Source organism: Cavia porcellus, unplaced genomic scaffold, assembly GCF_034190915.1.
Source record: "Cavia porcellus strain 051 isolate PalLab524CR breed Dunkin Hartley unplaced genomic scaffold, mCavPor4.1 scaffold_8, whole genome shotgun sequence".
Classification (NCBI taxonomy): Eukaryota; Metazoa; Chordata; class Mammalia; order Rodentia; family Caviidae; genus Cavia; species Cavia porcellus.
The window spans coordinates 46,596,864-46,741,042 of NW_026947491.1; the positions used below are offsets into that span (position 1 = coordinate 46,596,864).

The 144,179-nt window shown below is 33.2% G+C and overlaps 6 protein-coding genes and 3 pseudogenes across 6 annotated transcripts; 7 read left to right on the forward strand and 2 right to left on the reverse strand.

Annotated features, from left to right (window-relative positions):
• The first annotated feature begins 6,798 nt into the window (after nt 1–6,798).
• On the forward strand, nt 6,799–7,761 carry LOC100719902 (olfactory receptor 10A7). Its single transcript, XM_003476007.1, has one exon. The coding sequence runs from the start codon at nt 6,799–6,801 to the stop codon at nt 7,759–7,761; it is 963 nt and encodes a 320-aa protein (XP_003476055.1).
• Nucleotides 7,762–22,251: 14,490 nt separating this feature from the next.
• Nucleotides 22,252–23,199, forward strand: LOC100719627 (olfactory receptor 2AP1-like). Its single transcript, XM_003476006.1, has one exon. It carries the CDS (start codon nt 22,252–22,254, stop codon nt 23,197–23,199), a length of 948 nt encoding a protein of 315 aa, XP_003476054.1.
• A 19,489-nt stretch (nt 23,200–42,688) lies between these two features.
• On the reverse strand, nt 42,689–52,349 carry LOC134477461 (olfactory receptor 6C74-like; annotated as a pseudogene).
• Nucleotides 52,350–59,933: 7,584 nt separating this feature from the next.
• LOC106028954 (olfactory receptor 10A5-like) lies at nt 59,934–60,870 on the forward strand (annotated as a pseudogene).
• A 7,535-nt stretch (nt 60,871–68,405) lies between these two features.
• Nucleotides 68,406–69,368, forward strand: LOC100719069 (olfactory receptor 10A5-like). The gene has a single exon (XM_003476005.2). The coding sequence runs from the start codon at nt 68,406–68,408 to the stop codon at nt 69,366–69,368; it is 963 nt and encodes a 320-aa protein (XP_003476053.2).
• Nucleotides 69,369–79,900: 10,532 nt separating this feature from the next.
• LOC100723849 (olfactory receptor 6C74) lies at nt 79,901–80,863 on the forward strand. The gene has a single exon (XM_005006528.2). The coding sequence runs from the start codon at nt 79,925–79,927 to the stop codon at nt 80,861–80,863; it is 939 nt and encodes a 312-aa protein (XP_005006585.3). The 5' UTR covers nt 79,901–79,924.
• Nucleotides 80,864–98,537: 17,674 nt separating this feature from the next.
• LOC100718518 (olfactory receptor 6C6-like) lies at nt 98,538–102,446 on the forward strand. The gene is made up of 2 exons (XM_063255576.1): nt 98,538–98,552; nt 101,376–102,446. The coding sequence occupies exons 1-2, from the start codon at nt 98,538–98,540 to the stop codon at nt 102,444–102,446; spliced, it is 1,086 nt and encodes a 361-aa protein (XP_063111646.1).
• Nucleotides 102,447–107,223: 4,777 nt separating this feature from the next.
• LOC106028953 (olfactory receptor 6C6-like) lies at nt 107,224–111,299 on the reverse strand (annotated as a pseudogene).
• A 21,256-nt stretch (nt 111,300–132,555) lies between these two features.
• On the forward strand, nt 132,556–133,494 carry LOC100723570 (olfactory receptor 6C3-like). Its single transcript, XM_003476230.1, has one exon. The coding sequence runs from the start codon at nt 132,556–132,558 to the stop codon at nt 133,492–133,494; it is 939 nt and encodes a 312-aa protein (XP_003476278.1).
• The last annotated feature ends 10,685 nt before the right edge of the window (nt 133,495–144,179 follow it).

The window sequence follows — 144,179 nt, forward strand, 5'->3', positions numbered from 1 at the left end:
GAACGTTTTGGTCCCTGTTTTCTTACAATGTCCCCTTGACTTGGCAAGAGTCTTGTAAACATGAAAGGGACGTTTTAGGAGCATGATGCTAAATATCCTAGCTATTCTCAGGGATGAAGTGTGCCCGAAGGCAGGACACCCTTAACACACTGCAACAAAGAACCATGCAAGTGATGTTTTTCTAAAATTTCCAAATAAGTTTAGAAATTGTCAAATTTCTTTGATGTGTTTTTTGTAGTAAAATATTAACATTCCCCCCTCCCCCAAAAAAAGATCTGCTAGGTTTTTCAGATTTAATGTTCACCTGTAATCAGTTTGTTTATTTTTCAATCTGGGTTAGAAAACAGAGGACAACTTTAAGAGAAAAAAAATAAAAAGAAATACAATTGAGTGCGTCCTGTCTTAGTTAGTTCTTCTCTCACTGTTGGGATAAAATATCTGACACCCTAAATTAAGGAAGCAAAATTTTATTTAGCTCCCATTTTGTGGAGGTTTCAGTTTATATTCAGCTTTTTCTAAGGCAGTGTGGCATGGCACAGGGGCAACACTTCAAGGCAGCAGAAGACAGAAAAAGCAGCAAGATCAAAAGGGGGAAAGAACAAATCTATTTTTCTCCCTGATATTGTAAGCAGGTTGCCCATCTCCCTGGGTTGGTGTAGTATACCATCCCAGTGTACTCCTCTTGCACAGAATGAGGATGTTTACAAAAGGAAGACCTTGGCTCCCTGCTGAGTCCTTGAGTTAAACTTTTCAAGTTGACGCAACATATTAACCACGACATAGGATATTTAAGAGTAAGCAGTAAAGTGGGGCATGGTGTTGTGTGCCTTTATTCCCAGCATTTATGAAAATCATAGCTGAAGCAGGAGAATTGCCATGAGTTTGAGGCTTATCAATGTTATATAGTGAGTTCAAGGCCTGCCTGAACTACATGGTGAGATCCTGCCTCAAACAACAACAAAAACAAAAATAAAAATGAAAATAAAAACAAAAATAAAAAGTGACTAGCAAAAGTCCTTTGAAGCTGTTTTAGACTTGTTTTTGATTTGAGTATCTCAAGAAATTTGGTAAGAAAATAGGCCAGGTAAGTTTGAGGAGTATCAATAACAACAGACTCTAGGTACCCTGGCACTCTCTCATCATTGTGTAATTTGCTTGATTGTGAATGGTCTTGAAAAAAAGGGAAAGATTTGAGACAAAAGGGTCTTAGTGTCAATTTTCAAAGATACAGAAAGACAGTATTTAGGAAGGATTAACTGTGTCTTAACATTTCCCAGAAGTTGTTTAAATCATAGCTTTCAGCTATCTTTTGATTTCTAGCTTCATTTAGGCCACCGATGACCACATGAATAAAACATTTTTGAGGCAATATGAAAACATGAACTGGATCGAGATTACTTTAAGCAGAATTTAAAAAAAGATCTAGTATCAATACTGGCCATAAAGAGAGAAAATATAATTATTTAAAGAAAAGGAAGAAGAGCAAATTTATTTTTGTCATTCACTATGAATTAAAGATGGAGAACTATAAGACTTCAATATCTGTTGTGAAGGAGCAATGTAAAATAAAATCCCCACCCCATTTTGGAATCATTAATAGTATAATATTGATTTTAATTTTAATTCTGCATTAAAATATTAAAACTGTATCTCACAGTTTTAAATAAAGATGTCTTATTAATACCTTGTGCTTCAATCCCCGATTTCAAAAGCAAAACCAAACAAACAAGTTAAAAAACCCCAAATCCTTACAGGATCATTTTTCACAATGAATTTCTAAAACTTATAAGAAAAATAGCACAAAAATATATATAGTGTTTTTAATACTACTTTAAAAGAAGTAGTCCAGCAAATCTTTTCCTCCAGTGATTTGACTTCTAAAAAGTAATTTTGATGTTAGCAAAGAAAAGGAGGTTATTAAAAAATACATCTTCTAGTTTAAATAACACATATTATTTTACATACCTTTCTAATTTACATACTTCTAGTGTTTACATACTACTTTTGGACTTATTTGCGTTTGCCATTGGCAAATTGTTGCTATTTTCTGAATTCATTCCTATATTTACATTCTGAAACTCAAATCTTTGGATCAAATTCTTGAGCAAAGTAAGATCTCATTTTGATTTTTTTATGAAGCAAATAGTTGCCTCTCACTGACATCTCCTCACCCTTTATTTCTTCAAAATGAGTATCATCTAATGACAAATAGTAACATTGTAATCTCTGAGGTTGAGGTCTGTATCTTAGCATTATCTAGCAGTTTGTAATTGCATCAAAATACTTTTAGGAAAAGAATCACTTGCTTCCTTTTCAGGAACATGTACATATAGGGGAAAATGATAACAGTACAGCTAACTATTATGTCAGAAGTGCAACTATCAATGCACTTTCCTCTATATTTACAATGATTGTGTATATGACTCATTTAGAAACAGATAATATATAAGTAACTCCACAGATATTCTACCTCATCTTCTGACAGAAAGATGTTCCTGACTTTTTAGTTGAGGTCATGTAGACCTTTTATTTAAATATTTTGAAAACAAAACAAAAAAAGTGAACCATTGAGGAGTGTACCATTTTTAATTGACTTTAAAAATCCAATATTACAATGATATTTTAAAAAAATTTTTTCACCTATTATTCTACTATTACTTTGTTTACTGAGAAAATAATGGTAAAGAAATTTTTCATTAAATTCCACAGATATATGAAGCTTTCTCTATTTCTTTTCTAGAAGAAAAGTGAAATCTAGCTTTTGTCATGGCTCTTTGTTCATGCAAAGGTGAATCTTAAACTTCTAGGGCCTTTTCAAGAAGTTTTCTCCCCAAAGATTTCATTAGAAATTTTTTGAATCATTTTTCATGTGCTAATTTGTGACTGTTTTATCTTTATTTGAAAGATTTAGCTCTGCAACAGTATAGTTATAAAAAATTGAAGGAAGTTAATTTTACGGGTTTGTTACTTCTCTAAAATACAATTACTTAGAATTCTAAGTTAAAAATTCCAAATACTTGAAAAGAAAGCAACACTTTTACTTCTTTGTGATAATGTTATATCAGACATTATAAGATGTAAGTGATGTGAAACAATATACAAATCCTGGTATCATCACTGTTTTCTTCAAAAGTAAAATAATTTAAGACATAATAAAACCACAAAATGCATGCCAATTCTTAGTTTTATTTGGTGTATTTAGTAATTTCAAAGTCAAATTTGTGTTTAAAATAACAGAAATTAAAATACAAAATTGTGTTTAAAATAACAGAACAATTTTAAGTGAAGCACAAATAAAATTTACAAAAAATGTAAGCTTTGGGTTAAATATCTAGTTCAAGTGTGGAGTTCTTGCCTAGCATGTGTAAGATCCTGACTTTGATCCCCAGTAACAAAAATTCATGTAAATTTTTAAGTGCATGCCACAAATTTTTTCATTATTTTTGAATCAGAATATTCTCACAAAGTGTCAAAATATTAAGAGAAATTAAAACATATCCTGCATACACAGTATCAACATATAGTTGTAATCTCAAGACACTCAGTGTATCCAATAACTCCACAATGTAGTATAGTGTAGTATAAAATACATATTAAACTTGTGAGTCATAGAAAATACAGACAAGTCCATGAATATTCTGTATTCCCTTATGAAATTAAAAGTTGTTTAATTAACTGTAGTCCTTTCTAATAACTTAGGGATCATTTCCCCAAGGCTAGTCACATTTTTAAATATTACAAAAATATCAACTACTTAGTGCCAACCCAAAGCTATTTGCTTTGCTTTGAAATGTTAAACTATTAATAAATTTAAATGTCAATGTTTCTTAGAAAGTAAAACATATCTTTATAAAAATCATCAAGGTCCTAATAAAAGAATTATGAGGTTTCATTTGGTAAGGCATAATCCAGGTACCTCTTTATGATTTATTTTGCTTCTTAAACATTTTGATCTATCTTTGTTTCTCTGTATTATAAAAGTACTCAAAGAAAAAGAATAAATTTTTTTAAATATAAAAAGGAAAAATTCTAAGCATCACTAAAATCAAGCAAGATAATGATGCCCTTTTGTTGTCTGAGAAGCTGTAGAAAGCTGAAAAATGTATTATTAAATAATAGTTTTGTTTTTAAGAAATACTATCAATTATAACCACATAAAGCCTTTTCAATTCAGATACTTGATTATTTACTCAGTTACATCTGGAGGTGCTACAAGTGCTGTTCCAATTAAAGAAATTTATGGACTATCAGCTTTATATTGTATCCCAAATACATCATTAATTAATTCATCATTAATCATCATTTATTAATCCATTAATCACTTTTATGACAATATACATAGTAGTAAGAGGTCTTACTAGTATGGTCAAAGGTAGGTTACTTAATGGAACATGAAAAACTTAGCCTCATTAGCACCTAGCCAAGTAAATTAGTGTTGTTAATTAAGTGATAACTTTTGGCTTAATAAAATATGAAATAAGTAAAAGAGCACATCCTTTAGAGCTATGCAGTGAGGACTCAATAACAGCATGTTAAGAAAAGATACCAGTCTAAATCTATGGTGGGGATTGCAATGTCATCATGAGGAACTGTCTTGCTTAGAGGACAGATGCAGTACGAACTATGCAATTTTTAGTTTACAGAAAAATTTAATGGGACATTTTGAGGGACATCCTGCATGTTATAAAATCCACTTTTTCCAAATTTCTACTTTACCTGTCTGAGCAAGGTAAAATATTTTTATTGTTACTTATGAAAGATTCTAGAAAGTGACATTTTTGTATAGCATTGTTCATATTTCACATGGACATTGTACTGCAGATTGTCACTTTAGTATCGCTTTCTTCATCAGAATTCTGAGAGGTAGTGGTGGTTGAGGCAGTTTATGATATTATTGTAAATGTGCTCTAAAATCTTGACACTTCACTAATTCTCTCATTTTGTTTTCAAGACAGATGATGAAATATTAGAGTTATGCAAGAGAATTGCTCTGACATGGTGGTGAGCATTACAAAGCTTTTTGTAAGTTTGCTAAATATTCCAGGAATGCTGATGCTGTTGCTGCTAATGCTGATGAAAGCAGTTTTGGCAATGTTGGTGAGAACATAAAATGATTACAATCCCTGTGTCATTTGTTACTTATGTTGTCGTGAGACTTTGAGGGGTGAAGACAGCTTAGGATCACTAGAAAGTCTTCTTTCCTTATGCTATTGAGGATAATAATTTGGAAGCTTACAGTTTACTGTACAAAGTAAGGAGATGAGATTTTCCCAAATTAAATATTTTAAAAATAGAATTAAAATTCTTTAAATGAATCACTTGTTCCAGAATGAATTTATATGAGATTTTCTCCATATTTGAAGAGGGGAAATTGACTTTAAATATTTTGACTCTAAGGTGTTTTTCTGGATTAAATAGAAAAACACATTATACAAAATTGTAATATTTACATAGCCTCATATTTTTAAAAATCGTTCAGCTCAAATATGAAATATCATTATGAATCTCTCCCTCCCCCCCTCCTTCCTCTCTCCCACCCTTCTATTTCTTTTACGAGCCTCCCTGCTTTTTTCTTCCCTTCTTTCTTCCCTTTGATCTTTCCTTTTTTCCTTCCTTCCCAGTAATAATGATTAAATCCTGGTGCTTTTACATGCTAGGCAAATGCTCTACACTGGGCATATTTTATTATTTTATTTTTCTTTTTTCTTCTGTGACATGGACTTGCTGTTTTCCCCAGGATGGGCTCCAATGAGTGAATCTCCTGTCTTAGCCTTCCAATTAGCTTGGAGTACAGGTATTTGACACCATATATGATTAAGAGCTTTTTTTCTGACACATGTTCTTGCAAGTGCTATGTTTAATATGTTCTTGTTAAGAAAAGTATTTACAGTAAATCATTCTACTGTTGGGAAAAGTAAAATACAGTGTTTGCATTCATAATAGTCAAATTAGTACTTTTATCCAATAAGTAGCAAGTTATATACTACCATTGAAAAGTGTCTGGGTCACCTTTTTTGCCATGTAATTTTGGAGGAGATGCACAGTCATGTGTAAAACTATTCAATGAATGGAAGCTAAAGTAAGAATTGGGAGGATCACTTTACTATTGCAAGTTACATTTGTTCAGATCTTTTAAAAAACCCATCTTAAGCAATATGACTATATGTGCCTAATAAAAATGGTGACCAATGAAATCAAATCACTTGTAAGAAAAATACAAAAACTCATAAATTAGAAGACCCAATAAGTGCTACAGATGAGCACTAAAATCATGTTTATTATGTTTACCATTTCTTTCTGTCTTTTGCTTTCTCTATTTCTCACTTGCGTGTGTGTGCATGCGTGTAAATGTGTGTGTGCATGGATGTATGTATGTGTGTTGGATGGACAAAATGGTGTCAATACAAACATGATTTATGTAATCAAAGATTAGAAAATCAAACTAGTTTACTACTTATCTTCATCAAATCCCAAAATAATTTTTAAAATTAGTATATATCAAATCACATGTGTTAAACCTTTCTCTTCCAAAATAACGTCTCTTTGTAAGAACATGAGCTGAATACTATAACTAATGAAAGAAAAACTGAAATTAGGTGAGGAACAATTAGTAAGAGTCATTCAAAATATATCTTTATCTTATTTTAAGCACTCTGCTTAAAAAACAGAAGTGTTAACAACTGAGAACAGAAGTGTGCCTTATGCTTTACAGGTTTTATTGTTGAAGATTATGCCAATATTTATATAATAACTTTTCACCAACATACCTTGATTCTTAGAAAGAAGCTTATCTAAAATATGATTTGTGAAAATCATACAAGAGTCACTGAATTTATTCTCCTTGGTTTTACCAACAACACTGAGATGCAAGTTTCCCTCTTCATTTTATTCTTGGCCATCTACACAGTCACTTTGTTGGGTAATTTTCTTATTGTCACGGTTACCAGTGTGGATTCTGCCCTTCAAACACCCATGTACTTCTTTCTCCGAAACCTATCACTCCTTGAAGTTTGTTTCACTTTGGTCATGGTGCCAAAAATGCTGGTAGATCTAGTGTCACCAAGGAAAGTCATCTCTTTTTTGGGCTGTGGTACCCAGATGTACTTTTTTTTCTTCTTTGGCAGCTCTGAATGTTTTCTTCTCTCTATGATGGCTTATGATCGCTTTGTGGCCATCTGTAACCCTCTTCGTTATTCAGTCATAATGAACAGGTCCCTGTGCTTATGGATGGTCATAAGCTCTTGGATGTCTGGTGTTCCTGTGTCTATGCTACAGACAGCTTGGATGATGGCTCTTCCGTTTTGTGGATTAAATGCTGTAGACCATTTTTTTTGTGATGGTCCTCCAGTCTTGAAACTAGTCACTGAAGACACAACTATGTATGAAATGCAAGCTCTTGCCTCCACACTACTATTTATCATGTTTCCCTTTTCCCTTATTTTGGTTTCTTATACCCGCATTGTTATAACAATTCTGAGGATGCCATCTGCTACTGGTCGCCAGAAGGCATTTTCTACTTGTTCATCACATCTCATCGTGGTATCCCTCTTCTATGGAACGGCAAGCCTAACCTATTTACGACCCAAGTCCAATCAGTCTTCTGAGAGCAAGAAAATAGTGTCTTTGTCTTATACTGTCATCACACCTATGTTAAACCCCATCATCTACAGCCTAAGGAACAATGAGGTGAAAGGAGCAGTCAAGAGAACAATCACTCGTGGTCTCGCAGAAGTGAGATGTGTTTTCAATCCTATGTTGTAGTGTTTCTAAACAATGTACAGAGCCCAGTGACAAAGTTTAAAAAGAAGAAATGAAAGAATTGCTTTAATTCCATCAGTGTCACTGTAGTGGGTGCATTCTACTCTACCATTCAGAGTTCTAGCAAAAAAGATGATGCTCTCAACTTTGAGTAATTGAGAAAAAACTTTATGAGAGCATATTTAAAAAATTACGAGCAGAATTATAGAGTTGCCTCTCAGGCCATGCATTGGAAATTCCATACTTATTGACCTGAAAGGGCAGGGAGGACTGTTACCTATATAGATGTACAATTAAATACAACTTACAATGTGGATCAATACTGACAAATCTGTTGTAATTTGAAATATAAGTGGAGAATGCACTCAGTATCCCAACCTACTGAACACCATAGCTTAATGCTATAGTACATTATTGAGTATTGGTTGTTTACTTTGGTGATCATGTGGCTGACTTGAAGTTGCAAATCATTAAACTGCCTAGCATCACAAAAGGGTATGTATGGTCCAGTGCTAGGAGGATTGAAGACAAAATTTAAAATATGAAGTATAATGTGCACTGAATGTGTCACTTTTGCACTATTTAGGTATCATGAAGTCAAACAACCTTCCTAAATTGAAGAAGAAAATCACCCAACAGGAAGTCTGATTTTTACTGGGAAAAGGCAGCTTTTTAAGCCGTATAGTATTTTGCCTTTCTAAAATATGTTCTTGACTTCTGTTATAGACCAAATAAAATCTGAGATGGATATGAGTATGTTCCTTAATGCATATATATAAAGGTTAGTCTTTAAGGAAACAGCAGGATAGAAGAGGGAAGAAAAATCACGAAGGGTAAATGTAAATACACACCAAAATCTTCTACATATTCTGCAACAGTTGCAGAGATGACTCTTTTAATGTGTTAGAAATGACTTTTAAAAAGTGTATTAAAATACAAGCATTATAGATGTCACTGTGTTTGACAGCAGATCTCTTAAATTTATACTGTGTGATTAAAATATTTGGTACTTATCTTACTGAAATTTTCTTGCTTTCATCTGCTACGTTTCTCAATTTTAATTCCTTCCAAAAGCTTCTATTTTCTCCCAAACTTCTACTTGAACATTTAAAATCTGGCTTCTAATCTTAAATTTTCATCTATCTTGTGAACCTGTGGGATATATTCTTGCAGCACACTGGAATTAAATTAGAACTCAGCATAGAGACATCTGAATATTCTGCTTAATATATGTTTTAAACTGAATATACACTTATTTTATTTAAGGAGAAAAAGAAAAAAAACAGAAAAAGGGTACAAGTTATACAGAATTTCAGAAAAAATAAACAGTAGGAAATCACTAGTTAATAGATTACATATTGTTAATCTTAGAAATAGTTGTTCAAGTTACAAAATTAAAGCATACAAGGTGGACTTTCAAACAATGAGACTGGAAACAGTTTTGTTCAATGATCCAATAAAACTCAGTAATATGGTTATCTATCTTATACACTTAAATATATATGCAGTTATATTCTTTAGAGCACTTTCTATTCTTTTCTTTTGTACAATGACAATTACACATTTTGGGTTTTATTATTCCCACAGTTCTTATTACTTTTTTTTTGAAGAGAGTAAAACCAAATTGTGACATAACAGAACAGAGTCAGTCAAATCAAAAGGATGGACATAATACATAATGTAAAAACAAAATATAGGTGATCAACAATGGTTACCATACTGCCTCTTGCTATCTTAAAAAAGAATTGCCTATATCATCAGTTATAATAAAATTGAACAAAACAGTAAAGAATAAAACCAAAACATTGGAGATATTACAGGACTTTAAAAGAAGATAATAATCAACCAGAATGGGCATCATAATGAATCTTATTGTCTTTACAGTTGTTGCCTGTACATTCGAACTTGGTACTATCAAGCAAAGCAGAACAGAGGAAAATCAGTCAAAACAAGATGGTGAGGGTGATATAGGGCTTCAAATCAAGTTAATAGGAAATCAAAGTGGGTTACTATAATGTATCCTGCTATTTTTTTATTTTTCCCTTAATTAAAAAGATAAAAATAAAAGAATAAATAATTAAAAACAAGGAGACTGAGATAAAAGAGGGCATAACAACAAAACAGCACAGGTCAAAGCATAACCATTTAAGCAAAATAGTGTTTCACCACAAGATATCCTGACATAAAAATAGTTACCATAGTGTCTCTTTCCTTGAAATCTTTGAGTATAACTTCATATACTGTAGCACCAAACATATCAAGACAATGTAAAACCATCAAGTGAATGACAGTATTACAGGGTATTTAGAACCAACTATCAGAACATGAACAATGGTTTCTGTATAATCTCCTTGTCTATAAAAGTTTTTGCTTATATTATCACATATAATAAAATACAATAAGATACAACATGTTAAGACTGATAGAGACAGAAGAGTAAAAGCTGATGGGACTTCAAAGCAAGATGATACTATATCAGTACTAGCTATTATGATGTCTTGTTTTCTCCAAAATAGCTGTTCCTATTATCCGATCTTTTTTCCTCTTTTCTGTTGAGCTCTTTTTCTGTCATTTGTTGTCAGTTTGTCTTCTTCATTTCTCTTTCTGCTCCATTCATTGTGGCCTCTCTGCCACTGTTTCTGAAGTCTTGGTATTTTCCTTTTTTAGAATATCCTGCAGTATTCTCTGTAGAGTTAAATTGGTGGTTGCAAATTCCCCTAGTTCCTCTTTATCCTGGAAGCACCTTGTTTTTCCATCAATTTCTAGGGACAGTTGTGCAGGATATATCAATCTTGGCTGGAGGTTATTATCTTTCAAAGCTTGAATTATTTCCCTCAAGCTCTTCGTCATTTGATGATTTGTGCTGAGAAGTCTGCTGTAATTCTGGTTGGTGTTCCCTTGTAAGTGATCTGTTTCTTGTCTCTGACAGCTTTTAGTATTCTGTTCTTATACTGGATTTCTGGAATTTTGATTATTATATGCCTGGCTGTAGCTCTGTTTGGGTTGTAGGTGGCTGGGGTCCTGTGTGCTTCATACATCTGAGTATCTTTACCTTTTGCTCAATTAGGGAAATTCTCTTGGATTATTTCTGTGAATAGCTTTTGTAGTCCATTTGTTTGTGTCCCTACTTCTTCTTTTATGTTCTTAATTCTTAAGTTATAGATCCTCTTATCATCTTCTAGCCTTTGTATTATTGCTGTTTGTTTTCTTGTTATTTTTAAGAAGTTTTTCATTTCATGCTCCATCTTACAAATCTGCCCTCCAATTCAGATAATCTATCCTTAGTTTCTTTCAAGCTGTTATGCCAGCTTTTGATAGAGTTTTTGGTTTCCTGGTAATCTCTTTGAACCTGCTTCACGTATTCTATGTTTTCTCAATTTTCTCCATCAAACAATTTTCCCCTTTTTTTCTGTTCTTTCATTCCACCATCTGTTTTTTCTTGGGCGGTGCTTAGCATTTCTCTAACTATTCTGCTTATGTCTTACTTCAGGTCATTAATAACTTCACTTTTGAACTCGTCTATGAGGCTCTGGAGATAGCGCTTTATGTCTATTGATGCCGTGTCTGATATTGCATGTTTTCTGTCTTCCTTTGTGTTTCCCTTTCCTGGATCAGTGTTCTTAGAATTGGTGACTGAGGACCCTTTCTTGTTGCTTCCTCTTCCCATACTTTTTGTTCCTTCCATACAAGTGAATGTAGGAGTCCCAATTTTTTTCTCTTTTTCAGTTACAGTTTGTTTGAATTGTGCTGGCTAGGTGTTCAGGAGCCCAATGCAGTGTACTAGGGAGACACAGACCTGGGCAGCCTCTGCTGGGCCCGCCCCTCCAGGTCAACTTACTGAAGGCTTCACTGCTAGGGTGCACCTCCAGGCACTCGGACCTGGTTTGGGCTAGCCTACTGGGTCTTAGTCAGTGGTGTCATGCAGGCCGGGTACTCCCCACCAATCCCGCTTGAGAGTGGAATATGCGACTAATGTCACAGCAGCGCCCTGTTTCAGCAAGTCTGCCCAGTCCCAGTATGTCCTTTGCTCTAGCCTCCTACTCTATGAAAGGGTCCCCGTTCTGCTCACTCACCTCAAGTTGATGTAGGGCTCCCTACTAGTCCCACTCTCAACTCCGTTTGTAGATTCCCACTCTCAGAGCTTTCGCGCATCTCTCTCCCTGCCCTGCAGATTTGGATGCAGCAGCGGCAGCAGGAATTTCTAATCCCGGCTTCCAGTGATGTGGGTTCTAGCTTCCACAAAGATTTTATCTGTTCCTCTTATAGCTCCAGGATTGGATTTCCAGTTGGTTTCTCCTAGCTTAGTTCATTCCTGGGTCAGCAGGGTGTATCTCCCCGTGCTTAGGACTCCTCATACCGCACCATTCTTGGATTGTAAGTGGGGTATCTCAGAGAGCCTCCATAGCTGCTGCTATCTATCTGCTATGTTCTTCTGGAAGCCTGAATATGCACTTTTATATACACAAAATTTGGTCCATTCTTGCTGATGAAAATGAAAGGAGAAAATCAATATATTATGCAGAATAAGACAGAAATAAGTATCACATTCCGTCATTCATGGAAACAAATCAGCCTATCTTATAAAAGAATACAAGGAATACTGAGTACAAGAAGAGAACACAAGTGGGGAGAAAGTCATACTTAGGAGGAATCACTGCTAGTTTTTTTTTTTTTTTTTTAGCACAGTAAGGTACCTATTGGACAAAACAGTCTATAATGTATTTCAAAATGAGTGGAAGAGTGCAAAATTCTCAAAGCATGGAAGCATGTTTGAAGAAATGGAAATGTCTATTACCTCAGTTTTTTTATTGTACATTGTATGCAGATATTGAATTACTGTACTTTACCACAAATTCAAAAATAGTAAAAACAGAAAACAATAATATATAAATAAAAAATGAAATCTTAAACTCCAAAATATGAATTAGCTAGAATTTGAATTAAAACTTACAAAGAACATATCAAAACTTGTGTGTAACTATAAATAGTCGATAAAAGGAAGTGTTTGTGACACTAAGAGATTGCATTAAACAAAAATCATCAAACAATAACCTAGAAATCAGATTAGTAAAACAAACAAAACCTACAGTGACCAAAAGAAAAGAAACCCAATACTGAGAGAAGAAATATATTTACATAGTAAAAATAGAGAATAACAAAAATGATTAGAGTCAAAATGAACAAAATTGATAGATTTCTGAACAGATTAATCAGAAAAAATAGGAGAAACCACATCTGTGTGCATCATGAATAAGAAAGGAGATGACAATGTAGATTATTTGGTTTTCAGATGTTTAAAGAATACAAATTGTATTACCATTCCCATCCTGGGCACAATACTTGACACCCAAAATTTAAAGACAGCTGCTTTAATTTGGTTCATGGTCTTAGGGAATTCATTTTACAGTGTGCAAAAACAGCATGGAGGAAGGACATGGTAGAACAAAGTAATTAGTTGATGGCAGCTAGACAAACAGCTCCAGAGAGAAATGGGTGAAGGATCACATGTAGTATTCAAAGACACAACTCTGTGATGTACCTAGAGGTATCCAGAAGCCTGCTTTGCTAACTGAGTTAGGTGTTTCTTAATCCAATGAAGTTGACGTATCAGAATTGTTAGTCCCAATCCACTCATTGTCAACTTCAAATGCAAACACATCGTAAACTGTACTTAATCTCCAAAGACAGTAGCCAGTTCATAATTCCAGCTAATGTAACAAAACTACCCTATAGACAATTGGAAATACAATAATCCTTTCTCCAAAGTTGCAACTGTCCCACCATTTTTCAAAAGTCCAAGTATTTTCTGAGACTCAAAACAAACTCTGAGCTGTGAACCTTTGGAAATAACTCACATAATTCAAAGACAGAATATTATAGGGTAAAATGTGCTACTCCAAAAAGGAGGAATAGAGCACTAGAGGGCTAGAAAACTATTGAACTAAAGAAGGACTGAAAAAACCACCAGGGAAACCTTAATTCCTAAAATTTTTATGTCTGGCATCCAGGGCACATCTCCAGGGAGCTCTCAGTTCCAGAAGGAAGCCATCTTGAACTTCCCAGGGTCTCCACCACACCTTTCATTTCATTCCTACAGCTTCATGCACTACTGTCATAGGGACTCTTTGCCTGGACTCTCAGACCTGCTTTTGAAATCTGCATTAAATCCTTTCTGACCCCACAACTCATGCATTCTGCCAGTAAATTCAGCATCATGTGGGGCTGGGGATTTAGCTCAGCGGCATAAGTGCCTGCCTTGGAGGGAAGGCAGTCGTGAGATCGATCCCCAGTACCAATAATAAGGAAAAAGACAAAAACAAAACAAAACAAAACAAAACCAGCATCATGTGAATGACAACAAAGCTGGTTGCTAGCTTATGTTATAGTTAATTCTTCTTGGGTAATGGGACCAGTAGCCTCTGAATGCCTGGATAGCTGAGCATGGTGAAATGAAACACAGGGAACTAATTTCCCAGTAGGCCCTTTTAGATAAGTCATCCAAGGAACTCTGTCCTCAAAGGAAAAGTCTAAATTTCTGCATCCTTGACCTGGAATGGGTATGTTGGTCTGATTCCTGAGATGTCCTCAAGTCATCTTTTTCCTGTAAAAAGCACATGTGTTCTTCCTACTGGTGGTAACCAGTCACCTCCATTGGTCCCTACTTTACACATAATTTCTTATGGGACAAAATTTAATTTTAATTTCTTCAAAAATTTCTTCTTTGCTTTTGTTCTTGATTTGTATCACAAATCTGGCTAAAATCTGCCAACATTAGTATGTCACAACCTGAATATTGAGCTGTCTTGAAATTTCATCTGTCAGGTTAACTACTCTGTTTGCCTTAATTTTAGCTCTCTGAAAAGTCTTGAGACATGGGAAAATGTAGAAGAATTTCTGTTAGAGGATAACACATACAGCCTCTAGCCTCCATGCTAGTGGGGTCCTTGATCCCAGCTGAAGCCTCCTGATCCAGGCTTTTGGTCTCTACATTACTATTAGCATTATGGTCTTCTCAGTTTTGACTTCCATATACAAACCTTGCAAATTCTATCAAACTAGTCCAGTGGTTTCTAAGACACATGATTAGGTAGAGTTATGGCAATGACTCCATTTGTTTGGTTCTAATTTTCTATACTAGTTTTTTGTTGCTAGACACAACACCTGATATACACAATTTAAAGGAGGAGAGACTTAATTTAGCTTATGGTTTCAGGGAATTTAGTTTATGGTTGTTTGGCTGCAAGGAAGAGACCACCTAGTGGAGGTCATGAAGGGAAGGAGAACTGTGCCAGAGATAAATGGGACAAGGACCATATATAGTACCCAAGGCTATGCCTCTATTTTATACTCAGAAACGATGTTTACTAATCTGTTGGATATTTCCTAATGATGAAATTGACATATCAGTACTATAGGTGAAGTAAGGATTTTTAATGACTTAATTCCATCAAATAAAACAATTTAATTCTTATCTTCTTTCCTCCCTGCCTTTCTTCTCTCCTTATCTTTCTTCTCCCTTTCTTCCATGTTTTTTTTTTTTTTTTGGAGAAAAGTCTTGCTATATAGATACAGGAAAGCTTTGCATTCACTATGTAGCACATGCTGTCCTGGGACTCTGTGGTCCTGCTGCCTCAGTCTTTCAGAGTACTGGGGTCACAGGCTATGCACTACTATGACTGGCTCTGAAATTGTTTCTTGAAACCTATAAATAAGCAGGGCTCACTTAAGGAGAAATACACGACATGAAATAAACATGAACAACCATATATAGATAGATTATATTACTATGTAAATACTTGCCTAATTTTCATCTTGCATGGCTTCAGTGATGAATGCTACTATATGACTTAAGAAGAAATAACCCAAATTTACAATTGCCAACTTGTTCTAAAGGCTGTTTCCCTAATACTAAAAACAAAAGAAAACATTGTCAGAGATGAAAATTGGAGTGAAATATTCCTCATAAGCATAAATGAAAAATTATTCAAAACTATTAACTCATCAAACCAACAATGTATAAAAATACATGTTATTATCAGATTAGGTTCAACTTAGTGATGCATACTTACCTTACAATGGGAAATTTAATAATGCAACTCATCATATTACCAGAATAACAAAGAAAATTTTGTTCATCTTCATAGATCCAATAAAGCATTTTAAGAAACAAAAAAAATATTTCTAAAACTAAAATATTTTTCCAGAGGTTACAGCTGTTCATCTGAGTCTATCACCTGATTTACTGGAAGCTTATCTTATGCCTGCAGAGCATGGCTCCCCTTCTATGAAGGGGAACTATTGCAAGTTGTATACCAGCCTTTTTTTTTAACCTTTACTGGGGCTTGAACCCAAGGTCTTCATACAAATCTATGTCCTCAAGCTTTGTCTTGCTGTGTTGTGTTATTAGAAGAATATTTCTAATTAAAAACTCTCAGTAGAATATAAGCAGAAGGAAGTGTTTTCAAAAGGATCAACAGCACAATGCTAAAACACATGTGGAATGAGAGGTTATGGTTGAGGCAGAGGGTGAAGAACACTGTGGCATCAAGGCACACTTTTCCTGACCCTGTGAGAAGACTGAATGCAATAAGAAGTGATTATATTACACAGAAAAAAAAGTAAGAAAAACCCCGAGAACCAACAAAGAAGTGTTGGTAAATCTAAACAGCACAGCAACTAATAGGGAAAATGCACAGAAAAAAACTGTTAAGCATGTGTGTTGCATGTCTATAGTTCCAGCACTGTAGGAGGCAGAGGCAGTGAAATTGCAATTTTGAACACAGATAGGTTAAGGCAGAAATTTAGCCAAATTCTGCCTTGAAATTCAAAAACAACACAACCAACACAACACAACACAACAAAGCAAGACAAAGTTTGAGGACATAGACTTGTATAAAGACCTTGGGTTCAAGCCCCAGTAATGATAAAAAACAGAAACAAAAACAAAAACATACAGGCTGGTAAACAACTTGTAATAGCTCCCCTTCATAGAAGGAGAGCCATGCTCTGCAGACAGAAAATAACTACAGTAGAACCAGGTTGTAGACTCAGATGGACAGCTCCAACCTCTGGAAAAATCCATGGTCCACACAAGCTTTGGAATCATTTGGGGAATTTGGCCAGACAGCATCTTGCCCTGCATAGCAAACCTGCTCTAGGGCAAAAAATTCAGTACAATACCATGCAGTTTCTTTAGAGAACAGTGACCGGGGGATGTTTTCAGAGGATTCTGTAATTAAGGATGGAACTGCTAGAAGAGCAAGTTTTGAAGCAGTCAATAATTGGGATGGCATGTACTCTCCATCACACTGACCATCCTCAAATGGTCTTGTAAGCCAGTAGTAACTGGAGAAAACTTCCAACACATTAAAAGGAAAACATAGATGACTTAAATTTAACAGAGCTTGATATGGCAGAACAAAAGTTTTACTAATTAGCTAGCATTCGGTGCCAAAAGCTGTTCAGAACGCTCCACACTCCAGTGTATGCAGATATATTTATACCTGAGGAAATAGAGATGACACACAGAAATAACTTGGTTTGCTGCTGTGCAGTCTTTGCCTCACTTGGATATACTTTTGCAGCACTAAGTGGCTGAAAGTTTTGCTGCTATGATTGGCTGAGACTGACTGCCTGTTATAAGAGTACACTGTTACGTTAAGCTGAAATTTATTTATTCATTGAGTTTGGTACAGTTATATGCTGAGGCAATTTTAGGCCAAAAAATTCAATTCAACAGCAGGAAATATAGAGGTGTTAAGTTGGTGGTTAATTCAGGTGACCCATGAGTAGTAAGATAAAGAATGAATGGAAAAAAGTGAATAAGCCAAATAGTGGCTGTTGATAAATTCTATGGGACCAGAGAAAGTAAGCAAGGACTGGTAAAGGACAAAACCTGTGTATCTGCTTGAACACAGGGCTGCCTTATTTTTTTTATCTCGAATTTAATGAAGGATTTTTTGGGGTCAGAAAGCCAGACATTTCTGAACATCTGAAAGTACACAAATTCTGACTTTGCCTTTTTTAAAATCTATGTCTCTTGACATAAGGAACTAGAAAGGGATCAATGGATGAGGAAGGGACATTCATCCTTCTGGGACAAGCTCGAGTGACTCCACACAGGCTTCACCTCCCAACATCATGTTTAGCTGTAGACTCACCAGTGGACTAATGCACTGATGAGTATCACACCCCCATGACCCAGTCAGCTCTCTAAAGCCCCGCCTATGAGCCCATGAGTCTTTGTGGGTGGGCATCTGGATATATACCCTAACACTACTAAACTGAAAATCTTACTTAGATTTTACCTGGTCTTCCACTAGGGTCTATTTTCTGACCTAGGATTCCATATTACATTTAGTCATTTAGTCAACCCAACATATATGAGTTTATCATATATGTATGTTTAGGTAGACAATGTTCTACCAAGTTGACACAATTAGAGTTTAAAGTAGTAAACTAATTCTTGTGCTTTTTTACTTCCCAGCCTTGCTTCTGATCGATCGTGTTCTATTAATATTCCTTCTAAATGCCATATAGAACAATGGTTCATAAATTGTTAGGTAGTTTTTAAAGCTTTGAGATCCACTATATGAATAACTTAGTCTTTTCCAATCTATTCTTCAGTGTTCCTTTACTTATACTTTGTGTGTTTGACAGTTCTGAAGAACATTGATCACTTGTTTTGCAGAATGTCCTTCAGTTTGGGTCAAGCTCGTATTATTTCTAAGTGCTTTCCAACAAAGAGTTCAACATGACAATAACACTTATTATTGAGCATTTAAGTTCTGATTATTTGGTTAAGTTTTCCACACTGTAAAGTCACTATTCTGTTTGTAACTGTAACTGCCTAATAAAGTGATATGGGATACATGGATTATTTTTTTCTCAGATTATTTTATAATGTCCCAATAAAATATTTGACAATTCCTTATATTAATACTACCATATATTAACTGCCAGGAAAGACTGTATTTTTGCAAAGCTTATATATACTTTTATTCACACAGAAATTAATAATTATTCAAAGCTTAAAGCAGACAAAGATGTATGGAATTTTATTTGTGACAATGTTTATTAAGTAAATAGAGTAAACAAGTTCATATACTCTTCTTATGTATGTATATCTTATAGTTTGCTTGAGCTTTTCACCTCTCATGACCCAGGGACCATTTCCCATTGCGTCCTGAATCTTTATATTCTTCGATTCAGTCACCTAACTTGGAACTAAGAACTGATTTACAAGACTAAGACAGGAGAAGGTGGGTGTTTGCTGCATTTTTGAGGGATGCACAGTTTATCATGTTTTACCTTTCAGCATTGTTCACATAACTGCACATACATTCTTTTTATAAATTTTTTGCTGATTTATACAAATGTAGATAAAAATCCAACATGTACAATTTTATCACATATGTGTGTGTAGGTAGAAAATGCGTACACAATTAGAGTTTAAAGTGGTAATATAATTCATACTGTTTTCTGTGCTTTTAAAATTCATTTTCTTCCTATGGATTGTGTTCTATTAATATTTCTTTTAATATAGAGCACAATTTCATGAATTGATAGACATTTTTTAAAGCTTTGAGATCCACTATATGAGACAGAGGCTAAATATGAGGGTTACTTAACTCATTCTAGGAATGATTTTACTTCGGGACAAATGTTTGTAATTAAATATATCTGAGATTGGTGATTTTTTTCCATGTCCATTTAGTCACAATTAAAATTTATATTTTGAAAATTTTTAATCAGTGTCCTGGCAATAAAGCTTTGGAAGGTAATTATTCTTTATTAAGTAAATTGGACCAAGATTTTATTATTTTATTATATACAGATAATATTAATTTATCTAAATATATATCACCTGTCTTTACTGTAAAGGGCTGTAGTTTAATATGCTAAAATGTGTTTGATATAGACTTTTGTTATATAAAAATCATTTTATTTAATAGACAATTTACTAATATAAAATGCTGTTTTGCTTTCATTTTTGACCCTCATTAATATGTTCATTTAGTAAAATAATCATTTATAAAGTTTATGTTTTTTCAAAAAGGAACAATTTAAATTACGGAAATTTCAAGATGTTAATGTTTAGTGAATGCAATTTCTTGATTAATTATTTTGTAAATCAAAATTTTAAATCTTAACTAAATATTTAGAAATTCCAAATAGAAAATCAAATTGATCTCTTCAAATTATCTGAGACACTCTAGTTATTATCGTGAGTAAACATAATCATTACTGATTAGCTGCATTTCCATGCTTTACCTAAATTTTAGGACTGTTATAATTTAATGAAATATATTATAGGGCAATTGATAACAATATTTCTCTCAATATGAATGTTTTTGCAAGTTCTTTTTTCGCTGCTGGTGCATAATTTTTAATTACCTACATTAATTTTTCTATGCTTTTTACAAAATAAGCAAGATAATACATTCAGACATAAATATTTATCATTTTAATTAACAATTAAATTTGTATTACAGGTCAAGTAACAAATTATTTGTTAATATTGCAGAATTTTTAATGTAATGTTATATAACTGTTTGGTGTATTAAAGTTTTAAAATATTAATATATTTGATTCTTTCAACCAACTTGTGATTTTTTAAAAGAAGAGATTATTTTCTAGTAAAGCACAAATTATTCATATCACAATACTGAAAACATAGAAATTTTCCAGGTATAGTTCTACTAGGTTATACACATTTCTCTAACTTGGCAAGAACTTTGTCTGTATTAAATATTAACCTTGACAAAGCTGAAACATGTGTGACTATTATCATTATGTATTATCAGAATATATCAAGGGCTGGGGATTTAGCTCAGCAGCATAAGCACCTGCCTAGAAAGCGTGAGATCATAAGTTTGATTCCCGGTACCACCCCAGGAAAAAAAATATATGTATGTAATGAAACTATAGTTAATATGAAAAAATATTCACAAATTTTTGAGTAGGAAAAAGCAGTCTCTTAATATATCTTCATGTTGATGGTCAAAAATTTTAAAAAGAAAGTCGTGAAGAACTATATGTATAAATAGTTTTTTAGCTGAATAAGAACTCAATAACATTCAATATAATAGGGTTATTTAGTTTTACAAAGTCAGAGTATATTTTGCATTGAAATATTTACCTACCTACACAATTTTCTTACCTTTATAAAAGATAGCAAGTAGCCAGGTGTGTACTATGTATTTCGAATCACAGAATTTGGGAGGTGGGCTGAAGCAGGAAGAACAGGTGTTCAAGGCTAGTCAGCACTCCATAAGGATTACCTGTCTCAAAAATGTAGATAGGAATGTAAACCTATTCCTTTTTTCATTTTTATTTTTGTTAGTACCTGTTTTCAAGGAATAATAATCATGTTCATTGTGAGGAGTTGGTACATGTATGTAACACACTTTAATTTCTTTTCAAGCTTTTCTTCTTTTCTCTTTCTCTCTTGGTCTCCTTCCTTTTTGCAAAAGATATATCTTCCCATTTCATATTATTTATTTTTTATTTTTCTCCAGTTTATATCTTGGATTCTTCATGTAAGAGAAATCATGAAATATTTACATTTGTGTGTGTGACTCATTTCACAATAGGCGTGTACCTAGAAGCTGATTCTGGCGGCTAATTGGTTTATTTTGAATTGAAAAATAAAACATGCATATATGATATAACTAAAAAAATAATTTGACTTTATGACCCAGTATTATATTTTCGTACATATTTATAAAGATGTAGAAACATTTATTGTGTTAGAGAAAATTGTACGGGAAGCTGAATTTGAATTGACTTTTTAAGAAACTATACTGTATTGGTGGACAGATCATGTGTACAAAAAGGCATCAAAATCAGGGAGATTATTTTGATTCAGTATTTTACTAATGACTAACTAACCCTGTACAGAATGGCTATGTCTTTTATTGTCATTGCCAAAGCTCAGAAGCTATAGTTAATGTGAATATTGAACATGTGGTCAAGATTTACAGAAAACTCTATGAAAACTGAGTTGCAGTAGGTTCACAAAGTAATCATCATTCAAAATGACCAAATGAAAATATGCAAAAAAAAATTTACAAAGCAACAGAAGAAAATGACAAAGTTCAATCTTTTTCTTACAAGTTATACCTCAGGTTATATATTTTATTAAATAGCAAACAGATAACTTTGCTTTAGACTTGTCTACACATATGTAGCAACAGGTAACAATTTAGAGAAAACCAGAATAGAGTGAATAAAAAATGGTAAAAATATTGATACAATTTAGAAGTAATTAAAACTGTCTCTAAGAAACAGGACTTCTTAAAATTTATGAAATTCAGTAGTTCAAGGTGTTAATTTGTTCTTTGTAATTCATTTCCAAAGTAAAGTGTAGAAGAATGTTATTTTAATCATTTTCAGTCCATGTTTTTACATTTCAATAAAATAATTGGAACCTTCAGTTTTATTCAATCTTCATTGTTGCTATTCTCTACCTTAACACTTCCGAAGTTAACAATGGAAAACCAAACGACAGTGACAGAGTTCATTCTTCTCGGATTAACAAACGATGTCAAGCTTCAAGTTGTGCTTTTTCTTTTCCTGGTGCTGACTTACATCCTAAGTGTCACAGGAAACATGACCATCATCATTCTGACGCTGGTGGATTATCGCCTCCAGACTCCTATGTATTTCTTCCTCCGAAATTTTGCTGTTTTGGAAGTATCTTTTACATCTGTATTTGTTCCCAAAATGTTAGTCAATATGAGAACTGGAGACAAGACTATCTCTTTTGCCAGTTGCTTCACTCAGTACTTCTTTGCAATCTTGCTAGGAGCAACTGAATTTTACCTTTTAGCAGTGATGTCCTATGATCGTTATGTTGCTATTTGCAGACCCCTGCATTACACAACTAGAATAAGCAGGAGACTTTGCATTCAGCTTGTGCTGTGTTCCTGGTTCTCTGGCTTTGTAGTTGTCATTGTGCCATATGTGATGACGCTCCGGCTGCCTTTCTGTGCATCCAACATTATCAATCATTATTGTTGTGACTATACTATATTGTTGCATTTATCTTGCTCGGACACACATCTCATAGAAGTGATTCAGTTTGTTCTTGCTGCAGTGACCCTCATCTTTACTCTTTTCTTGGTGATTCTTTCCTATACCTACATTATCAAGACCATTCTGAGAATCCCCTCTGTTCAAGAGAGAAAAAAAGCTTTTTCTACGTGTTCCTCTCATATGATTGTGGTCTCACTTTCTTATGGAAGCTGTATCTTTATGTACATAAATCCTTCTGCGAAGGATGCAGCAACTTTTAATAAAAGGGTAGCTATTTTAAATACCTCCGTTGCTCCTCTGTTGAACCCATTTATCTATACTTTAAGGAACAAGCAAGTGAAAGTAGTCCTTAAAGATATGATAAACAAGATCACAATTTTTAAAAAAAGTGACACTATTTGAGGATCATTATTAAAATAACAAGTCTTCAGAAGGCTATAGTTAGACATTATTATAATGTAAATATATTTACTATATTACATAGTTAATATTCCTACTTGTATGCTGATACAGTGAAACAATTTATGTAATTAAGGCAATTTTTCATGTTTCTGCTCTCAAAATTCTAAATCTCTCTGTAACTATGTTTGTTTTCTCTAATATTTTGCTATTTTTCCTTGGTCAGTCTTTTCTTTAAAAAATCGTAAAATTAGAATTTTATTTTATTTTATTTTATTTTACTATCTTTTTGAGACAGGGTGTTGTTATGCAGTGCAGGCTGGCCTTGAGTTTACTTTGTAGCCATGCTTGCCTCAAACTCGCAATTATTCTCTTGCCTTAGCCTCAAGTGCTGGGATTATAGGTGTGCACCACCACAGTTGGCTTCTAAAATTAGAATTTATAATATGAATTTTAATAATGTTTTTGAAACTGAATTAAAATAATTTTATCCGTTGTCATATGGCATTTGATTTCTATAGTTGTAATTTAATTAAAATTATGTGGCAAAGGAACTTTCTTATCTTGTTAATAATAGCTTAAGTAATATATTGAATTGATAACAAATTTGTTATTTTCAAATTTAAAATTTAGCTGAAAATTTAGTACTTTCATAATATTTATTTAATAAGTGAGCATACTAAGTGTGTAAGGAAATTCTAAAAGTAGGGAAATCTGATATGTTCATTATAATATTGATAAGAATGTTAAACACTTCATTAGAGATGATGGAATGATTTGAATTCAAGATAATCTGAACTATGTTTTCCTAGAAAACTGCGCAATTTAGTGTTGTGCATCATCATTGTTCTAGTTCTTATTTAATGGGATTATGAAATAAAGTCATATTAGTATTATTCATGGTGTATTCATGGTGAAATAATTTAATGTTCTTAAATCATACTCCTTTGAAATTCTTTTCTCTTTGTTAAATCATCAGTGTTTATAATCAGATATTATTGAGCAGAAATTCTATCACAAATAAAAACTACTATTTTCTGAACACTTTTATCTATATTAATATTTTAGAATTAATGAATCAGATTTTAAAATGTGAATACTCTAAATATTTCTATTCCAGCCTATTGAGCACTTATATGAAGATACTAGAGATGAGTACTACAGAGGTTACTAGCTTTTTCTAAAGTGAATATTTAAGAAATGCCAAGTTTTCAGTCATGAAATCTTTATATTTCCTTTGATTAATAATGGGATAATTAATATGTAGCAGGGTTAGTAAAAGTATGTTGGTAGAACTGTAGAAAAGAAAATTGGATTAAATTGTTCAATTTGAGGCTTTCTCTATACAGAGCCATAATTATGCAAAAATTCACCTGAATACATAACATATAACTATTACTGAGTCATTTTGTTTATGATTTAGTCAACTGAGCCCTTGATTATGGCATTAGTTTGGATCATTCCTATATCATTTACCCCCCTGGGGCATTCTAATATGGAATGTCTAGGAGTGTCCTAACCTGATCTATATATGGGATTTTTCAGCCAGAATTAACAGCTACATGTGGTCCAGACCCAGGTCTACTCTGTTTAGTACCCATTTGATTAAACAAGGGGCTATAGAGTGGTAGCCATGTGCAGCCTGGGAGGAAACGCAACTAGCAAATTTGCTATTGCTATGTGGCAGTGGCAGCTTTGTGGGGCCTGGAGGAGAAACAAGAAGCCAGTTGGCCCTTCCCATGAACTAGCCAGCATGGGCTGGGAGACAGGACACTCCGCACCCTCCAGACAGCAGCCAGCTGAGTCAGAGGCTGAGGTGATAGCAACTGAGATTTAAAAACAACTTAATGCTAATATTGTTTGACTGACTTTTTAGTCTTACAGTCAGTCTGAGCATCTATTTAGAGGATAACAATATGCAATATAGCAATTGTGGGGAATTTCCTTCTGTCTTGTTTTTGAAATCAAATATTGCTCTCACTGTTTTGCTCTGTTTTATTGATTTGTTTTCTTCACATTTTGTTTTGACTGATTTTAATGTTACTTTTAAAAAATTGTTTTATGTCTGATGGTATGGGCAACTATCTTGAATATAACAAGAGGCATTATGGTAGCCATTGTTGATTTCCTATTACCTGTTCTGAAGTTGTTTCACTTCCACTGTTTTACTTTGATCGGCTTTATTCTGTTTTATTTTGTTTGGTTATTCTTTTAAAAACCAATCCAAACCAAACCAACAGCAACAACAGCAAAAAAAAAAAAAAAAAAAAAAAAGGAGGTCTATCAGCAATGGCCCTGCCAAGCTGAATAACAATGGAGTTAGCCAGGAATTCCAATTATACATATGAGTGTACCAACTCTGGAAATTTTGGTGACCTTTGTTTGGCTCGTCTGTCTAGTCTCTCTCAGGCCTTAGCTAAGTTGTCCTGACCTGTTCACATAGAAACAACATTCTTCTCCTAGGGGAGCACAAAGTCCTAATTGTTCCATAAAGAGGAGGTTTAGTCCTCTTCTGTTTTGGAGAACAATTTACGCTAAAGAATTAACCTGATCATGCAACTATTGTACAGCTGACAGATTTTTCTCAAAAGCTTGTGATGTACTTTAGAATCCTGGAAGTCTTGAACAGGGAGTAGGATTGGTGACTTGTTTTGTGGGTGGCCTGACTGGCGGACAAGGAGCTGTAGTGCCCCCCTCCCGCTCCAGGTGAATACTTTGAGGAATATTAACAAATGACAAGTTTCGGTTAGAATCGTATCTGGGTTAATCCATTTAAGAAGGCCTTATTGGCAAAGAAGTCAACTCCTGTTTGGAGTTTGAGTGTGAGGGAGGGTTAGGTTGCTTGGAATACCTGGGTATTATTCATTGGTTGTTTTACCTACACAAGTATCATTATTATCTATTAAGATGAAAAAATTGTCCACAAGGTTAGTGGGTCTCTCAGGGAAGGCCAGCCTCTCAAAAAAGGATGATTGTGCCCAAATACTGAGCCAAGAGTCTTGGGCCAAGTCTGGTCTAGTGTGGTTTAATATGGATGTGGTCCCTCCCACTTAGGTTGGAGGGATTTGTCCTTCCAACCCTTAGCCAGAACCTGATCTGGCTTAAAAGAGTGCACAGGAGTACAGGAATAGGATGGCATTCCAAAACAGGCTTTTGAAGTTCTTCAAGGGTTTGATTGAGAGCCTTTATCTGCCAATGGAGGTCATATGACCCACCCTCTAGCAGTCCTTCCAATACAGGAACAAATGGGGGAGGCTTCCCATCAAAATTTCAAAAGGAGTGAGATCACTTTTGTGTGGTGTGCATTGAGAATGGAAGAGGGCCACAGTCATCCATGTGACTCCAGTGTCTTGGCAGAGCTTGGTCACAGTGGTTTTGAGGTTGTGATTTTGTCTTTCTATCTGGCCAGGGCTCTGAGGCTGACAGGCTGTGTAGAGCTTCCATTTTAGCCCCGAAGCTGAGGTTAATCCCTGGACTGTTTTACCCAGGAATGCTGGTTCATTATCTGACCCAGGGGTCATGGGAAGCCCATACTAGGGGACAATTAGCTCCAAGAGGGTAGTGGTCACCTCTCTAGAGGTCTCAGTTTTAGTGGAGAGCGCCTTCCCTCAGTCTGAATAAGTACAGATCAGAACCAACAAATAATTCCTGTTTCCCATGGTCTGCTGGATCTTGGTGAAATCAACCTCGAAGTCTTCCAACAGGGTGGTTTCTATTCTTTGAACACCAGACTGGCAATGTGGCTGCTGTGCAGGATTGTGGCAGCCAGAAGTTCTGCACATTCAACCTCCAAGGAACATAGTTTCCAAAGTCTAGGAACCTAAACATACCACTGGAACAATTCCACCATGGCAGTATATCCCAAGTGTGTCTGGGCATGCAGGTCATTAATCAGATATTGTCCTAAGGCTGCAAGGCGGAATATAGTCCCTGCTGGCATCCTTAGACAACCATTGTGGTCTGTGGCACCCTCTGATTTGGCCCATTTGAATTCAGTCTGGAATAAGTGAGGGTTTTGAGTATGGTGCCAAGAACATTTTTTGAATTTGAGGATGTCCAAGTGGGCTGCCTGCTAGATCCACAGTGCAGTTGCCTCAAGTGAATCACCCCTCTAGTGGCTAGGACAATGTATAACAGCCACATTCTTGGGCAGCCACATTGCCTGTAGTAATCTTAAAATCTCTTGGGAAATTTTAATATCTTTTCGTCCTGCAATCAGAAGTCTCTTTTCCTTATAAACAACTTTGGGCACTCATTTTTAAAACATTTCTTTCCTTTGAAATAGGTGTATTGTTCTGGATCTAGAGGAAAATGATGTGATCATGATCTGGACCCTTCATTTAAAAAAATATTTTAAAGAGATTAAGACAAAAGAGGACATATCAAAGCACATCAGATCAGAACAATGCAAGCAACACAACATTTTACCACAAGACAACCCATAATTAACAGTAACTACCATAGTGTCTCTTTCTTTGAAATAATTGAGCATAGCTTCATATACGATAGTATCAAGCATAAGAAAACAGTATAAAACCATTTAAGAGAATGAAAGCATTACAGGGCTTTCAGAAGCAAATAGCAGAGAACAAACAATGGCTACTGTATTATCTCATTTTCCATAGAAAATTTGTTTATATTATCACACATAATAATATCCAATAAGATATAACAGGATAGAACCAAAGGCAATAGAAAAACAAAAGCATAGTAGGACTTCAGAGTAAGATGATACTAAATCAGCTCTGGCTCTTCTAATGTCTCCTTTTCTTTAAAATAGCTATTTATACTATCACAGATAATAAAATCAAACAAACTAGGATAAAACCATTCCAACTAATGAATGCAGACATTATAGGGCTTCAGAGCAATGTAATGGGGAATCATGATTACTATAAACTCTTATGTACTCTTACCATTTTTACACTAGGAAGACTATTCGTTATTTATACATGTGAGTTTTATTTATTTGGCTTATGAGTATGGTCTCAAATTGTGTCGATTTCTTTATAAATATCTCAATGTGATCATTTTTAGTACTCCACTGTTTAAAAATACCACAGCTTTTCTATCCATTCTTCAGTCGATGGACACTTGGGTTGTTTCCAAGATCTGGCTGTTACAAATTGTGCTGCTATGAACATGGGTGTACATATATTACTGTGGTATGATGTTTTCAGTTCTTCTGGGACTATGCATAGAAGTGGAATAGCTGGAACAAATGTGACTTCCAATCCCAGCTTTTGAGAAATCTCCAGACTGACCTCCACAGTGGCTGCACCAGTCTACACTTCCACCAACAATGCAGGAGAGTTCCTTTTTCCCCACAGTCTCTCCAGTATTTGTTGTTGGTAGTTTTCTTGATCCTGGCCATTCTTACAGGAGTGAGATGGACTCAGTGTGGTTTTAATTTGCATTTCTCTAATGAGTAATGATGCTGAACATTTTTTCACATATTTATTTGCCATTTGTATTTCTTCATCTGAGAACTGTGTATTCATCTCAGATGCCCATTTTTGGATTGGTTCTTTGAATTTCGAGGGTCTGATTTTTTTTTTAACTCTTTATATGTTTTAGACAAGAAGTCCTTTGGCTGAGGGACAATTCATTAAGATTTTTTTCCCCAGTTTGTGGGTTTTCTTTTCACTATGATGGCATTTTCTTTTGACAGGCAGAAACTTTTTAATAAGACATAATCCCAGCTATTGATTCTGGGAAGTATTTCCTGTGTGGTTTGATTCCTGTTCATGAACTCTGTACCTACTCCTATGTCTTCAAGATTTTTACCTAATTTGTCTTCCAACAGATTTACTGTTTCTATTTTAATACTCAGATCTTTGATCCATTTAGATTTTAGTTTAGTATATGGTGATAGGCATGGGTCTAGTTTTAGTTTTTGGCATGTGGAGAGCCAGTTTTCCCAGCACCATTTATTAAAGAGACCGTTGTTCTTTCAGTGAACAAACATGTTTGGTCCCTTTATCAAAGACAAAGTGGTTGAGTGTGTTGGTAGTTGTGGTTGTATCTTCTAATGTATTCCATTGATCTTCGGCTCTATTTTTATTCCAGTACCATGTTGATTTTGTTACACTTGCTTTGTAGTATAACTTTAAGTCAAGGATTGTGATGCCTCCTGTCTTGCGTTTGCTGCTTAGAATTGCTTTTGCTTTTCTAGGTCTCCTTTGGCTCCAGATGAATTTTAGAATTGATTTCTCTAGATCTATGAGGTATATTGATGGTATTTTCATTGGGATTGCATTGAATCTGTATAACAGTGTTGGGAGAATGGTCATTTTTACAATATTTATTCTTCCTATCCATAAGCAAGATATGTCTTTCCATTTTCTGAGATACTCTTCAATTTCTTTTTTCACGGTACTATAATTTTTCTCTGTGTAGATCTTTTACTTCTTTTGTTAGATTAATTCCTAAGTATTTCATTTTTTTGGATGTTTGTGTGAAGGGTGTGGCTTCTTTTATTTCTTTCTCAGTGATTTTGTTGTTAGTGTATAGAAATGCTATTGATTTTTGAGTATTGATTTTGTATCCAGCTATATTGCTGAATTTATTTATTATATCTAGGAGTGTTTCAATGGAGTTTTGGGGGTCTTCTATGTAGAGTTTCATGTCATCTACAAATAGTGACAATTTAACTTCCTCTTTTCCTATCTTTACCCCTTTTATTTCTCTCTCTTGTCTTATTGCTCTGGCTAGTATTTCCAGTACTATGTTAAATAGGAGCGCGGATAAGGGACATCCTTTTCTTGTGCCTGATTTTAAGGGAAGGGCCTTCAGTTTTTGGCCATTTAATATGATGCTGGCTGTAGGTTTGTCATATATGGCCTGTACCATATTGAGGTAAAAGACCATCTATCAATTTTCTGTAAGGTTCTTATCATGAATGAGTGTTGGACCTTATCAAAAGCTTTTTCTGCTTCTATAGAGATGATCATGTGATTCTTACTTTTGGCTTTATTGATATGGTGGACTACAATTATTGATTTAGGTATGTTGACTCATCCTTGCATGCCTGGGATGAATCCCACTTGGTCATGGTATAATCTTCTTGATGATTTGCTGCATTCTATTTGCCAATATCTTATTGAGGATTTTTGCACCTGGTTTCACTAGGGAGATTGGCCTGGAGTTCTGCTTTTTAGTTGGGTCTTTCTCAGGTTTTGGTACTAGAGTAATATTTGCTTCCAGGAATGACCTAGGAAGAATTGCTTCCCTCTTGATTTCATGGAAGAGTTTGAGGAGTGTCAGCAGTAAGTCTTCTTTGTATTTCTTGAGTATTCATCATTAACCTTATTGATCCCAGGTTTAGTAGCCTCTCAGAAAGCGGCCACCAAAAAGTTAGTGTGTTATTTTTTTGCTCCTTTTTTCCTTCTTTATTTTTGGTAGCTTCCTCCCTGTTGTAATACACTTTTTGGGTGACTTCTATCAATTGTGACATATTCGTGCCTGCAAACCTTTTAAACTTCTGCAGAAGTTAGAAAGTAGTTTATGCCAAATGTCAGGTGTGACTGGTTGACAAAAGCCATGCTGACGTTCTGGGCATTCTAAGGGGGTCAAAAGCAGTGTAAATTCCATAATCCTTCAGAAGGCTGTGGGACTCTCTGTCTGTCCCTGAAACACTTTCACTAACATATTTAGATTTGTGGTTTTTGGGCTGTGACAATCAGCCCATAATATAAATCTCAGTGGGGGGCTTCCAGCAAATACATACCATTGGCAGTATTGGGGCCCCAAATTGGGGCTTTTCTAGGCAAGTTCTCTTTTATGGTTTCCTGTTTATCCTATCTTGTGGCCACAGTTTCTTTCCTAATACTATCTTCATCTGCTTTCCAAATACAATCTGCTACTTCAGAGGTAAAAAGGGTTAACAGCAGTTGTTGACATTCATCTCAAGTGCTGAGGTGAGTCCAGAAAACTGACTCAGGAAGAGTACTTAAGGCATGGGGATGTTGAGAAAAAAGTGAGTTTGGGAACTTCCAGTTGTACAAGTTACTTGTGCTAAAAGACACACAGATTGTAATGAATCGGGCTTGTTATCTCTCCCTTGCCATTGGCATTTGGCATAAGGGGAAGAGTGGTGCTGGATTCACAGTCATTGAATCCCCAGAGGTGGAGACTGGCCCTGCCTCCAGAGACAACTGCCAGGGTGCACCATGGGTTTCTGGGTAGGGTGGAGGAGGGGCCACAGGCAGTGTGGCAGTTGCTAATGGATCATCTTCCAACAGGGCTAACAGTAGAACTGTTGGTTTCCCTCTTGGGGCCTCCACCTTCAGGAGGAGGATTCCTTGGGGTACCCACAGGCACATACCCTAATCCGTAGAGTAAGGGCTTGCACCACCTGTAACCAGGAGTCAATACAAGGGAACTGGTCTGGGTACCCTGGCTTGTGAGTCACAACATTTCATACCTTTGTGGTTGCCTAGAGTCCAAGGTTGCCTCCAGCACCCTTCGGGTCCTGAAGGAGGGCCATTCTAGTTCACAGAATGTTTGCAACTTCCCTGGTTTCATTGTTAACCTGTCAAAGTTCTTAATCATACGTTCTAACACATTGAGCTTAGAAGGTGTAGTCCCCATGTCCGCAACCCCATACTAGATTTTAGAACATATATCTCCTACTTCAGTCATTCCCACTGCAGTTCACAAGAAGTCCAAACAAAAGTCACACTCAGCAAATTGGAGACAGCTGTGACACCAGTAATGGTCTCTGCCAATTGATGGATATGGGGTCTCTGGTTGTGTTTATGATGAAAATGTCCAGGAAGAGTGGGTAGAAGGCTTATGCTCATGATTACAAAAGTGGTCAGGATGGTGGAGATAGATAACATATAATCATGAGGACATGAACAAACAGAAAAATGACAAAGAACAGACTCACCAAACACACTCCTGGTTTGAATTGATTCACCCCCAATCATCAAATTTGATCAACAGACTGCTGGAACACTTTGGAGCTCCAATTATTCCCTAATTCTTCACATAGTCAAGACAAATGACCACCACTTTCAGAGGTCAAGGCCTGAAATTTCACCAGTTTCAAAGTCCTGGTAAACAAGTCCTTGAACCAAAAAGGGAAACCAAATCTTACCTTGGGTGGTTGGGCAGACTTGATTGTCCTGTCTTGTGGCAGCTGATCCCACCTTTTTAACCCAGCCTCGGGAACTCAGCTGGGGTGCTTTTAGTTGCCTGGGGTCTCGGGTGTAAGGTCAGGTCCAATGCCTCCTCGTCTGGGGGTGTTCTGTGAGGATATTGCTGGGTCTTCAAAATGTTACAGCAGAGAGTGAATGAGATGGTTGATAGCATCCCACGAAGTAATCAAATGTTGACCCTGAGGAGCAACTGAGTTAGGTTTATACACAGTTTTAGTTCACAGAAGAAACAGACTATATTGTTTCACATGCTTGTAATCTAACTGGTACAGAGGATATTTTTCATCAGGGTGGCGGAGAGGGTGTAACCAATCATCTTACAACACCTCAAGTGAAGCAAATGTAAGGTTTCAAAGTTTGGCCAGTGAGGCTATTTTTGCAAGAAACAATTGTGAGAACCAGATCTTACATCCTGTTTATAGCTAAAATGTCTGCTGAGACCTAGGGTAGCATTATTCTGGCTCATTTTTATATCATCGTCTGAAGGATATATTCATGATGTCACTGATGAAAGCTAGTGTAGCTCAAATATTCAGGACCTTAAGCCTTCATGCAGAATGTCAATTGAGAAGCAACCCACACTGACACAGAACAATTCCTTAAGGAAACCAGTCATTTAGTCATTTGATAGCAAGTTGACTATATTGGATTCCTAACACCCCATATGAGGCATAGATAGATATAGATTGTTAGAATAAATACTCTAAGCATGAATTTTGTCTCTAGAACTTCAATTATCAATGCTCTCTGAGGTCTTACAGGGTGGCTGCTCCACTGGTGTAGTATCTAATACATCCTGCATTAGACCAGCACCTATTCTCATGTAGGAGATGTTGTATTAAGCATACGACTGTAAAAGCTACTATACTACTAAACAGTTTTCACAATCAGAAAACCTAATAATGCAGTGAAATGGCCAATTATGGAACAACTAAGGAGCCAGAGGTGACACCATGAATAAATGAGGTATCATCCTTCAGAGAGTAGTAGTCACCGAAGTTAATGTCCACTACTATGCTATGGTATAGTATGGTATAATGTGGTACATATAACACATGGTTGTGACAAACAGCCCTCCCTCCCAAAACCAAAGATGTAGAAGGATGAATAGTTACTTAATATCATTTCTAGTGGTCTTCTTGGATAATTAGCACTTTGTACCTAACTGTGCCCTGTGAGTAGTCAGGCCTTGGGCCCATGGAAAATCATTATAGTATGGAAAATAGAAAGAATCTCACTGAACTTTATATTATAGCTGTTGTAAATCTGATGGCCCTTGGTAAGTGATCAATCAGTAAGAAAATAGTAGTCATCTGAGAAGAGGTAGTTGTACTTGGTGATTCAAAATGAATGAACTTCCTGGGTTTTTTTAATAGTTTGGGGACGCATAGTTACTCAACCACCCAGATTTCATGATATTCCTCTTCTCAATTTTGACAATAAGTGGACAAATGTAGTAGTCCTGGTCTGAGAAGTGAATGACACTCGGAGTGAAATATCTCATCTAGTAAGTCAACTAGACCAGAAGAAATGAGGGGCATTTGGAAAAGTAGTATAACTTAGTCAAGCAGGCCTGTCACAGCAAAGTATTCCAGATCTTGTGAATTAAATAAGAAATATTTATTTTCTCATACTTCCAGAGACTGTGAAGTGCAATCAACATCAGTGTACAGTGAAGCCTTACTCCTGGTTTTCTCTTTTTTTCTTTATGTCCACATTGCCTTTCCTTGAGAGGGCAGAGGGGGACTAGGACTTCTTTTTTTGAAAAGAGTATGAATTTCATCATGAAAGCCCCACTCTCATGAACTAATTCAATCTAATTAGAACTCCAGAAGGCACTCTTCTCATCTGAAAAAAAAAAAAACCCAAAAAACAAAAAAATCCCACAGCACAACAGAGATTAATAGTTCAACATACACATTTGAGAGCTGGACACAAACAACCGTTTGATAGCACTACAGCATGCATATGATATTGAACTCCAGTTTTCAGATCAACTGCAATAGATGGGGTTATAATTTCTTACTTTTACATTCCCTAGGAAAATAGGCCCTGAAACCCTGAAATAGTTGCCTTATGTCTTATTATGTGAATCAAATGGATCTAACTGATGCAGTAGACTGCTGTACAGTGAGTGTTGTGCTACTGAGAACACAGGTGCATACTTTGGATGTGAAGCTTTTAATTGCTACAATTTACATCTCCCCCATCTGGGGAGAAGGCTGTATCCAAAAATTGATTGGGGTATCATGGCTTTGCTTAGCCACATGTCTCTCCTTGGAAAATATGTTCAGGGATATTGCACTTCCAGCTTTTTCAGTAAAATAAAAGTGAGAGGTTTGTTGCAAATGTATCTCAATGTTTCCACACCCAGACCTGCTTTTATTTACTCTTGCACAGCTGTTGATCCTGAAATAGTACTCCAATAAATAATCCTTCTGCAAAACTATTTATCAGAATGGATATACCAAGGAACATAAAGCTCTTGGAATGTGAATAAATTTTTCTAGATTACTTACTAACTTTTAATTTAATGCATATGTAGAAAAATATATATTCAGGGAATAATTATTATGACCTTGTATAGGTTACTTTTCTCTCATTATTGAGGCAAAATATCCAGTCCCCAAAGCGAAAGAAGGAAAGATTTATTTAGCTCACAGTTTGTGGAGGTTTCAGTCTGTAATCAAGTGACTTCAAGGCAGAGTGGCTTGGCACAGGGGTAACAGTTTAAGATGGCAGAACAAACAACAAGAGGAAAAAGGGAGAGAGCAAATCTGTTTTTCTCTATTATATAGTATGCAGGCTATCTGCCCATACCATCTCTGTGTCCTCCTCTTGTACAAACTCAGGATGTTTTCAAAGTGAGAACTGGGGTTGCCTGTTGAGTCACTTAGTTAAGCTTTTAAACTTCTCCATTCTCAAGTTGACACAACGTATCAACTGTTAGAGACTTAATGGGTAATCATTTAGTATTTTGTGTTTCTGAAAGGGTTTATTTCTGAAAACATTGTTATTGTATGCAAAGTTATGTACTGTAAGATAAATATAAGAGATAATATCAGTTTTAAACGCTCAAAATCTATTGAATTACAGAATAATATGCAATAATAATAAACATTGTGGACCATCATTAAGATTTAATTTATTTTTAAAATTATTATTATTAATTTAAAGATGCTACCTTCAGAGACTGGTGCTATATGAATTTCAACTTGCCATTCATTTCTCCATACTTTATAGTCTTGAAATAAGACATGAGCAAACAAAAATTTAAATATTTGTTCTTATTAATCTATGATTTTTTTTTTTGAACTGGGTATTGAATTCACGACCTTGCGCTTGCCAGGCAGGCGCTTGTTGTACTAAGGGCCGGGGACAATTACAAAGTTTCTTTGGTATGCTGCTTTTTTGACAAAGCAGTCATTACTATATATATATATATATATATATATATATATATATATATAATATATATTACTGTGAAATCATAATCACCAAAATTACATATTCCTTGCAAAGAGAAATAAAATGAACAGACAAAATTATTTCATTTTAAGTGGACCCTGACTTTGTTTATTGACCCTGAGATTTGGAATCAGATGGAAAACAGGCTAATTGTATATATGTGAATTCGTAACACACAGAAGATAAGTACATCTTTACAGAATCTAGCCAATACAATTTGCGTTCTTATAGTATCAGGAAAGGTAAGCCAGTGGAAGGAAGAGACTTAGGCATGTGATTATGTAATAATATTTAGAAGTATTTCATCATTTAAGAAATGCACACACACACACACACACACACATTTCAACGTTCAACCTGTGAACTATCAGCTCTAGAGATCTCTGAAAGGAGATATAAGGATACACAAAAGTAGGGAACCTCTGATAAAGAAATCAAATAGTTTTGGAATAAAGATAGAAGTTTGCCACTATATTATCTTTGGAATTCTGAGTGTGTGTTAATAATCTTAGAATGGGTTTTAAGCAAAATAACATGAATAGCTTTCAAATAAATAAAGATCATTATTTTCAGTAGCTATATACCACTATTCCACTGGGTGAATACTGTATACTGTAAGTTATTTAATAAATCATATTGTTCAATAGTTGCATAATAAGTTATAACACATAAAATATATATAAATATGTGGGTTAATGGTGTATTTAAGAAAAAAACACTGTCATTGTAGGAGTTTGTTAATGAACCTAGTTATTATTCATAAACTAACACAGGGGAAAATTTAAAAAATGGGAAGACATACCTTCTTATTTCTTAAGGTGCTAATGTAAGAAGAGCACGTCTGCATTTTAAACCTAAGGTAAGACACGTAAAATTTGTGGATGTGGAATATTTGATGAGAGGACAAAAATCCTCCTAGGGCACACATTTTTTAAGTAGAAGTATTTGTCTTTAGAGTTTCTATAAACATTAAGGAAAGACTTAATACATAAGTAATAGAGTAGTGTACATTTCCTAACATTTCAGTTTTGTTGCTTATAACATTTTCTTCTATTAGGGACAAGAAAAGTGTGGAAAACCACTAAGGATTGACAGAAACAGGGATGAATAGTGAGAGAACACTTATTGAATACGCTCCTTTATACTGTTAGCATAAACAATCCAACCTGAAATCCAGGTTGTTTCAAGTACTTGTTTCTTAAAGTATAAATGAAAGAGTTCAAAAGTGGAACAACAGAAGTATCAAGTACTACAAAACTGCCTTCACTGAGCCTATCCTCTGTTTGACTGAGGGTTTAACGAACAAAAAGATGCTGCTGCCACAGGAGAGGCTGAGGACAATCATATGAGGAGAACATATGGGAAAAGCCTTTTTTTGTTACTTAGTAATTGAAAGAGGCAAATAAATGACCAGAGTTTATTTTATAAGAATACATGTTTAAGAGAGCTCTGTCATCAGTCATGACTTAATCACATCTCTAAATGACTCACATCCTAATTCTATCACCTTTGAGGTTATAATATCAATGTATGTGACTTGTTGACAAATATTTAGGAGGCTATATAATACATTGAAAGACTGGATCACGTGCTAAACAAAAGAATCTAGACAGAAATCTTATGCTTTCACAAAAATTAACCTAAAATGATCCCTTAAATCCCACAGATCTAAGTACAAAATACTGAAACTTACAGAAAAAAATGTAGCTGTTCTTAGTAAAGGTGACTTTTAAAAAATATGGTACCAATGACAATAAATAAAAGTGGAAAAGTTAAACTTCAAAAATATTAACAATATTTTCTGAATGGCACTGCCAAGAGAATAGAAAAACAACCCAGAGGTTTAGAAAAAATATTTGCAATAGACATATTTATAGATAACTTTTTGTCTAAAATATATGAAAACCCTTAATATTCAATAGTAAGAGCACAGAAAATCCAATTGAAAAAAGACTAAATATGTAAACAAACACCTTACTAAAGAAGATATGCAAGTGATTTATAAGCTTATGAAAGTTCCAAACATAGTGACAATTTAAATTAAAATAACCCTACGATACCATTATACAATTATAAGAATAATGAATTGAAAATATTGATAACACCAAATGCCCGTGAACATGTGCAGCAGTAAGAATTCTCATTAATAGCTGGTAAAAATGAACAATGATCAAGCTATTTTGAAAGAAAATGTGGTGATCACTTTCAAAATGAAAAAAATTTACTAGGAAAAGCAAACCATATAAAAAATAGCCAAGTCTCATCCAATTGTAGAAATTTCACCCAGCAATAGGCTGAAGACAATCAAAATATGTTCAAATAAAGTGACACAAGAATGTAGCCAATGATAATATTTCTGCATGACATTTGTATTTCTTTGGTATTTCTTTATTTGCTTGCAAGTTGTCTACTATCATCACTAAGTTTTGAGTTATGCTAAGTAAAGGATTTTATTTAATACCATTATTAAGATTTCAAAAAGTTACTGACATGTGCTTAGAAATCTATAAATGTATATGAAATGAATCTGTTACTTTATCTCAATTTCATTCTGTTCTATTTTCTTTAGGTTTGGACTATTCAGCATATCATGTGGCCTTAGTCACTTAAAGGGATCAAAAGTCTTCGAAAAGTCTTGATAGCTTAATTTCTCAAATAACTTGTGTATGATTATAAAAATAGCTAAAGATAACAATAAAAAATAGCATCAACTAACCCCCTAAAATTCTTACTTATACCAATTGTTCAAATATGCTAATGTGAAAGACACGTCTAAATGTTTGGTTAAGGAAATAAATTTCTTTTTTTGTTTTAAAGAGAAAATATAAAAATAACAATGAAACAGTTTTAAAACAGGGTAGTAGGGCAGTTACAATAATTAATACACTGCATATGGTTTTCTTTGTGACAGTTATTCAGAGTACCAGATATAGGGGTGATATCTTGTTCAAACAATATTAGCACAAGCTTTGTTTTCAATGAACTAAGAGAAACAAGCTATATAACTATATTGTGTATTCATATGTTTTTCTTTTTTCATTTTATCCTTTCTCTTTTCCCACATCATAGTTTGTCTTTTCTTTTGAATAGCTTCTTCCCAATTCACAACATTTATTGTACATTTTGAATCTTATTTACTTATTTAGTTTATCCCACTAGTGAGACAATATGCTGTTTACACAAATTGGTCTGATTTATTTCATTTATGAATATGGTCTTGAGTTGCATCCATTTACCTATAAAAACCTTAAGTATAACCTTGTCTATGTTTGAATAATAGTTGATTATCTAAAAAAATCCACATTTTTATCCATTCCTTGGCTGGGTTGTTTCCAAGATTTAGCTACTATTAAATAGGCTGCTATTACATGGGTGCATGTATATCGTTGTGGTATGATGTTTTAATTCTTCTTGGAAGACATCCGAACGTGAATATCTGGGTCAAATGGGACCTCTAATGCTAGTATTTGAAGGAAAATCCACACTGATTTCCACAGTGGTTGTACTGGTCTATACTCCCACCAACAGTGGAGAAGGGTTCCTTTATCCCCATAGCCCTGCTATCATCTCATCATTTGTTATCAATTGATTTTTTGGTGACCGCCATCCTTTCTGCTGTGAGTTAAAATCTCAGTGTTATTTTAATTTGCATTTCTTGAATGACTAATGGTGTTGAACATTTCTTTATGTATTTATTTGCCTTTTGTATTTCTTTGTTTTTTAAAAAAATATTTTTATTTTAAAGAGATTAAAAAAACATAGCCAGCCAAATCAGAACAGAATAATGTAAGCAACAGTGGACTTCACAACAAGACAGCTGGAAATCAACAGTGGTTACCATAATATCTCTTGTTTTCTTTGAAATAGTTGACCATACATTCAAGTACAATAATATTAAACATACTAAAATAGTATAAAACCATTCAAAAGAATGAAAGCATTACAGAACCTCAAAACCAGACCACCAGGAAATGAACAATGGTACTACAGTATCCTATTTCCTCAAAAAAGTTGCCCACACCATCACACATAATAAAATCAAATAAAACACAAAAGACAAAAGAGAAGAACAAAAGCATAATAGGACTTCAAAACAAGATGACAGGAAATCAGCAATAGCTACCATAATGTCTCATTTTCTTCAAAATAGATATTCATATCATCACATGTAATAAAATCAAACAAAAGGAAGCAGAATAAAACCAATTAAATGGATAAAACATTATAAGACTTCAAACAATGGGAAATCTTGTTGGAAAGGCTATCTTAGAGAAGTCTGAGGACAACAAAGTAAAGTAGCTATAATGCACTCTACAGTCCCAAAAAACTCAAATATTTTATGTATATTAAGAATGTTATATCTCATAAGTAACACTTAAAGTCTAGAAATATTTCTCTAGTATTTTCCTCCTCTTAAAGGCCTAATTTATGAAAGTATATTTACTGTATTTGGAGTGAGGAGGCACAGTAAAAAAAAATATAAGAAAGTCAGTGTCTACTTTTTGAGAGCTCCAAATCTATTGAATTAAGAACAAAATGCACTAGCCATCGTTGGTCATGGTCTGGGTTTAAAGTGAGTTTTTGTTATCATTATTATTACCTAAAGATGATACCTTGTTCAGAGACAGGTATGTGAATTTCATCTTGCTATTTATCATCACTTAATACCTTACAGACTTGAAAACTTAGCTATAAATACAAATAGGCCAACAAGAAGTTTAAACATTTTTGTCATTAACCTTAGAAACACCACTTTAGCAATCATCTTAAATTTTTTTGACAAACTCTACTTTTCCTAAACAAGAGCAGTGCAACTAATACATTTCAATATCATTTTTAGTTGGTTATCCAGTCAGAAACCTAAAATAGACACTGTGTTTACATGTGAAGAGAAGTTTAAATAAATTTAGTTTTGAGAAAATCCTTACTTTGCTTATTGACCCTGAGATTTGAAAGCAATATCAAGTGAAAGACAGGTCAAATTTATTTATATGAGTAACTAACACAGAGAAAATTCTTCCAGTGATAAAGATAACGTCATGGACACTAGCCAATAATATTAGTGTTCTTATGTCTTTAAGAAATGTAAGTGAAACAAAGAAGACAGCAAAAAGAAATCATATACTTCATATTAGATTTTAATGCAACACCATTTCTGTTTGTTGTAATTCCAAGGTGAGCCATTTCGAATGTGTATAAGTAGAATGATTACTAAGAGAACAAAAGGGCCTTTGTTGCCTGAAGTTTTAGTCTTAAAGTGTTTGTCTTTATGTGTCTTTAAAGTGTTCCCATAACCATTAAGGAAAAACTTACTAGACAAGCAAAATAGGGACAAGTTTTCTAATATTTCTATTTTACTGTTTAAAAGTTTTCTTTTTTCTAACAAGAAACGTCTGGAAGGACATCAGTGACTGACAATTGTAGGGAGAGGTACAAGAAGAGATTTATTAGATAATAATAGTTAGATTCATCTAAGTTAGTGTTAACAATCCAACCTGAAATGCAGGACTGCTAGCTTTTTCTGTGTTTGATTAGAAGAAATTAAATTAAATCTTTGGTACACCTACTCCCTATTTAATTATTGGCACTACTTTTCTGGGTTCAGAGCCAGAAAAAAATGCTCTACTTAATGATTATCTTGAAGACCCAAATTTATATTTATAGCTCCAGTTATGACAGAAATATCCTTATGAACACAGAAATGTATTAAATTTAGTTTTCTTTCCTTTTCTTTTGTTTCTCTTTCTACCCACTTTGCTCACTTCCTTCCCTCCTCCATTCATCCCTCTTTGCTTACTTCTTTTCTTCCTTCCTTTATTTCTGAATGGAATCTGGTCAAACGCTCAAGTGAACTTTATTGGTTACCCTCTTATTACTAATACTTAATGCATATAAATATACTGTATTAGCTGACTTTTGCTATAAATACTTTTTTCTTTAAACTGGATCACATAATTCTAGAGATAAGGGTTTATGTAGTCAATTTTGCTAATATTGTTTTTCACAGATATGCTTACTACAGCCAATAGCATAATTAAATTCACATTTAATATTTCATTTTTATCTAATAGTTAATTTGGACCTTTAAGTTATCTTTAAAATAGGTAAAAACTTAGCTGTTATAATACAGATAAATACTCGAAGGAAAATAGTCAGTTCTAATATTAAGAGCAGTAGATTAAGAATGAAAATATGCCGGGTTTGGTGGTTCACACCTGTAATCCCAGCACTCGAGAGGCTGAGGCAGGAGGATCATTGTGAGTTCAAGACCATCCTGGGGTACAAAGTGAGCTCAAGGCCAGCCTGAACTGCATAGTGAGACCCTGTCTCAAAAAGACAAAGAAAAAAACAAGAATGAAAATATTTCTTTGGGTTGCTTTTTATTATTAATCAAAATTTTTATATAAGCTTATACACATATATGATTTAACATTTACTTTCCTATAAAATATAACACAAATATACTATATGAAATTCTTATTACACTACCTTTACACAAGTTACTACTAAATTCTCATAATAAGGAGCAGCAGTGGTGTTTTATTTACAGCTTAGATTTTTAAATATTTTTGAAATGAGCAAGACATAATTAAGCTAGAGAAAAATGGAAATCTCAGACATTACATTGTTGTTTTAAACTAATAAAGATATCATGGAAAAACTAATGTGATTAAAAGGGCTAAACATGTATAAATACCTGACAACTTCAAATAACTGATACATAATGTTAATAAAAAAATGCAAAAGAAAGCTTAAATATTCTGACCCTTCAGAAAAAGGAAAAGCACAAATAACATTAAATATTAGTATACTAGGAAAATGGAATCCAGCCATTTTTCCTTATAAAGCTCATTTTGATTCTACTTCTTATGTAATGACAAAACTCTTTGTAGCATGTTCTTAAATGCTTGTTTCACCTGCTGGTTCCTTAAGATATAAATGAAAGGGTTCAAAAGTGGAGCAGTGAAGTATTGAGCACTGAAATTCCCTTCATTAAGCTATCCTCTGTTTAGCTAAGGGCTTAATGTACATAAAGATGCAGCTGCCATAGGAGATGGAGAGGACAATCACATGAGAAGAACATGTGGAAAAGCCCCTTTTGTCTGGTTGGCAGGAAATATCTTTAAAATTGTTAGGGTAATTTGTGTGTAAGACAAAACCACCAGTGCCAAAGTGACCAAGAGAGTCACCAAAGCTAAGATGAAACTCATCATTTCTAACAATTGTGTATCTGTGCAGGAGATTTGTAGTATAAGAGCAGTATCACAGTAGAAATGATCAATAATATTGGAGTCACAGAAATCTAGGCTGAGGCCTAAGATAAGTCCTGGAAAAATGATAAGGAAACCAGCAATCCAAGAGCTAAGGACCAGCTTCGTACAAATGTTTGAACTCATAATGGTTGTGTAATGCAGAGGTTTATAGATAGCAACATAGTGATCATAGGATATTACAGACAGCAAATAAAATTTAGATACACCCAAAAGGAAGGCAAAAAATAATTGAACTGCACAAAGTTATAAGAAACAGTTTTGTCACCAGTTGCCGTGCTGACAAGCAGCTTGGGGAATGCAGACTCCTGTATAAAAACTTTCTAAGAAAGAAAAAATTTCAAAGAAAGAAGTACATGGGAGTCTTGAGATGAAAATCCAGCAGAGGGTAATAATAGGTTGCGTGAGATACTTAGCAAGTAGATGAAAAGCAAGAAGATAAACAGGACAGTCTTCCACTGTGGGTCCTCTGTTGATCCTACTAAGATAAACACTATCACTTTTTTATGGTTTTTTCATTGCTACTTATTGATCTCCTGCTCCAGTTAAATGTTGAGAAAAATATTATCCAAATGGTAAAACGTGAAAGTAACTATATTAGAATATTATAATTGTCAAAAGTCATACATAATTGGGTAAATTTTAAAATTATTTTTTCTAAGATGAACTCCAGAAAAATCAATTACTACTCATGATTTGGGAAAAGTATTTTCAGTATTTCAAATGTGGAAAAATAAAAAAAATATATACATGAACTTTATATTGTGATTTGTTACTTTTATGGTGAATAAACAAAGAACCTGAATATGAAATAGATTTCTATTTTTTCGTACATAAGAGCTAAAATATCATGTTTACCCTTAGTCTAACTAATTATATTTTACATGCTACTGCTTTAAGTAGCTAATTTTTAGTACAAGAAAAAAAATGGTATGTAAATGTTGATCTAACACATTCAGTCTTTACTAAATTTTTTTCAAGGAGTGCCTTCTTCTGATCTCTATTTCTTCAATTTTTTTGCTACTTTTAACTTTTACCATTTATTGCAATGTAAATCTTTCTTGCCACAAAATAAGCCTGATTTAAACAGAGTTAACCATTGTGGTGTTCTTGCTCACTATGTTCTGAAAATAGAAAGAGGATATTAAGGCAAATGTCAAAATAAACCAATGTAGAAATCAGAGAGAAGTAAAATAAATAGGGAAGAAGAGAAGAAATATAAAAGAACTAGTAAAGAAGTAAAACAGAAGGGAAAGATGACAGTGGAAAACTTACCATTTGGTGATTTTTTTTAGATATAAGAATGACAGTTAATTGGTTCTTTGCTTCTTTAACAATGTACAGACCGAGTTATACAGGAACTACAATTTTTATTTATTTAGGAAAAAGCAAAACAAAAGTTTTTCTGTGGTGATCATCTACTTGACAAGTGTTTAGCTACTTGGAGTTTATACCAAGTGTCCTGAAATAGAATAGTCAAAAATTTGTCTCATTATTTGTCTCATTAAATGAAATCCCACAGAAGTCCTTAGTATAAACAGCTTCATGTCATGAGAGAAATTTTCTCCTTTGGTGAGTTCATCATCAGTTACCACTTTGATGACAATTATCAATAGCTAGTATTTATTAGACAATCTTTAGAGACGGGCCTATGGAGGATACTTTGATATACCAAGGAAATCTAAAACAATATACTTGAATATTGTGGCTCACAGGTATAGTTAGGAGATTACATACATGTCTGAGTATAGTAAGCGAAGCTTTTTTTAAATGTTGTGGAAGACTAGGAAAAAAGTCTGTTGATATTTTTGTTATTACTGTTCTTGGTTTCCTTCTAAAGTTGGGAATTGAAATCTGTAACTTTTTTGACAAGCAAGTGCTCTACCAAGGAGTTATAACCTCAGATCAGAAAAAAGATGTTTTTATAGTGATTAGGACATTTGAGGCAAATTTATAAGGGAGGATGTTAAAAATGAATATGCTCTGGCTATTGTGAATTGTGAGGTAATAATAATGGAGATAGATTCTATAGAATCACACCCTTTTTCTCTTTTTCTACCATACAACATTAAGTTGTAGTATGAATAGCAAGCCTTTTGTTTGTGTTTACATTTACATTCAAAATATGTTTCCCTATTTTCAAAAATCATGAGCAGATTTTTTGACACTTAACAAATTAGACAAGTTCAAGTCTTCTATCATTAAAATATAATAACATTAGATTAATCGGAGCAATAAGATAAGTACTTTTACAGTTTTAAATGATTCATTTTCATTAAAATGTATATATCAATGTGAAAAATATAATTTATACATTGTTATGCTTAAAAGTATACCATTACACAACCATACATAAATATATGCATACATATAAATCCCTATCTATCTACCTATTAATATGCAATATTCAGGCAAATGATTATGTTGATGTTCACTGTCATTAAGTTTTTTGCCACAGGACAAAATACTCAGATTAGTTTTGCTTTTTCAATAATCACATTGAAATGTGTAATATGTGTATATATCTTAACAATGAGGAATTTTATAATTTTAGATATAATTGGCAGTTGAGACTACTAAAATTTATCTTTATTCTTCATTTGCAATATACTTTTTAGTTAAAACAGAACAGAATTAAATTTAATTACTACATATCCCATCAGTTAAAATGGTTAGTTTACATTTACAATGTCTTCTACACAGTGTGATAATCTCTTCACAGAATTAAGAACTAAAAGTACACTTTCCTTAAGATCTTTAGTCTCCTTAGTAGACCCACAACAGTTAAAATGTAGATAAACTATTTATGGTTCCCTTTAGATATATTTTAAGTGGATTTCCTATAAAATATCATAGTACAGCAAACGATCAGGTACTCCTTTTAACTTCATTTGTTCATTTGCTTATTAATCAATTAGCTCCTTCTGGAGTTTTATGTTTTTGTGATGTTTTTATAATGAGCTAAGCACAATTCTACCTCCCAAGCACATAGCTGCACTCAAGATATGTGAATGAACGTGAAACCGAGAACATAAAGTGTTATGAAACAGGTTCGGAGCAGATCTGAAGGACTTCCATTTTTGAAACCAATATTCAAACATCCTGGAAGTCAAGAACAAATAGAAACACTCATCAGAAAACAGGCCAAAAGGAAAACATTCCTCCTGCCTCAAATCTGGAAAGATGAATTCATTGAGAGAGATGTCATCTCTTTACCTGGTGCGGCAGCTACTGAAGCTAGAGACTGGTCAAGATACTTCCATGAAAGTGGTGGGGATTTAGCTCAGTGGCATAAGTGTTTGCTTGGCAAATGCGAGGATATGAATTCAGTACCCCAAAAAAGAAAAAAAAAAAAAAACACTTCTGTAACAACTTGGTTGAACTGCTATGGATTGAGTGTGGAGTAAATGATATGAGAGTGAGACACAATTTTGTGCACAGTGTTTACAGGGCACACTTTAGTAGTTTTTCTTTTAGACTCTCACCCAGTTCTCAAGATGAAAAGTCAAATAATACTGCATCCCTTTATCCTCTAATGCAATGACAATCCAGAGGATGAGACTTCAGTGTATGAGGAGGTGTGCCTCCTCCTAAGGAAGGGTATTTCTCAGACTCAATCCTCTAACTTCTTGGATTCACTTAAAAGAAGTGAAAATCTATACTGCTGGAGAAAGATTTGTGATACAGCAACCATAAAGTAATTGGCTTTCTGAAGACTGAAATTTAATAATAATTTTAAAAATGCTTTACCCACTGTCATAATTACATTTTACTCATCACTGAGACCAAATACCTGAGGCCCAAAGTTGGGAAAGGAAAGGTTTAGTTTTTAAAGTTTTTGGAGGTTTCACTCAGTTGGCTCCAAGGCAGGGTAGCATGGCAGGGCTGCAGTTCATGGAAGCTGCAAGCAGTAAGCAGAAACCGGCAAGAGAGCGACATACCTTCTTCCTGCGATTACATTGTATGCTAGCTCCACTCCTAGGTGGGTGTAGCACTGACAACATCAATCCAAGCTCTAGACAATGAACCAATCACAAATGCACAATTCAAATGAATGAGGCCTGGCTGGGGGCCACCCACATAAACCATGACATTCCACCCCTAGACCCCAGGATTTATGTACATCTTTTATACAAAGACATTTAGTTCATCTCCAAGAGTTGCCAAAGTCCTAACAATTTCGGCATTGATGAAAAGTCCAACTCCCAAGTCTCCTCCAAGAGCTATGGCAAACTCTTAACTGTAAACCCTGTACAAATGAAACAAGCTTAAACATTTCTGAAATGCAAAGGCACAAAATAAACATTACCATTCCAAAAAGTTACAAATGGAGGAATATAAAGCATTGGAAACAAAGCAAGTCCAACATCCAGCAGGGTGAACGTTAAGTCCTAGAGTTTTACACTCAGCATTTGAATCAGTCTGGTTACAAGCTCCAAAAGGCTTGGGTGATTCCACCCCAATGGCACTTTCAGGGATTTCAGCTCCTGCAGCTTCTCTTAAACCTGATCTGCTCTCTTTTTGCAACTTTCCTTGGATGATCCATGTTCCTGGCTTTTCCAAACTTCTGGGGTCTCCAATGCACCTTTGGCTTCACCCTTACATCTTTACAAATTGCCCTCTCAGGGGCACACTGCTTGGCCTCCCAGGCCCTTTGCAATCTAGGTGGAAGCCATCTTACCCTCAGAATTTGTGCATTTTCCTTGCACCTAAAATCAGCGCCATGTGGATGCTGCCAAGGTTTGCTATCATCTGGAGCAGTAGTCAGACTTTTCTGTCTCTTGGCTGTAGGGGTCAATTGCCTGGATCATTGGCTTCTGCGAACCTGATTGTGAAGTAAAGCTTCTCTATGTTGCCGCCATTCTGGAACCTCATGTGACTTCCATCGCCATTCTGGAGCATGGTGCTCTGTAGGTTTCTCCTCTGAGCAAATTCTTTCACTTTTGCAGTTTTGAGGCTACAAAGCATGGGGACTGCTTCCTGGGATGTCCTGGAGCCATCTTTGTTATCGCTCTGTTTCTTCTCAGCAATCAAAGTCTCAACATTGTCTTTACAATCCACAGCTTTACTGGAGTTTTCCTTCTGGCCAGACTCAGACCATTGCAAATTATCCTGCTGGGCTCTTTGCTCTTGTTTTGCTGGCTAAAAGTCCCCAACAATAGCCATGCCACAACCTCAACATTCTACTGCTGTGAAATTTCCTTTGCCAGATTAATCAGTCCATTGCTCTTGGTCTCAGTCTCAGGCAAAGCTTTTGGGCATGAGCAAAATGCAGACAAACTTTCTGCCAACCCATCACACACATCATGGGGAGTCCAACAACCAGCAGAAACTCCCCAAGCCTGGTCTTTACTATCAGGCTTTCTCTCAGCCTTCTGGTCTCCTGAGCTCTAAAGGAACTCTCTTTTACAGAACAGCCTAAGCTGCTCCAGCTTTATGCATCTGGGAAATATGTCTAAGCCTTTCCAAACTCTGCCTACAAGCCATTTCCAGTGCCTCTCAAAAAAAAAAAATTGTCAGGTATAGTCACAGCAACAAACTCACTGTGTGCCTCGGTACCAAATTCTGTGTTAGTTACTTTTTACTCATCGCAGAGACCAAATATCTGATGCCCAAAGTCGGGAAAGGGAAAAGTTTATTTCCCACAGTTTTTGGAGTTTTCAGTCCACACTCAGTTGGCTCCAAGGCAGGGTGGCATGATGGGGACTGAGTTCATGGTGGCTGCAAACAGCAAGCAGAAACCTGCAAGAGTGACACACCTTCTTCCTGCCATTACATTGTATGTGGCTCCACCCCTAGGTGGGTGTAGCACTGATATCATCAACCAAGCTCTAGACCATGAAACAATCACAAATGCACAATGCAAACACATGAGGCCTGGGGGCCATCAACATAAACCATGACACCCATCCTGTAACTATGTCAGATCAGGACTCTAGAATAATAAATTAGTTACAGGTGGAAGAGTAATATTAAGCTAGTTTATTTCAAGAGGCATACCAAAATAAACACGAGTTCCACAAGGAAACCATAAAAGAGAACCTAGAAGAGTTTGAAAATGCTATAACATATAGCTGCAGAGAATATTAAGGGAAGACAACTCCTAGACAGTTTACCATAAAGCCTGACCTTAAAGATGTATTTTTTTTTTTTTTTTACTTAATACATCACTTCCAACTTTCAACAAAGCTTTACAGTGTAGGCTGAAAACAAGGAAACACATAGCCTTAAGAAGAGAAACAAGCATTAAAATCAGAAATCTGAGATTATATAGATTTTAGGATTGGATAATATGTTAGCAAGAAAGAATAAAAAGCAAATGCTAAAAACGCATAAAAGAAATGAAGAATGCTTTTGTTGTACACATTAGTGGACAACTTGTAGCCATGGATAGATTCATCATGCTTCCATTACTGACCCTGAGGTCTTCCCGGCTAATTGAGTTTCACCTTCTTAGTTAACAGGTTTTAGATCTTTATATGAGAGTTTTCCCTATTTAATTAGAACTATACTGACTCCCAGTTCATCAACCCAAAATAGACACCACATTTACTATTATTTATGGATTTTCTATTCATTGTTGATCATATATCTATATATAGTTTACAAAGATATATGTAGTATATATTATATATATCTTAAAAAACCTAAAAATCTGTTCTTTGTTTCTTCTCCTCTACCACCAACATTCCAATGAAAGTCTGATTCTCTCATTAGGTTTGTTTCAAACTCTCAATTGAGCTTCTTGCTCTTTTCCTTCTAGTCTATATTATCCTAGACAGAAAGATGTTTTCACTAGGCTCAGATAATGCTTTGTGTAAATTCTTATAGAATCTTGGAGACCACAGTGAAAACTCCAAATATTAAGATTTCAGCTTTCAAATAATGTAAGATAGATTTCCTAGTCCTCTCTCCATTGTCCTTTAGGAAACACTACTCTTTTTTATTCGACTTGTTGGAAATGACAAGATTTCCCTCTCTTTGAAGATTTTGTGTCAAGTATATCTTCTTCTAGAATAAAACCTTCCTCTTCTCCAATGGTCAATCCTGTCATATCAACAAAACAATGACTACTAAAAGAATAATAACCATAATTATTAATATTTTCGGGATTGTTACAATAAGCCTTTTGTCTTTTTTTTTTTGTACTGGGGATCAAACTCAGAACCTCACGTGTGCCAGGCAGGCACATATGCCACTTAGCTAAATCTCTGGCACCTTTTGTTTTCTGTTTACTTTAGTAAAAATGTCACTGGGTGTCAAAAAGTTTTTTTAATCTCTCTCATTGTATACTCTCTTCCTGAGATTGGTAGTGAAATGATCAAAGAGTTCTGAACTCAGATATTTTCTTTTTCCTTCCCCAAAATTACCTTAAATAAAAACAAAGGGATACAATTTATAAATCACTAACAAAAATACAAGTACAAAAGAATAAAAAATTGGAAATTAGAAGAAAGTTGCAATAGAGTTGTCAGAGAAATAACAGCAGAAAATTGAACTGAGAATAATGGAAGAAACAAGCCTATGATCTATGTGAAAGCACACAGATGGTCAAGAATGGTAAGCAGCAAGCAGGTTTATAGCTGATGAGGGTTTGAGACAAAGTTGATAAATTAATGAACTAGTCTGACTGTTTTATATTTGGGGAATAATTATTTCTCTTTCCTGAAACTATTCCTTTTCTATCCCAGTATAATACTGGAGAGATTCTATAATCACACAGAGTAAATAGATCATCATTTAGAAATGTTGTGAAGGAGGAAGGTCCTCACTGTGAGCTAGGGAATTAAATGTATATCTTGTGAATGCTTGAAATCACATATCCGTTCACCACTGAGATCTATAACATTAACTGGCTTTAGTCTTTTACTTACAAGGCAAAAAAATGATGATTTTTTGGAGAATTCTGGTAATCCAAGATTAAATACTGTAGGTCAGGCGAATAACTCTAAAATATAGTACATTATCTCAAAATCACTTTGAATTTCATGAAGGCCTTCAAAAACAATTTCCTTCTTCACATTTAAATAAAAACTGGCATTGAAGAAAGCTAGTCACCAGTAAAGGAGATCAGATTAAGTAAGTTAAGAAAAGAAATTTAAGAGATATCAGTGTAGTACAATAGTATCTTCAGACATACAAGAACTTTATATGACTTGCATGACATGATAAGAAGTCATGAAAAGAACATAGAGTAAATAAGATGTTTTGAATTTTTTGTGTTTATTAGATACAAATTTATATAATTAGTTTGAATATAAATATACTACATTGTAGAATAATAAAAAAGACTTAAAGAATGTTAAAAAATAGAATCTTTCAGAGATTCAATATATGAAAACTAAAATTTTCAGTGTCAGTAAACAAGAAATAGAACATAGTCCTTTCAAAATAACTCAAGAATACTTAGTTAATTAAATTTAATATTAAGTAGAACTATAAGCCTATACCTAATAAGAAAATGAGATAACAAAATGAAAGAAAAGTTATGCTAATTGGCATCGAAGTTATAAAATTATCTTTTTTCATAATGACTTAAATGTTTATAAATGGCTATCCAAAATAATCAACCACCATCAGAACAGCAAAATCCACCCCTGAATTAATAAATAATGTTATCAAGTTTGCAGAATAAAAAGTTACTATATAAAGGTGAATCATTTTCTTATATAACAGCAACAATAAATTGATGTTTGAAATTAAACATAAAACTACTTAGGTTAACATTAGTAACATCTAAAATGAAATATTTTGGTACATATACTACAAAACAAGCATAAAAATATTTATATATTTTTTCTTTTAACTTTTTATCGGTACCGAAGATCGAACACACAACTGCCTGCTTGCAAGGCAGGTGCTTATGCTGCTGAGCTAAATCCCCAGCCCCACATAAAAATATTTATGAAAAATATTATAGAACTCTAGAAAGAATTGAAATTGAAACTAATAAGTGAAATAACATTTCATTTTCATGAATGAGAATATCATCAACACTTTGTTCTTTCTCAGTTTATGACCAGACTCACTAAATTCCTAATGAAAGTCCCAGAAAGTTATTTCACAAATATTGAAGAACTGTTCCTAAAGCTTACACAGAGATTCAGTTTACATACAGATGCAAATGATCACAAGTAATAAAACACTGAGGAAAAGTTAAGTTGTAATTTTACTACTGAATACTGTTAATTTTATTTTATTCAAATTTATTTTGTATCTATTTTTACGCTTAACTTTCCCAGCACGTCATGTTGCCTTAGTCATTTTAAGGGGTAAAAAGTTTTTCACAGAACTATTTCACATCCCAAAACATTCCCTGAATATTTGATTATAGAAACAAAAAAGTCTGACAAATCAAAAATCATTTGAACTAACTCCAAATAATTAATTTACATAAAATATTTTGAGTATACAAGTATGAAAGTCTTCTAAGCATTAAAATATGAAAATGACTTTATTATTCCATTCCACTTGCAAGAATAAGGAAATTTATAATATCTGCTTGAGAAACTATTTCTGATTAATATTCATGATAATTCATTATACACACAAGGAAAGACACACAAAAAGCAGTCTAGTGGTGAGGAATTCTTCCTGTGTTTGGGAATGACTATTTTTTCCTTCATTTCTGAAGAAGAATTTTACTGGGTTGAGGAAGAGCTTTACTCTCAGTTGGCAGGTTTTCCCCTTTCAGGACATTGAGCATTTCATCTCATTCTCTTCTGAACTGTAAGATTTCTAGGATACATGTACTGTTAGTCTAATGGAGATTCCCTTACATACAACCTGACACGTTCTGTCTTAGGAATTCTCCCTTTGCTTTGGACTATTGACTGCTTTGGCTTTATTATGTTTTTGAGGTATTTTTTGGATTAATCTGTTTGTGGTATTGTGAGCTTCCTAAATCTTGTACACCACATCTATTTTAAGATTCAATGATTTTTCAATCATTATTTCACTAAATTGCTGTTTTTTAAATCTTTTTCTATCTCTCCTTTCTGAACTCACATAATGTATGTTTGCTATAATGTTGTATATGTAGTGTCTGATTTTTTCCTTGCTTATTTTTGAGACTTGTCACACCTAGAAATCCTCTTTCCTGTTTGATGGAATATGTTAATGAAGCCTTCAGTTAGTTTTTCATTGGATTTAAAATTTCATCTAATTTTGCATTGAAAAGAATTTTGTTTGGTTCTTTCTTATATCTTTGTTGACTATCTCATTTATACACTAAATTGTTTTCATTTAATTAACATATCTATTTGTATTTTCTTGAACATTGCTGAATTTCCTTAGGATCATTATTTTGAATTGTTTTTCAGAAGCTTTACAAGTTTGTCTCACCCTGAGGTCTAGTTCTGATGAATTATTATGCTTCTGTGGAGGTATCATGGTTCATTACTTCTAAATGCTCTCATTTGGTGTAACTGACACCTCTTCCAATTTTATGGGTTAGACTTTATAAGACAAGACATTTTCATTTAAGTGGGATGTAGGGTGTCAGATTGATATGTACTTTGCTTTTAAGTGACAACAGATATGTAGCCTCTGTGAGATTACTTTAAATTCAATTAGCAACAATAGTGTCTATAAGTGCTTGAATACCCAAGATTACAAGTGTTCATGGAGGTAGTACTGTAACTTTGCATTTGACATAGGATTTTAAAGTGTCACTCTCAGGTCCTGTGAAGTCAAGTACTGTTGATGCTGGTGCTTCTGACAGTAGCATCTGAGATCCTAGAGCATCAGAGCCTACAGTAGCTAATCCACAGTCTTATCACAGTAATTATTTTGTTGCAGTGACAGTCGGAGTCTTAAAGCTGGAAGATGCAGAAAGAATGAACTCTAGGTCTCTTAAAGTAAGCATAAGTATCATGAGGATTATATTATAAGAATATTTTAAACAATAACAGGGTTTATATATTGTTCAATGACAGTAAGTACTTTAGAATAACTACAAGGGTAAATGACATAAAGAACTAACAATTTTTGTCAAAATACTTTCAGTTTATCCTTGGAACATTAATGCCATTTTTATTTAAAAATTATAATTTGAAAAATGTTCTGTAATAAGCTAACAAAACTAAAAAACTCCTTTTATTTCACTGTAATTATTATATTGTTTCAGTATCATTTATGAAAAATGGATATAAACAACACAATTGACAATTAAAAAGGTGTAGAAATTAAAAGGGAGTTTCATAATCCTTATTTTTTCAGTAAACTAAGCAACTTCAGTACAGTGGTAATTTAAAACTTTTAAAAAAATTTCCATTGGGATTACTTATCTCAAAATTAAATAAGGAAAATCTCTAAATTCTCCCAGATAAAATGTATTTGATTTGTCTTCCCTTGCATATGTACTAATTAAATGACTACCGTATTTGGAAGGTAACATTAGTAATAGTAGGGTGAAAAATCAAATTAGAATGGTGTACTCCTTAACCATACAGCAGGCTTTGGTTTTGTTTTCAAAAGCTTAGACAGAAGATTTATATAATGTCAAACAGAAGGCCACAGAAATCATCCTGTTTGAAGATGCTTGAAAAACTTTGGTGGGGCTATTTCTCATTATCCATTGTAAAAATGAGTAACGCACGTGTTCACTCATGTGCATTTGCACACACACACACACACACACACACACACACACACACACACATGAGACTTATCTCTTCTGAGTTGTTCAGCTTCTGATGAAGAAATTCCTAATACTGAGTTGTAATATTCATTCAATATCACCTTGTGTATAGTTCTTGTCAAATACTTTAGTTCTGAATTTTTAAGTTATTATGATTTTGGATTTACTCTGCAAAAGCATCAGTAATTCTTTTCCTGCAGATGTATTTATTCCTGTTAACTGATAAGTACAGTACTAAAAGTAGAACTGAAAGTCAAATAGACACAGACTCACATCTCAAAAAAGATTATATTGTCATAATTCTCATTTAAGAAAATTCATTTTGAAGAAAAAATCGTGCAGAAATGTCAGCCAATGAGACTGTTCAGTGTCTCATGAAAAAAGTCAAAGTGTGATTTTACTTTAGTTCAGGGTTTGATTTACGGAGTCGAATGAGAATTAGCCCAGAGGATTTTAACACTTCAGATATGGCAAACACAAATAAAATCCATCTGGAGTTGGAAAGCAAACACTAACTATGATTGAACACTAAAAGTGTGCAAAATGCCATTTGTGTAATTTGAACTTGGAGATACGTGTTTTTAAGAACCTGATTATCTTCCTCTAGTCACCAAAAATTTATTATACCAGTGAAATCATTTGGAGAATTAAAGAAACACTTAGAATACATTTTTAAGACAAAGATTTTAAAAATTGCATTTATTCCTTAGGTATTTTCATACAGGTTTTGTAAATTTGCATTGAGCATTCTCTGTAGAGCTGAATTGGTGATTGCAAATTCCCCTAGTTCCTCTTTATCCTGGAAGCACATTGTTTCTCCATTAATTTCTAGGGACAGTTGTGCAGGATATATCAATCTTGCCTGGAGGTTATTATCTTTCAAAGCTTGAATTATTTTGCCCCATGCTTTTCGTGATTTGATGGTTTGTGCTGAGAAGTCTGCTGTAATTCTAATGGGTGTTCCCTTGTAAATGATCTGTTTCTTGTCTCTGATGGCTTTTAATATTCTATTCTTATATTGGATTTCTGGAATTTTGCTTATTATATGCCTGTGTGTAGCTCTGTTTGGGTTGTAGGTGGCTGGGGTCCTGTATGCTTCATACATCTGAGTATCTTTACTTTTTGCTAAATTAGGGAAATTCTCCTGGATTATTTCTGTGAATAGCTTTTGTAGTTCATTTGTTTGTGTCTCTACCTCTTCTTTTATGTTCTTAATTCTTAAGTTATAGATCCTCTTATCATCTTCTAGCCTTTGTATTATTGCTGTTTGTTTCCTTGTTATTTTTAAGAAGTTTTGAATACTGCAGGACATTCTAAAAGAGAAAAATAACAAGATCCCAAAGACAGTAACAGAGAGGCCACAATGAATGGAGCAGAAAGCAAAATGAAGAAGACAAACTGACAACCAATGACAGAAAAAGAGCTCAACAGAAATGAGGCAGAGAAGGTTGGACATAATTTCTAATATAGATGGCCTAGATACCCTAAATTCTGGGAAAAAATAGAGAATAACAGGTAGAGTGGATCAAGAGATAAGGTCCACCAAGACTCTTTATAGGAAATATAATTAGACTGAAGAAGGTTATATGGACCAAAATCAAACATGAGAAAATAGAACTCAATGTGATAGGGAACCAGAGAATAATAAGGGCAACTAGACCAGTATATATGGATAGGTTGAACAGACAGGTTTTAAGACATAGCTAACAGTGTATCAGGAGTTAAAAACCACTATTACTCACACCACTCTGATTGGCTGAAACTTGTTCTGTCCTAGTTTGTATACAAGCATTGTATCTGAGGGGCATGGACGGCTATCCATAGCATAGGGGACCTCTTTAATTCACTATTAACTCAATCAGGATCCATGTATGACTTATACTGTTATATCATGACTGATCTTAGTTAAATATGACTTGTTTGATTGCTGCTTATTATTGACAGATTTTATTCAAAACCTGTAAGGTTGATGGCAACAAGTTGAGGAGTACAGACAATTATACTGAAAATGACAATGATTCACTAAAATATCCATTCTGATTTGATTACTACCTGTTTTTGTAGCTCTATGCTATCTATAAAATTGTATTTCTGTTAATTCTGTTATGTACTGATATGCTCAATTATACTTTATCTGATGATATAGCCAATCCTGTTGATGATAACCAGAAACAGCACAGTGACCAGTGCTGACAGAACTCCTTATACAGCAGATATATGTCTTTTTAGTTTTATATGTTGATAGGAAAAGTTTAGTTCTGCCTTGTTTTGTTATGTTTTCCCCTCTCACATAGAAAGGATACATGTTAACACCAAGCTTACATAAAACCTACAAGCAGTTTATGAGCACTGAACTAATGACACATGATGAAATGAACAAAAATTTTGAAAGAAAGAAAGTGGCACTGCAGTACCCAATCCTGATTCTGGAGTGTTATGATGTGAAATCCAGCAATATTATTAATCTCTATTCAGAAGAATTTTAATCTCTGTTAGGTCTCAACATAAATGAAGATATGGATAAATGCATACATGTCTAAGAATAGGATTGATAGCTATAATACTTAATTTAGTTGGATAGTTGAACAGAACTGTTTGCAGTCTCCCTGGTTGAAATCCCATTTATATGTTCCACTTGTGTACCTTGAACAACTATTTATAGGGGGACAATATGTATACATCAGCTAATGATTTATTACTGTCTACTTCTTTTTTTTTGAAAGTATGTACTATTTCTGCCCATTTCTGTCTTGTCTTTCTTTAAATAAAAAAAATTTGCATTGAGTAGTAATTTTATGAGAATAGTGTACATCTTTTTAAAAATATCACAAAATTTTGTCTTCTTGAGACAATGTTTCTGTCTCTTTGACAGAAAAGGTAACCACTCAATATATAAGTCGTATGCATTTTGTTTTTTAATATACTTGTAAATAATAAATTCTAATCAAAATTTGGGAGAGACAGATAAATACAGAAGAATCTGCAAAAATAGCATAAATGCCTGTTATGTCCATTCAGTTTCATGATAATATGCAATAAATCATCATTTCTTTCATTTTTGGCAAGTTGTATTTTTCTCACAGGAAATTTATAAGGACAATTAAATAACTGCCCTTTACCTTAGATCAAAAGAAGACCTTGAGATTCATAGATGTGGTCTTTTGACTTTTTTAAGTAACTCACTTCTAGTCACATTCTCATTTCATTTTTTATTCTTATAATCCTTTGATTTAAAATTTATATTAAAATACAGAGTACAGGGAAGTTTCAGCACAGAAGCCTAATAGTTTTTGTTGTTTTGTTTCTATTGGCAGATTTTCTGGGTTAATCTTTTTCTATAAAAAACACACGAGAAAAGATTGTTACTATTTATCTTCCAGAAATACCTTTTTGGAGAAGGTTAGCAAAGTGCCACAAATCCTACATGATGTTATTTGATTGCTGCAATGTGTCAGGGGATCCTGCTGTTAAGTAATGCACGTTTTCTTCTTTATGTTCCAAGTGTGGTACCTTCATCTGAGTGGGGCTGACATGAGCACTTAGCTCTGTTCCAGAAAACATAAGACAGACCTGCATCTTGAGGCACAATGAGAAGCACAAGAACGCATTAGTTTTTTGCTAAGAATTTTTAGAATGGAAAACAGTATATGTCACTCTAATATTTTAGTTGTATATAGGAAGTGAAGAGGCATAAAGTAATTTAGCACAATAGCTTTACCGCTGATCTCTGTACTGCCACTGTGACTTCTCAATCTTTGTAAGAGTGAGATTACCTTTTAATGTTGCAGTAGGAAAATAATATTGTATTAAAGATCAATATCATTGAAAATTAGCAAGTTATTCATTTCTTGAGAACAATATATTAAAACTATTATTTTACAAATTATTTACTTATTTGGAAATCTGGAGTTTTTCATATCATGCTTACTTTTCATATTGTTAACAATTGAATCACAATTAATGAAATGAGTATAACCTGTGATGTTTACAGAGAATACAATGTATGCTGTACTGTGTCTACTGATATGAGAAAGACCAGAATGATTACTGTCAATGAAGAAGCTTAGAAATTCATGAACATTCATGAAGTTTCATTGTATAATAGTTCCCATTAACTTGAAGTTTTAGGCACTTTATAAAATTTGAGGTGATGTAACTGAAAGTAATATATTTCTAAAGATATATAAAAATGAAAACCAAACTGCAGATAAACCTTCATTTACTCATGTTGTTTTGCAACACATTCCTCTTGAGATAAAATTGCATAATTAAGGTCTCGAGAGGATATGATCCCCTAAGTATACAATAGTAATAAAGGTATGGTGGTTTCCATAATTTTACTGTAATTTGGAACTGTGACAAGTCTAAAAATTCCAAAAAAGAAAAGAAATATCAATTTATAGTTCTAGGTATGTTTTCCTGCCCATAATTTCTTGTAAAATACATTAAGTTGAGGAAAGAAGATATTGCTAAATTTTGATTTCCTTGGATTTTAGTTTCCTGATCATTAGCTTTTTATTTTATTTTATTTATTTTGGTTTTTTTGGTTTTGATTTCAAGGCAAGATCTCACTATGTAGTACCTGATGGTATTGAACTCACTTATTTAGCCCAGGTTGGCCCCAAACTCATGATGATTCTCCTGCCTCAGCCTCCCACGTGCTGGGATTACAGGCATGTGTTACTATGCCTGGAAGATCATTGTCTTTTTATTTAAATAAAAATAGGTAAAATTATGAATGTATATTTATATATGAGATAGGAAATATGCTCCTTTTCAAACTCTTAAAAGAAAGCTGTACAATTTAGATGACCAAGATATAAAATCTTCATATTTTACATTTTACACTCAGGTTTTATTTGACTTTTCACAACTATGTCTTCATACGACACTTCCACACAGACATAATATTTATAAAATGAAAATAAAAATTGTCATATGACATTAAAGAAATTGTTCTCTACATTTCAGTGAAAAGAGCATAACATCTTCAATTCAAAATAAGGAAAGAATATGCATCAACTATATCTAGGTGATGATTTATAAAGATGTAACAGGAATTCACGTGTTTACATTTGTCATGTTAGACTGCTTTTAAGAAAGCCTCTTTGCTGACATTTGACACATTGTTGTTAGAGAATTGAATTCCTAAGTAATACCTACTTTCTCTGTTCACAGATGTATGAGCCCACTATGAATGGAAACCAGTCTCTTTGTACTACAATAACATTTGTAGCTTTGTCTTCTTTAGCAGAGTTACAAATTGTACTCTTCATCATTTTCTTAATGATGTACTTATTTACTGTGGGAGGAAATGTCACCATCATCTGTCTGATCTGGGTCACCCCTTCCCTGCATACTCCTATGTATCTCTTCCTGGTAAACCTCTCTTTTCTGGAGATGTGTTACATCACCAGTGTGGTGCCTCAGATGCTGGAGCACCTGCTGGTGAAGAACAAGACCATAAGTCTGGGGGCCTGTGCAGCCCAAATGTATGCATTTGCCATCTTGGGACTGACGAATGCTGCCTGCTAGCAACAATGGCTTATGATCACTTTGTAGCTATTTGTTACCCACTGAATTATACAATCTGGATGAGCCCTGCTGTCTGTTTGAAATTAGCTGCAGCATCTTGGATTACTGGGATGACAATGGAAGCGACTCAGATCAGCTGGACTTTCAGTCTGCCAATTCTGTGGCACAGGAATTATTGAGCACTTCTTTTGTGACATCATGCCTATAGTGAAACTGGCGTGTATTGATACTTCCAAATATGAGGTGGTGATTTTTTTTCTTTCTTTGATCATTCTTATGAGTCCTTGTCTCTTCATTTTGTGCTCCTATCTGCGTATCTTTGTGACTGTCTTCAGGATCCCTTCAGCAGCTGGTCGACATACAGCTTTCTCCACATGTTCCTCTCATATCCTGGTTGTTTCTCTGTTCTATGGCACATCTTTGTTCACTTATATCCAACCCAAGAATTCACACACTCCAGACACAGACAAGGCCACTGCACTCATGTTTACATTGGTCACACCTGCTCTGAATCCTGTCATTTACACTTTGAGAAACAAAGAAGGAAGCCTTTCACAAGGTAATGCATAGGACCGGTCTTAGACAAATGAAGTAATCTAGCTCTAGTCACTGAAAATTTTACTGTTGTGTAGAAAGGTTACTCGAGACTTCATGACCCTTCTACAGTATATATTGTTACTGATACTTTTATAGTCTAGGAACAAGAAGACACTTGGTTGTCTTTATTCTTTTCCAATGCATTAACAAAGAGGACTGAGCAGTAGGATGATCCAATTGTTTAATTATTCATTCACTCCATTATATTTCTTGAATCTTCTACGTAGTAGCTACCATGTGTTTTCTCCACCAGTGAAAATATTATGAAGGTCAGTAGGTTTCATACAATTTTTGAGTACAACAAAATATGTTTTAGAGTAGAGAAAAATGTATAGTAAATAATAATTTTATCATCAAATATTGCCTTGGAATATTTAAGTTTTTAATTGGATTATACTTACTTAATTATTCCATGTTCCATATACTTTAATAATTACACACATGCAATAATCAGTAGTTTGTATGAAGTATGTATTTTATGACTCAATTTTTAGTATGTGAGTTTTAAACCCTGTGAGGGTTCTTATTTATGCAAAATTCAGTCCTCCATTTGGTTTTATTCATCTATTTTTGTTTTCTTATACAAAACATATTTTAGAGACCTTTCTTCTTTGTGATGTTCACTCATTACTGCTATTGTTAACACTTGATAAGTGTATTGGTTTGAATACAATTTTCTTGGCACTGCTCATATATTCCAGCTCATTACCAATGTTTTTTTTTATTCATTGACTAATAAAGAAAAGACAAAGATTTCTATAATGGATAAACTCTGTAACTTTTAAAAGAATGTTGTTTTTGTAACATTAGAGAAGAGTAAGACATAGAATTTAATCATTCCGTGATGTTCAACAGAAATCAGTTGACAGAAATTTTTGTCATCCTAATGTTTCTACCAAGCACACAAATCTTAATGAAAGTTAAATTAATTTAATTGGAAGGGAATCAGCAGTGGGAAAATACTTCAAGCAAGCAAATAAAACCAGAAAGAGGCAATATTGATGTTGAGTGTCAGAACTTGCTACCCAATTTAACCTTGGAGAAATCATGTGAAACATATTTCAAAAATGTACTTTCCTTAGGTTCAGTTAACTGGAGAATATGTACACCTGTTTTCACAAAGCATTGCAGAAACCTTAATTAGGAGTATTTTAATACAGACACCACTGTTCTGCTGCTGACTGCTGCTGACGTGCCCTCAGGATCTAGAAATGCCCCCAGGAAAACTGATTATCTATTGGCAGCTGGAAAACATGTATTGAATCTTGAAATAAGATTGAAGGGGTTTAGGAGGTGACAACGTCTGTAAAATTTACAAATTTTTGTACAGAAGTCATTTTTTATACATATACCTATTATATTAAACAAGGATGAATTGTTGGTTCTACATGATAATAATTGTGTTGCATGTAGCACAATCATCATGCCTACTTCATTCTTTTCCTCTATTCTTATCTGTCTGTATTTGGGCAGTAGAAGAGCAATTCTGATAGGATACACATAGAGGTATATATATCACGGATATATTTTACAGGAGAAAGGATAAACCATAGCAATACTATCTTCATGAAGTTCAACTTTCCATTCATCTGATGACTTTATGTTTCTGAAACATTATCTTTCTTAGAATAACCTTCACAAATAAAAATGTAACAATGTAAAAAAATTTCCTTTACAATAAACATAAATGAGATTTTAAAATTCCTGTATGAAATTCTGTTCAAAAGACCCTTACCCTTTTAATGTAGTCTAAAACAATGCAATAATTGAATTGGAGCAATTATTTTTGGGTAATGTTTATATGTTGTGATTAAATGTTTCAAGAAATATAGAGAATGAGTAAGTACACACTCAGATATTGAATAGTTACACAAAATAGATATTTGTTTGACTTTGTAACAAGGTTTGATGAAAATCATTGCCATTTCAGCTGTGTTGTGATATTCACTTGCAGTCTGAAACTGAGTTTTCTTTTCTTTTTTTTTGGAAGGGAATTAAGGCAATAGAATGCAACAAAATAGTGAAAACAATATTGAATTTCAAAAACAAGAAAGAAGGAAATCCCCCACAGTTGCTATATTGCACATTTTTAGTCTCTAAACAGATGTATAGACTACTGGCCCCAGGCCTGCAAAGTTAATCAATCAATATAAGCATTAAGTTGTTTTTGTACCTCAGTTGCTATCATCCCTGTCTGTGTTCCTCTGAGTCAGCAGGTTGCCTACAGAATGTTTGTGTGTGTGTGTGTGTGTGTGTGTGTTTGTGTGTGTTCTTGTTCAGCAGCTTATGTGCTGGCTGGCTCACAGGATGAGCTGGCTGACTTGGTTCTTTTCCCTGCCCGATGGTTGTTGCTGGCTCCTGGGAAAGACAGGATGATTTCTTCTCAAATTGAGTTTTCTTAAGGAGTTTATTGTATTTCTAGAAATCTTGGGTTTACTTCTCACCATAATTTATGCTTTTGCATATTGTATACTCTTATACTAAAAAATTAACTATTTAAAATATTATTGAGAAGTGAGCTAAATTTTCTGCAAATAGATGCAATACATATTTTAGATATGAAATCTTGAGAATTAGCTTTTGTTATTTATTTAATTATAATGTTATTTCATGGCAAGTTTTCTCAATATTCTTACCTGTTTTCAAGAAAATCAAATAATGAAATATTTTAGGTCAATGTAAATTGAAGAAATTAAGTTAAATAACTAAGATTGACTCTACACTTGAGAATGTCATTAAATTGATACCCATAGCATTATTTACTGGTTACAGAAAAAGATTACAGAATTTTGTCTGTGTATATAAGCTTACGTATTTTCTCAGCCTTTGATATTGTTATACAAACATTTTCTCTTTTTTATTTTTAAATTGTGATAGAATTTTTGCCCATTTTCTGTTCTTTTATATATTGAAATGCAGCATTCTTCAATAAAATTATTCAATTCAAATTACCATTCAGGTCCTAACCTTAGGAGAGTGAGACTCAGAAGTGGAAATGTTAATAAAATAACAACCACAGAACATATATTTGGAAATTTTAATTTCAGAGAGTAAAGTACACATCATTATATCAAAACTCAAAAGTATATCCACTTCTTATGACTGAACAATATGAATGTGTGCTCTTTCCTGCTGGGAAGACGTGAGCATCTCAGTTTCACACAGGGTCGACTCATGCTTTTACTAAGAAAATGTTTTAAAATATTCTCAGTCTCCAATGCCTGTTGAATTCTAGAAATATGATCGAAATCCACAAAAACAAAAAAAAAAAAGATTTTTACCAAACTCATGTTGCATTTTCTTGCTTTGACTTCAAAACAAAGGTTTAAACATGTAGTGAGAAGCTGTGCATTGGTTTAGAGGACTTTGATGAAGTTCCAAAAAAGCCAACATTAAAAAAATACTCTAAGATATATGGAATAAGAAGGTATGTTTAGATATGGTATTTAAGAGTAAATTTTATCATCAATGAGACGATTTCTAGTAGATGGTTAATTCTTTGAAAATTGTCTGCCACTCATCTCTGATTTTTTTTTTGTTATTGTACCAGGAATTGAACTCAGGACCTTGCTAGCCAAGCAGAGCTATGCTCCTAAGCTATATGCCCACCTCATTTCTGATTTTAAGTGTCATAAATACCTAGTAGGCTTTGCCTCTATAAACTACCATAAGAGTAAATTTGATAGCATATTTTGTGGAGCTACTGTTTTAAATTTGTGACAGTTATACTGTGGACTTTATCACTCATTAAACAAATTCAGATAGGGACAAATTCAGATGCTGAAGGAAAAAAAAATATTTTAAGTAGTGGTTACCTTAGGGAAAAAAAGAAAAATTGGAGAGGTTGATAAAAGAGTCTGTAGTATATTATAGTTTTACACTACACAGGAGATAACAATAACGTAATATATTTTTAAGAAAACTAGAAGAGAAAGTTTTGAGTGCCTTTGCCACTAAGAAATGATAAGTATTTGAGGAGATAAATATATTTAATGATAGTTAATCTATGAATGTGTATGTATCAAACATCACACGGCACCTCATAAATATGTAAATCTTATCTTTTTATTTATCAAATGTACAAAAAAGGAGAAAATAAATTCTAAAGAAGTCTACAAGTAAACCACTAACAATTAGACTTACTAAAAAAGGTAGAAAATCATACCAGGTATCTACATATCCTCACCTGTTTATGAGGCAAACCCATGGGAGGTATTTTACTCATTGAAATTTTAAGTCTTCAAAGAGACTTTATGGGATTACTGGAAGACATTACATTATATTGAAGGTATGTTAAGGGGTAATTTTAAAAAAGATTTTGATGCCTATAAAACATCTTATTGTCTCACTAGTGTGAGAAGCTAAACAGGTAAATATGATCTAAAATGTACAATAGATACTGTGAGTTTGGGAGCAATGGCTCAAAAGAAAAGAGAAACTGTGATGCAGGAACAGAGAAAGCAAAAAAGGAAAAAGAAAAGAAAAAAAAATATATATATACACTCAATATAGTTACAATAGTTATAGAGTTAGTTTCTTTTAGTTCACTGAAAAGAAAGATTTGTGCTAATATTGTTTGGAAAACATTTCATGCCTATATCTTGTAATCTGAGTAACTACTATGAAGATAATAATACAATGTATTGATTATTGTTACTCCCCTATAGGCTTGTTTTGAAACTCTGGTTATTTTTATTTTTTCCTCTTTAAAATAAAAATAAAAAAAATGAAACTGTAATTCCCCATGCTTTCTGAAATATATAACCTGTGTCCAATTTAAGCTCTATCATAGCAGTGATGTTTCAAATGACCTTATGTTTAAGCAGAGCTTGGCTTATATAAGTCAGAGTTTGGGGGCAAATGTGAACATACAGACTAGGACAATTTTTCATACCTAAAAATTACTAAGAATTTGAGGTTCATCAGAGGAGACTTTAAAGCAGAGTTGTAAAGTAATGGAGTGGCCTGTATGTGGAAAAATATTGTACACGTAGGTAAAAATGTAGTGAATATATTTTAAATCTATCTGAGGAGAACTACAAAATTTTGGTGAAGAAAATCAAAAGACAACTAAATACACAGAGAGCTATACCATGTTCACATTTATAAAGATTCAATATTTTCACATTGTCAGTTCTTCCCATGTTAATCTATAAATTAACTTGATCTAGATTCAACAAGACTCAAATCACATCATTTTCATGATGTAGACAAGCTAATTATTAACATGTACCCAATAAAATCTTGACAGAGAAAAAAGTTGGAAGATTTATATAATTCTATCAGAAGACTTATTATCAAGGCATAGTAACCAATTCAATGAATTACTGGAGAAAGAATAGAGAATATCTCGATGGGATGAAATGGAATAGAAAGATCATTAGTATACAGTTTGTACATATACCAAAACATTGCATGCCATTCCATAAATATGTGTAACATCCACATTAGTATAAGCAGCTGGTCTTTGACAGAAGCTAAATGTTTATAGCTAAGTGCCTTGGGAGCTGGATTTTGATTGGAAGATGTGGGTTACTGGAGACATAACCTGGAAGGGAATAAATGTGTCTCCAGTTTCTCTTCTCATTTTCTTCTTCCTGGCCACAATGAATTTAGCAGTTTTCCTGCACCCACGGCTTTCCATCATACCATTTCTGTCTTGGGGCCAACCAACGTGAACTGTAATTGTGAGCCAAAATGAGCCTATTCTCCCTTTGTTATAGGTGTTGGGTATTTTGGCACAGTGACTAAAACAGTGGTTGATGTCTAAGTAAAAAATAATTTTTACAGTAAAGATATATTGCTATCAATTCCCCTAAAGATACTTGCCCTCACTTTGAACAGAGTTATCACATTGTTTGTGCCACTTTCTGAAACAAGTCTGGAAGTTCTAATTTGAAAATGTCTTTAATAAGAGCTATAAAAATTTCAGTGATTCCTGCAGCTGAGTACCATCCAACAAAAATGTGGGATAATGAAATTTTATGATGCATCCTTATCCTCATGCACTTTGTTCAGTATATCTGGAAACCACAGATTTCTGGCTATTCCTTAAAGTCAAAATGATCATAACACGTACGTGTTTGTATTGATTTAGGATACTGAGGCAGCCACAAAAGACCAACTAAAGATGTGTAGGAAAGTGTACTTCAAAACTACTTCAGAAAGTGGACAAAACAATGTTATAAGTGTGTTTGAAATGAAAGGCAGTGTTTTAAATATGATTAACTACAATGTTTCATTTATTATAATTTTTTAATTTAAGCATTCATTACAGTTTTAGATCATACTTCACATTTTAACTAGCTGTATTAGAAATACAATATTTTCCTGATCATTCATATTGCTTTATAACAATTGAGTCATAAGTAATGAATAAAGAAAATGCCATCTGTGAGGTTTATAGAGAATACTTTGAGTCCTATACTATACTCAGTTACAATTTCTTACAAGGAAACAGATGATCACTAAATGACTTTTAAAAAGATTACTATGGCAAATATCCATAAAATTTAATAATATTTCAGTTGTAAAATAGGCACAATTATAATCTTATCAGAAATTAAGTGAAGTAACTGATAGCACTGGATTATCTTTGAAAATGCATTCAAAAGACAAAATTGAAATTGCACATTAAACACACATTGTTGTTGTTTTTGATATATTCCTCTTGAGACTAGCATAATTAAGTGATATCATTGATGTAATCCCTGTTGACTCTAAAAGGAATAAAAGCACTGTGCTTTCTGTCATTATGCCATAATTTGAAGATGTAGCAAGTCCAGAAGTTCAAAAAGAAAAAGTGAGTTTACTTGTGGTTCTAAGTATGTCCTCATTATGTGGCGTTCCTATAATATTGCATAAATGCTGCAGAAAAGAGATTCTGTTTCTTTTAGTTTTCTAAAGATTAGCTGCCTAATCATTGGCTTGTTATGGTCACACAAAAATGAGTAAAAAATTTTTTGTAAAGTTATAGATAATAGCTGGTAATATATTCCATTTTAGGAACTTTAGTATGCATAGAAGTTTGCAGAATTAAGATTAGAATATAGCACTTTTATATTCTTTGCTATATTTATGTTTTACATCACTCCTTTATCTTATCATGTCTTCATAACTAAATAACAGCTTATATAATTAATTTATAGTAAGATATAAGAATAATGAGAATCCAGAACTTAGAAGTCTATTTTCCTACAAATTTCTGTAGGAATCTACAATTATTTAAAAGGGGGAGAAAAGTTTCACGAATTTTAATTGGGTATTTATTATGAAAATGTAATAGAGAAATTCAGTTGTCTAGGTTTCATCTCAAACCTTTGGTTTTAGGAATTTTTTTTTTTTTTTTTTTTTTTTTTTGGTACCTGGAATTAAACTCATGACCCTGTGCTACCCAGGCAGGGACTCACGCCACTGTGCTAAACCCCTGGCTCCAAACAACTGCTTTTAGAAAAGCTCTTTTTCTGAAGATTGATAACTGACTTACATGACTGAATTCATAAGCACTATCCACCTTCAGTGTTATCTTTGCAGATGGCTAACTTTGTGCCCATGATGAGTGGAAACAAGTCTCTTTGCACTAAATTCACATTTGTGGCTTTTTCTTCTTTAGCTGACTTACAAATTGTACTCTTCATCATTTTCTTAATAATGTACTTATTTACTGTGGGAGGAAACATCACAATCATCTGTCTGATCTGGGTCACCCCTTCCTTGCACACTCCTATGTATTTCTTCCTGATGAACCTTTCCTTTCTGGAGATGTGCTACATCACCAGTGTAGTGCCTCAGATGCTGGTGCACCTGCTAGTGGAGAACAAGACCATAAGTCTGGCGGCCTGTGCAGCACAGATGTACATATTTGCCATCTTGGGACTGACAGAATGCTGCCTTCTAGCAGCCATGGCTTATGATCGCTTTGTAGCTATTTGTTACCCATTGCATTATACTCTCCGGATGAGCCCTCCTGTCTGTTTGAAATTGGCTGCAGCATCTTGGATCACTGGGATGGTGGTAGAATCATCACAGATCAGATGGATCTTCAGTCTGCCTTTTTGTGGAACAGGAAAGATTGAGCACTTCTTTTGTGACATCATGCCTGTAGTTAAACTGGCTTGTGTGGATACTTCCCACCATGAGATTGTGATTTTTGTTGTTTCTGTCCTCTTTATTATGAGTCCTTGTTTTCTCATTCTGTGCTCCTACATACGCATTGTCTTAGCAATACTAAGAATCCCTTCAGCAGCTGGCAGACACAAAGCTTTCTCTACATGTTCCTCTCACGTCCTTGTTGTTTCTCTGTTCTATGGCACAGCCTTGTTTACTTATCTCCAACCCAAGAATGCACACACTCCAGACACAGACAAGGCCACTGCACTCATGTTTACGTTGGTCACACCTGCTCTGAATCCTGTCATTTATACTTTGAGAAACAAAGAGGTGAAGGAAGCCTTTCGCAAGGTAATGCATAGGGACTGTCTTAGACAAATGCACTGATCTAGTGCTTGGTACTAAAAATTTTACCCCTGTGCAGAGAGGTTATCCAAGGTTTTATGACTCTACCAGTGTATACTTTCATTGATAGCTTTATACCCTAGGAACCAGAGAACATTTGTGTTTCTTTCCTCTTTTTCGATTATGAAAAAATGAATTATGGAGTAGGATGATTCAACTTACTCATTCATTCAAATTCATTCAAATATATTTCCTGAATATCCTAAGTAGTAGCTGTCATTTTCTTCTTTTGCAGTGGAGATATTATGAAGTTTTGTATGTTTCATACCATTTTATGAAGAAAACAAAATAGTCTTCTTGAGAAATGAAACAAGAAAAAAAGAACATTAAGAAATTCTTTTGCAGTATTAAATGTAGAATTTAACTTCTTAAGTAGATTATATTCCCTTCATTATTCTGTCCTACATATACTTTACTATTCATACATCCAAAATAATCAATATTTTGTAAACAGCAATGAGTGATGTACATGTTTGCTTAATTTATAATATTTGAATTGTAAATCTATTATAGATATAGTTTATCCACACTAAACTAGTAACTTTGCTTATATTCATTTATATTTTGCTGTTATTTTCTACAAATAATGATTAAGAGAAAATTTTCCTCATATCACTGGTATTACACTTGTTGTGAACCCTCTTTAGGTATAGTGGTTTCAATATAAATTTCTTTTGGCAATGCCCATGTTTTCAGCTCATTAGTGATATCATTTTTATTCTTTTAATATAATGAAAAAGACTTCCATAAGAGATGAACTCAGTTATTTAAATAAACGTTGTTTTTGTTTGTTACTCTTATTTTTTATTCAATACTATTCTTTTAACAACTACTATATAAGACAGGTAGTAAGTTAGATATTAGAAATATAATGTTTTGTATGACAAATTTGGGCTAGATTTCATGAAGATTTGAGCTCAATTGGGAGAAATATTAAATATATTAACAACAAAAGCAGAAAATATTCATTTTTTTTAAGGTGACTACTAGAAATGGCCTTTGGTAGGACTGAATGTCCTACTGCCGTGGCACTGGATCTTGAAATGAAAATGTGTGGCACTGGATCTTGAAATGAAACGTTAAAGGAGTTAGGAGGTGATGGTCAGTAAATTCTATCAGTTTTCCAAATAGAACTTAATTGTTGTATGTGTTATATTAAAAGAGGATGCAGTATAGATATGTATCATAAAAACTGGGTTAAAATGAAGATAATCGTTATACTTCTATAATTATTTTCTCTTCATTTGCTACCTTTAAGGAGTACAAGGATGGTTCTGAAAGGATAGAGCAAGAGCTGTGCAACATACACAAGAAGAGACAAATTGTATCTTATCAATATTGTTATATTAAAGTTCAACTTTCTACTCAACTACTGACTTATTTATATTTTTGAAATTATTACATTTCTTAGAGTAACCTGCACAAATATACATGTAATGTCATACAAGACTGTCCTTGATAATGTTAACATGTTCACATTGAATGTGACTATGTGAATTACTTTTGCAAAATTATGAAACCAGAGTGTGTTGTGATATTCATCTGAAATCACAAATTAATTTTCTTTAATGGATTACTATATGTCTAGCAATTGTGAATCTACTTTTAGATACAATTTAGGATTCTACATGCCCTATCTTCTTACTGCATCTCCATTTATCATAGCAGAACATTATATCATATTGTCTCTTTCTGACTTTGAGATGTAATGAACTTAATGAATCCCTCTCATACACACAAAGACCCCCACGCAGAGCCATACCCACACAATCACAGTGGGCTAACATTTGCCAGTCATCATCGGGTGTCTGATGTATATAGTTTGCTTTCACTTGCAAACACTTTCTGCTCTGCAAAACCTAATAGAGGACTTATCTGAAATATATCACTTAAAGAGCAACAAAGAAAAAAAACATATGATCGTATCAGAAAGACTTTTGACAAAATCTGACACCCTTTCATAACAACAATTTTTAAAAGTAGGTGTAGAAGACCTTTACCTAAAGCTGATGAAAGTTGTGCATGACAAAACAATGACCAATATCAAATTACATGAGAAAAATTGAAAACATTTCCCGTAAAATCAGGAACAAATTAAGGATACCTACTATCATCATTCCTGTTAAACACAGTACTTGAAACGTTATATAGGGCAATCAGGCAAAACAAATAAGTAAAAAGGATAGGCATAGGAAAGGAAGAAATAAAATTATCATTATTTGAAGATGACATGATATTCTCCATAAATTTTTAGAACTTCCATAAAAAACTCTTAGAATAACCAATTTCAACAGTGTAACAACAATTAAAATACAGAATCAGTAGCAGTAATGTACACCATTAATGAACTCAATGAGAAAAAATTAGAAGGATAATACCAGTTATAATAGTACCAAGAAAATTAAATATATAAGTATTATCCTTGCCAAGGAAAAGAAAGAATTATATTAAGAAAATTACAGTATTCTGAAAAAGGAGATTGAAGAAACATCAGACATTGAAAAATGTCTCCTCTTCCTGGATAGTCAGAATCAGTGTTTTCAAAATGGCCATACTTGTAAAATTGATCTATAGATTCTATAGTATCTCAATCAAAATACCAATATTCCTCACAGAACTAAAGAAAGCAATCTTAAAATTCATATGACCCCATAGAAGGTCCAGAATATCAAAAGCAATCCTGCTAAGCAGGACAAAAAGGGAGGCATCAAAGTACCTGACTTGAGGTTGTGCTACAAAGCTGCAGTGATTAAAAATGGCACAACATTGGCCCCAAAACAGACATGAAAAAACAAAACAAAATAGAGGATTAGAAACATACCTAGACACATTCGGCTATTTGATTTTTGTCAGAGTGGCCAGGAACATATGCTGGAGGAAAGATAACCTATTCAACAACTGCTGTTGGACAAATTGGCAATTTGCAGGAGACTGAATCTTGACCCATACGTCTCATAGTGTACTAAACCAAAATCAAAGGGATCAAAGATCTAAACGTTTAAGCAGAACCAATGAACTAAAATACAAAACAGGTGAAACACTTTAAGTCATGGGTCTAGGCAACAACTTTCTTAACAGAATTTCAATTGACAAGAAATAGCAGTGAGAATCAACAAATGTGATTATATTAAAGTTAAAAGCTTCTGCACAAAAATAGTCAAATGAAAACCTACAAATGGGTAAAATTTTTGCCACTTATTCTTCAGAGAGAGAGAGAGAGAGAGACAGAGAGAGAGAGACAGAGAGAGAGAGAAAGAGAGATCTAATATCTAGAATATACAAATAACTAAGATAATTAGCACTCAAAATAAAACACCCAAATGAATAAATGAACAAGTGAAATAATCATCCACTTCTCAGAAGAACTACAACAGCCAATAAATATATGAAAAAAATGTTGAACATCTCTGGCCACTAGATAAATGCAAATTTAAAAAATGTTAATATTTTATGTTACACAAGAAACAATGGCCATCATCAAGAAATCAAGGAATAACAAATGCTCATATGCTATGGTGAGAATGCAACCTTCCTGGATTGTTGGTGGGGATGTAAACTATTACAACCATTGTGGAAACTAGTGTGGTTATTTCACAAAGAGCTAGAGTTAGAAATTTCATTTGAGCTAGCTATTTTGTTTCTATTCATCTTCCGCAAACAACTAAATACATATAACAATGATACATGCGTATCAATGTATAACAGCACAACTCATAATGACTAAATCCTAAAAGCAGCCTGCATACCTATCAACAGATGAATAGATAAAGAAATGTGGTATATATACCTAATAGAATACTACTTTGTTATAAAGAGAAGGATGAGTTCAAGACATTTGTAGGAAAGTGAACAACTTTGAAAAATACAATGTTAAGTGAAATAAATCAGATACACAAATTTAATATTACATGGTATGCTCATTTGCACAAGGCAAAGTACAAATAAAGAGCAAAGTAGAAGATTCATAGGAGGAGATGAGACCGATTTTGTGCAAATAGGAAGGCAGCTGGGTGAGTGAAGGCAAAGGGAGAGGGAAGAGGAAGTGGAAACAAAAAGGTTTAAGTTTTGTCATTTACATGTCCCAAATTCCTACCATGGATGTAAACATTATATGTCATAGCATGAACTACAAGTAATGATAACAATTAGAATGATTATGTGGTAAAGTGACTTAGAAATGAATGGAGGGAAGTAGGTGAAAAAGAGAAGTGAATTAAAAAGCAGTCTATGGGGGTCTGGGGATTTAGCTCAGTGGCATAAGCACCTGCCTTGCAAGCAGGCGGTTGTGAGTTCGATCCCCAGTACTGATAAAAATGAAAAAGACAAAAAACAAAAAACAAAAAAAAAAACAATCTATGTTATATAAAGGCACTTAAAATGACTATAACTCCATATACTGCAAGCATGTACTTAAAATAAATATATTTCTGGAGACAAATATGTCTAACATAATTTGAATGTTGTGCAATGTATACAATTATCAAAACATCATACATATATATTCTGACAGAAACATAATAAATTTACTGAAATAATACTTTGGGAAGGAGTAATTAAATTACTTTGCTTATACACAATTACTTAGAGTGAAAATGAGCCATTTTCTGGGTAATGGGCACTCCATTTTTCTAAGGTGGGAAAAGGAACCTAAAAATTTGGCTACTGATTCTGAAGTTAAACTTAATGGATTATTAGTTTATTATTTTATCTCAAAGTTATTTTCCAATACTTTCAGAGTTACATGAGTTCAATTTATTCATTTTTAGTGTTATTTTATTATGTTTTTTGTTTCACTCTGTTTTGGTTCTGGCAATATTTGCCATAGGACACAGAACCTCAAGTATGCTAGTTAACTGGTCTACCATTGAGATACAATCCAAGCTCCTTTGTGCTGGTTATCATATTGAAAGTTAGGAAGATCTATATTGAAAGATTTTTCTATACAGATGAAATCTTTCATTAGGTGTTTAAAAAATAGTTCATCATTACCTTCTGTTTTAGTGGTGGTGAACCTGTAGAAGTGACAATGATAATAACAGCTGGCTGCAGCACGTGTGCCACAGGTTCACTTCTGCTACTTTATTTCATCCAAACTTGCTCCATGTTCACTGTCCAGGCTTCCCCCTGCTCCAGACTCAGTCTGTGATGTTGTTTTATTTTGTATTTCATCTTGTTCAGAATTTAAAAAAAAAAATTGCTCCCGCTTCCAAAGAGTTCACATTTTTTCTTAAATACATATATATCTAATTCCTATTTGGTATTAAATATATTCTTGATCTTAACTATCTAGAAATGAATAATAACAATGGACAGGTCTGCCATGAGGCAGCACAGAATTTCATAAGAGAAGCCCATAAAACTTTTAAAAAGGTAAGAAATAATGTGTAGAAACAAATACTGATTGAGAAGAGAGGCTGGGGATTTAGTTCAGCAGCATAAGCGCCTGCCTTGCAAGCAGGCAGTTGTGAGTTGGATCCCCAGTACCAATAAAAAGGAAAAAGACAAAAAAAAAAAAAAAAAAAAAAAAGAAAGAAAGAAAGAAAGAAAGAAGAAATACTGATTGAGAATAAAAAAGTTTGAGAGAAAGATTGTGAGGAATAGAAGTGTTTCTTCAAATATAGGTTCCTTAAAATGACTTTTAATATAGGAACTGGAATTTGAGGGGGAAATGAGGGTGAAGATCAGGCGAGAAGTAAAATATTACAGGATGGAAATAAAGTTACAGTGGACAACATGGCAAGTAAGGGAAAAAATGGAAACAAGGAAATTGGGATAGGTAGTTAGGAACTATACCGTCTGTTTTGCTGATTACTCAGAATCCCTATTTCAAATAAGTTTTACGAAACAAATGGAAAGGTAGAAAAGTTATTTCCAGACCTACAAACAGATTCTTTCATATAATTCTATATCCTGTAGTTTTCTTCACTTGCCAATGACTGAATCTATATTCAAAATGGCAGAACAATTAATTAGGCAGAGGCTTCAAGTGACTAAATGGAGTAAGGCCATCTTTCCTACCATCCATAAAACAAATAAAAATTACTGCCATTCATGTTGCATATTTCACTTTAAACTTTATGGAGATAATTTTCTACATTGTTAAAACTGGCAAAATTAGTTTTTCTTACTGAAATAAAGAGTGGTGGGAGCAGGAGCAGGGATTCTGGGTTGTTGGTAAGTTAATGATTCTTATCACTAGTTCTGTTCTTGTAGGTCTGTTTGGTTTGTGAAAAAAAAGGGGGGGGCTGCTTAGTCTTGACAATTGCATGTTCTGTATATTTGACTTCAGTTGACTATTTTTAATTGTCTCGTGTATTGTGACAGTGATTTTAAAGCATCTTTTATAGCTGCTATTGTTTATGTACCTAACAGTGTATAGAAAAAGAAATGTACTTGAAATGTACTTTATATCTATAATAAAGATTTTTCTACTTGTTAGATGTAAACACATAGAAAATAGATATAAACACATTTGAGTTTAATATGTCTGTCTAGAGAATCTCAATATAGGTCTAACTTTCAGTCATTAGAACCTAAAGCTAATGAAGATCCTTAGCTTTAATTGAATCTAACTTTCTATTTTATTTGTCAATGAGAACATATCTTGGCTTTCTAGATCTAAATTTGATTTAGTCTCATAATTGCCCATTTAAGATGGCTTTCAGAGAATTAATCAAATAAGTAAAAGCAAACACTTTTTTGAATCAATATGGATTAGAATTTTGGTAACAGTCATGGATTTTCACACTATAGATTAGTGGATTTTATGTTTCTTTTTAAAAAATACACTTTCCATGCACTTGTAAGCTGAGTTAGGTTTTGTTAAAACCCACTTTGCAATTTACAATACAAAACCATGTCAAAAAGTAGATTTTGTACTGTTTTTAAAAATGAGCTTATTAATTATAAAGTTTTCTCCATTAAATAGATAATTGTAATATATTTAAAAATCCCAGTACAGTGTTTTCCAGGGTAAAGTTTTCCTCTCTAAATTTCATTCTGTGGGGTAATCCTCTTGGGACTAGTGGCACAGACTACAAAAAGGAGTATAGTTCTTGCAGTCTTTGAAACTACAAAACAAGCTATTGTATTTCTCAGAAAGAAATCTCCACACCTTGCAGATTTAGGAAATGAAATATAAAATATTTTTATTCAAAACCAAGGAACATATCCTGAAAACTTAATATTATATAAAGTGGAGAACACTGTCTCTTTAAAACAAATTATGAAAAATGAAATCAGATTCTTGTCATGATAAAATATTTGAACTTATACACCCTGAGTGTATATTGCTGATGCTAATCTAGTACTTTTGAATGACAACTTAGACATATGGGTTAAAGCAACATAACGTATGGGATATGAAACTGAGATATTGCCTCTGTCCGGAACCTTGATAGAAGAAGATAATTCAGAAATGAAGGTTTGGAACAACTGTATATTTATTTTAATCATACTAACTCTGTTGCATGAAATTAGAGGAAAAAGGATTCTTTTGTAAAATCATGATATTGTGGGGCATCAAAGTAAAGCTGTTTTTGGTTTAGAAAACAAACATTAATCTTTTTTATAATAGAGAATCACTTGTATGGGAATTTGAAACCTTTTATTTTGTAAAAATCAAGTCTGAGTAGACATTCTTCTCAGCATACAACTTTTATTAAATGAATGTATGTTTAATTCTGATAATTATAATTGCCTGTGCCTCTAATATATTTAATATTTGTGAATATTATGAAATACGAAACTGAAAAATTGGATTTTTCCTGAACTTGATTGAATTCTTGCAATTTTTATTATAAAACTTTTATTAAATGAATGCAGTTTTCATCTTGATAACTATAATTGCCTCCAATGCCTCTAATGCATATGATTCTTGTGAATATTTTGAAATATGAAACTGAAAACATGGATTTGTTCTAAACTGAGTTTCTGTAATACTTATTGCTATATTTAATTAAATATAATTTCAAAACTTCATACAAAAGTCTATTTTCATATTTTAATTAAGAAGAAACTTCATTAAAGAGACTTAACCACACTAATACATTATCTAATCAGCTACAGATGCTTTTGGGGCTATAATGGTGATGAGAAACTTATATATGATTATTTTACTGTCAACCAGCATGCTTTTTTATTACAGGGTTAAGAAACAAACTAATGTTGTCAGGTATTATAAGAAGAATTTTATTTTGTAATTTAAATGTATGCTAAAGAGTAAAGAATCTACTGATTTTATCCTTACACTTTACATAACTCATCTTTTGTCAGTTGAGGTTTTCATATGCTTATTCATTTTAATTGGTTTTTTTTTTTTTTTTTTTTTTTTTTTTTTTTTTTTGGTTCCGTGGATAGACCTCACCACCTTGTGCTTGCCAGGAGACACTTACAGTACTAAGCTAAATTTCCAGTCCCTTAACTGGTTTTAAAAATGACTTTTACTCTTTTCCTTTTAGTACATGTGTAGTGAGTACATTTGTTGTGGGGAGTTTGTATATGTACATAACACATGTTAATTCGTATTTTTGTCCCATTCCCCTCTCATTCTCTCTGCTCCTTCCAAGTCTTCTGTCCTTTCCCATTTGTAAAAACTTGTGTTTCCATGTTTATCTTCAGATCTTTTTAAAGAGTTCTCTCTCTTCTCTGCCTTCATCTCTTGATCTCCTTCCCACTTGTAAAATGTCCCCTATTATCTGTATTTTATTTTGCACATATGCCTTTTGACTAATATGGACTGTAACGTTGAACATTAAAAATTTCCCTAATGAGTTAGTCATATTTGAATAACCAAAATAAGGGATACAGACAATATTAGTAAAATGATCAACTGACAAAGAGAAAGAAAAAAAAAAAAGAGGTCAGAAAATGTTAGGAAAACAATCTTAGTAATCTTGCAATCATTTATAGTCATTCAAGATGTTTTTGCAATTTATAACACCATAGGTGGAATATATAAAGTGTAATCAATTTCAAGTTAACATATTATCCAATAACAAATTATCCATAACATATTATCCATAACCAGTTAACATATGATCCAATATTCTTTTTAGGGTAAATACTCTTGTTCTTCAGCAAACAATAGTATCCTATTGAGCTACTCATGGCCTGTAAGTCAAACAGACCTGTGATCTATAAGAAGACAAAAAAGGATGAAAAAGTACTAAAAGTTAACATAATTGTTACATGTTATATTATATACTAGAAAGAAAATTGATGGGGGATGTAAATAAGACAAAAGAGGCTACCATGGCAAACCGAGAAACATATATTTTCTTACTATGCTTGACATTTTGTTTCATAAATCCTTCCTCTGTCACTGCAAATATTCAGTAAACCACACTATTATTATTAAAAATGAATAATACATTGGGATATGTTTTATAAGTGCTTTGATGTATATCAGAGACAAGAGGGCAATCACTATATGAGCATAAATAGAATTATGATTTTTCAAAAGCTATTAATAAATGTGTAAAAAGAGTATTTATTTTTCTTCATGTTTTATTAGTACATTTGTACTGCATAATTTTTGCATTCCTTGTGGAAAATTGGCACATGTACATGATATACCTTAATTCCTTTTTGAAATCCTCTTCCTCTTTCTTCTTTCCTTCCCTCATCCCTCTTTTGATCTTCTTCCTTTTTTTGTATATGTGCAATACATAATGTTTACATTCTTTGTGTGGATTTGGTACTTGTATTAATTTTAATTCCTTTTTCATGCCCATCTCCCTGCTCTCCTCCATCTCTTGATCCTCATCCTATTGGAGAAAGATTTACTTCTCTACTTATTTAATGCCTTATATTTTGCTCTTTATATTTTGGGTTTTCATATAAGTGAAATCCATATGAAATTTAAATGTGTGTGATTTGTGATCTCAAGGTATATCTATTTTCCAACGAAAGACTTAAGTTCATCTTTTGTTTTGTGTATGGAGATTAAATGCAAATAAAAAATACAAGATTCAGAAAATAAAAAGAAAATAAATTCTAATATTCAGAAAAATTAGTAAAAGAGAATTAATAGTGGTCATAAGGATGCAAATGATGAAGAACATTCAGAAGTTAGATGAAGTTGTGAAACTTCCAGTGATCTGGAGATGTTTAAGTGAACTGTACATTGATTTAAAGTCAACAAAAAAGTGAGTCACCAAATAATACAAAATAATTTATATGAAGTAGATAGTCTGGAAAATTCAAATACGGTATAGACAATAAAAGTCAAATTATTACGATGTTTTCTGTTCATTATATTTATACTTTTATGACTTTAATGATGCAATTTTTATTCTTGTAGAATGCTTGGATTTATGTACTTTGAGAAAATAAAATAAAAAATTACACTTGGTGAAGTTTTGAGTAAAAATTATATGAAAAGTTGTTTTAAGCTACTATTGATGGGTAGAAGACTATTGGAAGAGGTTAGGTGTGGACAGCAGCATGTGTGTGAATGATCTCAAGATGATGTTGTGCAGGCCCATTCCCTTTGCTTCTAATTTTCTCTTCTTATGTATTTAAAATAGAAACCAGCTATGCGAAATCACACAACAGTGACAGCCTTTATTCTGCTTGGGCTAACAGATGATCCACAGCTGCAGGTGATCATTTTTCTTCTCCTGTTTTTTACCTACCTGCTGAGTGTTGCAGGAAACCTAACTATCATCGCCCTCACCCTACTGGATTCTCATCTCAAGACACCCATGTATTTCTTCCTCCGCAATTTCTCATTTTTAGAAATTTCGTTCACAACAGTCTGTATCCCCAAATTTCTTGTCAGTATGATAACAGGAGATAAGAGTATTTCTTACAATGATTGTGCAGCACAGCTGTTTTTTACTATCCTTTTGGGGGCAACTGAATTCTTTCTTCTGGCGGCCATGTCTTATGACCGCTTTGTGGCTATTTGCAAACCCCTGCACTACATGACTCTCATGAGCAGCAGAGTGTGCAGCTTACTGGTCCTTGCTTCATGGGCATGTGGATTCCTTATCATATTTCCACCACTCCTTATGGGTCTCCAGCTTGATTTCTGTGCGGCAAACACTGTCGATCATTTTTTCTGTGATGTTTCTCCTATACTTCAGCTTTCTTGCACAGACACAGACACAATAGAATTAATGATGCTTCTTTCGGCCATTCTGACCCTTCTGGTTACACTGGTGTTAGTGATCCTCTCATACACAAATATCATCAGGACCATTCTGAGAATACCTTCTTCTCAACAGAGAATGAAAGCTTTTTCCACATGTTCTTCTCACATGGTTGTTGTGTCCATTTCATATGGTAGCTGCATTTTCATGTATGTGAAACCGTCTGCAAAAGAACGAGTGTCTTTGAATAAAGGGATAGCTCTGCTCAGCACTTCTGTTGCCCCCATGTTGAATCCCTTCATCTATACACTGAGAAACAAACAAGTGAAAGATGCTTTTAAGCACATGTCCAGAAGGATCGAAGCCTTTTCAATGAAGTGAAGCAATGCAAAGACATTACTAAGATTAGGAGCCAAATACACAAGAAGGATAGAGTATGACCCAAAATCTGCTTTTATTGAAAATTATATGACCTTTCCATTAACTTAAAACTTTCATTGTAGCCTGCCTAATCCCCAAATCCTGACCATCACTGCTATTTGTCCCTCATGCTGAGAACACAAGAAATACAGTATATTTTTTGTTTTTGGTTAGATAATTTGCTTTTTATTTCTACTGATTTCCTCACAAAATTTTCTGAGAAAGAGACAAAGTAGAGCTTCAATTTTTCTGTTCTTTTAATTGCTCAGGAGTTCAAAAATGCAATTTGTTATACATTTCACATAAAATTTAACAAATTACCTAGATTTGATCACCTAATGAACTTATTACTGGTGGGTGTAAAATGGGAAATGTGATTCACTTGCTCAGTGTTTAGTAGAAATTTAGAGCAAAGCAATTTAATACTATTTTTAAATTGATTGAGCTTCAAATTTTTTTCCCCTTGGGTCCTGGGGAATAGGATTTGCCAGGCAAACACGAGTCTTACTTTTTTAATTTTAATTTTTTATTAGTTTCCTGTACTCACGATTACCTTATAGTGAGGTGGTACGTGTATATCACACATCATAATTTAATATAAAATGTAATATTTATGTGTGTATTATAGGTAACTAACAGGTTGAGCTTGATGCCAGGCAATGTGAAAAAAAATGATCAGGTATTCTAAAACAAGTTCAATATGAACATGAAGCACATTTACACACTCAGTAATTTAAATCTTATGATGCAATAAATTCCCATTATATCATCTCAGAAAGGCTATTCAGTTTTTCTTCATTAGTGGAAAATGAGTCTTTGAAAAACTTGCTAAGTCAAAAGGAATAACCAATATTGCTGGAAATATAGAGACTCTGAGAAAAAATATTTAGGGAACTAATAGTAGAGATCTTGAGGAAAAATTGCTTGTAAGAAATATGAATACTAACTCCAAATATTAAGATCACTATACCATCAAAAATTACGGTTTTGGGCAGACGATTTAGTTAAGCAGCACTGGCCCCGTCTGGCAAGTGCAAGATCCTGAGTTAGATTCCTGGTACAGAAAAATATGGATTGATTTTATCTTTTTATGACTACCTTTGATAGGAATATTCATTTTACATAATCTCATAGCACATATATGAAACATGTATGTGTTAAAACTATATATTTATGACAATATAAAATACTTTTACATTTTTGTGGAAAAATAGAAATGAAAGGAAATTATTTAAAAAGAAAAACATGCTTTTGTCACTTAATGTAACCTTAATAATTGTTGACTGATGGACTGATATATTTATACATTTTTATAAAGTACATGATATTGGACATGTAAACATTATCTAGTGATCAACCAATTGTTTTAACATTTAAAATTTTGTCATTTCCTCCCGGTGAATCTATTCAAATTTCTATCTTCTGTTTTAATGTCATTATTATTGATCACATTCATCATGTGCCAATTTTATTAATATTAGAAATATTATTTGTATTTTGAGTACATACATTTTATTATATTGAAAAATATTTATTTTTTTCTAATAAATGATCTGAAACTTTTATTCCAATATTATGCTATTTAGCAGTTAAAAGGATCATGTATTTTAAAATTAATGCTTCACAATAATGAACAGATATATCTTAAATGAAAATCATAATAATTATATTCAACCCAATACAAATATTATTTAAACTACTATGCTTCTTTCTTATTTAACAGTAATCATCTGTCTTGATTTGGTCTTTTTTGTATAATATTTTAAAGCAAATACATTCGATAATGGAAAAATTTTTAAAGAGATTAGTGTAATTTGATTTCCAGGTTTTCTTTACATGTAGAAGAGCATTTTCAATTTAATACTTTACATTATGTCTAGTAACAAAATCCAAGGCAAAAATTCAAATGATTGGTTTCTAAATTTTTTATTTATTTCAACTTTCTTTTGAAATCTAGTTACTTTTTCACTATTAAAATGCCATCTAATTTCGAACAGAGTAATTTGACCAAATTTTTATAAAAATATAGTACTGATGGTAATTATTATCATAGAAAATAGAAAATAAGAATATGTTTACTTTTAAAAATTTCATAATACTCACTAACACATCTTTTAAAAAAGACTTTGCCTGAAATCCTGAATTTGAATCTGACATAATATTTTCAGTCATCTACCTGGCATGTCATTATACACTTCTAGTCTGCCATTTTTTTTCTCTTCTTCTTCATTCCAACTCTAACAAATAAAACACATTGTTAGATTAAAGCTATGATTTATCTACTCTAATAGCTGAACCCAGCAACATTCTATAGTTGTTGCAATTACAATTAACTCAAAGATGAAGCCACAAGTTGTGGAATAATCTTATGTTTCTGTGACTTCACTGGGCAGTTTTTATTTTCCTGGAAAAGGAATAAGCATCTTCTGAGAAAGACTGGAGGAAGATTTTGATATTAATATCAGTGTAAAAATCATTCTTCCTGAGTTCTGGCTCTATTAAGGGACTGAAGTATACAATTTATATGAAATTTTCACTCTATTATTGTGGTTGAGTCATTCTTTTTTTAAATTCATTTTAAAGTTCTTCCAATTATACAGACCAATTAGGTACTTACAGTCTGATTATTTGTTTTTAGTGTTTGTAACCTGTGATATTATCCATTACTATGATGCAACAGGCAAATTTGACTATTACTTCTACTTTACTAATCAATAAGTAACCACATATGATTTACTGCTGTCAATTAAGTATTTTAAAATAGGTCTGACTTTCCATAATGCATTCTTTCGGAAGAAGTAAATTTTAATAAAAGTATCTACTATCTCCATTTCAGGTTGGCACTTATGCTTTTTAAAGCTGTTAGTAAACCACCCATAAATACATCAATATTTTGTAGAAAGGATTTTCTTCTGGGTTTTCTATGTTTACATAGCTAAGAGATATGTATTTGAATTGAATATGATTGTGTCATGTCACTTATACTCTACACTTTAGGATTATAAATAATATGTATAGCAAAGAAATACATGGACAGTATTGCAGCCGGGAAAAGGGCAGAAGAAAAAAAAATAAGAACCAACACTCAAGATCTCTGCCTAGGGTCATAGAAACTGTAAATGGCCAAGACTTAATTGAAAGACTAGAATACATTTCATGTCACCACTTCATACTGCCATCACCAGGAAGTTAGTCTAATAGTGCTGGATTGAAGTTGAAAACCGCCACATGTCATATACTTTTTTCAAGTGTTTTGTTCCTATAAAACACAAATGAAAACGTATAAAAGGAAAGTAGAGGAAATAAAAGATTCTCCTTATAGCTACAGAAATCATTAAACATACCTCTTATATTGAAGATCTGCTTATCTTCTTTCTTTTTATTTTACATATCTTTCAAAAATACAAAAAAGAGAAGTCCAGAGAGAGAGAGAGTAACTATTAGTGTCAGACACAAAACATAGATATCAAAATTGTTAAGTAGGCAATTTGAAATAATTACTATGTAAAGAGCTACAAATGTATGATTTGAAAATACTGGAGAATATTGTAATCAGAGAAATTAAAATTCTAAAAATAAATGTATGCTTAAAATTAAAAATATTGTATTAATATTATATTATTAACCCATCCTCAATTAAGTAGATATTGTTAACCCATCAGTACACTTAAAAATAGGTTAATATAAACTAAACAGACTAACATGATAAGATGAAAAAATAAAAACCATATCATTCAATGAATAAACAAATGCCTCAACTTTTTTTGGCAGAGAACCTTCTAAAATTAATGACAGACACAAAACAGCAGATTTACGGAACTCAAGGAACATTTATTACAATAAGATGAAAAATAATGGAACAATTACACAATGAAGCATATAGTGTTCAAATGGTATGAACCCAAGATAAAAAAACAATATTGAAGACGCACACACACACACACACGCGCGCACACACACACACACACACACACACAAAGCCTTTTGACAGATGAACTTTCTGACATCACATTGGAAATCAAGAAAACAAAAAGACATTTAAAGTTGAAAGAGAAGAAACACCAAGCAAGTGTCTTTATTCAGTGAAATTATATTCTAGAAATGAAGGGGAAATACAGCTTTTTACTATTGGGACAAAATACCTATCCATACAATGTAAAGGAGCAGGGACTTATTTTGATTCATGCTTTTAAGGTTTCAGTTCATGCTCAACTGGTTCCAAGGCAGAGAAGACATAATGAAAGGATTCAGCTGATATAAGTTGTTCAACTGATAGCGACAGAGACAGAGCTCAGAAAGAAGTCAGAGATCAAGTGTAGGCTCTATGTTCATATCTTTTTATATTCCTCTATTGAGGCCTTCTCTTTTAATAACCAATTAAGATATGAACTTGTCAATATATTGACTCATCAAAGACATTAGCTTCTCACCATCCAAACGTCTCTCCATTTGATTCAGTGGACCTGACAATCAAGACTAATTTGTACAAGTACTCACTCAAAGAATTAAAGGACTCTACAGCAAATAGATTTCTTAAAATTTTTTCAACAAAATGTTTCTCAGAGTAAAGAAAAATAATACATGTAAAAACATGCATCTATATAAATCAAAGTATAGCAATGAAGAAGATATAAGACAAAATTGTACATCTGAATAAAAAGTGTCAACTTTCTGGGAATGTAATATCCTGAGATGAAGAGGTTCTGCTTTTTAGCTGGACTTGTACTTTCTTTTCCCAGGGAAAGCAATATGTTGTGATAGAGAACAAATGCCCACAATACACAGAAGAGTGTTCCTCTCTGCATCAGCATATATTTCCAGCTTTTCCCAGTGTTATGGATTGAGAACTGGTGGTCAACTTAACGTCAGCTGGATTACATCAGCAAGGCACTGAGTGAAGATGCTCCACCTGAGGAAAGTTGCCAGGATAAATAGGTGGAGAAGGGAGGTGTTAGGGGTTGAGGGGTTAAGGCGGCATTGTGGGTTCTCCTACGAGTTGCTCTCTGAGCTGTTGGTTCTCCTGGAGAAGCTTTGGTCTTCACATAGAGCATTGCTTCCTGGTTCTGGAGGGGAAGACATGTGCCGCTTGGTCTACAGGATGAACTCCTCATGCTGCTTCCTGGCACGTACCTGACTGTGCTTGTCGTCGGAGGAGCTCTGGGCCTCCATGTTGTTGAGGACAGCTGTGGTGCCTTTCAGGATAGCTCTCGTCTTTGTTGTGAATGTGACTTCTCCGCTACAGCGTAGAACCCTCATCCACTAGCACAGCTCCTTCATCCTGCTGGCATAGACTTTCTGGCTTCCACCGCTGACCCTTGGGTCTTCCCAGCACGAATCCATAAAAGAGAGTGGCGTGAGTCCTTCTTGTGGGCTCTGGACCTCCAGTTGGACTCGTGGGAGGCACTGTCCTGAAATCTGGGTTTTTATCTGGACTCATGTTGGACATTGCATGGGGTTTAGGCTCTTGACTAAATAATCTATGTCTTTGGTGTTGCAGATAGATTTCCTGCATTTTCCTGTGTTAACTTCTGGTGACCATTATAAAAATATTATAAACTCCAAGTCCTAATCCTAGTTGTTCTCTGTGTACAAACCCTGACTACAACACCCAGTATGTCAGGTAGTGATTGTGATACATTATCTAATACTGATTATTGTACAAATGGCCAACATGTAGGCAAGACTATTCAGCCTGGGAGATGCCTTGGGAGAGGGGCTGACCTGATTGCTTATCTGTAAGTAACAAGTGCATTTCACAGCTTTTTACATGTGAATATGTCTGTTCTTACCAGACTCCTAGAACTAGGGAACCTGCACATGGTGGACCTAAACAGTGCCTCAGGATACAATATTTAATGATCAGATCAGTGTGAGTAGCATATCTGTATTCATGTCATAAATATATGAATTGCTGTTACTTGTAGTTGGCAAGATGATGATCTTTCCTACTGTCCAAGAAGGAGTATTATTTTAGGAATTGCAACTAGTCCATCTACCTTACTGAATCTAACTAGTAGGATACTTTTATAAACACTGTAGATATTAAGGACACAATATTATAAGTCATGACAAACATGCAAGGACTAAATACACTTATTAAAAAACATATTTAGAAATGAATTCTAAAATATGATTATAATTCAATATAAATAATGATAGCAAATTATTATAAATTGTTGACATTAAATCCGTATTATTTTTATTTTTGGAAGTAACAGTAAAATATACATATTTTAATTTATATTTTTATGATATGCTGTATATTTCAGTACACATATACAATGTTTAATGATCAGAGCAGTATGATTAGCATATTTGTTACTTAAAAAAGTGTATTTCCTTGTTTGAGGGTAATTCTCCTTTATATAACAAGACAGGTCAAAAGTACAGGGATGGAGCAATTAATCAAAATAAAACTAAAATATCTATATATTTTACACTAGAAAGTTTGAGAACAAGAAGAAATACCATGTATAAAATGGGCATTCATTATGTTAAATGACCAATTCTCCAAGAAGACTTAAAAAATCTTAAAGTTTTACTTAAAAACAGCATTAAATATATTGGCCATATTTGGTATAACTGAAAAGAAAAATTTTAAAGTCTACTATCTGAAATAATCATTACTGGTAAAAACACAAAATGATAGAGTCCCATGAGGCTAATTTGGCAGTCTTGCACAGAGCTAAATCAAGTGTTTAAATGCTTAAAAAATCACATCCCTATTTACTTACCAATTATTTGAAAACTCAAATTCACTTGCAGTCTCACTGTTTGAAAGTCCTCTCTATATGGTTTAATTTTGTAACTTCAACAACTATTTCTAAGATGACAATATGTAATTAACTAGTGATTTCCTGTTTATTTTTTTCTGAAATTCTGTATAACTTGTACCCTTTCTGTTTTTTCTATTTTCTCCTTAAAAAAAAACTCAAATTCACATATCAAGCTCTTATATATAAATTACAAGTGGTTTTATTCACAATTACAAAATAAGAAGACAATGAATATATTCTTCAGTAGGTGAAAGACTCAACATGTGTGGTATATCTATAGAATATGTAGCATTGAATAGAAAAACAACTACAGAGAGATTTTATGAGCATTAAATGCATAAGGGTAAATAAAAATATATTTAAAAGATCATATGATTTTACTGATGATATTTTGAAGAGATAAATTTACAGAGAAAATAAACATAACAGTGATTTCCAAGACTTGGGTAGATGGAGTTATGCAATTATGATCCTTGTAACTAGCTAAAGGTTTATGTTCAAATCTTTAAAGCATTTGCATCTGACAGTTTTTGTCATACAAAATGTTCAGCAGAGGTCTAATAACCTCCACCACACTTTTTTTCTGACCATTTAACAATGGAAAACAGAGTGGTTAAAGAATACAGATCTCTAAAGAAAGGAATATGTCTAATGTCCTTCTTGGGTAATGATCAAGAAAAAAATTAGGTAATCATTATATGAACCTATTTTGAAAATGAACCTATTTTGAAAACCTATTTTGAACCTATTTTGAAAATGAAACTATTTTGAAAACCTATTTTGAAAAATTAGGTAATCATTTTATGAACCTATTTTGAAAATGATCAAGATTTTATCTTGATCATTTCTGGAAATACTTTACCTTTTTTCTTCTAATCGCAAATTGAGATCAGTCTACTTTAAAAACCCTTTAGCCTATGACCTGCACTCAATGAGCTGCCATTGTTTGTATCCCCAAATCTCCAATGTTGAAACTTTCACTCTTCAGTCCATCACTGGGACCTGTTGGGAGGTGTCTCTATCACTAGGGTAGTGTAATCCTGAAGGAATCAGTTCTTTATATAAGGTTAGTGACTAGTTACCGCTGGAGTTTGACTCGTTTTCTTCTCTTCCAAACAAGCCCACTTGATCTTCCACTTTCTGTTATGAGTGGAGGTTGCATGAGCCCCTTAACTATAGCAAGTGTCTGATCTTGAGCTTCCATGTCTTCAGAAACATTAGTCAAAATGAACCCTTTCCCTTTATTGGTTGACCAGCTTCAGTTATTCTGTTATCATAGACCAAAAATGGACTAAGATGCCTAAGTGATTTCAATTTACTTTCAATTAACTTTCATAAAAATATCTTTATCTCTCACTTAACTGACCCTGAGGTATGAGAGTATAAGAGGAAAAACAAATAAACAAAACATAAACATATGGCCAATGGAATGGACACTCTGAAAACTGTTATAGTGGGGTAGAGAAAAAAAATTATCACCTAAGGGGAGGACACCTTATATCTGAAAAGACACAAATATTATGAATCTTGATTTTAAGAACAGTACCAGAAGTCTTCTTCCAGAAGAAAACTTCCAATGAATATGTTCAAACTGCTTCAAGAGCCTTAGACTCTAGTTGAATGTTAGGTGTGACACTCCTTGCCAGGTGGCTTTGTCAGGCTCCCACAGATGAAAGAAAACTGTTTAAATATCTGCCTATTGCCCTGCTCACCCATCCATACCAGGCCAAACACCTCCTAACATCCTCCTCATTCTATTCTGAGTCACATAATGGGCTGAAAATTGTACACAAATGATGGCTTGAAAGTGATGTGGAGGCAATGCTAACCTATAATCTGAATGATTATGTATAGCTTAGATGCTTTTGCTGCTAAATATAAACTTTTTTCTTTTCAATAATGCAAATATAAAGATGCATTAGGTCAATCTATGTTGACTTCTCTGGTGACATAGTTTAAAATAGTTTCTTTTACATATATTTTATTTTTAAAATATAGAATACCTAGGAAGGACATTCAGATAAAGTAAAAAATGGTGATCCTTTGGGAAATGCTGTTCTTGAGTCTCATATCCCCACGGACTTCTTCATTATCTTTAGGTATTTTTATTAGGATACAAAAAACACAAACACTCCAAAGGATCAGTTTGATTGATTTTATATGGCAGTGTGGATAACCCATAGAAAAGAATTCAGTACATCCATAATAAGTAAATGACAATAAATGATAACTTATTATACTATTCTAGCTGCAACCACTGAGGTAGCCCAAACCATTTCCAAGAGTGCCAATTATAGGTGATAAATTAACAGCTTTCCTCCTTGTAATATTTATGTACTAATTTATGTATATTTAACCTTATTTCAAGATTTTCATAAAACTTATTTTTCCATGTGTAAATGTCTTACTAGTCACTCTTGCAGTCCATGCAGCTTTCTTTGCTTCTCTCACCTCATAATAATTCTCCACCTATATCCATATGTATATCTTTGTTTCTGTATCCCTGCATCACACTATTGACTTTACTTACTCCATTCTCACAGCCAAAACCTGGGAGGAGAATCGCATGACTGACTGCACCCGTTGATGCTATCACACAGTTCTTTGCCATCTGGTGTTGTATGTAGTACAAGGTGGAAAAAAAGATGTCACAATAGAGGTTGAAGCAACAGAAATGCAATAAAGATAACTGAAATTATATTCAGTGTTTGACTTTCATTGATTTGAAATTTTTTCTTAGCCATGCAAGTAAATGAGATAGAAATTCAGCATTTGAGCTTAATTAGGTGAATAAAATGGTAAAGTTTTTATTATGGTTAATACACTGTGTCAACTTGAGCAGTTTAGAAGTTTCACTGAGAGACTCAGCAGGGAGCCAGAGTTTTTCCTTTGTAAATATTCTCATCCTGTGCAAAGGAAGGCAAGAAGATTTTGTGAGCACTGTACTCACTATACTGGCCCTAAAGGTGGGTTGGGGGTAATGGAGGCTTTTGCACAATATAAGGGAGGAGAAGAAGCTTGCTCTTGCTCCTTTTGCTCTGGCTGCTGCCTTGAAGTGTTGCCCCTGTGCCATACAACCCTGCCTTTGAGCCAGCTGATTATGGACTGAAACCTCTATAAACAGTGAGCTGAATAAACCTTTCCTTCTTTCATTTTGGGTGTTGTGCATTTTGTCCCAGCAATGAGAAAAAGTAAACAAAGCAGAATATGGTTCCAGCGGAGTAGGACTGTTGCTTTGAATATTCCTGACCATGTGGTTCAAAAGTCTTTGGCAATGGCTTGTGGGTGTGCATGCGTGCACACGTGCATGCGTGTGTTTTGTGTTTTGTTTTCAGTGAAGAATGTGAGATGATGTATATCATATAATCAGTGTCACTTTGTTTTTTAATGCAAATATTTTTGGCTTTAGTCTATTAAACTTTTTATTTGAACAAGAAAATGATATACCATAATAACTTTTGTGTATTGTCAACAAAGGAAAAGTATTTTTTGTTTTCAGATTATTTCCTTCTAGTTTTTTCATAAATGGAGAAAAGTTACTAACATTATATCAATTATTCTCTGGTAGAGCTACAAATTAACATTTTAAGTGTTTGTCTAGATACTCTGAAAATACAAACGTCCTTCCTGAAACACACCCTGTCATTGTTAACGTTAGCTTCAACACTAGTTATTACAGTGTTTTCCTGTATTCATTTCTATTACTTACTTATTTTTGCCTTTAGACCTGATAAACTCAGAGGACCATCATGTGAAACCATACAGGAGTGACAGTGTTCATCGTAGCAGGCTTGACTGAGGACCTGGAATTAAAAGTTGTGTTGCTTATCTTCCTGCTTCTTAGCTATTTGCTCAGCATCACAGGCAATTGATAATCATCACACTCATCCTGGTGGATATTCATCTGAAGACTCCCAAGTATTTTTATGTTTGGAATTTTTCTTTCTTACAAATTTCCTATATTGCAACACCCCTAAATTGTCAGTTATTATGGTAACTGGGGACAAAATTATTTTCTACAATGGTTGTGTTACTCAAGTGTTGTTTTGTCTTCCTACTTAGAACATCAGAATTTTACTTGCTGGCGGCTATGTCCTATGACCACTGGGTGGTCATCTGTAAGCCCTTCCTTGCATTACACAATCATCATGAACAGCAAAATCTGCATGCAGCTTGTCTTCAGTTGTTGTCTTGCTGGCTTTTTCATCATCTATCCACTACTGCTTTTTAGGCCTGAATCTTGAATTCTGTGTCTCTAACATTGTAGATCATTTCTACTGTGACACCACCCCTCTCCTGCAGATCTCCAGTACAGACACTCACCTGCTGGAGATGATGAGGTTTGTCTCACCTTTGGTGACACTCCTGGTCACACTGGTAATGGTGATAATATCCTATGCATTTGTTGCACTATTCTAACAATTCCTGTTCTAACAATTCCTTCAGCTAGCCAGAGGAAAAAACATTTTCCATATATTCTTACATGATCGGGCATATCTCTTTTGCATGGCAGTTGCTTCTTCATGTATGTGAATCCATCAGTTAAACAAAAAATATCTTTTTTTTCCAAAGGAGTTGCAGTTTTTAATATCTCAGTCACTCCACTTTTGAATTCTTTTATGTACCCTTTGTGAAATCAACAACTGAAAAAAGCTTTTGTTAATAGACACACAGCTTGTCAGTTACTCAAGCAAATAAATACTGTATTTCGTTATATAAAGGAAGTGAGGGAAGAAATCTCCATAATGTTTTTTCCATAACATACTTTCCTTTTTTTCTTTCAATGTTTCATAGTTTCATAGAAATCTTTAGATATTTTGCACTTTTTTCAAGAATATTTAGTCTAATGAAGGTAATTTTCTATTTTCCACTAAAAGTTTTGCTTTTTCTTTTTTTCTCTCATCATCTTTTTCCTGTAGACATCTTAAGATCTTTTGACTACTTTTTCAGTGTATGTCCTTTCTCATTTAAAATTTCAGTTAGTTGTAATTGTAAATTAGTTGGATTTGAAATTATATTTTTTGTATCACACAAAGTTATAATACTATCCTATATTTGTTCATTTATATTTTGATTTTATTTCAGTGATGGTGATGTGTTAGCATGTGTGCCATTTTGGGCTCTTTGTATCACTGAAAGCTCTAAAGGTTTCACTATCACTGATATATTTAGTTTTGTTTATTACATTTGAACAAGTGAAAATAAAACATAGCAAATTTAGCCATCAATTCTGTTGCTCATATATGAAAATATATATTAAAACACATGATTGTTAGTTTTAAAATGTGCTTACTGGAAAACAGTAATTTGTGTTATAACAAATAAATATGTTTCAAATAAAATATGTTAATCTTACTTTTGAAACTTAGTAATGAAAGTAACTACTTCCTTGATATTTTCAAGTTCCTGAAATGCCTTTGTTAAACTTGGGATACTATTAAAACTAATTTAAAACAATTTGTGAATGATTATTATAAAAAATAAGCTAAGTCGTGTTTGTTCCTTTCAAAAATCATTTATCCAAAATACATGTGATATATATCCATGTGTATGTTATACATGTATATGTGTGTGTAAAAATGTATAATTTATAACATGTTTCCTATGCTGTCAGGTCTCTTTCTCAAACAAACCAATATCCTATAATTGGATATTGGAATAAACCTATATTTGTTTTCAAATTTTGATCATAGTTTGAAAACCTTTTTACAGATATTCTTTTTTTGAACACTTCAATCACAATATTAATTATTTAAAAGTGAGTTGGGTTTTCTACCATGAGTAAACTATTTGAAATATTCTGGCTTTTCTATCAGAGATGTTGGCCTCACAAAGTTAATTTTGAACTATGGATTGTACTCTCATTTTTTTCAAAGAGTCTAAGAAAAATTTGTATTAATTCTCCATTGAGTATTTGTAGAATTCAGCGGCAAAGCCATCTTATCTTGTTTTTTATCTGAGGACTTTTGATTACTTCAATTATTTTATTAATAATTGGTACAGTCAGTCTTTTTGTTTATTCTTGATTTAGTTTTGGTGGGGGATATGTTTTGGGAAATTTATGCATTTCTTGTAGCTCAAAATTTTGAAATGTGATTTTATTTATTATTATTTTTGTGGTTTATCTTGATTTCTGATAATATTTTGCTCTTCTTATTTGTTAATAGGTTAGATCATTTTGTTGATTTTACATTTTGAAAAAATCAACATGATTTTGTCAATATTTGATATACTCCTTAATGTAGAAAGGGAGACACAAAACATTTTTTCTCTTTAAGAATTCTTTTTTTTTTTTTTTTTTGTCTTTTTCTTTTTTATTGGTACTGGGGATCGAACTCATCACCACACACCTGCAAGGCAGGCACTTATGCCGCTGAGCTAAACCCCTAGCCCAAGAATTCTTTATAAAAATATGAAGCTTCTCACTTACTAAAAACTATAAATGTAAATACAAACCAGCTGTTTTTCCAAAGTAAAGTTAGCTGATACTACATTATATGTGGAAAAATAATTACATAAATTTACCCTAGTAAAATATTAAGAAGAGCTACAAGGGGAAACTACAAACAAGCATTGAAACACACAGTAAAAGTCTAAATAAAAAATTCTAGGGTAAAGGTGCATTAAAGGCCTGATCAAGTCAAACAGTAAAATTTCCAGATATATACCCAATTATGTGTGAAAGTATGCAAATGATAAGATGGCAAGTCATGGGGATGAAAATGGACATTTAAAATAAATATTACTTAAACATCAGTAAGTAATTTTTAAAAAGTTTAATTTAAAGCCATTTCTTATATCATACATAAAATAAACTCTAAATGGTTTAGGGGTCTAAAGTAAAATGAAACTGAACAATATTAAAAGAAAATGTAGGGGGCTATGGGTTTAGCTCAACGGCATAAGCGCCTGCCTTGCAAGCAGGCAGTTGTGAGTTCGATCCCCGGTACTGATAAAAAGGAAAAAGACAAAAAAAGAAAAAAAAAAAAGAAAAAGAAAATCTAAGCAAACATCTTTTCTAACTGAATATTAAGGAAAGAATTTTAAATATTGCCAAAAATCCAAACAGAGTAAAAGACAAACAAAAGACTGATACTTTTGAATACAAACAACCATAAAGCACATAAAAAAGTTTGTTAACAAAATCATAAATCAAACAAGCAAAAGAAAATATTTTCAACATATATAACAAATGAAAAGATTATATTATTGGCATATGATAACTCTTCTAAAGTGTGAATAAATAGGGAAATACCTAAAAATGAGTAAGTAATACATGTAGACAATTCATAAATGTGTAAATGTATGTCATGGAATTTTCAGTTCATGATATTATATTCAATCTCACAAATAAAGAAATGAAAATGTAAATGATTCTCAGTTTTCATTGCTTACACACAAGACAGCCAACATCTTTTTAACTCTTGTTTTACAGGCTACTGAAAAACAGGAAGGGTACCACACTGCTGGTAGGAATTGATAAATACACATAGAGAAAAAAATAGATACAAGATTTTCTTTTTATTCAGTATTTTCAACATTAAGAATTTGTTCTAAACAATATCTTTGACACTTTGGAAATTATGGGTTTTATAAAAATGTTATCAAAATACGTATGATTTTGTTCTTTGGTACACTTCTTTATTTTTCTAAGTTTGAAATAGTCTGTTAATGAACATGTAAGAGAATTATTAAACTTTTCTGCCAGAATTGCACTCTTCTAGTAATTTCAAAAATAATGACAACAAAGGAAAATGCAGAGGAACCTGGTGCGTGTTCTCTAGGCCTTTTAGAAACGTGATTGTTCCTTTGGCCACATATATACAAACCTATGAAAAGGAGAATACTGTGGCCATGAAAGCAATGGGAAGTTTTTGAAGAGAAATGCTGCACAAATGTTATCATGAGTCTGTAGTCTAACCCAGCACGCTGTTGGTGTTGCAAATTAAAGGCAAGATATTTGGCAAGAGAATTAATGTGCACTCTGAGTATATTAAGCACTCTGAGAGTTGAGATAACTTCCAGAAACACATCACAGAAAACAATCCAAAAAAGAAAGTAAAGAGAAAGCTATGTGGGTTCAGTTGAAGCACTAGTCTGCCCATATGGATAAGCATACTTCATGAGAATCAGTGAGAGGAGCCTGAGATACTAGAACCTGATTCCTATGAATCCATGGCATAAACAGGAGATGCAGCTCTGCCATTCAACATCTAGTTAGTGGCTAGGTGTTGAGGCCGTGCTTAAAGTCCATCCCGAACTATAACCATAGTTTTCTTTCTTTTCTTCTTCTTCTTCTTCGTCTTCGTCTTCTTCTTTTTTTTTTTTTTTTTTTTTTTTTTTTTTTTTTGGTACCAGGGATTAGAACTCATGACTTTGTGCTTTCCAGGCAGGCACTTATGCTGCTGAGCTAAATCCCAGGCCCAATCATAGTTTTCTTAATTGAACAAGTATTGTGATGTCCTTTTCTCAGAGAAAAAAATGCTCAGTGTGGTGAATTAGCTAATAGTCCACTTGTAACTGTAGTGGTTGAACACTGTGTCAATTTGAGAAGGTTAGAAGTTTAACTGAATCATCCAGGCCAGGCTACTCATATTTTAAGCTCTTGAGCCTGTGCAAAAGGAGGGCACAGAGGTGATGCGAGTGCTACACCCACCTGAGAGTAGGTAGCTTACATATAATACAAGGAAGAAAAAGAGGCTTGTTCCCTTTTTTTGCTCATGTTGATTTTGCTGTTTTCTTCCACCTTGAATGGTTGCCCCTGTGCCTTGCCACACTGATTTGGAGCCAGCTTATTATATGTACTGAAACCTCCACAAACTGTGAGCTAAGTAAATCTTTCACTCTTTAACTATGAATGTCAGGTATTTTGTTCAAGCAATGAAAGAAAAGTAAGCAAGACAAACACCCAGCTGAACTGATTCAACGTTCTGCTGGGTGTAGTTGGCCCACTGACAATTGTTGCCAACAACATAGAGAACTAGAGGGAAAGCAATGCTGTTGATTATCCAGCAGAATCTTGTCATACTGGCCTTCCTGATATGAGCTAGATTGCTCTCACTGTCAGAGGAGCACAAGTTTTGCTGTCACTGAGGATGACTTTGGTGCTCTTTGGGAGACTTCTGGTCCTTACTTTGAGCATCGCTTCTTGACTTCAGCACAGATTCCTCAGCCTGCTGGCACGGAAATTTCATCCTGCTGGTGCAGATTTTCTAGCTTATACTACTGACCTTTGTGCTTTCTCAATGCAGATTCTTGAAACAGAGTTGCATGAGAAATTTTTGTGGGCTCTGGTTCTCCAGCTGGACTCATAGAAGACATTGCCATGGGCTCTTAGGTCTTCAACTGGACTTATACAGGACATTGCCATGGGATTTAGGCTCTCAGGTGGATTCTTTAGTGTGTGGACAGATCTTTCACATTCTTTGGCATTTTACTTTTTGGGTTAATATTATAAAATAATCCTAAAATTATGCATCTGATTAAATTATTTTCCTTGAAAACCCTAACTAAAATACTTGGAGTAGATTCTCATTGCATCTGTGTTTACTAGTGTAAAAGCTTCAGTGTTTTTCTTGCTGAAGGATATTAATTATTGTGAATGTATATATACAATTTGTTAACGTTTATAAAACATTTATATTTGCTTGAAGATCCTATAAATTATCATGAGAGAAGACATATCAATATAATGGAAGCTGGTGTATGACACGTAAGTAAATATATCATAAAACAAAAAAGGTGTGACTAAATAAACCATGGCACATCCTCACAAAGCAGGACTATGTAGCTATAAACAAATTTGAAATTTCCATGCATTGGAAATTTTGAGTTTGAAAGGATATATTGTAAAGTGAATAAACCACAGTAACAAGATATATTTATCTTGAGGTCAATTGATCTATAGAACAGGGCTTTTCCAATTTATACTATCCCTTCTGATATTCACTTAAAATATTGCTTCTTCTCTCTTCTAACTCCTGAACTACTTATCCGTGTTTTCAAAAGACAATTGTGTTCATTCTCTCCTGAATTCTCTTAAATCATACTTAAAACAAGCAAAAGGGTGGAGTTTTGTATGTATGTCTCTGGAGAAAGCACCTCTGCAACATAAAATTTAAAATCCCCTAGGAAATGTTGACTCTGGATCTCAATTACCCTGAGGACATTTTGTTTTTGTTAGCTCTTTTCCCATAAGGCAGAGAAGTCATACATCCTCTACACGCTTAAGAGTTAACTGTGATATTGTAGTGTATGTGATTTAGCAAGGTTCACAGTTCCTTAGATAAATGAATTGCAGTGTAAAGTAGAAAGAGCATGAACTGATACATTTTCTAATAGTATGCCATAAATCAGTCCATGTAATTTTTATGAGTAACAGTTAAATCAGTCATATATTTTTGTGTACAAAGAAATGGTTAGTATGAAGAATGGACATGACTATTCACTGTTCACCAGATTGGTGAACAGGTATTGAAGTTCAAAAAGTTTGCTCATGTCTATGTGTAAAATTTGTTAAAGAAAGCTGTTAAACAATTAAATGTTTTTTATGTTTTATTAATGTAAACTATTCAATTTTTTAAATGTTTTATTTGTAGGTGATGGTAAGCAATTACCAAAAAGATACGGCAGTAATTTAAGTTATATTTTTAATGTGCTATAATATCTAAAAAACTTAAATATAGTTGCTTTAATTGCCCTGTATTCATACAATCTCATTCTATGTTTTGTGTTGCTTTTCTTAGTGCGCATGTTGTGTGAAGAGATGGTACAGGTGTTTGATAAAGCAGAACAGATCAGCAGTTGACACGAGGGACTTCTAGCTTAAATTATATTTAAGAATTTTTATCAGCTTTGCCATGATTTCAGTAAAGGTCAGTATTTTATTATTTCACAAGCATTTGATTGCGCTAAAGGACTCCAGACATTTGGGTACTATTCTTCCTATTAATTTATGGTTTCAGCAGAAATGACCAAGTGGGAGATATAGGAAGATTGTTTCCAATCGAATCACATTTAAGCCACTACTTTTTGACTTATGATGCTTCATTTACCTTGTATATCTTTTTCATGTCTTTGATGCCTTTCAAGGCCCATCTTAAAAGCAAAATACTCAGCTATCAAATTTTATAAATGTCTGCGGGTGACAGTGGAAGAAACATTTACGTTCTCATTAAAGTGGCATTTCAGTTCATGAATTCAATTCCAGAATCATGGAATGAATGCTGTGACTAGAATCAAGGAAAATATTAAGTTAATAAACCAAGGTACCTCTGTATTTTCGGTTTGTAATTAATTTTTATATTTATTTATTTTATTTGGTACCAGGAATTGAACTTATGACTTTGCGCTTACCAGGCAGGCATTGTTTCACTGAGCTATAGCCCAACCCCTTAGTATTTATTTTGAATGTGTTTGTTCTAAAAAATAATTTTATAGGTTGAAAAGGATTTTATTAAAACTTCAATGTGGATTACACGTTCTTACATAATGCCAATTTAAAGTGGCTCTGTTTTGATGATCATAGAAAATCTAAAAGAGTTTCGTAATTATTTCACTATTTTCGGAAGAAATTTCTATAAGTTGACTTCTAGTTAGACCTTGCATGAAAGTTTCTACAGGAAATTTTATAAAACTTTAAAATAATGAAATCTTAAAATAGCCTTCATTAATATGACTCCATTCTCTGAATGCAAGCACTGATACACCTTTTTACATTTAATTTCACTTAGTCTGTATAATATATGCAAAGTGTTGAGAATTATGTATGTATATACTATTAATATTATATACTAATTAGAAAAAGTATATATTATTAATAATATAAAATATATATCAATAGATTTAAAGATAATTGTTGGTTACATGTTTGCCTCAGTTAAATATTATTAGTTCAGCAATTCTAATTTGTCTCAACTACAGTGCTATCATTGTGAGTATAAAATATATTACATGCTCATTTACTTTTTTCTCCAGATTTTGCTGATTTAAAATATACTTGTGTTTTAATATATACTTTAGAAATTTAGAAAAAGTATGTATTAGTAATAGAAACATGTTCTATTCCAACTGTTTTCCATTTTTTATGTATTAATAAAATCATTTTCATAATTTTAATTTTTGAATCTTTCCTTGAACTCAAGTAATTTGGTTGGACTTCCATAACCCTTTATATTTCCTTTCACTTTACATTTCTTTTCTCAGAAGATATTTTCAAACCATTTTTTTATTTCTCTCCTTCAAAAATTGTTTAGTGTGCATTTCTTTCAGTCAACCATAGGTTTTTCAAAAGCATAACTAAAAAAATGTTAATTTTTGCACTATCAACATTACTAAACTGTTCATAATGGTACTGTATTTAGAAGAAAGTGACAACTCAAGTAAGTGCAATCAAAAATTAGAGGTGGATAATCTCCCAAGAGGAGCATACAAATCATTGCCTTTGTTACTGGAAATACTTGAAAACCAGTATGATTAGCAAAAAAATAAAATTAAATAAAAAAATTAAAAAACAAATCCACTTTAGTGAAGGTATGGAAAGCTTTGATTCATTGCAATTAAAAGCACAGATACACAAATTCTGGCAGTTGACCTTGGCAAGGCTTATTTCTCTGATTATGTATGCTAAATACCATAAGAATTAGATTGTTTTATATGAAGTCATCTTTCATTAGTCAGGAAATTATATGCCATCTCAAATGTTGTATATTATGCAGAATATAAGTACATTTTCCAAGTTTTATGTCTTTTAATTATTCACTTTCCACTTACTGGATTATAATATTAGAACAACTAACGCTTAAATATGCTGTTGAGAAATTCTAGTAATACAATATCTATCTATCTATCTATCTATATCTATCTATCTATCTATCTATCTATCTATCTATCTATCATAATCTATGAAACATAAATAAGCATTATTAAATGCTACCTGAAACATCACTTTTCTAACTATGATTCAGGAGCACTGTAGTTATGATAGTTATTTTTCTGTACATTTTTTAAGTATTCAGATACGGTAAGAGGTGAGAAATTATATGAGAGTCAATGTTTACTGTTGCAGTTTCAGTGAATAACCCACATTTCACCATTCTTCAATTTATCTTTTAGCTTCTTAATTAGTGATTTAACAGATTTTGGTCTGATCAGAGTCATAGTCACACTTTATAGATACTCACTGTATGATCCTCATGTATTGTTTTTCTTTGAAATTTTACTGTTTTACAAATTTTGATAATACTATATGTATATCTCAGTTGCTAGTTACTATAGCTACTGCAAATAAAGCCATTTCCTATAACTCAGGATGCAATTTATGGAAACTTTAGATACAGTCAGAAATTGGAAAGTGTCAAATTTTACAACAGTTTAAAGATACAGTATTTGAAAATCAGTCAGATCAATGCTTATAATATTAAGGAAAAAATTGAGGAGGCACATTTCAAATGACTAATAAACTTTCTATGAATTGGCAAGGAGATCTTACTCAATTTTGGACAAGCAAAGAATTCCTAGCATTCTTACAAACCTGATTTTTGGAGTTGAAGATATATTCATTTTGATGAACTCTAAGTTGATTTGATAAAATATTTATACATTGGTAAGTTTCTAAATATTAAAGTCTATGCATGAAAAGAAAGTTTTCTTACTTTTGATATTTGTTTTAGTTTATTTAAATCTGATAGTACAAAAAGGAAATGAAGAATAAGTCTAGGGAGATAGAATTCATTCTGCTTGGACTGACAGATGACATTTTTCTACAAATGGTGATTTTCCTGTTTCTATTTTTCAGTTACATCTTGAGCCTGATGGGGAACTTCATCATCATTGTCCTCACCCTGCTGGACCCCCGCCTCAAGACACCAATGTATTTCTTCCTCCGAAATTTCTCCCTCTTAGAAATCTCCTTCACCACAGTCTGCATTCCACGGTTCTTAATAAGCATTCTCACTGGAGACAGAACAATTTCCTACAGTGGTTGTGTAGCTCAGTTATTCTTTTTCTTTCTATTAGGAATTACAGAGTTTTACCTCCTGGCTGCCATGGCCTATGACCGCTATGTTGCCATCTGCAAACCACTGCGTTACCCAAACACCACGAAAAGCAAAGTCTGCTACCAGCTTGTGCTCAGCTCCTGGGAAACTGCAGTTTTAATTATCTTTCCCCCTTTGCTCTTGGGACTCAAGTTGGATTTCTGTGCTCCCAAAGTGATTGACCATTTCCTATGTGACACTTCTCCAATTTTTCAGATTTCATGCACAGATACACATTTTATAGAACTGACCAATTTTGTCTTAGCTATGATGACTCTTGTTGTCACATTCTTATTAGTAGTTTTTTCCTACACATTTATCATCAAAACCATTCTAAAATTCCCATCTGTTCAACAAAGAAGAAAGGCCTTTTCCACTTGTTCCTCACACATGGTTGTTGTCTCTATTACTTATGGGAGCTGTATCTTTATGTATATGAAGCCATCAGCAAAGGCAAGGGTGACATTAACTAAAGGAGTAGCTGTGCTCAATGCTTCCATTGCTCCTTTATTCAACCCTTTCATTTACACTCTAAGGAACCAACAGGTAAAAGAAGCTCTCAAGCATGTGCTTCAAAAGACAGTAAGACAACACTTTGATATAAACAATATATCATTAGAATATGATGAGACGAACACAGTGGTCAATGGCTCTTCCATGTCATTTGTCTTCTTGAAAATGCATATTATATTAAGCGCAGTAAGCCTCCGTATGCTTTATTCGTTTGAGTAGACCTTTCTAGCCTTTAGAAGAAAGTTGTCTTCTTCAACCAAAAATATCAAATTATATCTTTACCAAGAAATTTCTCACCTCATAAAGCATAGTTCTAAATACATTATGGAAGTGAATGGTTCTGCCATACATACTAAACTATTTTAATATAAGTGCTTACAACTAAACAGGGCATCTTCTTTTAAGTATTTTGCACTGATAAGCTAATCAGAGCCAAATACAGAACCTGCTAGTCAATATAAAATATAATTATTGTTGTGAATGAAAATCAATAATATATATGAATAATTTTACATTAGAAATTAGTCTGCTAATAGAAATTATCACTAATGATGAGCCACAAAAAATGAATAAGTAAAACATAATTTTCAAAGATGCTACAGTGAGAAGTACAATATGTACAAAGAAGTCAAAAAGAACTTTTCTCCTTTGAGGCCTCTATTTACCTATAAAAGCCTCAAGATCATCTTTTTTTGTAGATGAATAACATTATACTGCATAAAAGTATCACATTTTTCATCCATTCTGCAATTGATGGGTATTTTGCTTATTTCCAAAATTTAGCTATTACAAATTGTGCTGCTATAAAAATGAGTGCACATATATCACTGTGACATGACCTTTTCAGTTTTTCTGGGAAAATGCCCAGGAGGGGAATAGCTGTATTGAAAGAAACTTCCAACTCTAGTTTTTGAAGACTCTCCATACTGATTTACACAGTGGCTGCACAACTTTACATTCCCAGCAATAATGCAAAAGCATTGCTTTTTTGCCCACACGCCCTCCTCCAATATTGTAGCCATTCTTTCTGGAGTGAGATGAACTCTCTGTGCTCTTTTAATTTGCATTTCTCAAATGACCAGTAACAGTGAACATTTCTACATGTATTTATTTGCTATTTGTGTATCTTTATCAGAGAAATGTGTATTCATCTCAAATGCCCATTTTTTGGAGGGTATCTTTGAATTTAAGGGGCTTGATATTTTTCAATTCTTTGTATGTTCTAATATAGTCCTTTGTCTGAGGGACTGCTTGCCGAAATTCTTTCCCATTCTGTGGGTTTTCTTTTCGCTTTGTTGGTGATTTCTTTTGAAGTACAAAAACTTTTTAATAATATGAGATCCCTGTTGTTGATTCTTTGAAGTATTTCCCATGCAGTTTGTGTTTTGTTCATGAACTCTTTGCCTCCCTACCCCTATGTCTTCAAGATCTCTACTAACCTTATCTTCCAGTAGATTTAGTGTTTCTGTTTTAATATTTAGATCTCTGATCCATTTTGACTTTAGTTTAGTGGATGGTGATAGACATGGGTCTAGCTTCACTCTATGCCATGTGGAAAGCCAGTTTTTCCGATACTATATATTAAAGAGGCTATCTTTCTTCCAGTGAACATGTTTAGCTCCTTTGTCAAATATAGGTTGGCTGAGTGTCTTTTGTAGATGTGTGCATCTTCTAATCCGTTCCATTGATCCTCAGGTCTATTTCTTTGCCAATATCACACTGATTTTATCGTTGTAGCATTGTAGTATAACTTCAAGTCAGGAATTGAGATGCCTTTTACCTTGCCTTTGTTGCCCAGAATTGCCTTTGCTCTTCTCAGTTACTTCTATTTCCAAATGAATTTTAGGAGTGTTTTCTTTAGATCTGTAAGTTACATCAGCAGTACTTTGATTGGGATTGCATTGAATCTCTGTAACAGTTTCGAGAGTATGGCCATTTTCATAAATTTGGTTCTTCCTAAGCAAGAGCAAGAGATATATTTTCATTTCCTAATATCTTCTTCAATCTCCTTGTTTAGAGTAGTATAATTTTCATCATATTGGTCTTTCACATTATTGGTTAGGCTGATTCCTAAGTATTTCATTTTTTGGATGCTATTGTGAAAGGCGTTATTTCCATAATTTCTCTCTCAGTGAGTTTGTTGTTTGTGTACAGGAGTGCTATTGATTTATCAGTGTTGACTGTGTATCCAGCTATACTACTGAATTTGTTTATTAACTATAATAGTCTTTTGATTGAGTTTTTGGCATCTTCTATGTAGAGTATCATGTGCAAATAGTGATAATTTAAGTTTTTCCTTTACTATTCTTATTCCTTTTATTTCACTCTCTTGTCTACTAATTTTTGTCTGCTCGTCTCTGGTGGCTAATGTTTCCAGAACTATATTGAATAGGAGTTGTGTTAGTGGACATCCTTATCTTGTTCCCGATTTTAGAGTGAAGGCCTTCAGTTTTTGTTTATTTAGTATAATGTTTGCTGTTGGTTTGTCATAGATGGCTGTATCAGATTGAGATACATACAATCTATTCCGAGTTTCTGTGAATTTTTATCATGAACAAGTGCTGCACTTTATCAGAAGCTTTTACTACATCTATTGAGATGATCATGTGATTTTTATCTTAAAAAGATTTCTATATTTTATCTTTAAATGTGGTGTATTACATTTATTGACTTCGGTATGTTAACCTACCCCTGAATCCTGGGATAAATCCCACTTGATCATGATATATAATCCTGATCATTTGCTGCCTTCTATTTGCCAGTATTTTATTGAGAATCTTTGCAGCCATGTTCAGTAGTGAGACTGGTCTGTATTTCTTCTTTTTGGTTTGGTCTTTGTCTGGTTTTGATATCACAGTAATACTTGCCTCCAAGAATGAGTTAGGGAAGATTGCTTCTTTTTCAGTTTCACTGAAGATTTTTGAGGAATATTAGCATTAAACTTTCTCTAAATTTCTTGTAGAATTCAGCTGTGATTCCATCAAGGCCTGGGCTTTTCTTTGTTGGTAAGTTTTTAATAACATTGCCAACTTCAGTAGGTGATATTGGGTTATTCAAAATTGTATCTTCTTGATTGAGCTTTGGTAGTTCTAGAAATCTGTCCATTTCCTGTGTTTTATACCCTATGTCAGTATATTTTTATCTGGAAGTTTTAAACCTTAATAGCTATGACTTATTTGAATGGCATTTTATATATGTTGTGATTTGTTGATTGGGGTTGATATATTCTAAACGAATAGCCAAATTTTCAGGTATTATTTGGTGAAATACAACCACAGAAATAAAAAATTAATCAGGCTTGAAATATAACTATTCTAAATTTTGAAAACCCTAATCAATTCTAACATGTTTTAAAAAACTCACTTTAAACCTACATGATAAAACAATTTACAGACACCTTAGAATCTTGGTTGTCTTTCATCCAGTAGCTTCCATTTGAAGAGCAACATAAGGAAGTCTCATTAAGTAAAATCTTTTTGGCTGCCCCTAAAGACAGAGAGAGCTACAGATCTGCTACTAACTGTTTCATTACCAGAAACTCAGGCTGTACAAGACCAATCTTTCTCAAAACTGACAGATATTAAAATGACATTTATACTTGCATATGTTAAGAAGATCACAGCTGTATTTCTTTCTTTTTTTTTAATTTTCAGAGTATACATTTGAACCTATGGTTTAAAGAAAATTATAAGAATTCTAAAATGTCTTATAGATCAAAAATAATATCTGTACATTATGCTAATGTAAATAAGTAATGATTTGCTGATAACACATAAAGCTGAGAGGGTCAGAAGCTGAATGCAGATTGAGACTACAAAAATACTGTGGTAGACAAGAAGAAAATATTTCTGCTTTTGTCTATAATGAATGAAGTCAAGGAATGAACAAAGAAAGATGATGATTATGTTCGTATGTCAACAAAAACTCAAGTAAGTATGCACATACATTTAAAATGTTCTACACATGATACTAAAAATGATGAAGAACATGAAGTAAAGGTAAAATGAAAATATGGTGATGGCCCTAGTAATTAGTCTTGCATTAGTAATCATTTACATGGTGTAAGCAAAGTTATCTGAAATCATGAAGTCTGAGTTTCCTCAAAGGAAAATGATTAGAAGAAAGAACATTTTCATAGTGAAAATAAGATTATTGTATAGTTTTAAAATATGAAGATTTAAACCAGGCTTTCAGAAAATGGAGAAGAAGTTTATATAGAGAAATTGACATCATACTATTCAGGCACTGAAAACAATTAGCTGTCATTTAGTATGATTCCAGATTCACCCTGTGTGTCTCTGACTCTTGATTTTCTTCTGTGTGTTGCCACCCAAAGTCAAGGTGCATTAAAAAGATTTTTTTTTCTTCTGTGTGTTGCCACCCAAAGTCAAGGTGCATACAATTATCAAGGTGCATAATAAGTATTATAGTAAAATTCAACTTGGAGGCAAATTGTTCTAGAATAAAATGACTGAGGAAAAAACAACAGTTGATTTGAGACTCATGCATTTCTTCTGTCACACTTGGAATGTACTGCTTGAGTTGAAATTGAATAAAGTGTAAACTTAGTACAAACAGTAAGAGTCTATAACTCACTTAAGTAACTTAATTAGGGAATGATCCTGATAGAGTTGCTGGGAAAAGGAATGAGCTCAGTTTTAAGGCCTGCGATTTGAGAACATTCATTCATTTGTTATACAGTGTGAGGATTTTGTTTTGTGGGGAGACATTTCAAATTGATTTTTTTTATCAGTACCAGGATCGAACTCATGATTCCTGGCTTGCAAGGCAGGTGCTTATGCCACTGAGCTAAATCCCCAGCCTCTCAAATAGATATTTTTAAGCACTGAAGATTGTGTTGAAAATGGTAACAGTAAAATATTACAATTCAGTAAACCAGGCCACTAATAATTAATTATTAAAAATACTGTAGAGTGATTTCAAAAGCTTAGCCCAGATAAACCAAAACAAAATTAATGTATTTTTAAACATACAATTAAATCAAATTTTCTAGAAAGCATAAAATCTTTTGTAATGAATAATGGGAGATTTCTTTTACCTAGTGGTTTCTTAGAGTATAAATGAAGGGATTTAGTGAAAGGATAACTGAAGTATACAGCAATGCTACTAGACCTTTCAAAAAGACACTCTATCCTTTGCAGATGGTTTTATGTACACAAAGATACAGCTATCATATGACATAGAAACAACAATCATGTGGAAAGTACGGGCAGAGGAAGCTTTGGTCCTTTGTTGTCCAGAAGGTAATTTTAGAATGGTCTTAATTATGTAACTGTAAGATAGAATCACTAATACCAGTGTGATCACTAGAGTCACCAGAACCGACACAAAAGAAGTCATTTCAAGGACATGTGTATATGTGCAAGATATCTGCAGGATAGAGGAAGTGTCGCACATGAAATTATCAATAATATATGAAACACATAAATGAAGTTTCAATTCCATGGCCAAAAGGGCAAGGACAATTAAGAATCCAGTGGCCCGAGACCTGAGCACAAGTTGGTAGTACAAGTTGGTAGCTAGCTATTCGTAGTAACTGGATAATGCAGTGGTTTGCAGATGGCAACATAGCACTCATAAGACATGGCAGCCAAGAGGTAAAACTCTGTAACTCCTAGTAAAAGAACAGAAAATAACTGTGCTGCACAGCTATTTTAAGAAATGGTTTTATCTCCAATCACAATGCTTACCAAGAATCTAGAAATACACACTGTTGTAAGTATGCTTTCCAAAAAGGAGACATTTCATTGGAAGAAATACATTGGTGTCTTAAGATGAGAATCTAATGAAGTGACAAGGATAAGTACTGAGTTACTCACCAGGCTCAACGTGTAGTTTAGAAATAGAAATTGAAAAACCACAATTTGCATGTGTGGGTTACCTGTCAGTCCTGAGAGGATGAATTCTATTATTATTATTTTTTTTTTTAACTTTTATTGGTACCAGGGATCGAACTCACGACCACCTGCTTGCAAGGCAGGTGCTTATGCCACTGAGCTAAATCCCCAGCCGCATGAACTCTATTATTGATTGATTTTTTCATTTCTCTTTTATGAGCCTAATCAAATCTACAGAATTGAAGAATAAAAATTAGAATATATGCACTCATATGTATGTATATATAAAAACAAAAATATATGCTCTCATGTTTATCCATTTGCAAATGATATTTCTAGCCTGAAATTTCAAATGACGCGTAATAATATACTATAGGTTGATTTGAGAGTATACTTTTGTGTGTTTTCTTTAATGTCCTTAAAAATTTTTCCTCCAGAATTGGAATAATATGTATTTTTGGTTATTATTCATTTAAAATTATTATTTCCAAGTGGTTTCTTATATGCACATATAATTTAAACGATAAATCAATTATCTAAAATTCATTTTACTATTAGTTTTTTTCATATCTACACAACTTCCATTGAGTTGGTTCAGTTTTTGAAATGTGTATCAGGTTGATGCTTCAAAGTTAGAATTTAAGGTTATGTTACACTTCTGATGCTGTCAGTGACAGAGGATGTATATATTTCTAATAGTTAAATTCATATTTAATTAGTTTTGAAAGTTTACTGTGCACAGGGAATATATCATTGTTTTTTAAACCAATTTTCATGCTTCGTTTTTCTGTATTTAAGAGTAGAATCTTTAAATCACACAGCATACATAAAACAAAACAAAACATGACCAAATCAAAGAAACACATATTTAGTTAAAATATTGTATTTTCCTCTTAATCTTTTTAACATGTATTGTTTTACATATCTGCATCATTTGGACACTCTTTATAATATGTATTTCTCTCACATTCTTTCCAAAACCTTTAAGTATCGCAGAACAGATACTACTTCAGAATTCTTCTGTGTATAATTTTATTTAATCCATCTTTGTACTGTTTCCATGTAATATATTGAATAATTCAATGTATTTCATTATTTACACTATTTGTGGGCCTTTAAAAATGAATTGCTAAAACATTCTTTTGTGATCTTTATTATTTTGCATTCTCGTAAATATTGCTTTCATTTCCTTGTATTAGTTCTATAAGCTAATTTTTAAAAACAATAATAATTTACTTATATAATATGATTTTCTAAGATAGATGTTAGTGAGTAGTTTTAATATTTTTAATGAAAATTGAAGACTTGCATGCTTTAGCTACAAAACAGTCACAAGCTTTTGTTATTAAAAAAAAGTGCATTTCCATTTGAGCAGAAAGAAACTGCTCAAAAAGACAGAACAACTGGGATAAGGAAAAAGAAAAAAAATGAATGGAGAAGATTATTGCATACATTTAAATGTGTGTCTGAGTCTGTAGAAGATAGCTAATTATATCACTAATCTCTTTTAGTTCATTGAAAAAAACAGTTTGTACTTTCATTGCTCGATTGCTTGATCAATTTCTTGTATCCAATCTTGAAATTTGAATAGCTATTTTGGAGAGAACAATATGCAATATTTTAAGTAGTACTAATCTCCTATTACTCTGGTTTGCAATTTTGTATCATTGATTTTATTCTTTTTTCTTTTAAAACAACAATAGTAAAAATATGTACTTCTATCCCATTTATGTAACTGATTTTTTCTCTCTTCTGATTTAAACTATTTTTGAAATCTTGGAGTCTCAAGAGACCATTCTAGGATTCTATTATTTCAAAATCAAGAGAAAAAGAACTCAGGATTCTTTGCTCCTAAAGTAACAATTAATTCATTAAGACGATTAGAGAAAATAAAACATAGATGCAACCCTGGGTGAATAAAACATATTAACTAATAATATTTAGCTATGAAAGTAATCATAACTACTTTTTAAAAATTCATAAATACATGCAACTGAAAAATCCAAATATAACTTGCCTGATTTGGATTTAATTATTTGCTTAGTTCCTTAGTTATAAATTAATTTAAAATTATAGTAGACTTACCTTATTTGATCTAATATTCATTCTTCCTGTGTATATATGTGTGTGTGGAAGACATGTATACTAATATAAGTAATGAAAATTTAAATAACTCATAATCGTTTTTCATTATTTAATGAGATTTGTAACCAATAATATTTGTAGGGAGAGGGATTATATTCACAGTTAAGCTCTGTAAAACATTTTCATACTGCTTTAAGTTCATATACAGTTTAAGAGCTTAGGACTCAGATGTCAATAATTTTAATGTGTGCCTGTCTTCCACTTTACTACCAGATCAAGAGAATCTGTTGAAACAAAACAAAAACAAAGTCTCCTGTGGGGATTTCAGTGTTGGTAATAAAAGAAATCATGCTTGTTTACTTCAAGTGAAAACCAAAGAGGAAGTATTCCAGAGCAGTAACGTTATGTGATTTAGAAAAATGAATGAAATATTTAACAGGAGTATCAACAATGCATGGTCTGGACTAATTCTGGAAAATACTAAATTTTGATTTTGGAAATATTGGACACTTACATGTTTTCCAAGTTCACCAAACATGAGCCTTGCCATTTAATTAAAAAGCAATCTTCTTTCCAACAAAAATATTTGCATACAATTTGCCTCCTTTTAAATCAACATTTTAGAAGAGAATTTAGTACTAGAACTGCTGATAATATGGATACTACCCCTTGTGGAGATAGGTAGATATAAATTTAAAATAGTACATTTTATCAGTTACATTAGGAATATTTAAAATGCTAAATGGAGCTGCCATAATACAAAATTGATTTCGATCAATTTTTGTGACAATTAAATTACTAAAAAAGAAAGAAAGAAATCCAAGTATGGTGGCACATGCCTGTAATCCCAGCATGAGGGAGGTTGAGGCAGTAAGAATTCCATGAGTTCAAGACTGGCATGTGCTACCTAGTGAGTTCAAGACCAGCCTGAACATTTTATAAATGAGACCCTGTCTCAATAAAACAAAATGATTTTTAAAAAAACACAACATGAGATCTGTCCTCCTAGATCTTTTGCATCACAAGACTGTGGTTCAACAGAGACATCATCTTGAGGAGAAAAGAACCAGAACTTACCTTACTTACAGAAAATTTATACCTATTGTAAAATGAGTGCTCTCTTACCCATCCATCAAGAGTTGTAATCAACATTCAAATCTACTTGTATGAATCTGAATATTTTAGATACTTCATAGGATTGGAATCATGCAGTTGCTATTTTTTTCACTCAACTTAATATAGTATTTAATGTTGCTGCATATGGCAGAATTTCCACTTTTAAATGCAGAATGATACTCCATGGTGTGTATACACTACATCATCTCATATTCTATATCCAGTCCTCTGTTGGTGGTCATTCAAATTGTTCCCATTTATGGCTATTGTGACTAAGGCTGCATAGGATATGAGACTGAAGCTGCCTCTTCAACATCCTGATTTGCATTCATTTGGATATAAACCTAGAAATATAATTGATGAGTCATATGAGAGTTTATTTTCAATTCTTAGGCATCTTTCATAATGTTGCATTCCATGACTACACTGCCACACTTTCCCACTGACAAAGTGCAAGTGTTTGAACATCTTTATATCCTGGCAAATGTGTCTTTGGTATTTACTGTAGCTATACTAATGGGTTGAAGATGGTAGCTCATTAATGGTTTGGATTTCATTTCTGGTGATTCATGATTTGAGTATCTTTTCAATAATTTGGCTATTTGTTTTTATGTAGTGAAGCTAGCAATAACAAAAGGGGTAATAGAAGGCATATGCCTTGTAGTTTGAGCAGTTAAATAGAAGCAAAGGAAAGAGAGTCAGCAACAGGAAAATAATGTAAGATAGGAATATGTTAATATCTTTCAGTAATAAATCTCAATGTGAGTGATCTCAATTCCTAATCAAAAGACATAGATTGGCAGAATGGATCAAGAAGAAAAAATAAATGATAGAATTTATCCAAGAAACACATTTAACCCAAAAAAGAAATTCATAGACTAAAAAACCCAAAGGATGGAAAGCAACATCTCATATAATGGGATCTTGAATACATGCAGGAGTAAGAATCCTATTTTCACATATAGTGGACTTCAAGCCAAAACTGATGAGAGTGACAAAGAAGGTCACTACACATTGGTTAATGGAAAAATTACAGAGGAAAATATAACAATTATCAACATATTTACACTAAACAATAATGCACCCAATTTTATCAAGCTTCACAGAGGAAATGAGACAAAAATAAACACAAATATACTGGGGATTTCAATACTCCATTGTCACAAATAGATTAACTAGACAAAATTCATCAAGGAAGTATTATAACTGAAGAAAAACTTCCAAGGGACTTAATAGTTATCTGCAATAGTGGAGCACATGAAAACACATCCTTCTCATCAGAAGGCTGATCTTTCTCCAAATAAGAAAACATACTAGGCAATAAAGCACTGTTAAGTCAATATGAAAAAAAAAAATTATCTCATGGATAATATCAATTTGGTCATGATGTGAGCAGTATTCTGTCTTCTGGCCCTTCTCCTGTACTGTTTCTGTGTTGGAATGAGTCAACAGTTGGAACTGTGATGGTATGGACTGTCACTGTGAGCCAAAGTAAACCTCTTTTCCTTTAAATTTTTGATGTCAGTTATTTTGAACGAGTGAGGAGATAGTAATTAAAACAGATTTCAGTACAAGAGAACTGGGTTCATTGCCAAGACTGTAATGGACAATGTGATTCAGAAAACTTTGAAACCAGTTGGTGGGAGGAGTTTGTAAAGTATGGAAATGCTGGTTAGAGAAATCTAGACTATCAAACTTGATAGGAGAATATTTTTGAAGTTCAGGGATCAGAATGCAGACTGGAATGCAAAGAATAAAGGTCAGACTCAGGAAGTTTCAGTTGAGAACAAAAACACCATTGTCATTTGAACTTGAGACAAAATTTGGAAAGCTGAAATTAAGCATATTGAACTAACGAATTTTTTGAAGGAAACTTCAAGCTACTCTCAAGTTTGGGCTGTAGTACAAGTACTGCTTACCAAGATGCAATGAGTATCAGAAGCAGAAAACATATTTGAAGTTTGGAGTTTCATTAGAAAGAAAACATCTATAAAGGTGAGACAAAGGGGAATATAGTTTTGTAAAATTTAACATTAAAAAGAAGCCAAATACTTTAGATGAAGACAATAGGAAATACAAATCAAAAAGCATCTCAGTAATCAACAAGACCCCTTTCTTTTCAAATTTAAAAGATACAAAATCACAAAGCTTTCATTTGAGAAAAAAGCCCCAGGGTTCCCTGTGATAAAAGGGTCACCAAGGAGATTGGTCCCTCCAAATTTGCTTCACAATGTTCAGTCATTCTTATATTTTGAGTTCCATGATGCAAGAGGGCCTGACTCCTGCTCAAGCAATTAGCAGGCCTTCATATCACCCACAGTATGCTGTTTTTTCAAACATGAAGAATGCAAGTTTTGGGTTCATGGAGGTTTTATCTTAATTCTAGCAGAAAGCCTGAGATGTTAGGTATTGTGCTGCTGAGAGAGTAGTATTAAAGCTACATGAGTGAAGCCAAAAATGGAACCCTAGGACGTTGAGGATGAAAGAAACATGGAACCTTTGCTAAGAGAAGCTGTAGGCACTCAGGGAAGCCAACCCAAAAGAGGCTATGGGAACTGCAATCAGCAATGTCATAGAGAAGGAGAACCACCATCTCCTATGAAACTCACATCTTGCCACAACTTGTTATGGGTGCTAGATGTGAAGTTTTAAGATTTAACATTTGCCTGACTGGGTTTCAACCTTGCTTTGGTTCTGTTGCTCTCTATTCTCTGATTTCTCTCTTGCAGAATAGGAATGTTTATCCTGCAGTGTTGTATGTTACAGGTATTTAACTGTCTTTTTGATTTTTATAGGAGCTCACAGTTAAAATTCAACTTGAGTCTCAGAAAAGAGTTTCAGTAATAGTGGAACTATAAACTTTGGTGACTTTTAGAGATGGGAAAAATGCATTTTACATAAAGAAATAGACATGAATCTTTCAGAACTCAGGGAAAAGATGTCATGGTTTAGGTACAGAATATCCCTCCAAAGTCTTATGTGTTTAGTTGTGGGAGTTTTGGAAGATGACTAGATCTTGGGTGCTCTGGAGATTAATTCAATGAAGAATTGTGATATAAATGTGTTGTTAGAGATATGGTTTGGTCACAAGAGGTAGGGCTCTGGGGTGTGACCTGGAGTTTATATGTCCCTCCCTGTTGCAGTTCCATGCAATGAAAGTCGGGGTCATGAAAATATTACAAGGTGTCCTTGTCTAGATCTGGCACCCTGTGACTTCTGGTTATCCCTTATAATCAAAAATGATCATTTTGGTAAATATTTTTAATTGACTGAGGACATTTTGAAAGTTGTGATTGAGCATCTAAAAACTTTCATAAAAGAATGTCTCAAAAATAAAAAAGAGATGTTGAAACTTGGCGTGCTGAACAAGAAAACAACTCCCTCATCTTCTTGGTAAGCAGCTGTGACTCAAGCGAGCAGCAGGTGAGCCAGGAAGAGAACCAGTCAATGCCTCCTGAGATTCAGCCATGTTGGAATTTAGGGTGCTGAGCAAGAAGGCAGCCTGCCCACCTTCCCTGGTAAGCAGCTGTGGCTTGAGCAAGTGGCGGGCGAGCCAGGAAGACAACTAGTCAGCATCTCCCATGAGCCTGCTAGTACACGGGCTGAGAGTCAAATATCCTATCTTCCTGCCTCCCCCATCAGCAACAGGAGCCAGAGGTCTGAGCATCTCTTGGGAGGATGACCATATGCAATATAGCAAACACGGGGGATTTCCTAGTATCACCTCTTTGAAGGCAAATATTGTTTTCACTGTTTTGCTTTGTTCTGTTTTGCTCTATTCAATATTTTGTTTTGATAGATTTTATAATGCTCTGTTTTTGGTTTGATTTTGCTATACCTGATTGAATGGACAACTATTGTGAAGATAACGAGATATGCTATGGTAACTATTACTATTATTCTGGTATCCTTCTGTGAAGTTCTGTACCAATTTCACTGTATTGTCTTCACTGGCTTTTTTCTGTCTTGTTCTGTCATATTTTACTACCTTCAAAAAAAGTTTAAAAATGAAAAGAATAATGGGTTAAGAGTGTCTGAAGTGAGGAAAATTTTTGATGGGGATTATTAAAGTAAGCAAAAGGAAACATATAGTCAAATTATTTGACTCATTATTGATGACAAAGTTTAGTGGGACTCTCGTGGGTTATGATCACATTTTTAAAAAAAATTTTGAAAAAAAGTAGAATTTAATTTCTTAGGGGATACTGTTTAAAACACCTTCCCAAACCTCATTACTCTCTAGATTCATATAGTTAAGGAAAATGCATTCCCTATTCACAAGCGATTGAATAAAGTTGATACTAAGGAGTCTTTTTTTTTGTAAGCAGCTAACCCTTCACAAATATATCTTTTAAAAATTACCTAGTGATTATAAAATAAAATGATATTAATCACAGAGTGGAAGACTTCCACTGAATGTTCCAAGAACATATTCACAGAAGAATGTCATTAAATGTGCTTCTAAAAAAGTTATGAGTAAAACTTTTTTCACAACCCATTACTTAACCTGAATAAAATGAATCCATTTCAGTATTTATTCCTGTAGTTGTGAATATTTAGTTCTATGACTGAGAAGTGTGTATACATTATGCTTTCAAGACTTTGTTCCCAAAAGAATCCACTATTATAAACACACATGTTTTATATGAGTAGTATGAATCTCTTTTTTTCCTCCTAAGTATTAAATAGCCCACCTTTCTGAAGAATGAACTCAAGAAATACACACATATAAATATTGTACTCAGAGCAATTTTAAATCTCTTTTTGACCATTTCTTTCTTTTACAGTTTTTTTTGGGGGGTGTGCACTTTCACTGACTAGAAAGATGTCAAATTTTAATGTGGTTTCCAATGAAAAACATCCATTATAATAAACATAAAAAATTCAAGTGACACTTCTATGGACCATTGTTCCTAATGTTATTGCTCTTTAATGTCTTGTAACATGATCCAATCACAGATAAACCAGTTGTTTTATTTTTGACAATGTTTATGTCAGAAACATTGAATGGTTTAAGTAGTACTGGTGATAACTTGGTGCATATGCAGACACTGGTTAGACATACAATAACAGTTAGATACTAGTTTTTATTTATTTGAGACAAGCTCTCATTGTCTGGCCTTGATCTCATTATGTAGCCGAGGATGGCCACAAACTCAGGGTGACACTGCTACCTGAGCTTCCTGAGTGCTGTGATTACAAATATGCACCACCTTGTCTGGCATAGTTGCTGCATATTATAATAATGAAAAAGTTTGGTAAAAATAAATGTATGTTAAAGTATTTTGAGACTTTGATCTCTACCCCCAATTTGATTTGTTGCTGTGAATTTATTGTATTTTTTAGTAATTCTAACTGAACTCCCAGCCTTTGGTGAGTGTTCTGCATTCCTTGGGTCCTTTCCTCAACTAAAGTCAATTAACTAAAATATTAATGAAAAGTAATTGTGGCCTAGTGAAATAAATGCCATGCACAGTTTGGACCCAGAGCTTCTAAGACATTTTTGATGCTATCATTGCAATGCTTATTTAATATACTGTTTTCTAATGACAAATCTCCAATATTCTTAAAATCAGTTTCTAAGAAAGCCCAAGAATAAAATTTTTGAAGTAGAAAGATAGTGAAGCAACTACACTTGATAATTAAGAATTGTGTCCTTAATCTAGTAATAATCAAATGGACACATTATTAGTCCTTAGTAAATAATCACATAATTGCGTGTGACAGAACATACACATACACACACATTTGCTATATCTGAGTAAAACATGACACTGTTAGGGGCTGGAGGTTTAGCTCCACAAGCACCTGGCAAGTATAAGGTCATGAGTTTGACGCCAGCTACCAAAAAAAAAAAAAAAAAAAAAGGAAAAAAAATTACACTGTTATACAAGTTGTTTTCCTATTTATTAAATTATGATATTTTCCCCAATATTTTTGTTTCTTTCTTCAGAAAATGCCACTTATATTGCTTCATTAAGATAATCATTTCAATCAAGTTACCTCTAAGGTCCCAAGCTTTAAAATAGTGGGAGTCTAAACCTAGCATAGAACTTACACTTGGAAGGATATATCAAGTGATTTTAAACTCAGAGACTAAACATCACTGAGATTAGAAGTTGAACAGATATATCCATTTACTCTCCCTTGTTGAAAATGAAATATTTTCTCTCTTATTGGAAAGAAGCATTTGATATTTTATTTGGGATGTTCCTATACCTTGTGTGAGGGACAGTACAGAGTAGTGGAACGTTCCATAGGCATTTTCTGTAATTGTAAAAGCATTTCATGTCCCCTGAATCTGTCTCCTTGCTATCCTTGAGATACATAAGCAGTATTTCACATATACTCAGCACTTTGCACATGTCATATGCACACCCTGTCATTCATAAAAGGCGTCTGATGTCTTATACTCTTTGCTTCTACATTTAAACATTTTTTGCTCTGAAAACTCAGAAGAATTTTTTTGTTTACTAAACTGTGCAAGAATCTATTTGTGGGCCACATAATTAATGTTTCTGAATAATCTCAGGTTTCACTAAGACTGAGAATAGTGCTACTTTCTGGAAAAAAGAAATCTGTTTATCAAAATTGCTTTACATTTTATTACTTCGACGTCAGAGTGATTGGCAATTAGAAGAATTCCCCATGTTAGAAGTTTAAAGAGTAATTTCCACACAGATCATAAAACGGATGTCTATTCTGGGTATAGTGGTTTAGAATTTAGAAGATATGGAAAGGTGCTAAAATGTACCCCAAAATAAAACCCACTGTAAAAGGTTTGGAAAGAAATGCTGTTGAGTCCTCAGAAGAGTTTCAAGTTGATGAGCTCATTTCTTGCAAAAGGGCAGGCATTGATCTTGTTTGAGGTATTGATAATGCTGGTGGACTGCACGACATTCTCAGTAAAAGGTCACTGCTAATCTGTGTTGATCAGTTTCTTATTTAAAATGATAATTGTTTTCTGTAGAAATCCATGTTTCCTTGTCAACCCTCCTGTAAACCTCCAAGACTTGTAACATTACTATTCTGCATTAATGGCAGCTTTCCTTAGCTCCCACGTTTAGGAGTTGTATCACAGTACTTGTCTTTTTGTGGGTGACTTGTTTCACTTAATATAACATCTTCCAGTTTTCTCCATTTTGCTACAAATTATCATTATTCCTGGATAATAGCCCAATGTGTGTGAATAGGTATGTCAACTTTTATTTACTCATCCATATGAGCACCTAAATTGATTCTGTAGCTTACATATTTTGCACAGTGGCACTATAGATGTCATGCTGCTGATATATTTTTGGTGCTCTGATTTTATTTCCTAGTATATATATCTAGAAGTACAATACATGGATAAATAGTAAATCTGTTTTCAATGTTTTGAAGGACCTCCATAGTTTTCTGAATAATATCTGCACTAATTTACATTCTCATCTATAGCATATGAAGGTTCTCTTTTCCAAGCAGGTTTTTTTTTGAAATAGCCATTCTTAACTGGAGTCCCATGATGCCCTGCTGTGTTTTTGATGTACATTTACTTGATTCTAATGCTATTGAACACTGTTCATATTCCTTGGTCATTTGTATGACTTTAAACAATATTCATTCAGATAGTTTGTCACCTTTTTTTTTTTTTTTGGTTTTTTTCATTTTTATCAGTACCAGGGATCGAACTCACGACTGCCTGCTTGCAAGGCAGGTGCTTAGGCCGCTGAGCTAAACCCTCAGCCCCTAGTTTGTCACTTTTTAACAGAAACATTTGTTTTCATTCTTGTTGAGATTTCTGAATTTCTTAAATATTCTGAGTATTATTTCGCTTGCCATGCATAATAATTTAAATCTTATATAATCCTATTTGTCTAGTTTTCCTTCTTCCCAGTAGTTTTGCAGTCATATTAAAACCTTGGCATATACTGGTATTTTATACTGTCTTCTGTGTTTTTTTTTCTAGTATTTTCATTCTTTCAGTTCTTAAATTTCTTTAAGTTGTAGAATATCTCACTATTTAGTTATGTAATCACTTATTTATCTAGTACTTTACTATGAAATACATTTTTGAAAAGTCTGATTAGTATAAGGAATAAATATGTAAATAATTTCCCACATGTCTAGTCAGTTCTTACAAGTTGCCTGCAAGTTGAATTGCTTTTAGCTGACATAATTGTTTTAACACTCTTGAATGAACTTGCATATATTTTATGTCAATATTATGATTTCAAATACATTCTTTTCAATTTAGTAACTTATTTATATATTTCCAGAAAAGTATTGTTATTTTACAAGCAAAACTTACTTTATTAGTATCATGTTTTTATCAATTTCCTTTAGTATTGTTTTTGGAACTCTATTCTTTTATGCCACTATTTTTTCCTGATTTTTATAATATTTTCATTTTTTAATTGTGACTATTCATGTATTTATTTTAATTGACAAGTAATTAACGTCTGTTATTCTCAATACTTATGTGGTACAATGTGATATTTTGAAACATGTATGTATAATGGAAAGATTAATCAAACTAATATCTATTTCTCCAACTTATCCTTTATGTTTAGTGAGAGCATTAAAATCTATTATTTTAGCTTCTTTAAATTATACAATGCTGTATTAATAACTAACATTAATGTGCAATGACATTGATCATCAGAATTATTCTCTGCAGCCCACATGAAACATTGTACACTTTGTACATCTTTCCTTTCTCCATTTCCTCCTCTTTACCACCAGTTTCTGGTAATCACCTTTGTATGCCCTCTTTGTATGAAATTGACTTTTTTAGATTTCAAATATATGTGAAGTTGTACATTTTTTCTGATTGTGTCCCATGCATTTTATTCCATAAAACATCCTCCATTTAAATCTACATTACCACAAATGGCATAATTATTTCTTTTTAAAGGTTGTACAGTATTTCATTATATATCTACATTTTCTTCATATTACCATCTGTTTAGGTACAGTGAACTTACTTCGATCTTTAATCTATTCTAAATAATTGTGAAATGAACATGAATGTGTAGATGTCCTTGTCACATACAGATAACAATTCCTTTGGATATGTTGCCAGAAGTATAACTGTTGGATATACAGTAATTCTACTTTTAGTTTTAAGAGAAACTTACATACTAGTGGAAAAATGGCTGCACTAATTTATATTCACAGTAACGACGTACATTGCTTCACTTTTCTCTACATGGTTTCAAACATTTATCATGAATCATTTTTTTATAAAAGACATTTTGATAAATATGAGGTCGTATGTCATTGTGGCTTTAACTAGCGTTTCTCTGATGTTGACCATGTTTTTCATGAAATACTATTTGCACATGTGTTTTTTGCGAAGTGTCTCTTTAACTTGTTTAACAAATTTCAGTTTGCTTATTTGTTCTCTTGGCTTTGAGTTGTTTCAGTTGTTTATATGCTCTGTATATTAAAGCATTATCAATAGATGATTTGCAAATATTTTCTCCTAGCCTATGTGTTGTCTAGTCACACTATTTTGGTATATATTGGACAGATGGTTTTTTGGCATAGGCTGTTCACATCATTGTATGTCTCACTTTATTGAATATTGAATCATTTCCCTAGATTTTTAAAAATTCTTCTACTCCTCATCATAGGGACAGTCCTGAACACCATACTGCAAAGAGAGGCCAAATGTCATCTCTAAGACTATTTACAGAACCAAAGATATTTATCATATAATGTAAAATTTGTTTTAACATTTAAATCTTTATTTTTCATGACACTATTTTTATAACTGTTATGGAGAGGGTAGGGTGTTTGAGAGGTTAACTGAGAAGGAAGGGATAACGAGAAGATGAAAAGAAGCTTAACTGGTGACTGGAGGAACATTTAGACAGCAAAACCAATTGATAAGATGATAAAAACTTATCTCTGAAACCTCAGTACACAATTTTTGATGGTGTTTACACCTAATGTAATCATGAGTGTACAACTTAAAAGCCTTATTATTCTGTTTCAGATATACAAACATACACATACACACACATACAAACTCACACACCTATGTATATGTATGTATATATATGACTATGTTTATGATGAAAGCAGAAAAATAAAACAAAATACACCAGATGAAACACACACATGCACACATGCAAGCATGCACACATGCAAATATACACACTGAAAATTCCAGGTGTACACGAAGTCTGCCTCTGATTCTGTCTGCAGGCAGAACTCTATTAGGTTACAGCTATATTACTCTGAGCAAGGGTGCTAAATATTTTGTTTTGGTCTTCTAATGAGACACTTTCAGTTGTGTTCTAGGGGGGAGGGCAGAGCAGAAGTGATCAAACACCTACTCATTCATTTTGCTCTGTAGTGATTTTTTTGATCCCAGTCCTTTTCTCTCCATGGGAACCCATAGTGTTAGTTAGGACAATTAATAGTGTTCTGATCTCAGATAATGTTCTCCTGAAACCAGTCATAGTGAAAAGAAAGATATTACAGAGATGCAGTGGGCACTGAATAGTGAGCTAAGAGTGGATTCCAACTGCCCCCTCTTTAAGGGGTTTCATACTTTTTCAATATGGCGTGTTCTCTTAGGCTGACTCATAAGCATTCCTGGGAATGAGAAGCAACTCTGCTTCCTTTCTTTCTAAAAATACTGCTGATACTTGAAATTATATAGTGGGCTTCAACCAAACATAAAAGCCACAGTATTAAGGAAAATGTAAAAATTTTCAACTACACAAAAGTTAAAATTTTGGTATATAACTAAATCAGTATTGAAAGAGAAACTCAGAGGAGCAAATATGTATTTTGGAAAAGAATTAAATCATACCGTAAGTACACACACACACACACACACACACACATATGCATGTCTACACAAAATATGTAAGTGAATTCAAAGCACTATTTCCACTTCATAAAAATATAGAAAATTCAATATAAAGCAAGAAAAGTTTATTTGTTTTCCTCTGCAAGAAAGATAGGTGTACATGTATAGATTTATACATGTCTTTTAAAGAGTTACAAAAATTGATTTTATTACACGTGATGTTATCAACAGATACTTAGAAGAAAATGAGATGTTGTGGTAGCCATTGTTGATTTCCTATCATCTGGATTTGAAGTTCAATAATGCTTTTATTCTTGGTTTTGATTAGTTAGAGTCTGTTTTCTATTATTTGATTTCAATATATGTGAACATATGGACAGCTATTTATTTAAATTTTATTTAAGGAGAAAAAGAAAAAAAAGCAGAAAAAGGATACAAATTATACAGAATTTCAGAAAAAAATAAATAGTGGGAAATCACTAGTTAATGGATTACATATTGTCATCTTAGAAATATTTGTTCAAGTTACAAAATTAAAGCATATAAAGTGGACATTCAAACAGTGAGACTGCAAACAGTTCTGTTCAATGATCCAACAAAACTCAGTAATATCATTGTCTATCTAATACACTTAAATATACATGCAGTTATATCGTTTTAGAGCACTTTCTTTTCCTCTCTTTTGTACAATGACTATTACACATTTTGTGTTTTATTACTCCCACAGTTCTTATTACTTTTTTGGAAGAGAGTAAAACCAAATGTGACATAACAGAACAGAATCAGTCAAATCAAAAGTGTGGACATAATAGAATGTAAAAACATAACACAAGGTGATCAACAATGGTTACCATAATGCCTCCCACTATCTCAAATAGAATTGCCTATATCATCAGTTATAATAAAATTGAACAAAATAGTAAAGAACAAAACCAACAAAACCAAAACATTGGAGACATTACAGGTCTTCAAAAGTAGATAATAGTCAACCAGAATGGGCATCATAATGAATCCCACTGTCTTCACAGCTGTTGCCTAAACTTTTGAACCTGGTACTATCAAGCAAAACAGAATAGAGGAACATCAGTCAAAACAAGATGGTGAGAGTAATACAGGGTTTCAAATCAAGTTAATAGAAAATCAAAGTAGGTTAATATAATATATCCTGCAATTTTTAATTTATTTTTCCCTTAATTAAAAGGATAAAAATAAAATAGTAAATAATAAAATGGAGATTGAGATAAAAGAGGGCATAGCAACAAAACAGCGCAGATCAAAACATAACCATTTAAGCAAAATAGTGTTTCACCACAAGATAATCCTGACATAAAAGTAGTTACCATATTGTCTCTTTCCTTGAAATCTTTGAGTATAACTTTGTATACTGTAGCATTAAATATATCAAAACAATGTAAAACCATTCAAGAGAATGACAGTATTACAGGGTATTTAGAATCAACTAACAGAAAATGAACAATGGTTTCTGTATAATCTCCTTGTCTATAAAAGTTTTTGTTTATACTATCACATATAATGAAATCCAATAAGATACAACATGTTAAGACCTATGGAGACAGAAGAACAAAATCTTGATGGTACTTCAAAACAAGATGATATTAAATCAGCATTACCTATTATGACATCGTTTTCTCCAAAAAGCTGTTCCTATCATCCAATCTTCTCTGCCTCATTTCTGTTGAGATCTTTTTCTGTCATTAGTTGTCAGTGTGTCTTCTTCGTTTTATTTTCTGCTCCATTCATTGTGGCCTCTCTGTCACTATTTCTGGATTCTTGGTATTTTTCTTTTTTAGGATATCCTGCAGTATTCTCTGTAGAGTTGAATTGGTGGTTGCATATTCCCCTAGTTCCTCTTTATCCTGGAAGCACCTTGTCTTTTCATCAATTTCCAGGGATAGTTGTGCAGGATATATCAATCTTGGCTGGAGGTTATTATCTTTCAAAGCTTGAATTATTTCCCCCCTACACTCTTCATGATTTAATGGTTTGTGCCAAGAAATCTGCTGTAATTCTGATGGGTGTTCCCTTGTAAGTGATCTGTTTCTTGTCTCTGATGGCTTTTAATATTCTGTTCTTATATTGGATTTCTGGTATTTTGATTATTATATGCCTGGGTGTAGCTCTGTTTGAGTTGTAGGTGGCTGGGGTCCTGTATGCTTCATACATCTGAGTATCTTTACCTTTTTCTAAATTAGGAAAATTCTCCTGGATTATTTCTGTGAGTAGCTTTTGTAGTTCATTTGTTTGTGTCCCTACCTCTTCTTTTATGTTCTTAATTCTTAAGCTATAGATCCCCTTATCATCTTCTAGCCTTTGTATTATTGCTGTTTGTTTCTTTGTTATTTTTAAGAAGTTTTTCATTTCATGCTCCTATATTACAAATCTGCCCTCCAGTTCAGATAATCTATCCTTAGTTTCTTTCAAGCTGTTATGCCAGTTTTCGATAGAGTTTTTAGTTTCCTGGTACTGTCTTTGAACCTGCTTCACGTATTCTATGTTTTCTCTATTTTCTCCATCAAACAACTCTCCCCTTTTTTTCTGTTCTTCCATTCCACCATCTGTTTTTTCTTGGGCGGTGCTTAGCATTTCTCTAACTATTCTGCTTATGTCTTCCTTCAGGTCATTAATAACTTCATTCCTGAACTCATCTATGAGGCTCTGGAGACAGCGCTTTATGTCTATTAGTGCCGTGTCTGCTATTGCCTGTTTCTCAGGATTGGGGGCCAAGGAGCCTTTCTTGTTTCTCCCGCCTCCCATATTCTTTGTTCCTCATATACAGGTGTATATAGGAGGCCCAGCTTCCTTCCCTGTCAGCCAGAGTCTGTTTGAATTGTGCTGGCTAGGTGTTCCCACTCACCACAGCGCACCAGGGAGATATGGACTAGGCAGCCGTAGGGGGGCCGCCCCTCCAGGTCAACCCTACCAAAGGCTTCACTGCTAGGGTGCAACTCCAGGCGCTGGGACCTGGGTTGTGCTAGCCTACTGGGTCTCAGCCAGCAGCGTCACGTAGGCTAGGCACTGCTCACCAATCCTGCTTGAGAGGGGGATATGTGACTGAAGTCAGTACAGCACCCTGTTCCAGCAAGTCTGTCTGGGCCCAGCATGTCCTCTGCTGGAGTCTCCTAGACCGTGGAAGAGTTTCCGATTCCCTCACTCACTGCAGGTCGATACACAGCTCCCCGCCATCCCACTCTCAACTCTGTTCACCGATTCCCGTTCCCAGAGCTTTTGCGCGTCTCTCTCCCTGCCGAGCCTATTCAGATGCTGCAGCGGTGGCAGGAAATCCAAGTCATGGCTTCCAATGGCGCGGGCTCCAGCTTCCACGCTGAGGCTTTATCTGTTCCTGTTATAGCACCAGGATTGCATTCCCAGTTGGTTTCTCTCAGCTGAGTTTGTTCTTTGGTCAGCAGGGTATATCTCCTCTTGCTTAGGATTCCTCACTCTGTACCATTCCTGGATTCTAGGCTGGGTCTTTCAGAGAGCTTCTGTAGCTGCTGCTGTGTGATGGACAGCTATTTTAAAGAAAACAAAGACATTATGGTAGCCATTGTTTATTTTCTTATTTTCTGGTTTTGAATGCCTATAATGTTTTCATTCTTTTGTTTTGAGTGGTTTATACTATTTTGTTTTGTTTGTATTCATTGTATGTGAAGATATGAACAACTATTTTGAAGAAAACAAGAGACATTATAAGAGCCACTGTTGATTTCTTGTTGTCTTGTTTTGAAATCCCATGTTGCTTGCATTGTTTTGTTCTGATCTTCTTTGTTCTTTTCAGTTGTGGTTTGTTTTATTCTCTTTAAAAAACTAAAAAGTAAAAATCCAGTAAAAGTAACCCAGAGGATTGGAAGAACATAAAACCTGCCAATATGAGTAAGAAAATTATGTAACTCTGAGCCCCAGTACATTGAAAGAATAATAACACAGCATTCTGATAATGGATAATGTATGTTTATAAATTTGATGTTTTAGGTGCAATGATCCAATTCTCAGTGATACAACTACCAAAACTCACTGAAAAAAAATCAGAGTAATACTATTAAAAATTTTAATACACAGTTAAAAACCTTACAATAATATATTTTCAGGCTCAGCTAGTTTCATTAAAGGGTGGCTCAAAAATTTTAAGAAATAAGTCAAATTTATGTACCTCCTCCAGAAAAAAAAGAATAATAAAGAAAATTTGTCATTTCATTTATAAGAGTAGCATTATTTGAATTTGAAGTCTGTTATGGTTTGTGTTGGGTGACTTCTCAAATTCTCATGCCGTCTTGGAGGCTGATGAGTCTAGCATTTGTGATTGGTTTGTAGTCTAGTGCTTGGACTGGATGTGTCAGTGCTGTACCTACCCAGGAGCAGATTGCCAGCATACAATATAGGGGAGGTAGGGAGACGTACTGTCCCCTTTTTTTCTTTTGTGCTTTTGTTGTTTGTGTGGCTCTGAATGTCTACTCATCAGCCAAGTCACCCTGCCTTGGAGCCGGGTGAATATGGACTGTAACCTCCAAAAAACTGTAAGACAAATAAACTTTTCCTTTCTTCATTCTGGACATTTTGTCTCAATAATGAGGGAAAAGTAGCCAAAACAGAATTTGGTAGCAGGAATGGGGTTATTGCTATGATTTTACCTAGCCATGGGACTCAAACAGCTTTTGGAAATGGCGTGTGTGAAGATTTTGGAAGAGTCTGAAGTCACCTTAAAGAATGGTGCCTTAGGCTCTTCTGTGTAGGGGAGTCTGAGCAGGGCTCAGAAGTCCAGAAGTCTGATAAAAAAGCCTGCTGGTGAAGACCAGGATAGGGAGGGTTTTTTTTTTTTCTAAGAAAAGAAACTGTATAGGATCTTGGGGTCCAGATGATGCGAGTTATAGCTTGGTAAACGTTTGTCGGTATTTTTCTGGTGGCCAGAAACTTTGCCTGAGACTGAAAGTAAAGGCAGTGGACTAATTAGGCAGAAGAAATTTCAAGGCAGTCAAATGTTGAGGTGGTGGCATTGCAAATTTGGGGGTTTTAGCCAGATTTATGTTGTGAATCAAGAAAAAAAGAGATCAGCAGAGTGATTTAAAACACTGTGAATTTATTCAAAAATCTGTGAACTATAAAGATACAGCCGAGATCTCAATTGCTGAGACAAAAACAAAAAAATCAAAAAGGTGTCTGGGAAGCATCACAGGAAGAGACAGCAGTTCTCCTCCTTTTACAGTCTCAAAGCTATGAAGTAAAAGACTTCGCTAGGAGGAGAAAGCTACAGAGCACCATGCTCCACAATGGTTGCAGAGGCCACATTAGGTTCCAAAATGGTACTGGACACACTAGGTTCCAGAATAGTGGTGAAATAAAAAAAAAAATCTGCTCCTCACAGTCAGATTCACAGTGCTCAGCATTCCAGGCACTGAATCCTTACAACCAAGGGATAAAAAACCCTGGGTACTTCTCCAGCTGACAGCAGACCTTGGCAGCATCCACATGACACTGGTTGTAGGCACATGGAAAATGCATGAGTTCTGAGGTTATAAAGGCTTCCACTCCAATTTCAGAAGGCCTGGGAAACCAGGCAGCGTGCCCCTAAGAGGGCAGTGCGTGAAGCAGTGAGAGGGCAATAGAAAATCCAGATTGTGGAAAAGCCAGGAGTGTGGACTATCTAAAAAATGCCGCAAGACGTGGAGTAGAGCTGGCCTAAAAGAGAAGCCTTGGGAGCTAAAACTGCTGGAAGTTCTGTGGTGGAGTCACTCAAGACCTTTGTATCTTGCAAGAAGATTGCTTCAAATGCTGAGCATGAAACTCCAGGACTTAATGTTTGCCCTGCTGCATTTTGGACTTGTTTTGCTTCTAAATCTTTGTATCCCTCAATTTGTACCTTTTAAAAATGGCAATGTTTATCCTGCACCACTATATGTTGAAAATACTTAACTTTCTTTTCATTTGTGCAGAGGGTTACAACTAACAGTTTGCCTTAGATCTCAAAGGAGACTTAAGACTTGAATTTTGCAGCAATGCTGAAACTGTTAGAATGTTGGCAACTGTTGGAGACAGACTAAATATTTTTTATACAAAAGAAGTACATGAGTCTTTGGGGGGCCAGGGATGAAATGTTATGGTTTGTGTCAGGTGTCCTGAAGCCTCATGCAGTCATGGAGGCTGCTGAGTCTAGCATTTGTGATTGGTTTGTTGTCTACTGCTGAGATTGGCAGTGTGAGTGCTGCATTCACCAGAGTTGGGAAGCCAGCATACAATATAGGGTAGGAAAGGAATTAGACTTTGCTTCTTTTTTCCCTTTTCACTCTTCTTCCTTGTGGCCACCATAAACAGCTACCCGAGTCAGGTCACCCTGCCTTGGAGCCAGCTGAGTATGGACTGAAATCTCCAAAGACTATTAGCTAAAGAAATCTTTCCTTCCTTCATTTTGGGCAAATAAGGCATTTTGTTTCAACAAGGAGAAAAAAGTAACCAAGACAAATTAAGAAAAATATACATAGTCCTACACTTCTCATGAGAATATTTGCAAAGCTTTTAAACAAAATTTCATCAGTAATTCAAATGCACTAATAGATAAGTAATACATCAAAATTCAGCTTAATATTGTCATATCTCTCTACTCGGCACTGAATATATGAATTATTTGAAGCCTACTATATCAAGGTTAGTAGGCTTTTTTTTTTCATACTTTTAATGACTTTGTGCTTACTGGGAAGGTGCTTGTGCCACTAAGCTAAATCCTGTGGCCTGGTTAGTTAGGTTTTAAAATGAAAATAAATATGCACAGGTATAAGTAATTGTGTACAAGTCAACTGAAAATGAATAGTATAATGTTATGAAGTTTTCAGTGAGTACCTAATCTTGGCTTGCAAATGAAATATTTTGAGGATTACCTAAATGTTAGATAAACTTGCATTTATGTTTGCCGATGTGTGTGTGCGAGAGAGAGAGAGAGAGAGAGAGAGAGAGAGAGAGAGAGAGAGAGAGAGAGAGAAATTGATTTTCTGTGTGGGGAGGAAGAAAAAAGATTATCATCTACAAAAATGGTGTCAGTTCCATGAGATCAAAATGATGGTGACACAGCCTGAAGAAACCACTTTTTCCCTAAAACTGTTCAACATAGTTTCGTTAATAGAAAAGATATATAACTTGTGATATCCAATGCATTAGACACTAGCCATAGAGCAGTATAGAAACATTTGAGTTTAGGAAAATCAAAGAATCATAGAATATTGCTCTAAATAATAAAATTGAAATAGAATTGATCGATATGTAACAGTTAATGAAGGTGAACAACAATTCTTACCATGCCTGAGAGGCTAAGTAAATATGTGAATGTGTGTGTGTGTGTGGGGGGGGTAAAAAATGTATCAGATTACTAAAGTAAACAAATTAACAAAATTTACAGGTATTTTGGAATTTGGAAAATAAAGATTGAGGAAAAATGATGTGAAGTGTTAGGAGGACATCACAAGCTTTGCAAAAAAGCAGCTCTGTTTTAGCACCGAAAATGAGAAGTTCAAGTGTCTCAGATCAATTGTATTTAAAATATTCATTTCTATTTCCAGTGAAAGAATTCACATGGATCTTACTAAAATGTTGTGTTTCAAGTGTCACTAACAGAGCCTAACATTGGTGGCTAACAACTCATTACCCAGATTATTGCATTGTCTCCAGTCTTATTGTGCTAAAAAAGTTGCCCACCAGTTCAAAATGCAGATAAAAGATCCATGTTCCCACAAGAGTAAGCTTTGGGGCTAGATGGGCCATGATTCAGTAGTAGTGCACTTGCCTGGAATGTGAAAGGTGATAAATTCAATTTCCGATAATACAAATAAAAATAATTAGTTCAAGTTCTCTATGATAAATATGATCATTTCATCTAAATTTTACCATCTAACTTAATAAAAATGAGTAACCAGATAAATTACAGATGTAAATGTAAAAAGCACAATCATAGAAGCATTAAGCGTAAATGAATATTTATCTAAATTTGAGGTATGTAAAAAAAGATGTCTGCAGGATAGTCTACCAAGATTTCAAAGTGTTTATTTATCAGTCTTCTTGAGTTGAATAACACCATTTAAAAAATTAAAAATAAGAAATTCCCTGAAAATATATTGCAACACTTGAGTCTGATATATTTAAATATTTCTTACTAACAAATGAGATAATAAACTCAATGATGTTTATACATTATCACATTTACTCTTTGCAATCTCCTATGAGTTAGTTATCAGTCTTTTCATTCTATAGATGGCAAAATAATATTCAGAAAGGTCAAATAAATATTTCAATTTTACATTTGGTTAGCATCAAAATCTGGATACTAACGTGTGAATGATGATATTATCTTTATTATTAAATATTTTTTTCTCCTAGCTTTGAAATTTTTAACACTTTTGATATTTATTATTGGTTCGTGTACAATGAGCATCACTTATTCTTGTCTGTAGGAGGAGTACAATGAAATATCTATCAAAAGTTAGTTTTCATATATATTATGATAATAACTATAAATATGCAAACAAAACCATAGGAATATACAGTAGTATTATATCTAATGATGTGACAGTAATATACTTGCCTAAACAAATTTCTAAATTATATATCAGGCTTCTATGGCATTTTATGCAATTGTTACAAAAGGATGAATTCTATTTAGAAACTCATAGTGCTTCCTGAGAGTATAAATGTAGCTATGATTTTGGTTAAATGCATAGAAAAAGCTATCAGATGAAACATACTATAAATGTTTCATACTGGTTAATTTGAGAATAAGAATGAAACTGTAAGCTTGACTGGAAACTCAAGGATGATTCCATGTGACATACTATGTGCTGCTGGACAAGTGAATCTTATAACACTAACATTAATTTGAACAATAAAAATGAAAAATTGAAGCTTAGATTGCTCTTTTGATTTTTAGAAAAGTATTTAAAATACTTTACTCCTTTATTCCACTCTGCACTGCCAGAGATGTACACATGAGTAAACATCACCCTCAAAGAGGAGTCCAATTCTGGAATAGTTCAATTCTGAATTTTACCAATCCTAAAGGAATTGAGAGGAAATTATCCCTTGTGTATATCCAGAGTCCAAGTGTATATTAGAGAAATTAAGTACAGCTGGAGGGGAGCCAGGCTGTTTGTACTAGCTGGTTGGTGTACTTTTGCTTTTCTCTCACTATATAGCTTGGCTTTATAGAAAGACATGTAATGGCATCTCTGTGTCTCATGAAGTTACTCTATTTGCATCCTTTATCTCATCAATCTAGTTACTTTGTGATACATTCAACAAGAAGAGAAGGTAAATTTACGCTATCTCATGTACCATTTGGTCTTTATTTATCTAGAAAAATTCTAAATATTTTATCTTTAAAAATCTTAAAACGGTAATTCCAGGAAATTTAACTCATGAATTCTCAGGGTTACAATATAGAGTTTTACAGTTCTGTTAGAGCAATGTTCTGTTTGTATGGAAAGATAAAATGAATAAAAGAGATTTTTAAAAATTTTTAATCAACACTGCTAGATCACCCACCAAACCATTCAGTTCTTGCTATAGAAACAAAGTACTCACATTACATACAGAAAGCATTTTACTCATTATAAAGATAGACCAGGACAGGCAAAAGTCCTAAAGATTACAGTTTAGACTTCTTGGTTTCTATAAAAGAAATTCTATGAAAAAAATTCTCCTTTATTCTTATTAGCTAATTTCAGGAAGGAGGTAATTATATATTTTGACATCAAGAAATTACTTTATAATTTACTGCTTGTCTTCAGAAGGATTTAAAAACAAAATGATCAACTGAGTATAGTAAAAATAGTCAATTGTTAAACAGTGAACATAAAACTACAGCAGTGGTTTTATTATCGAGCTTGTTAGTTTTAATGTCTCTAGTATTTTTTTCTTATCAATAAAATAAATTTACTACTGTTTAGACGATTTTAATTCTATCTTTTTTATTCCAATCACTTTTATTCCCATGATCATGCTTAAAAGAATAAATGATAAGAATAAAAATTATCACTAGTATTAAACTGTTAGTGTAATTTTGTCTTCAATTTCTACCAAAAAATTGTGTAAGTTTTTAAGTGATATCAAATTAAAAAATATCTTTCACTACTAAAATTCATAAATTTGGAAGCTGGATAAAAAGTTTTAATTTTATTATAGAAGGTTGTAATTCAAAGATATATTGGGCATGAAGAAAATTTGATTATACAAAGAGACTTTTGCAAAAATTACCAATGAGGGAATTTTAAACATGATTAGTGAATGTAAGATTCCATTTTGTGACATAAAGGACTAGAAACCACAAAATTTCTTACAGGTATAAAGTCCACTGCTTCACTTCATTGGAGATATTTTCTACCACACTTAAAAGTTCAAATCTTTCATATTAAACACAGTTTATTTTGCTTCATTTTTCAGCAATAGATACTTTTGAAAGAAAAAACTCAGTATGAGAAACAACACAGTGATTACCGAGTTCGTTCTCGTGGGTATGTCAGACAACCCAAAACTTCAGGCTGTAATTTTTATCTTTTTATTTATAACTTATATATTAAGTATCACTGGAAACCTCACCATCATCATTCTCACATTGTTAGACCCACATTTGAAGACTCCCATGTACTTCTTCCTCCGAAATTTCGCCTTCTTGGAAATTACATTCACCAGTGTTTCCATCCCAAGATTTTTGTGTTCAATAATTACTAAAGTCAAGACCATTTCTTACAGCAACTGTTTAGCTCAGTTATTTTTCTTCATCTCCTTGGGTGTGTCTGAATTTTTTCTTTTGACAGCTATGTCCTACGATCGCTATGTGGCCATCTGTAAGCCTCTCCACTACACCACCATCATGAATAAGAAAATCTGTGTGCTTCTGGTCTTAAGTTCTTGCCTGGCAGGATTTCTGACCATTTTCCCACCACTCATGCTGATCCTCCACTTGGATTTCTGTGCTTCCAATGTCATCGATCACTTCTCTTGTGATTACTTCCCCATCTTACAACTCTCATGCTCAGACACGTGGTTCTTAGAGATGATTGGCTTTTACTTTGCCTTTGTTACTCTGCTGTTCACACTGGCATTGGTGATTCTTTCCTATATATGTATCATTCGCACCATTCTGAAAATCCCTTCTGCCAATCAGAGGAAAAAGGCTTTCTCTACCTGTTCGTCTCACATGATTGTCATCTCCATCTCCTATGGAAGCTGCATATTCATGTATGTCAAGCCTTCAGCAAATCAAAGAGCTTCATTGACCAAGGGAGTAGCCATCCTTAATACTTCAATTGCTCCCATGTTGAACCCTTTTATTTATACTTTGAGGAATGAGCAGGTAAAACAAGCCTTCAGAAACTTGACTCATAAACTAACGTTTTATAGAAACAAATGAACGTCATTTTTAAAAATATGAATTCTGTTCTGAAGTTTCATTAAGGGAAAATAATTTTTGCTTCTTGCATTATGTATTCACTGCACAACTCTTGGCAATGCTGAAGTCATTAGATTTCATTTTCTTTCAATCTCAAAGTGACCATGTTGTGTTCTCCTTTAAAACTGAAAATTTCCTGTAACTATTCATTTTCACCTCTTAATAGAAGCCAGTGGCTGTAGAACATGTCACTTCAGTCATTATTATTAATAAAAATTTATAATTTAAAGACAAGAATAAACACTTTTAAAAATTTTAGTCTGTTACTAACACAGGTTTCCTTTTGTTATTATATGAAACAGGAAATTACAAACATTTACAACAAATTCTTTTTGCATTCTGTTAATATTAACTTTCTATTCTATCCACTTATCTAATGGTCTTGGGCATTTATTTTTCTATATATAGACAAATTGAAGTTTATTCTGCTCTTTATTTTTCCAGTAGTACTCAATGCATGTTATAACTAGTTTTTTATATTCTAATTTACCAGTATTTGTTGTTGAAAATATATAAAAAGATGAATATTATACAGTCATCTTACTGTTATGCACCTTTGCAGTATGATGGAAATTTCCTAAATAGTAAAAGCCCTTTTAGAGAAATTACTTATCCCATGGTAATTTTGCATTGTATGTTTTATATTATACTTCATTTAGTGTCTACAGCTAAAGAGAATGCTTACCTCTGGTTTATAAATAGATGCATTGATTCATAGAAAAATTGAATGACTTTCCTAATGTTACTGAGCAATAGTAGCCAATGTCAGAATGATTTAAAAGTCAAACAGTCAGCTACAGTGGTGTGTGTCTATTATTCAAGCAATTAGATTGTGTGATGGATCACAAGTTTGAGGCAAGTCTAAATAACTTAGCCTGACCTTGTATGAAAAATAGCAATTAACATATGGCTGAGGACATTGTTCTGCAGTGCTATTTGTCTAACATGTTAACTTTTCTATACTTCAGAAAACAGATTGATTGAAAACCTTGCTCTTTACTATATTTTGCCTACTTCTTCATGCCAATATCATATTTTTTTTGTCTTTTTGCTTTTTATTGGAACCGAGGATCGAACTCATGACTCCCTGCTTGCAAGGCAGGTACTTATGCCGCTGAGCTAAATCCCCAGCCCCCTAATATCGTATTTTCATGTGACCATGTGTTTATCATCTTTTACGGGATGGTACAATGTCTCATATTATAGTGGCATAAAAATTATAGCATTAATACAACATGCCACTCTTATTATTACTTTTGAGCAATGAACTTGACATCATGAACATTGTTATTAGACCTAATAAAAGAGATCAAATAAGGAAGGTATGAAATTATTCTTGCTACACATCACCCGTTAGTTAAAAGAACTGAAACCTTCACCAAAAGTCTTCTAGATCTAAGAAACGAATTCAGCATAGTGGTAGCATTAAATAATCTGTGAGTATAAATAAACAGATATTCTGTACACTCACAATTAATCTTCTAGGAAAGAAATAGGAAAATGGTTATGTACACAATAGTTTTAAATTTAACCAAGAAAAAAAAAAAGACTACATATGAAAATTGTAAACCACTGACTCCTAGCCGTGGATTTAGCTCAGTGGTAAGTGCCTACCTGACAAGCATGAGTTTGTGAGTTTGAATCCTGGTACCAACAAAACAAAACAAAAAATAAAAACAAAACAAAACAAAACAAAAAATAAAAACAAAACAAAACAAAACAAAACACTGACTTCTTCTGTTCATGGGTTGGCAGAACTAATACTGTGAAAATAATCATATTCCCAAAAGCAACCTAGAGCTGCAATGCATACCAGTGGCTGTTCTTCAAAATGCTATAAAAATCAATTTCTAAAATGTACATGAAAATACAAACAGCCCAGAATATAAAAAAGAAAAAAAATATCCTGTGCAAAACAAAGCAGCATGAGAAGTGTCACAAATCCTATTTCACACATGGTAAGAAGACAGGATGGTATTAGAAAAGAGCACAGAGGAAAGGAAAGAAGGAAAAAATAAAATGAAATAGAAAAAAAAGGAAAAATAAAAACTAAGTTTTTTTGTCATGGGGAGGGAAGCTGGTGTTTAAGGAAAGGTAAAGGAATGGAAAAAAAAACAAGTTATATCACGTACAGTGCATTCTTTATGAAGAATGTGATCATTACTTGTCTCTAAATGTACCAATAAAATCTGATTTAAAAAAGAAAAAAAAAAACAGGGAAAAATAAGAGCACACAGACAAATGGAGTAGTGAACTGCACAGAAACAAACTTTCAAAGTTACAGATAGCTGATTATAATAAAAAACAGACAAAATATAGCCTCTCTAAAAATACAGTAATATTAGATATCAGTATGTAGAAATCTGAAATTAAACACTTATCTCACATACATTGTACCAATAACTGTGCTTATGCAAATGAGTACATAATAATTTACAGTACCATTGTAATTACACTGGTAATAGTCCCCAGTGTTAATCAGCAATGAAATTCTTAAATATGTGGTTTCTGGCACATGCAACTGTTAAAAAACATGAGTCCTATGTAGGTGATTTGACCAAGAGAGAGAATATCAATACATATTTTTAACCAGAAAAAGAAAAAAAAAAAACCCAAAACAAAACAAAATGAAAAAACAGGAAAGATGCAAAGTATTTTCTCATAAAATTGCATTTATGTATAATAAAAAAATTATATTTTCTTCTTGAAAGAATGGAAACAAAGCTTTTGTAAATAAGGAAGGGAAGAAGGGTAAAAGGAGGGAGGAGAATGATTAAAAAATCAAGTTATATCATATACAGGTACAAATTGACTAACATGAATGTATCATTTTGCATATATAAAGTGTACCAATATTACTTAATTAATTTTTAAAATGGCAAAATAAAATAAAATAATTTTCACTGACTGTGTAAATGTGATTGTTTGTAAATTAATGTACAAAAATTCTGATAGACTATTCCAGAAGTGTTTTATACTTATTAATTGGTAGGTTTATACTGAGTAATTTGATTGAAAGCAGCAACAAATGTATAAATATCTTGATAATTCTGTAAAGTATTAGATACTATTGTGACCCTTAAGTCTCATTAAATTAATCATATGTTGATTTTAATAGTTAAAAAGATTGTTTGACCTAGTCTTTTGATTTTTTATAGATATTATATTTTGATCATTTATTTTACTCTATTTTGGAAAAGATGTATAAGTGAATAAAATATGGGTAATATCTTCAAAGAATTGTCCACAGTGGAGTAATAATTCAGTCCTGGATTTAACCAACCCTAAAGAATTCAAAATAAAGTATCTCCTGAGTATACACCATAGTCTAGTTATAAATTAAGAAAATTAAGTCCAGTCAAAGGCAAATCAAGATGATTATATATAAACTGATGTGTCAGTACACTTTTGCTTTTTAATCTTACTTTATGGTTTTGGCATTGAAGAAAGATATGTCATGATCTCAGTATGTCTCTTGAATTTATTTCTGCATTCATCTTTCCTTTCTTCAATTTAGTTTCTTGTGGAATTGTACAGTGAAAAGAGAGGTAAAGCTGTGTGATTTTTGTGTAGTGTTCTGTCATTATCTTCTCTATGACTAAATATTAAATTATTAATAATAAAATATTTACTGTAGTGGCTTATAAAAGTAAATAACATCTTAGTAAGTTGACTTACATTGTGTAATGTCTGTTATAGCTATTTATCTTTTGTTATTTTATGAGATATAAAAATATCTATAGCACACATTTTTTTGTAGCTATCTATATGGTACACTTTCTAATTCTTTGCATTGGTGTGATGATCTTTGGTCTTTCTACTTAAATTATTTTTCTTTCTGCTGGAATCAAATTGAGAATCTCATGCTTGCCAGCAGGCAGTATGCCACTGATATATATATATATATCTTCAAAGCCTCTAATTAGGAATGCTTTCCAATTCATAATATTCTACATTATTAAAATACACTGAAAGCGTATGTTATAACAGGTTTTATATGTTATTTTTTATCTCTATTTATTATATAAATATAAATGTTATGGTAGCCTCTAGTACTGTTATATAACATGAAAATCTGATACAAATATCTTAGGTAAAAATATTTTTTTCAGTGAGAGCACTTATTCTGTGCCACTTTTCCATTACACTGTGCTGCATCTTCTTTAATTTTCAGTTATATTTTAAAACAAATAGTTATACTTTTTGTGTTAATGAGCAAAATTATTGTCAGGTAAATAGAAAAGTTTCACTAAGTTTATTGACTAACAGCAGTTAACGTGGTATAGTAATTTTAGAAGAGAACAAAACTTAATTTTTGATGCATTTTCTTTTTTACTATTTTTTTTACAAACAGTCTGCTATATTCTACCAGATGCTTTCAGTCACATTACCTTTTGTCAGAGAAAATATTAGTTCCTGATACTGTATTTGTAATGTAAATTATATCATCAATCTACCTAGTCAAAAATATCAACCGCAATTAAGCTTTAAATTAAAAATTGTAAAATATGAACTATTACAGTAGAAAAATTATTAAAGTACATTATTAAAGTACATTAATTATTAAAGTACATAATTAAAGTACGTTAAAAATTATTCAAGTACATTAGATTAAAATTAATGCAGATAATCAACAGTACAATTTAACAGATTTTCAGTTTGAAAACTTTCATGCAATATGTGGGATAGATCTATATTAGCAGTTACAGTTCTTAATTTCACTGGCACCACTGTCCTAAAAATAAATCTCAAATAAAAAAAAATTCATTTGCTATTTTCTTCTGTCTCATTGGACACTGTCTCCCATGCTGCTCTTTCTAATTCCATACTAATAAATGGGGATTTTTTTTATTCCTTTGTGGCAATTTTGTTTTGTATTCTTCTGGCAACTTTAATCCACTGAATTAAATCCTTGAGCTTCTGGCAGAAAAAAATCAATAAAATACTAAGATGCTAGCACTACATAAAGGATATGTAGAAATGATGCCAATTTTAAAATAACTTGTGGTATTACTTCTATTTTATAATTGTTTCTTTTCTCATCTCCACAGTGAAAGAAATATATCCACTCTGGATAAACGAAAAATCAAATCTAGGGAAGTAAATGTAGATCAGTTGAAGAAAGAGAATGTTCAATGATGTCATTTACTTGTACCTTACAATCCTAGCCATTCTGAGTATTTGTGCAACTTTATGAAAAGCAGAGGTAAGTCAGATGTTTATAAAATAGTGGAAAATTCTTGAATTTCTGCATTGGTTCAACACTTAACAGTTCACCTTCTGATTCTATTAAAGAAGATATATTGGGGTAATATTTCCATACATGATATATTAAAACATATGAAATGACTACTAGCTTTTCTTTCATTCTATAAATTCATCTATTTTTGATGATCAAAAGGAGGAATGCACTATCTCTGTCTCCGAGTTTTTGCAGCCAATGAAGTTCTGTCTTTAATAGAAAACTAATTTTAGGAGGACTGGTATTTGCTAGCCATAGGAATGAAAGGAAAATACGTGATGTCTGAGAGCTTCTTTGCTTCTTTGCGGAACAGGATAAATTTTTCTCAGATGTGTTTTAATAGCTAAATGAAATATAATGCAGCAGATATTACACACAGGAAGACATAATACCATAAATCACAAAAAGTATGTGTTTCCTACTCAAAGCTGAAAAATGATTTCAACTAAAAGAAGAAATTAACATAGCTATGATTAGGGCCTAAATGCCACATGATTTAGGGGAGACTTTCATTTTCCAATCTTACTTCATTCTGATGATCAGTTTTGAAATTTAAACTGCATTTTGCACAGAGAAAGTGAAGCCAAAATATTTAAGTAACTCATCCCAAGTTTCAAGTCCATTATATGACTTATTTTCATTTTAAAGTTATGTCTTTCTAGTGATAAAACCCATGTGCTTTCTGTGATACTAAGTTGAATTTATAGTGTCACAAATAAGAAATTGATCATGTTTTTGACTCGATAATGTGTAATGTGTAATACAATTCATTACATGTAATATTTTATCATGTTTTATTTAAATCTATATATCAATAATATATAATGTTCTTGTTAATTTACTTGTTTCTTGATTAAATAGTTGATGGTTAGTTAATGAATAAAAAATATGAGGCTCTGTAAACTCTTAGAAACATATGTTACTGTTTTTAAAACTACTAGAAGTATTACTTAATAAGCCTGCTTTTCTCTTGCTTTGATCTGTTTGTAACTGTCATGAATGAATAAATGTAAAAACTTTTCATAATTATTGCAATGAATAAATGTGAACCATTCTTCTCTATGGAAAATCATCCCAAATAATTATAAAATACAGTGAAAAGAGATTGTAATAAGTCTGGTTACTCAGTGGATTCTCCTGAGGAGTCTTCTTCATTCAGGCTGAGCCAACATCTCAAATGAACTATGTAATGAGCCAGGATCTGGAATGCTTGTACAGTGCCAGAAATGTACAGGAGTGTAATTAGGGAGTTCAACCAAACATTTCCTACACATTTCACTAAGAAATCATCATTTTCTCTAATGTTCAAAGTTAAAAAATCTTTTTAAATTCATGAGGTAGAAAGAATTATGTTCTGATCAATAAAGCACATTTTAGCAGATAAATTTTGTGAAAGATTTCTAATGATTCACATGAGGATTTAGTGGAGGAATAGATAACTGAGTAAAGATTTAAAAGCAACCTATGCTTTAAAAGTTAGTACTTTACTTAAACTTTATTTAAAATAAATCCAACATACAAGTGTATATCAACACACCGGAAATAAAATGAAAGCAAATTCTCTTATCACGTTCTTTCAATGTGTAATACAATTCATTACTTTATCATGTTTTATTTAAATCTATATATCAATAAAATATGATTTTATATATCATTTGTTTAAAATTTATACAAGAAAAGTAAATTTTAGAGAAAGCATGGAAATACTATTTATAAAGGTACTGATATGGAAGAAACACAGCTACAAAACATTTTTAAACCAAGTAGTATTCAGGTTATATCCTATATATCACAAATTAGAGAACTATAACTGGTGACAGATGAAATTCAGCAACAAACTAAGCATGAATTAATTAAACAAATATTTCATATAAATCTAATATAACTTTTCTATGAACTGAAATATGTCAAAATAGCTTGAAGCTCTAACTGTCAAGAATGCACAGTGTCATAGGTTCACAGAGATTTCAGTACAGTCTAAATATGGTGAGTTGGGAAGAGCATTGAGGTTCCTATCCATGTGTAAAAGTGAGTAGTTTACCTAGTGTAATGTGAATAAGGGAAGATTAGTTAGAGATGTTATTCAGTGCCCTACTCACAAAACTAGTAATAGTCACACATTTCACGTTTTTACTAATGCTTGTGTTATCACTGAGGTTAAGGTTATTACTAATGAGAAGCAGAGAAATGGAGTGATCAAGATGGCCGTTTTGATGTGCTTAAGATATTTAACATGCTTCACATGCAGTAATCAAATCTCAGTTAATGATGTTAGACGTAGAGTGTGCACATCTGTGCAAATGCGTGAGCACGTGTGATAAGGTAGAGGAGGCAGATACAAATAGTGGGCCAGGTCGGTGCCATTTAGTCAAAGTAAAAGAACAATGCTAAATTCAATTGTGTAAATGTGATAGATCCTGTACGATCAGGTATTCCTATTCTATTTCGTTGTTTTTATGGAATTAATTACTGTTTATGTATTTAGTACATTACTTTTAACAAAAGACACCAGTCTAATCCCAGAGATTTAGCTCAGTTGTTAGAAATACTTTCTTTGCAAAACAAGTCTACACAGATTTCAATAAATGATAATCATTTTCCCAGATACTTCACGTTAATTAATTTGTATTATAAATTCAACTATCATATGACATTGACCTCTCTATGGAAGAAACTACCTACGCAAAATAACTAGGTACGGAAAATTAAAAGGTTTCAGACCCAGTAGATGAAGTAGATTCAAAACTAAAAGCCTTAAATCTTTCATATGAACATAAACTATGGGAATAACACTTATATTTTTTATGTTGCTAAAATAAAAACATTAAAAATTATGATTGCATAATGTAAATGAAACTGCTGAATACTTTTTAAAACATCTTTTCATCTGTTTTACTAAAAGAATTTTTCAAATATTATTAGTCATAATCATGTTAAAGCAAACACAGGAAAGTGAAAATAGGTTGAAAGATTAAGACAGAAACCTGAGAGTAATATCATGAAATTATGTATGCAATGAATCTCAAGCTTAAACCCTGAGCTTTATATAGTTTTGTATGTCTTTGTCCCTCCTGTTTCTGACACATGAGGTTCTCATAGTAAGAACTTGAGGATATCTGACTTCTTACCTGAAAGTAATTCAAGTAGGAAAATCTGTGGTAAGTTTGTAAAAACTGATAGTCAACTAAGGACAAAATGATTACTCTTTAAAAATAACATATCTTTCCAATTTTTGGTAAATTTCAATGTAATTAAACTTTGTAAATAACAGAGTTAATGTGTAGAGACTAAAGCACCACACAAAGGTGATTCTATCTGAGAAGAAATCTTAACAGCAGGAGGTAATACTTGGAGAGAGAAATACCTTTTACAAACTTCTTTCCTATCACTTCAAGGTGGAGGACACAAATGAACTTTTTGTTTTTTATTATCCACACCTGTTGTACACCAATAGGCTTAGTGTAATATTTCCATATCATGTACAGATCATATTTAGCTGCTTTTCTCTCACCAATCTTTCCTAATGCCTATTAATAACTATACAACATTCAGATTAATGTTTCAGTTTCCACAAACAAGAGAGAACAAGCAAGACTTGTATTTCTGTGTCTGGCTTTTTAAACTGAATATAATGTCATACAAGTTCATTCATTTTTTTGTAAGGTGCAAAAAGCTTTTCATGAATGAAAGCTCCATTTTATATATTACAATACATTGTCCATTCAGCTTTCATCTTTGTTAGTAGACACATAAACTGATTTAATATTTTGAACATTTGGATTTATTGTGCTACAGTAAATGTGGGCATATATATATATATATATATATGTAAAATAGCATATATATATGTAAAATAGCATATATATATATATATATATATATATATATATATATGCTATTTTCTACGCTGATTTCATTTCCTTTGGGCATATCAAAAGAAATAGGGTAAGTGTGTCATATAGTAGTTAACTATTTTTAGTTAACTTGTGAATATCCATAATTTTCTTCCTGTGACTATACAAATTTTCATTATAACCAGTAATGTTTAAGAGATACTTTTTCTTCATATTCTGGCCAGAATTTGGTATTTTTCAGTAGAACATTTTTTAACTTTAGTGAAAAGACGTGGGCTTGGAATTTTGAAACTGAACTATTCTTTAACATGCTTTAACTAGAGAGTTTATCTCTGTAACAGAAAAAATTAAAAGAGCACTGTCATTATCACATAACTTTTAATTTCCCTAGATTGTGGAAATGGCACACTATCTGAGCACAATTCAAGTTTTGCTCTTGTATACTGATTACACTACAACCCTGTTCTATCGACTATACACTCAGCAATAGAATAATAACAACTAAAGAATGAGAACCCATTCAGAAATGACAGAGTTTATCCTTTTGGAGCTGTCTGATGACCCAAGCTCCAGGCCTTTTCTATGTGTCCATTCCATATCATTGTCTTTTCCATCTCATATGACGGTTGCATTTTTATGTACATTGAACTTTCCGCAGGAGAAAGAGTATCTTTGAGCAAGGGAGTTGCTGTGCCAAACACCTCAGTGGTACCCATGCTGGACCCTTTTATTTACAGCCTGAGAAATCAGCAAGTCAAGCAAGCTTTCATGAACATGGTGAGGAAGACTGTATTTTTCTCAAGTGCAAAAGATACTGTGATATTATGAGTTAAGGTCATGCTGAAGAGCAACTGAAAAAACATGAAATTTCAGGGGCCCATTCAAGTCAATTTGACCTTCTTCATCTTTGTTCATTCCTTCCTTTAGCTAATAGTTTATAGCAATATTTCTGACATATTTTTGTGCAAATTACTTTTCATGTGCTTCTGACATTCTACTTTTTGACACTTGTTTCTTATAAGCTCTTAAACAATATAACTTTTTAAGTAAAATTTTATCTTGAGTTTTGTTCAGACAAAAATAATAGCAGAAATTATATCCGGAAACAGGAGATTGATTTTATAAATATTAAAATATCTCACTTATTAAACAGAGAAAATATAATTTTATGATTTTTATTTGTTTTTTAGAAATCTCTTTTACTATTCTGCAATTTCTCTAGCAATTCATTTTTAAATGACATATAATTTTAAAAAAAACCATATGGGTCACTCAGAAGGGGTTGCTAAACACTCTGAGGAGAGGATGGTAGGTGTGTGAGGAAACAGAGTTCTAGAAGCTTAAGTGAAATACCTACAAGGTCAGAGTTCAAGAACAAAACAGACAATGGAGTTTAGGTTACTCCATCTTGCAATTTTTTTTTCCTTTTAATACACCCGCATTTCAGTTTCAGACAAAAATCCAGTACCCAGTGAAAGCCTAAGTAACCAGTGGGGTTGCATTATTGTAAATACAACTGCCAATAACTGAGTTAAAATATTCATAATGCC

Bases quoted from the DNA above. Each gene is read 5' to 3' on its own strand.
- LOC100719627 (XM_003476006.1), top strand. From the start codon at position 22,252: ATGGAAAACCAAACGACAGTGACAGAGTTCATTCTTCTCGGATTAACA.
- LOC100719902 (XM_003476007.1), top strand. From the start codon at position 6,799: ATGATTTGTGAAAATCATACAAGAGTCACTGAATTTATTCTCCTTGGT.
- LOC100723849 (XM_005006528.2), top strand. From the start codon at position 79,925: ATGCGAAATCACACAACAGTGACAGCCTTTATTCTGCTTGGGCTAACA.
- LOC100723570 (XM_003476230.1), top strand. From the start codon at position 132,556: ATGAGAAACAACACAGTGATTACCGAGTTCGTTCTCGTGGGTATGTCA.
- LOC100719069 (XM_003476005.2), top strand. From the start codon at position 68,406: ATGGCTAACTTTGTGCCCATGATGAGTGGAAACAAGTCTCTTTGCACT.